The sequence below is a fragment of the Manis pentadactyla genome, chromosome 7 (genome assembly GCF_030020395.1).
Source record: "Manis pentadactyla isolate mManPen7 chromosome 7, mManPen7.hap1, whole genome shotgun sequence".
NCBI lineage: Eukaryota > Metazoa > Chordata > Mammalia > Pholidota > Manidae > Manis > Manis pentadactyla.
Genome location: NC_080025.1, coordinates 96569250 through 96691145, shown reverse-complemented (window position 1 = coordinate 96691145; position 121896 = coordinate 96569250). Strand labels below are relative to the sequence as shown.

The window sequence follows — 121896 nt, the reverse complement described above, 5'->3', positions numbered from 1 at the left end:
AATAAAATGTCTTAGAAGATATATATGGACATTCTTCATTTCCATTCACTGAAGGGTAGCAGATAGTCTTAGGTTTCCACCCCTATCAATATGGCTTTCTCAGAAATATGAACAATATTGACTCTGTAATTAAAAGATAGGAGAAAGACATTTTTTCCCTTAAAATATCTGTTAAACAGCAGCAGACTCACAGACTCCAAGAAGGGACTAGTGGTTACCAAAGTGGAGGGATGGGGAAGGACAAGTGGGGAGGGAGGGAGAAGGAGATTGAGGGGTATTGTGATTGGCACATATGGTGTGGTGGGGATCATGGGGAAGACAGTGTAGCACAGAGCAGGCAAATAATGACTCTGTGGCATCTTACTACACTGATGGACAGTGACTGCAAAGTGGTATGGGGGAGACTCAATAATATGGGTGAATGTAGTAACCAAATTGTTTTTCATGTGAAACCTTCGTAAGAGTGTATATCAATAATACCTTAAGAAAAAAGTAAATAGCACACACACACACACACACACACAAAATCTGTTATAAAGATATTGAAATTTTAATTTTAATATATGAATTCGTTTTTTAAGATGTGGAGAATGTTTTCTTCTTTCCAGGATGTTATTCCTAGAAAAACCTGTAACCAACCTTGAAAGATGAAGTTATCTTTGCAAAATTATTTTCCTTGGTCCATGATTCCGAAAATTGACTGACTGATTTACAGAGGGGTGAAAGACACAACAATTCACTTTGAACAGCTTTGGTAATGCAGGTGGGAATCTTACAGGTTTCTGTGAACAGCTGTAGTTGGACCTCACAGATATTGAATGCAAACACTGGAAGTGGTGTGATTCTGTGCAACTGTAGGAAATGGGTTATCTCATTGTCCCCTCAACAGCCAGACTTCATTGATCCTAATCTTTATTACAGTGACTCATTCTACTCTGTCTCTACTTCTCTCCTTTGTTACCAGTTACTTCATCCTCTACTTTATATGTCAATTCTCTGCCTAATGGTTTCAGTTTATCCATAACTTGTCCTACTTAGTGCTTCTTAGGGGAATTTTCTACTGCCTGACATTTTAGCTTCTGCTCCCACCACGTGATTGATGTTCTCTTCACATTTCCAGTTCAAATTCTTGAAAGAGAACAGGTCTAGGTAGGCACCGTCATCCCTATTTGGGTGGAGTGTTTACATATGCGGTATCTCTTATGCATGGCTGTCCTGGGGTCATATGATTCTATGAAGGGGGTTATATGGCACAGATCATGGCTCAGGCTGCTGCCTTGGCTGGGGACACTGGTTGGAGTAGCTCCATTCAAAGGGGAATGTGGCTCAGCAAGACAGAATGACCTCTTAGGCACATTCTTTTTCTTTTGATTTTTTGAAAAAGATACATTTTAACATACTTACCGGTAAAGTAACATATTTTTCATGTTGTTTTTTTTTTTTGAGAAAAATTTCTCCTGACTCTTTCATTTAAAATAATCACATTACATAGAAACAAAGAGTAGATTGGTGGTTGCCAACAGCTGGAGGCTAGGGGAAATGGGAGATGCTGGTCAAAGGGTACAAACTTCCAGTTAGAAGATGAACAAGTTCTGGGTATATGATGTACAGCATGGTATCTATAATTAACAATAGTGTATTGTATACTAGAAAGTTGCTAGGAGATTAGATCTTAGGGGTTCTTACCACACACACACACACACACACACACACACACACAGAAAAGGTAACTCTATGAGGTGATGGATGTGTTAACTAACCTTTTGTAGTAATCATTTCACAATATATATGTATATCAAATCTTCACATTGTACATTAAACTTCTCAATAAAGCTGAAGAAAATAGTCATGTTACCTGTTTTCTAGCTGACTTTAATAAACATATATTGAGCTAATTTTTCTTAAAGCTCCTGAAATTTAATATCATAGGGAAAATGTTCATGCTTTATGAGGTTCAACCAGCATTTTAGTAAACTTATTTGCAAGAAGGTAAATACATTTTAATAGTTAATGTAGAATTGTGCTTACAGATGTGAGGGACTAGCAAGGATGGGTAGGGAAGGTCTGAAATACACTGAGTTTCAAAAAGTAGGTAAAAACATTTCTCTTTTGAAACAAAATGTTCTCAGGCATTTTCCTGTTGCTTTGCTGCTGAAATATAAATGGTTATGTGTAACGGTTAACTGCAGACTGTTATTGTTGGAAATTATTTTTATCTGCACAAATTGTGATGGAAAAGAGAGTGGATTACAAACATAAATTTGTGTTTTGGTTTAACTCTGACTTAACTCAAATTGCCTTCTTTATCATCTTACCACTGCAAAATGGGAAGTGAAATCAGGCAATAAACTGCTTCCTGTCTTTTTGCAGAAAGGAAACAAATGCTTAAATATACATAGGCAGCCTTCAGTCTCTCCCCATTCAATCCAGCTATTCAGAGTTCTGATTTAGCTTTAATAAAATGTTATGATGTCATTCCCCAGTTCTCAACCCTGGGTGTATGTTAGAATCACTTGGGAAGCTTTTAAGATAAACCTTATATCCAGGCCCCCATCCCCAATTTTCTGATTTATTTGGTGTGGGTGTGTTTTGGGCACTGATAATTTTGAAAGGCAGCCTAAGTAATTCTAAGGAGGAGATAGGAAGCCACTAAGCAGAAGGATAGAATGTAAACATTTGAGTTTGCGTTCAAGGCACTCTATTATCTATCCCTAATCCAGTTTGCCAGGCTCCGGCCAGCCCAAATGTCCCCCATGCCCTCTGTACATCGCTTGTGCTTCCCCTCTTCTGTTCCTTTTCCAGGCATTCTAAGAGTTTCCTCCTCACACATTTTTTTCAGATTCAAATTACTATCCATTTTTGAAGACCTGGCTGAGTTTTTACCTCCTCCAGGAAGCCTTTCTGGGCACCCTTGACTGGAGTGTTTACTCCCTCTTCTGAACTCACACAGTTATTAATGTCTAAAAAATTATCTGAACAAGTCAGTCGTGTTCTGCTTTGTGTCATCTCTTCTATTGTTGTATTAAATAATTAATCTTTACTTAACTTTTCACTTGTTTGCTATTCAGCTACCTACACGGTAAGCTTCTTGTCTTTTGCATTTTTGGTAAGCTGACTGCCTTACATACTATAGGAAGTCAATGAATATTTGCTTCTCCCTTTCAGACCCACTTCCACAGGTGTGGTTAAGGCCTTCATCTCTTCTGGAGTCTTGCTGTGTTCCCAGTTGGCCTTTCTAACACCAGCCTCTCTGGCTCCTTAAATTGGGCTGGCATATCGTTATGTATACTCCTCTGCTCACTCTAGCTCTGTCCCTGTTTTATGATCTAGCTGATCCTTCGGCTTTCTTTCCCTTTCTGGACCCTCATTCTCCTACTCCCTTTTCTGCCAGGACTTGATTGCAGAATTCAATTTCTTGGGTTTTGACTGCTTGCGTTCTCCAAGATGACAGGGTATGACATTCTCTCTGGATCTTCCTGTTCCCATCCTTTGGGTAAACATGTCCCTAGCCAGGCTCTGGCCCAGCCAACCTAAAGTATTCTGCCAGTCTTTCAACAGTACACTGGTCTGATCTGTCAAGATTCTCCTCAAAGAAAACAGACACTTTCTTACACTGTCTGTAGGATTCTTACCCTTTAAAGGAATCCTGATTGTGTTGTCCACATGATTAGAAGCTTCTGTTGGTCCCTCATCAGAGCTGTCCAATGTGGGAGTTATTATAATTCAAATAAAAAACTCAGTTCCTCAGCTATGCCATATTTCAAGTACTTGATAGGCACATGTGGCTAGTGGCTATCTATTCGTACAACACATACAGACACATTTCTATCATTGCAAAAAGCTCTGTTGGACAGTGCTCATCTAAATACCCTAGTGTAGCTTGTGATGTCTTCTTAAATCTCATTTCAACCTTTTTAGCTCTAGCTTAATTTTAGCTGCTACTCACCTTTCAGCCCCACCCACTTTCTCTATGTTCCCCAAACACTCTGTGCCCTTTCAAAACTGTATGACTTTGATCATGCTGTTCTTCCTGAAATGCTTTGACTTTCTTCTCTGGCAAACTCTTATTTACCTTTTAAGATCCAACTCAAACATCACCTTCATTGTGAAGTTCCTTGACTTTGCTAAACAGTAATTTCTTCCTCTGTGTTCTCCTTGCTCATCGATCCTAGTTCTGTTGCCCTTATCACCATGTTTTGTTATTATTTGCTTATAATTCTGGCTATGCTCTTGGAAAGTGGATTCTGTCTAATTGTTTTATAGATCTGTCCTAAAAATTACTTGAAATTGCTTGCTTGGTGCCTTTTTTATATCAAGTAATATATTTTACTTATGTTCTTGTTAATTATGTTTGGCATGTTTGGAAAGATCATGTGATACTTTAAAAGCCCTCCACCTATTTAGTGTAAACCTGGAATGACTTCCTGTCTTCCAAGTGGAAAGTCCATTTTTCTTTTAATTAATTCTGATTGGATTTGAGAGGGATGTTGTAGCAGCAATTGAGGTAAAAAAACAGATGGACTAAATGTAGGAGCTAGTTTAGATGTGCTCAGGTTCCAGGAGTTATACAAAATAGTGTGTTTTGGGGAGAAGGGTAGGGAGGGAAGATGGGAAAAAATAAGAGGAGCCCATAGGAAGAAAATTAAGGAATTGCGTTTGACTTTTTCCAGACTAATGCCGAAAGCAATGGCATAATAAGATGGGAAGAGTTTTTATTACCATTTTGCAAAAACGTACATTTTTTTCCTCCCTGGATTTGATAAGATTTTAATAAATTTTTGTGACTCGAGATACTGAGAAATAATTCCTCTTGACCGAGGAATTAAAATATCAGTTAGTTCCTCTTCTGTGCTTATGGTTAAAATCACTCCAAAAGGCTTATTTTCTTATGAGGGCCCCAAATCCTAAAGGTTCAGTCTAAGAGACCACTGCTCACCACCCGCTGGAGGCTACCGCAGATCTTACAGTCAATCATTGTCCCTTGGAAGCCCCGACCACGCCCATTGCTCAGACCACGCCCGCCTAAAAATCGTCCTCCCTCCTACCTCATGGCTCCTCCCCAGGCCTAGCAGAACAAGATTAGCATTGGTGGAGAAGTTGTCTGGTCCCGCCCCAGAGGACCGCGATAGGCCGAAGAGGCGTGGGGCGGTAGTGGTTGACTGCCTGGAGACGGGTCCTTAGTCGTGTCTGTCAGAGTGGCTGGCGGCAGTGGCGGCTCTCGGGGCTGGGCTGTCAGTCTGCGAGCGGAGGGGAAGATGGCTCGCTGGACTCCGTTCTGCTAGGAAGAAGAAGGGCAGGTGGTGCCGCTACTCGGGAGAAAGCAGAGCAGCCGCCGTCGCTGTCGCTGCAAGCCAGACAAGTCGAGGTTCCGTAGGTGGAGCTCGGGAAGCCGCTCTGGTGAGTCCGGCAGAGTGACTCACGCCGGGCCCCCGGGGCAGCCGGCGACCGATAACTTTTTTGTCTGGGAGGAGCTGGGGTTAGGCGGCGGCTGGGAGGGGACCGTGACTTTGTCCCCGGGACGGCCCCTTCGTTGGGGTTACGGCTCCCTCGCGAGGCGCCGCGGGTGGGCGCGCGAGAGCGCCGGGCGCGGGGGGCGTCCGGGAGGCGCGAGCGGGCGGGCGGGGTGAGTGGGCTGCGGCCAGCGCTGCTCGCCGCGAAGTTGGGCGCAGCCCGCCTGCTGCCTGGGCGGCAGCAGCTTTGTGAGCGCGGTTCGGGTCTTTCTCATCCTGGCAAGGAGCGGTCCAGACTCCGGGCGTTACCCGGGTGCAGCCTCCTCCGCCCGAGCCGCAGCCCCTCTGCGGGGTAGGCCTGGAATGGGATTCCCCCGACCCCCACCCCATCGTGGCTGATGCTCCGGCCTGGCCTCGCCCACCCCTCCCGCCCCCGCAAGTCCTCCGCTATCCGTTCAGCCCAGTGGCCAAAATGGTCACCTCCGACCCTCGTAGCCTTTGAAGGCAGCGTTCTCCTCGGTCTTTGGCCCCCAGCAGGGCGGAGAGATTAAGAAAGCAGCCAGGATTCCTTCCTTGGTTATTAGAGTAGAGATTCCCCTCTGCAGCCCTTGCCCCCCTTCTTTTTATGAGTTACTCCTCTCCCGAGGCTGATTTTAACTACTTAAGAATCGTCGGGGTTTTGTGTGAAAATTATTACATTAAAAGACCCAAATTTGCACGCTTCAGCAAAACCGGGTATCCACCCTTCAAGCGTGCACAGGTTTGCCTCTTACCCTCTAAGTTGGGACATTCCTGAAGGATTTTAATTTTGCCCTAGTCTTTTGTACTGCACAGAATCCGCTGTCTGATAAATACACTATCACGCCCGGCAGCCGCTCGGCTCTTCAGGTAGGAGGGAGTTTGTTTCCCTGGCAGCTACTACTTATCTCAGACCATTCTACAGGCTTAGGACCAAGCTGTCCTTTTGCAAATTATTTGTCCTTTGAGTCGCACGGCAGGTTTTGGAGCAGATATGCCACCTGTTTGGTTCCTGAGACATTTTACAGTTTGAGATTTGCAGCTTTCAAAATATTATCTGCATAAAGTCGTAAGGCTTGATGTAACCTGGAGTCAGTGTGATAACCCTGGGAGGGTTGTTGTGGAACACATTCTACTAACATCTACAGCTCCCCCGCCCCAATTTCTAAGCATCTTTTCTTTTGGTTAATACATTTTAAGGTTTACAAGATGAATATTAGTACAAAGCACCATATTTTTGAAGGGCTGGGAAGGGCAAGAGAGAAAAATATCTTTAGGATCTGTTTGGCCAATAGTAGGTAGCTTCAAGTCAGTCAAATGATTCATTTAAATAATGGGGGAAAACTATCATTTGAAAACAAATTCTGGATTTGGCTTACTTTATACTTTTAAAAAATTTACAATTATTACCGTAGAGGGATTATAAATCCTCTTAGTTATCAGCACTAACAGCACCTGGATATGGACACCCAGATGAAGTGTTGGTTAGGTTAGTATTTTATCCCTGCTGTGTTGTACTTCTACTTTATGATATCTGCTGTTGGTTGCATTTTTTAGAGTGGTGTTGTTTTGACAGAGTTTAAATATATCTTACAGTCAACTATTTTATTCAGGATCCTGTTGCCTGATATTTATTTTATAAAGAATCTTAAGAAATCTCTAACAAATATTGGTATCAAGATCATTTTGGGTGTATCAAATTTACATTTTGTAAATAGTTGAAATTATGTCAAGCAAATTTATTTTGCACTGCCCTAAGCTGAAGAGGTACTAGGATACAGAAATGAATGTTGGAGCTCTTGTCATCAGGGAATTTACTCTCTAATGTACAAGAAAGATAAGTGAAATAACAATTACAATACCATGTAACAAGTGTGAGTAGAGGAATGCCTAGTGTAGTAAGGGAGCTGAGTAGAAGATGGCTAACATGGCTTGGATGAAGGTAGAGTCAGGAGCACACTGTAGAGTTTTGAAGTATAATATAATTTTGCCAAGTGCAGGAGGTAAATCGGTAGCTTTCCAGAGGAGAATATAATAAGTGAGAAGGCAAAGTTGCATGGAAAACCATGGAAGTTTAGAGAAGTTATTGCCAATGACAAGTCCAAAGTCAGTAGTAACATTGACATTAACCTGCCTTGAATGAAGGGGTTAGATAGGGAAATGGGTGGTGGAAGATAATAGTGAGGAAGGCAGAGGGTCAGAATGTATGGCGCTGTATCCTTGGCTAAGGTGATTGGATTGAAGGTGATATATAAGCCATTTAATGGATTTGTGTTTTAGAACCTTGCCCTGACAGACTGAGGTAGAATTTGATAGGTCCTGCCACCTTTGGGAGGAAAGAAGGAAGAATCAGGATCTTGAGGGTTTGACTTGGTTCTATTGATTGGAAATGAGGAACACATAAAGGGACGATGATGAATTCTGTCTTCGATTTTTTGAATTTCAGGAAGCTGTGGAGCATGCAGGTGAAGATGTAGACAGATGTTTGGATCTGTGGATATAAAACTTAAAAGTTATGATTAGAGGGAAGTTGGGGGTTGAATTGAAACTATTGATTTGGTTATGTTGAAATGACTCAGGGAAAACCTTTAGCATGAGAAATGCAGCAGCCAGATGACAGACTGATAAAAAGCAGAAATAGGCAGAACAATAGTGTGAAATAGAAGAATAGTAGTTAGAAAGGCAGGAGGAACATCAAGAAAGATGCTAAGGATGGATAGATTTTAAATAGAGGGGAATGGGTCAACAATTTGAAGGCTGTGAAGAAGTGGCAAGTAAAGAGAGGTCTCTAGGGACCAAGGAATAGGTGACTTTAACATGTACAGTTTTAGCTGAGTGGTGGTTTGGAAACCAGTCTGCAGAATATTAAGAAAGAATGGGTGATGATAAAGTAGGCACGCTTGAGTGAGGCATTTCAGGAACACTGAAGTAAAAAGGGAGAGAATGATAGCTATAGAGCAGTGGTTCGCAATCTTAGCTACACATTTATAATTATCTGGGAAGCTTTTAAGAATCCTGATTTCCAGGAGAACCCCCCCCATACCAATTTGGGAGGTGGAATCTAGGCATCATTATTTATTTCAACAGTTTTATTGCAGTATAATTGGCATGTAATAAACTACATATATTTAAAGTGTGCCATTAATATTTGACATAGGTTTACACTTGTAAAACCATCACCACAATGAAAATAATGACCATATGCATTATCTTCAAAAGTTACCTTATGTATTTTCTTCTTCTCATCCCCAGGAAATGCCTGATCTACGTCCTATTACTATAGATTAGTTGCATAGGTATTTTAAAGTTCCCTGGTCAATTCCAGTGTACAGTCCTGGTTGAAAATCACTGCAGAGGGATAGGTTGAAGGAGTGTTATGTTTGTTTCTTTACAAGCATAAGGAAAGAAGTAAGAGGTTCAGGAAAGGTGAGATATTTATTAGAACTAAGTCCCTGAGGAGATAGATGTGGATGGAATTCAGAGCTTTGACCAATAAGAAAGGAAGACAATTCTGAAAGCAACATCTTTAACAAAGAATATGTTGTTAAAGATAGTATATTTCTTTGTTAGCAGAAGCAAAGTTATCAACTTGTAGTATCAAAATTAGATCTCTGAAGTACTCAAAAGAATTAGAGAGCCCCTCTAGTTGTGAAATGGATGCCCCTCAGGAAAACCCCTCTCACTCACCATGTCGTACTTTGTTATGTCTCGGAGGAAGCAGATGGAATTAACAGTTTGACTATTGCCTCTTGTTGAGAGCCAAATACTAACAGGGTCTTTTTGGCACTCTCAGAGTTAGGCTGCATATCTGCACCGAGGAAAGAAAACATTTACCATTTGAAAAAAAGCTCCTGTTTGTTTAAGCATCTTTGTTCAGAAGAAATCCTGCTTGCTTACCCTTTGGATATATGCCTTTTAAATATATTGGAGTAGAAAATCATTCCTCTGTCTCCCAAATGAGACAGAGAGTGATAGAACTTGTCGAAGGCCCATACTTCCTATTCTGAGAAAGGTAATACTTATATTTCATCCATTCATTTTTTTTCCCCCATTTCTGACTCAGGATTTGGATGTAGGTGAAAGCTGAACCTGGCTGGTTCTGTGGTCCAGAGCTTTCTCCTCACTCTTGATTCTTATCTTTGACAGGGGCTGAAGGCAGATTGCCTAATATCTAAATATTATTTAAAATTGTCATTGATCATAAATAAAGATGGAATGAGAACTTGCCTAGAGTTTTGAATATTTTTTTTAGAGTTTTCTAGAGTTCTGAATATTTCTTTCATTGTGATTAAAGTATCAGAGTATGATCTAAAGAGGTAGGCATCCCTAATTTTGGTACAGCCTGAGTGAGAATATCAGTGTTAGCATGATTTTAGATACTATTATTACATAGTAATATTGTGAACATTCTGTATTTTCTTAATCTAAAATAATATGTAGTAACAATAGGAAATTTGGGAAATGTAAGAAAGCATAAATGATAACTTTTATAATGTTTCCACCCAGAGATAATCATTATTAACACTGGTGATTATCCTTATAGATCCTTGTTTTAAATGGGTATTTCCTTTTTTTTAGCAAAAAGAAACCATATTCAAGTCCAAAAAAGATTATTCTTTGACAACGTAGCATCATTTTAAATGTGTGGCTATTATTCCATATGTATTTGTATTTAACAAATGTATTTAGCATGTGTTTAACACCCTTTATTCCAATGAACATTCCAGTTGTTGAAAATTTAAGCTCTTCCCAGTAATTTTGAATGAGTAGTGTAGCAGTTAGCTTCATTTTTTTAATAGAAGCATCATTGATATACAATCTTAGCATTGGTTTCAACACAATGGTTTAACAACACAGTGGTTTAACAGTTACCCATATTATTAAATCCTTACTCCCTGCAGTGTAGTTACTATCAGTCAATACAGAAAGATGTTACAGAATCATTGACTGTATTCTCCATGGTGTACTACTATCCCCTTGACCAACTTACATTATGATTGAGAATTTTTGTGTCCCTTTATCCCCCTCACCCTCTCCAACCACCCACCCCAACCCCTACCCTATGGTAACCACTAGTCATTTCTCAGTGTCTATGAGTCTACTGATGTTTTGTTCCTTCTGTTTTGCTTTGTATTTATATTCCAAAAATAAGTGAAATCATATGGTTTTTGTCCTCCACCGGGCTTATTTCAGTGAGCCTAATACCCTCTAGATCCATCCATGTTGTTGCAAATGGCAGGATTTTTCTTTTCATGGCCGAATAATACTCCACTGTGTTTATGTACCACATCTTCTTTATCTATTCATCTATTGATGAACACTTAGGTTTTTCCCATATCTTGGCTATTGTAAATAATGCAGTGATAAACATAGGGGTGCATGTATATTTTTGAATTAGGGATTTTGTTTTCTAAGGGTTAATTCTTAAAAGTGGAATTACTGTATTGAATGGAGCAGTTAGCTTCTTGATGGATTAATCATTGCCCGTATCTTTATTTCCTTAGGATAAATTCTGAAGTCAAAAGTTACACATATTTTAATTATTTTTGATAGATTAATAGATTACCTTCCAGAAAGGTTTAATTACATTTCATTTTATTAATTATGCTTGAGAATGCCAGCAACCTCTCCGTACTCAGAACTAGCTAGCAATTTAAAAGATACCATTCTGACATGAAAAGTTGTATCTTCTATAAAGTTTTTATTTCATTGAGTATTGGGAATGTTAAATATTTGTGTTTCTTTTGTGAATTATCTGTTAGTGACCTTTGTTTATTATGATATTGGAGATTTTTAACCTGAGTTAGGAGAGTTCTTAGGATAAAAAATGACTAGGCCTTTGTCAAGTTACATTGCAAATAATTTCTCTAGCTTGTCATTTACATCCTAATTTTGTTTTTGTTGTGGGTTTTCCTTTTTAACCAGATTTTTAACATTTTTAGTGTAGTCAGATCTATCAAATTTTTCTTTTATGGTGTCTGCCTGCTTAGAGAGGTCTTTCTGAATGCCCCAATTATATAACTAATCACCTCTACTTGTATTACTTCTACAGGTTTTAAAAACATTTAGTCTTTAACCTATTTGGAATATATTTTAATGTACAGTGGCAAGTCAATTATTTTATACATTTTTTATTAAACAATTATCTTTCCCCAGAGGTTTTAAATGTCATCTTTATAATATACCAAATCATATTATATATATATATATATATATATATATATATATATATATAAAACATATATATGTGTGTGTGTGTGTAAAACTTTTTTATAGTTTTTATTTGCTTTGTTGGGCCATTTATTTTTTGTTCCAGTAATCAAACAGTCCTGATTATTTTAACTTTTTAATGTATCTTACTATATGGTTGTGTGAATTCCTTTTATCTTTTAAAAAATATTTTCAACATTTCCCATTATTTCTTTTTTCAGATTACATTTCATTCAATTTATTAAAATCCTAAAAGAACCCCACTGGACTTTCTAAAGTAATTTTTTGGAGACAGTTGTGATATTATTTCTTTGTCATCTTTTATGACTCAGCGTATTGTAGTTCCTTCATGTGGTTCTGCCCATTTTTAATTTTTGTTATTTTAAAACTTGTTGGCTATTGGGAATGGAATATTTTTTCATTGTTTTTTAAAGAGGGTTACATCTTGATGAAACATAGAAAAGTTGGTGATTTGTGTATACTATTCTCTAACTGGTCATCTTATGAAACTCTTAGTTCTAATAGTTTTTATTGGATTTTGTGTTAAGGCAATTACAGCATTTGTAAATGGTGATAATTTTATCTTCCTGCCAACACATAATCTTTTTTTCTTTTTTTAAAATTACATTGATCAGGACACCTAGAATAATGTTAAATTATAGTAGTAAATGGTGAGCATCTTTGGCTCATTTCTCATTTGATAAGAATGCCTTTAGGGTTTCATAGTTGTGTATTCTTTTTGACAATTTTTTTCAGTGTGTTAAGGAAATAATCTATTCCCTTTTTTTGGAATTGAGGTTACATTGAAAAAAGATATTAAATTTGATTATTGAGATGATCATATGGTTTTCTTCTTTTACTTATTGGTTTATGAATTACATTAGAAGATTTCCTAGTAGATTTCACCAAACAGTTGCTCTCTTTGGGATAATGGGACTTGATAATAGCATGCCTCTTTAAAGTAGTGCTAGATTTGATTGCTATGTAAGATTGATCTCAAGTATTCCTTTTGTGTTACTTTTTTTTCTGGGTTTGGTTTCTGAATATGCTAGCTGTGTAAAAAAAAATTGTAAAAAGAGAGAGAAGCTTTCCATCCTTTTAAATGCTCTGGCAATTAATTTCTTTGAATGTCTGAAATAATTTAGCTATAAAAATGTCTAAGTCTTTTTGGATTGAATACAATTTATTGAGATTTTAGTATGTGCTACTTTATAAGTACTTTGCATGATTAATTTCATTTAATTTGTGCACAACTTTATGAGATAAGTATGATTACCTTTATTCTATAGATAAAGAAACAGATTCCAAAAGGTTAAGATACCTGTTCAAGATCAATAGCTATTTAGTGGTAGAGAGAGTTTAAGCTCAATTCCTATCTGAGGTCATTACTCATGTTTTTAATCAGTACCCTAAATTTTTCCTAATCAGTACTCTACCCTTACCCTCTGTTACTGAGAAGTAAGTTTAATCATTTTATTTGAGGGTGTTAAGTGTTTTCCTCTTTGCCCAATTAGTTCGTTTTTGGTAACTTTATCATAATTACTACCGATCTGTTCTGTGTTGATATCTTCTGCTATTTTAACAAACACAGCCCAGTATAGTTATGATAGAAGATCCTGGAATGGGAATGGGGTAATATTTGTATAGTGCACTTTATAGGATTCACATTTTACTTTATTGAGTGTATAAAATCAATATGCATTCCTGAATCCTTTTTGTATGTTGTAAAGAATGTTAAATGCAGCACATATAAGAGATGAAGGAGTTTTGGAAACAGTACTTTTCCATTCTAGTTTAAATATTTGTCGTTGTTGAGGCTTGCATCAGGGTAGCCTTTTAGTAGTAAATGTTAAGTGATATTTGTTTGGTGTTTTCTTGAACAAAGAGTCTTTTGATTAGCTGATGAACATTAGTTGCTTTCTCATATAAATGCATAAGAATTCATTCAGTTATTTGCACTTGACTTAATGAAAACATCATATGAGTTCTTAAACTACTATGAAAACTTTTTGAGATTTCAGCTGTTGGAAAACACACATTTATTTTTCTGTAGAGTAACTTATAGTCTTGGATATATAAGAGATAATGTAAGCCTTAAAAGTGCTTAACTTGGGCAAGAAATTATGAATTCTGTTTTTATTTTTTTGCGCTCTTCTGGGTTTTTCGCTTCTGAAATGTAACATTTCATTAATTCAGTTAGGGTATTGGTTCTAATCAACATTACTGTATTCCTCACATCCAGCCCATAGGGACATAAAAAGTTGCCAGTTTGACCTCTCTAAACTTGCCAGGCATATGTATGCCCTTCTGATCTAAAGTTTAAGGTTCCTGCTGATTTCATAATCCATAGATACTACTATGGTGGATAGAGTGACAACAGCCCCTAACAGTGTCCACTTTAGTGGTTTAGGAGAGGGAGAGACTGTTTTGGGAGATTATGAAACCTTAAGTGGGTCTTGATAAAAGAATAGAGAGGAAGCTAGACAAATTTTAGAAGTGGGTAGGGGAGAAACATCAGCTAAATAGGGAATGTAGAAATGTGCAAATAGAATAGACTATTAGAGAAGTACAGAAAAATCAGAAGAATGGTTACATGGGTGATAGGACCAGAATATTAAAGTCAATGAAATCTTCTTAGTAGTTTCAGAAAGGAAGACAGTTGTAGCAAGGTAGAGAGAAAAAATGAATATTGAGAAAGAATCAATAGATTTGTCATTTATAAGACCATGGAGAGAATATAATGAGAACCAAATAATGTACTGTAAAGGGATTAAGGAATAAATTGGTGGTGAAATAATTGGAGGCAATGGCAGTAGATACGGCTACCAAATCAGAAAGCTGATCAGTGAAGAATAAAGATGGAAATAATGGAGGTCATTAGAATCTAATGATGCCTTGCCCCACACCCCAAGCCCCCCACCGAACCCCCACTTTTAGGAACTGTAAGATCCTGAAATGAGTTTTCAGTTGTCCAACTGTTAAATATGTCGTTAACGTCAATTAGAGCTATTGTTATTGAGCGTCTATGGTGTGCTGGGGCTTTGTATTATTTTTAATCTCTAAAACATTGCTGAGTGTAGATGTTATCACCTGCTTTTAACAGTTGAGGAAACTGAGACTTAGAAAGTTTTATAACTTGCTGGAAAGTGGACATTGGTTTTTTGGACTCTTCATGATGCCATGTTGCTGCTTCTATTTATTGAGCTGTGTTAAAACACTGGGGGTGGGGAGAGGCAGTTGTAAAAGGAAAAAAAAGGTGTGATTTCTCTCCTTATAGAAAGGAGTAGAAGAGAATTTTTAGTTATACTCACGATAATTTGTGTTAAGTATATTTTCTATTTAAAATGTTTTATAAAAGGAGTCCTTTCAATAAACTCCTCTACCATATGTATACTATTTAATTTTTAACAATTGCTTTTACTTGGCTATGAAATGTTCTTTATATCCATGGTAAAGATAGGTTGAAGGTAAAGGAAGGACAGGCCAAAAAAAAATCAAGAAAATAAGAGTAAAACTTGCTCTTTTCACAATGAGAACTTCAAGTATGTTATACAACTTTAGGTAGCACCTCAAAAAGTGAGTTACTTCATGGAAATCATATTGAGCTGGTCACAAGGTGGTAGTCAGGGCAGATGCCTTTCATGTCACCATATTATAAAGCTCTAGAGTTTATTGGAATATAATGTGGTTTGTTGAATTTGGATTCTATCAATCAGGAATTGGTTATTGGTGAAAGGGTCCAAACAAATGTTTAGTTTTTTATTATTAAACCCTTTCTTCAGAAACAATGCATAATTGAAAAAGAAATGCTTAAACTACTTTAGGGATTAAATATTCTTACAGGACTTTCAAGTACTTTGGGAGAAATAAAGATAGAAATTTTTATTATACTAATTTTAGTTTCATATTCAGCTGCAAAGCAGTGTCTAAGTTACATTTTTGTTATACTCATATAAGACTTAATGTTACTGAGAACTTTATTTTAAAAATAATTTTATAATTCATTCTCTGCTAAAACAAATCGACTCTTAGCCCAGTTAATATAAATCAACATGAATAGTCATACTGAACTATGTATTTCTATTTTGGTTACTATAACTTTTAAACCAGGAAAAACAACTTTATTACTAAGATCTACCGAGTTTCTGACAGAGAAAAATCAAATAAAATTTTGTAGTACAATCAAGATCTGTTGCTTTTATTAATATGGCTCTATTAGTACACATTACCACCATTAACTGTACTTGCTTACATTTTCTTATCGCACACTCCTCTGACCCCTCCACTTTCTAGTTGAACATCTGAGCCTCTATTGGCGGACTTCAGTAACTGTTGAGAGTCTCATTCCAATGGCAGTGACTCACCCTAAGACATCATCCCAACCTACAAGTCAATTGGAATTTGGTTCTAACATGTCACTCTTCATTTGCCCCCAGTATTAGAGTAGGGAACACTGTCACTTAGAATGCAAAAAGCTTCAGAGGAATTAAAGAGCTGTGCTTTGGAAAGTGTATTTTTGTATGCTACTATTTTTGGGAAAGAGAGAGGAAAGAAGGGTGAATGATAGCAAAATAATTGCAAGATAACATTTATTTGGGCTTTCTTTTATTTACATTTCTCCTCATTTTCATCATATATTTGTTTTTATTATTTTATTTGCTTATTCACATAGACTGTGAATCCCTCAAGTCAGGAACTATTTCATATTTGTTTTTGTAAACCTAGCACCTGGGACATAGTAGACATTGCATAGTTTGTGAATGAATGGATGATATTTAAGCATCTCTTGTACAAGGAAAGAGAGTCAGATTAATTGCAGCAATCTTAGTTTATTGTAGCTTTGATGGTGTTAGTGGGCTGAATTGCAAAACCCCACCACAAATCATGATGAAGTCCTAATCCCCAGTACCTTAGAATGTAACTGTCTTTAGAGATAGGGTTTTTTGGAGGTAATTAAGTTAAAATGTTATTAAGGTGGGCCCTAATCCAATATGACTATACAATCCAGAGTGTACAGATGGAAAATGATGTGAAGACCCAGGGAAAAGATGGCTACAAGCCAATGAGAAAGGCCTAGAATAGATCATTTCCTTACAATTATCAGCAGAAACCAATCCCACTGTCACCTTGATTTTGGGCTTCTAGCTTGCAGAACTGTGAGAAAATAAATTTCTTATGCCACCCAGTCTGTGGTACTTTGTTACACTAACCTTAGTGAACTGATGCAGGTGGCTTGTGTGCTTGGATGTAGCAAAGTCCCAAATATCTTTAATTTGCCTGTCCCCAAGGAACAACTTACAAAGCTCAGTGCCAAAACCTTGAAACTTTTTACAGGCAAGATACGGGAGAGGGAAATTTGGATGGCTTAATGGAGAAATAAATAACTATTCATCTCCTTCCAATACAGTCAGTGACAAACATTGCTGGCTGATTGTTTAGTTCAATTGGATTTGTTTGGTTTGGCAAGGAGAAAGTGTTTTTGGGGTTATTTATATTCTTAAGTGTTCAGGAGCCTCTGCCAATAGACCTGGTTGCTTTTTCAAAGTAGAAAGTGGAAGAGGAAGACTGAATAAAATAATTCTTAATATGATGTTAATTTGAACTAATTGCTTGTGTATAATCGTAGCAACATTATTTTGCCTGTTTTAATCAATAGGGCAGAACAGTGTGTCTTTTGGCTCATGCCTGTTGCTTTGGTAGTTGCCATGCCCTCTGATCATCAACCAGTCCATAGTGAGTTAGCTGTTTTCAGCATTTTTTCATCACATGCTTTACCCATAAGGTAAATGTATATACAATTTTTACCATTTATTTCTTCTTGTCAAGTTTTAATTGGGTCATATATTAAATAGTGCTATCTTTAGTCAACTCTTTTGTAGTGTTTTGAGAAAGAAAATTTTGAACATAAAAGTAGAACATTTGCTCTTTCATCATTTGGAAGCATTTTACCAGAGTTCTGAGAATAGGGTAAACTACATTAACTAGTGAGCTGAATTAAGGTGTCAATCCCAGGGTTAAAAAAAAAAGACTGTCTGCCATAAAGCAAAATAAAACAACAAAAACCTCCAGTTTGTAGGCACATAAAAATTTAATCTAATTTTCTCATTTAAACTTAATCCATACAGTCTGGAGCATTCTTGTCTACAGTCTGTAGTCACTGTGGTAAATAACAGTAGTATATTTTCATCCCTTTTCTTTTCCTTATTCCAGTTGTTGAGAAAAATACTGAAACCAAGAATTACCTCAAAGTCACATGCCAACAAGTGGCAGAGCTGGGTCTCACTATGAATTGAAGTCCTTTACTCCAGTACCCTACCATGCTCTTTCTGTAACCCTGTTGTTCTTAACTTCCTGCCAAGTGGAATCACCCATGTAATTAATTTTCTCCACCAATTTATATTGGAATGTGTTAAAAAAGGAACAGGCCCAATATGGAGTCACTTGTGTTGAGCCCCACATCTGCAAGTCAAGACTTAATATCTAATCTAATTGTAGTTTCTGATTCCCTCAGGAATATGACCTTTAACCAGTCAATCTAGGATTACCTGATCAACATTAGAGAGGGAACAGCCTGATTAGACCCCTGCCATTCCCCCCAAAGGAAGTTGATTTTAATGAACCAGTCTACTCTTCTAGAAACTTTTTCTCACCCCTTTCTGCATATAAAAGCCTTCCATTCTGTATACCTCCTTGGAGCTCCTTTCTATTTGCTAGGTGAGACATTGACCAATTCATGAATCTTTGAATAAAGCCAATTACATCTTCAAATTTACTCAGTTGAATTTTTTTAAACAGATTAAAACATTCTGAAAATATTAGGAAGAAGGAAAGAATAAAAGAGTGAATTATTCATAAGACAGGGTATTATAAACTTTGAACTGTTAATGTGCTGGGGGGTTGGAATTGTTGATAGAATGAGTAATGATTGAGAATGGGTTGGCTGCTTGGATTCTAACCCTGGCTCAACCACTTACTAGAGTCTGACTTGAAGAGTTATTCAAGTTTGTGGAATAGAGATTATTTTAATTCACCATTTAGGAAGCTGTGAGGATTAAATCAAAATTCCCATAAAGCAGCATAGTGCCAGACACGTAAATGCTTGAGGAATGGTAGCCATTACTGTATCCATGGATGTCTGCCATTGCTATTTTTTTTGTGACTTATTTAACTCACACTAAGTGTTTTCTAGACTGTGTTCTGAATGATGCCAGTTGTGTCTGGACAGTAAAGGATACCATGGTCAAATACACTTGGGAAAATATTTCATTCTAAATACTTTTCTGGGAGATTCATAACAGATTTAGCACATTGAAGCCCCTGAGAAGTCCTTTAATTAAAAAAGAATGAAAATTAACTTTCCTGAAATAGTTAAATTTTCACAGGGAAAATCTTTTCTTCTTCAGTACTACCATCTGTTAATAACTTTCAGAATAGTTTTCTTATAACATCAGTATAGGAAGCCCTGCCTAAACTATGTATACTTGCATTTACCTAGCTTAGTGAATTTGTGGTCTTTTATTTTCCTTGATTGTTTGTACTCTAAGTGACAGTATGTTGAGTAATTGGGAGAGAGCCAGGAGTTTGGGATTCTAGTAGTATTTCCACAATTAACTAGGAGAGTGATCTTCTTTTGACCTCTAAATGTGCCTTGATTTCCTAGTGGGAAGATGAAATGTTCATTATTCTGCCTATTTCTTTTAATTATATGGAAAGACATAAGTGTAGCAATTTAAAAAAATCTCCAGTAAAAGAATATTAGTGGTTGGGAGATTAACATTCTACCAAAGAGTTTATAGTTTTTTGTTTGTTTTATCTTCTTTCTTAATGGAAATTTTGTAGTTGCATAATAAACAGAGTCCTTGTTTTACATTGCTGATTTTGTGTTCTTCTGATGATTTTATCCTGATTTTAGCACTTGTAATTATTCCTCTAAAAAATGTAGGGTGCTACCTTGATTCATTTTGCCCTCATATTTCCTCTTCTGTTCCTTTGCCACCTGGTTTACAGTTACAGGCTCCTATGGACACAGACCATATTTTACTGTCCTTTTGCTAATAGTACAAAGTAATAAAAACCACTTTGCATTATACTCAGTAGGCACTCAAGTTCTTGTTGAATTATTAATGTTGCAATTTGAATATATAGTAATATTGACTTTTTGCATATATAAAAGTACTAAATGAGTTACCCACATGACCTCTTATCCTATGTCTGTTTTTGCCTAATCTTTTTTATCTTTCTTTGTTCCTACTGTGACCTTGCCTGGCCTATAGTCTAGATAAACTGTATGAGCTAGACAGCGTATAAGTAAGAAATTTGTGAACTTGGGTACCTGGCCTGGTGAATATGTGAAAAGCATTACTAATCACTAAACTACTTATTACTTGTACAGTAATCATTCAATGAATAGAATTGAGGTAGTTTTTGTACTTTGAAACTTTTCCACTTAGCCATTAAAATCTGTCAACATAAACTTTACAATCTGTGTCTTAGTTATCAGGGCTTTGTGGACTTTGATTTATTGAGGGTAGTACTTGAATTATTTAGTGTATACTATAATTATATTTTCTAAAAGATGCTACAAACATTGTGGGAAATCTTATTTCAGCCAATTATTGCTCTTGTAGATTTCTACCCAATATTAAATTTAAAATGATACAATTTGTGATACTTTTAAGGAAATGAATAACTTACATTAGTGGACTCTTTAGAATGCTTATAAACTTCTAGATGAGATTTTCTAAGCCAAGGGGGTGAATAATCAGTGAGCTGATTGCTGTTGTGGCTCACAGAAGCAGTACCATGGTTCTCTCCTGACAGTTTGCTTTACCTGCCTGTATACTTCCTCAGCATGGGCCCTGAGTTTTTCCTGGGTAGGCTGCAAAAAACTGAGGAGTAGAAGGAAAATAACTAGAGAGGAAAAGCACAGGCAAAGACATGGAAGTTAGATGGCATGATGTATTTTGGAGAATGGCAGTAAATAAAATTTAGGTAGGTAAATTATGGCTGTATTATTGGGTCAGCTTGAGGTGGGAGATCTGCTGGATGTGATGTGGGAAAGCGTCATAGCATGTTTCAGGACAGAAGCATTGTTTCAGGAAGCTTAGGCTGTCCATAATGTGCCTTGTGCCCTGGAGAAGAAACAGGAGCAGGAAGGCTATGTGAACTGAGCATGCAGAGTCAATAAAGGCCCGGACTAAGACATTGCTCTAGGAGATGGAGAGATAGGTAAATTTGACAGGCATTATGAAGGATGAAATTTATTCCTTTATTCAACAAATATTTATTACATTCTTACTGTATGTATTTATGCTTCTAATATCTGGGCTGAACTTTGCCTATAATTTTAAACTTTACAATTATATACACTGGTGGTGAAGTTCTTAATGTTCTCTTTTCTGGTGACCTGTAATTTAAAAAATAACTAATCTTATAGAGCTTTCTAAAATGAAGAGCAAATATTTTTTCCTTAATCTTTCAAAAATAATTTGTACTTTATTTGATTAACAAATTGAGAGGGAGCTATTATACATATGAGAAATCCTATGGCAAGCAAATGTAAGTTTCTTGACCAGAATGCTTTATTTTTAAAGAAAGCTGACATTTGTATTTGTAGACCATTAAGAATGTTGTAGTGAATAAAAAAAATCATCGTAGCCTTGTAATTCCAACTATTCCTTTTTGCCATACTTTCAGCATCTTGTAAGTTTGGTTTCTGTAAGTATGTCTTTCTCATTGAATTGTTGTGTCTTGATAATTTAGCTTGTTAAATTTCTCATGGGATATTATATTTATGATAGAGACTAGGTTTATTTACCATTTCTACCCATGCACAGCCCCTTCTAAATCAACCTGTGTTTGCATGAGTCTGTATCCTTGGTCTCAACTATTGGGCCAAGGGGAGGTCTGTCCCAAGGATGGTCGATCTTCAACCTGGCCGCAGCTACAATCAGGATCACAATAAGGAACTGGCACAATCAGAGATTCATTTAAAGAATTTATATTTGGGAAATTGAGAAATAAAGGTTTCGTGTAGAAAAGAGTATGTGTTTAAAGCAGAAAGGTCATGATAGTTAGGACTAAAATAGCCATAGCGGGCCATAGGCAGGGCATGTGAGTTAGGAAGCCATTTAGCAAATAAAGAATGGAACAGATACATTGAACAAACCAGAAAAGTTAGAGCAGACTGACTGCATTTAGAAGACAGGGATTTAAGTTCTGATTTCTATTTTTTAGGTTCAATTTCCTTAAGCCCCATTTGTGCTTCAGCTCCTGCCCTCAGATTGCTACAAGATTCTTTGCAAACATTCTCTTTTTTTGAGCGAGCATTCAAATAGCCTTGATTAAAATAATGTGCAATTTATTGACAAATGAAATTTCTTTTTGGTAAGAGCAACCAGGATGGTGACATCTCTGGGAACCCTATCACTGAAATGAGCACTTCTTGTTGATATTAACATAACATATGCCTCAGTGGTTGAACATTTTTAAGTATTCTGTTTCATACTGTGGTTTGTGATGGATTTTATGACCTGTGGCTTTCTGATGAAGTGAAAATGTGTTTCTTGGTGTTTTATTATACAGTTACCATTTATGTTTTCTTTCTTTCCTTCCATCTTTTGTAGAATGGAAGAGTTTGTAGGCTCCAATATTCAGGATTAGTTTAAAGATGTTTTACATAAATATGCTTTGAATTTTACCATTAAATTAATAAAAATAATCTCTTTGGAAAACATCAATACTGTGAAAGCAACCTGTATTTGATAGGTTGAGATATGGGCATTCGACATATGGGTTTTGTGGTCTCCTACATATATTCCTTTCTGTAACATTAAGAAGGTAAATTGTTTCAAAATGTCTAGCAATGCAATAGCATTTTACTAAAATTTTCTTTTGAGTAATTAATTTTTACATATTGATGAGCAGGGACTTTAAGAGTCTACTAGTTTTTCCAAAACTTTTATGAGAGTTTTCTTGAAAAATCCTAGACAGATTAAAAACTTATCACAGTCTGAAAGAATTTTGGTAACAGTATGTTTTCTTTCAGTTGTTTATTTTATATTGAAGTTCCCAGTAATAAGGGTTATTAATTATTCTGTAAAACTTCAAATTTGTAAGGTTCTTGTACTGTAAATCAGAAAATCACAATGAAACTTCAATTTTCTTAACTAAATATTTAAATGAAATCATTTGACGTATCTCAGGAAAATTCTGTGGTGCTGGCGTCAGGATATGTGCATAATAAGATTGTTGATATCTAATGGTTAAAGCAACTTTTATATAATATAGTAGCAACTATTGGTTAACTATAATATATTGGCTCCATTGATTAAACATTGCATTTGTGGTAGGATGGTTATTAGTCAGTTAGTTTTGTCTTGTTTTGTGGCTATGGCCTTCTCCAAACTTTGAATTCTAGCCAATGATTTCACAATGTCTGCCATTACTAGTAATAGAATAAGGCAAAAAAGTATACATCTGCAGAATGTAATCACATTTATTGGAGATCCATAGATTATGTCCTATTTACAGTAGGTTTTACTACAATTTTTCCCAGAGAAAAATCTAATTCCTTCAGGGCAGAACATACCTTGATCAATCTAGCATTCTCTGATAGGAGTTAGCAAAATGCCTTGCACTAAAAGAAACACTGGGCTGGCTGCCGTAGTACATTGATATCCCAACATGATTTTGTTTGTCCTTGAGGTAGGCAAAATATCTTTAGTCAAAAAAAATTTCCTATAGTAAAAATCTCTACTCTGTTTTTGATAACTTGTTTGTGATTTAGGGGGAAAATATGCCTAAATTCTGGGACTTATGAAAGACTGCCCACACCTGTCTTATTGGCCCTATAAATTACATGCTTTCTCCCTGTGCCTTGAGGGGAAACTTTATTCCCTTGAAGCTAAAGGTAGTCAGTGAGACAAAGAGCAACACTTCTTTTTGGGCAACAGCACACATACCCTACTCTTTCATAGGACTCTCCAGTTGGTTCGTCCGTTTCTAAGCAGTAAAATTCCTAAAATTAAGTTAGTTTTATTCTGTAATGTAATCTGAGCATTTCCTTCTGCTCCATTTTCCTGAAATTCAGCTAAGAATCTTGACAATCTTCAACTGTCCCTGTTTGCAGATGACATGATACTGTACATAAAAAACCCTAAAGAATCCACTCCAAAACTACTAGATCTAATATCTGAATTCAGCAAAGTTGCAGGATACAAAATTAATACACAGAAATCTGTTACATTCCTATACACTAACGATGAGCTAGCAGAAAGAGAAATCAGGAAAACAATTTCATTCACAATTGCATCAAAAAGAATAAAATACTTAGGAATAAACCTAACCAAGGAAGTGAAAGACCTATACCCTGAAAACTACGGGACACTCTTAAGAGAAATTAAAGAGGACACTAATAAATGGAAATTCATCCCATGCTCATGGCTAGGAAGAATTAACATTGTCAAAATGGCCATCCTGCCTAAAGCAATCTACAGATTCAATGCAAACCCTATCAAAATACCTACAGCATTCTTCAATGAACTGGAACAAATAGTTCTAACATTCACATGGAATGACAAAAGACCCCGAATAGCCAAAGCAATCCTGAGAAGGAAGAATAAAGCAGGCGGAATTATGCTCCCTGACTTCAAGCTCTACTACAAAGCCACAGTAATCAAGAGAATTTGGTACTGGCACAAGAACAGACCCACAGACCAGTGGAACAGAATAGAGAGTCCAGATATAAACTCAAGCATATATGGTCAATTCATATACAATAAAGGAGCCATGGATATACAATGGGGAAATGACAGCCTCTTCAACAGCTGGTATTGGCAAAACTGGAGAGCTACATGTAAGAGAATGAAACTGGATTACTGTCTAACCCCATACAGAAAAGTAAACTCAAAATGGATCAAAGACCTGAATGTAAGTCCTGAAACCATAAAACTCTTAGAAAAAAATATAGGCAAAAATCTCTTGGACATAAATATGAGCAACTTCTTTATGAACATATCTCCCTGGGCAAGGGAAACAAAAGCAAAAATGAACAAGTGGGACTATATCAAATTAAAAAGCTTCTGTACAACAAAGGACACCATCAGTAGAACAAAAAGACATCCTACAATATGGGAGAATGTATTCATAAATGACATATCTGACAAGGGGTTGACATCCAAATTATATAAAGAGCTCATGCACCTCAACAAACAAAAAGCAAATAAGCCAATTAAAAAATGGACAGAAGATCTGAACAGACACTTCTCCACAGAAGAAATTCAGATGGCCAACAGGCACACGAAAAGATGCTCCACATTGCTAATCATCAGAGAAATGCAAATTAAAACCACAGTGAGATATCACCTCACACCAGTTAGGATGGCCAACATCCAAAAGACAAACAACAACAAATGTTGGTGAGGATGTAGATAAAGGGGAACCCTCCTACTCTGTTGGTGGGAATGTAAACTAGTTCAACCATTGTGGAAAGCAGTATGGAGGTTCCTCAAAAAATAAAAATAGAAATACCATTTGACCCAGGAATTCCACTTCTAGGAATTTACCCTAAGAATGCAGCATTCCAGTTTGAAAAAAACAGGTGTACCCCTAAGTTTATTGCACCACTATTTACAATAGCCAAGAAGTGGAAGTAACCTAAGTGTCCATCAGTAGATGAATATATAAAAAAGATGTGGTACATATACACAATGGAATATTATTCAGCCATAAGAAGAAAACAAATCCTACCATTCGCAACAACATGGATGGAGCTAGAGGGTATTATGCTCAGTGAAATAAGCCAGGCAGAGAAAGACAAGTACCAAATGATTTCACTCATATGTGGAGTATAAGAACAAAGAAAAAACTGAAGGAACAAAACAGCAGCAGAATCACAGAACCCAAGAATGGACTAACAGTTACCAAAGGGAAAGGGACTGGGGAGGATGGGTGGGAAGGGAGGGATAAGGGGGGGGAGAAAGGGGGCATTATGATTAGCATGTATAATGTGGGGGGGCACGGGGAGGGCTGTGCAACACAGAGAAGACAAGTAGTGGCTGTACAGTATCTTACTACGCTGATGGACAGTGACTATAATGGAGTATGTGGGAGGGGACTTGATAATGGGGATAGTCTAGTGACCATAATGTTGTTCAAGTAATTGTACATTAAGGATATCAAAAGAAAAAAAGAAAAAGAATCTTGACAATCTTCTAGCAACATTTAATTTACTGCAGTGAACCTATTTCATAGGATAAGAAGTTCAAAACTTGTGATGTGCCCCAATCCATTTATAGAATTTGATTGTTCTATAGATTTACAGAAACTTGATTTCATAATGACATATAAAGCTAGTGTCCATAAAAGATTTGGTAGTAATTTATAGTTAATACTTAATGATGAAGGCAATGATGTGAAATATGAAATTTTAAGTTTTACATGAAAGTTATAAATGCATTTTTTTTCTTTTTAATTTTTTCCTTAATTGGATAATAACAAACCAATAAGTTGTATATCTCTGATGACAACACTTTTATGGTATGCTCTCTGGAAAGCTCCTTGAGGAATTTAGGAATTACTATTAGCATTAAGATAAGAATATAATGTGATGATTGAAGAAACAGGCACTAGATTTAGAAAGATTTTATCAGATACTGAAAATATCAAAAGTTTCACACAGGCTAACTTTCCTTGTGAAATACTGTATAGAATCCTAGTAAGCTTTCTAATATAATTTAGAATATTCTGTTTTCCAAGTTATATTTGAGAAAAACAGGAAATTAGTAGGAAACATCTATTTTAAAAATAGTTTTGTTTCTTTTGACTTAAGAAGGATAAAGATTTTTTTAATGTGAAAGTATATTTTGCATATTACTTGAAATATCTAATTAGGTTTATAAATCTGGAAAGTTACATAATTAAGACTTTGCCTTAAATGTTAATAGGTAACATATGAAATGTAGGGGTGGGTTAGCAGTTGTAGAGAGCCTCTTACTGAGTGCTGTGAGAGACAAGCAGTTTTTAAATCACTGTTTCTATTTTGTGGTCACTTTGCTTCTTGCCCCACCTAGTCTTCAGTGGTACCGTTAGTCATAACTATTACTCATCTTGTAGCCCGGGGCTAATGGAAAGGAGATTTTTTTTTTTTATAATATTACAGTGTGTGGTAAGGACAAAGAAAAGCTTCAATCAGTTGGTACTGTTAGCTTTTCATCTTCTATTTCTTTAAATACTTACTAACCTTTTATAGAATTATAAAGTAACATCTGATTTTGTAGAATTCCATTATCCTCTTTCCCACATAGTGCACTGAAATTTCAGGTCCTGTTTTTAGTATTTATACATTTTCTATTTTTCTAAAGATATTTTTTCTTTTATGAAATTAAAAAAAATTTATCTGATAGAATTTTGTAAGTTTTACCATATTTAAATTTGTTTTGAACTGGTTTGACTTGATAATTTAAAATGATTTACATGTCATTAAAATTTTTCACTTATAATTTATGGTACAATTTAATATTTCTATGGAATTATAAATTTAGTTAAAAACATTTCTACATTGTACTGAAGGTTCTTGACTCACTATAAAGACAACTAAAATGCTGAAGTATGTTGCTATTAAAGAAAAAGCAACTAAATGACAAGTCAACATGATTTGAATTTTCATTCACATTTGTAAATTGGTACTAATTACCTTCCTTTTTTAAGTTACAGCAACACCTAGAGAAGAAATAGTGTATCTCTTCTGTAAATTAGTTTGTCACCTCAGTTTAGGGAAGAGAATAAGGTTCAATAGAAAGTAATGTTCCCCTTAGGCCTCTGAGAAGCCCTCATGTAATAAAATATTATGAAAGTATTGAAACTGAAGTTTTATGTGTGTTATATATATTTTAAAAAGATGAATGATATAGAATATTATCAGAAGATATGAATATCTTTGAAGTGCTCTTAATCCCATTGTTGGAAGGTGCTTTCAGATTACGCTTATGGCAGATAATACATTACATTATCCTATATCTGATAAAATAAGTTTACCTTTAAAAATTAGAAATGTCTATACTAATTTTCATTTCAGATCTGCCCTACAGAGTGGCTGGCATCTTTATGTTGATCTGGCAATGAAGATCTTGAGTGTGATCTTGCAGTTAAAACATTATGCAGACATTAAGTATCAACTAGCCATTAGAAAAGTATAAATTAAGACCACATTGAGATATAACCATACACTCATGCTAAAATGAAATATAGTGGCTACCAAATGCTGATAAGGATGTAGAGAAACTGAATTGCTTATGCATTGTTGGTGGGAATATAAAATGGTACAGCCTGGAAGATAATATATCTGGGAAATAGGCATTTTCTTAAAAAAAACTAAACATGCAGTTATCACATGAACCAGTAGTCACACTCCTGGACATTTATGTCAGGGAAATGAAAACTTAGGCTTGCACAAAAACTTGTATAATAATATTCATGGAAGCAATAATAGCCAAAAACTGGAAACAGCCAAAATGTCCTTCAGTAGATGAATGGTTAAAAAACTAGTATATTCGTTTCATGTAATAGTACTCATCAATAAAAAGGATAAAACTGTTGGTACATTCAACAACTTAGATGGATCTGAAGGACATTATGCTGAATAAAAAGGAAAGCTAACTCAAAAGGTTATATATTATTTGATTCCACTTATATAACAGCCTCAGAAAGAAAAGTTTTAGAGATGGAGAACAGATTAGGGTTTGCTAGGAGTTATGGATGATGGAGGTGAAGAGGGTGGGTGTTACTATAAGAGGGTGGTATTAGGTAGATCTTTGTGGTGATGGAGTAATTTTGTATCTTGATTGTGCTGGAGGTTACATTAATCTACACATGTGATAAAGTGGCATAAAATTATACACTCACATTGTACCAATGTCAGTTACCTGGTTTTGATATTGTATCATATTTACCTAAGTTGTAACCATTGAGGGAAACTGGATAAAGGGCACATGGACATCTCTGTACTATTTTTTTAATGGGGTAAAGTTTACATAAAATAACATTTTACAGTGTACAATTCAGAGGAATTTAGTACATTTATAATATTGTGCAAACATTGCCTCTAATTGGTACAAGAAATGGGCGCTCGGTCTCATAGCAAAAAAAAATTCAAGAATGGGCACAAAAAGTGGTTGAGCATTAAGAATTTGGAGATGCAGTTCAGAAAAAGGCAAGAGTACATGCCTGAGACCCTTTATTAGTGAATATTCATCTCCCTATGCCTGGGGGTGGGAGATGAATATTCACTAAGTAGGACTAATTTTCAAAGGGAACAGGTGGAGTTTTTTGGAGTTTGGGCTTGTTCCACCCTTAAGTTGGGCAGAGGGATTTATGACTATATTTGGTCCCATTGGAACTGTCATGGTACAGGGAGGTGTGATTTTTACTATGCTAATGACAAAGGGGCATGATTTTTACTGTGTTAATGGATTTTGAGGTGAAGTTTGTGTCAATTTCTCCTCCATATTGCAACTAGCCAGTTTTGGCCAGTCAGTCAGTTATCTATATTCTTACTCCCCTCCTCCTGTAAGAACAGCTTATGCAGAACATGTAGAATGTAAGCAGGCATCTAGTTGAATGTAAGCACTGGCTTAAGTCCCTCTGCTCATGTCTGGCTATTTACCTACTCTAGCAATTCCAAAACATTTTCATCATCCTGAAAGAAAACCCTGTACCCATTAAGCTTCTCTGCCTCATCTCCTCCTCCCAGGCCCTGACAACCACTAAACTGCTTTCTATGTTTGTGGATTTACCTAGTCTGAATATTTCATATAAATGAAATCATATAGTATATGACTTTTGGGATTTGACTAATTTCATTTAGCATAATATTTTTAAGGTTAATTTATGTTGTTCATATATCCTTCATTTCTTTTTATGATTGAATAATATTCCATTGTATGGATATACTCTATTTTGTTTCATCTATTTATCAGTTAATGGATTTATGGGTTGTTTCCAGCTTTTGGGTATTGTGAATAGTGCTACAATGAACATTTACATGCAACTTTTTGATTGAACATCTGTCTCTAGTTCTTTTGGGTATAGTTCTAGGATTGGAATTATTGGGTCACATGGTAATTCTGAGAATTGCCATACTGTTTTCCAGAATGGCAAAGCCATTTTTCCCTTCAGCAGTCTATAAGGGTTACAATTTCTCCACATCCCCACCAACACTTGTTTTTTTCCTTTTTGAAAAAAATTATTATTGCATATTTGAGACTTCCTTAAAGTGTAGATCTTAAAAGTTCTCATTAAAAGAAAATGATTTTTGTAACCATGTATGGTGATGGATGTTAACTAGACTTACTGTGGTGATCATTTCACAATATATACCACTATCATATTTTTATATTGTACACCTAAAACTAATATAATGTTTAATGATTTTAAATTGCTTAAAATATGCTAGCAAAAGAGAAATTGAAAGGATGAGGTAGAGATTATTACCCTAATTTGAAAATCTCTAAATCTCATTCTCATTCTTTCTTGGTTCCCTACTTCATATACTCATCTCTCATTTTGGCAAGATCAATGTGAGTTTTCCTTGTGTTAGTTCAGGCATCCCCTAGATAAGTAAGTATCCTTTTGTAGAGACTGAAGAGGAGGTATGATATGGTGGGGTGAAATTTGAAGGTTATTTTATGAATATCTTCATATTGAAAGTAGAATAAGTAGATATAAATAACAAGTAAGGCAAGCACAATAGGATTAGGTTGAACCCAGTTCAATTACTTTTCTTTAGTGGTTATTGTCTTTTTAATTGTTCTTGATTTCCTTCTCCCCTGTGCACTTACCATTTCTTTGCAGAGAATGAAGACAACATCTATAGTTATTTGCTTTAGAACTAGTTGTCAAATTGTTGGTTCAGTTTGGAGTAAAAAAATATGAACAGTTTTGAAAACTTGTTTAACTTGCTTAACTACTATGTGTCAGCTTTATTGTATTGAAAGTATATATATTTGTATAATGTAAGAGATTTGTTTTTAAAAAGAGCTTACATTTGTATGTAAATAGAGGCCATTCATTAATTTAGAGGTCTTTCTTGAATATCTCCTATCTGACAGGTACTGGATTGGGTCTTGAGAATGCAATGTGAGCAAAACTAGACTTTGTTCCTGCTGTTAAGGCATATGTACTCTGGTTGGTATATTATTCACCTTTGTTGCAAAAAACAGACTGCCAATCACATCTCCACAGCAATAATTTATTTCTTGCTTATGTTGTCTGTAAGTGTTGATTAGTTGTGGCTCTGTCCACATGTCGCTCATTCTAGGAAAAAGAAGCAGGCCTTATATTGGACATTTGGCTCTCTCCTCACACTCTGCACTCTCACTATGAAGTTCTTTCTTTTCTTTGAACAAGTGTGGTGATTCATTCTCCAGGTCCCTTGTAAGGTTCATTCTGCCTGGAACACTACACACCACACTTTCTCACCCCATCTTTCTTTTTGTACTAGTTAACTAACACTTACTTAAATGTCAGCTCAAGTGTCAGTTAGTTAGGGAAGCTTTTCCTACGCCCAAGTCTGTGTCAGCATACACTAATTCAAGGTGATCAGACAGTAATTGAATTGATTACTAGAACAAAAGCCAACATTCTTTAGAGGATTGTAATAGAAATCAGTCTCTTCAAAATATCATCCACAATGTCCAGTCTATAATCAAAATTTATAGGTATACAAAGAAGGAAAATGATACTGATACTCAAGAAAAATGAACGACCAATAGATACCAAATCCAAGATGGTCCATAAATTGGATTTAGCAGAGAAAAGTTTTAACGCAGCTATTAGAAATATGCTAAAATATTGAAATGTTTAAAGAGTTAAAAGAAAATAAGACCTTAATGAACAGAGAGGGAATATAAGAGAAAAATGGAAAGTGTTAAAAGAGAACAAAATGGAAAATTCTAGGACTGAAGAATAAATAAATGAAAAATTTCCTGGATGAATTTAACAGCATATTGAAGATAGCAGAATCAAGAGGACACATCAATAGAAATTATCCAATCTATAAATTACAGAAAGCCTCAAGAATTGGTGGGAAAATATCAGTTTTACCTAAGTGTAATTGGAGTCCCATTAGAGAACAGTGACCATGGATAGTAAGACTATTTGAAGATAAAACGGATAGGATTTCACAAATTTGATCAAATACATTGATTTACTTACCTAAGAAACTCTAACCCCAAACAGGATAAACTGAAAGAAAAACACACCTAGGCTTATGATAGTCAAACTGTTGAAAACCAAAATAAAGAGAAATCTTGCTAGAAGCCTACTTCATATGTCCCATGGCACCCACATGATTGATGATTCACTAGACCTACTCACAGGACTCAGTGGCAGTTATACGCACCATGTTTTATTACAGTGAAAGTGTATAAAGCTGGATCAGGAAAGGAAAAACATGTATCAGGTAGAGTCAGGAGGAAATCAGCCACAAGCTTTCACAGTCTCCCTCATGGGGGGTCGCACGGGACACACTTTTTCCTTCCTCCTGCAGTGAACTGCAGCAATACATGCAAAGTGTTCCTGCCCAACTTACCAAAACTGACATGAAAAGAAATAGAAAAATTAAAATAGCTTTACGTCTGTCTTGCTAATGGGTTTCAGCCCAGGCAAGTTCTCTATGGATTCAGTGTGACCAAAGAAATTGACCGCAAAACGCTCTTTGGGGTGAAAGGGTCTTACAAAACTGCTGTCCGGCCCATCTCTCCTGCTCCAGCAGCAACCACGCCGGCTCTCCCCCTCACCTCTCAGGTACAGATAAGCCCTCTGTTGCCCAGGTAATCACCCATTGATATGGAGATGAAAGATGCAAATGCACTAAAGCCTACTTCTTTACACCTCTGAACGCCTGTTGATATGCAGATGTACCAAAGCCAGGTGAGATAAACTGGAAATATGACAATTTTACCCACAACATCTATTAAGGAAATTGAATTCTTTGGGTAGGCAGTAAGTTCTTAGGACACAGAAAATACTAACCATGAAAGAAAAAAATTATGAATTGGACTTCATTAAAACTAAAACCTTCTGCTATTTAAAAAACATGGTTAAGAAAATAAGGCAAGTCACAAACCAGGAGAGAATCATTTGGAAAACAAATATGAATCCAGAGTATATTAAGAACACTTAATTAAGTTTGGTAGCTTTGATGCCGGGGTTCTTGTTTGTGGAGCCGAAGAATGAGCTTCACAAACAGTCAAGGTGGGAGAGCAAGGTACAGGCTTTTATTTAGAGATAAAGTGAAAGGACAGAGCTCCCGGCTCACGCCAGGAGGGGACAAGAGAGTCCGTAGTGGCGCGTTGTCTGGGGGATTTTATAGGCAGTTGAGGATTTTTCGAGAACATGAAAAAACCTAGGGGTGGGGACTTGTTAAGTGGTCTCTGAATATTAAAAATTAATTTAACTGTAAGAAATTTCCTGCCTTGATTTCTCTCTGGGACACCGGCGCCTTGGTCTGGGAGCATATCAAAAGGCTGCCTGCCTAGCCCCCAAGGTGGGCTGAGGTATTGTCTACTTGCTAAAGAAGCTTGCCTCTTGAACTTCCTGGATGTTAAAATGCAATCTTATCTTCAAGATGGAATTATTCTTTCCTTTTACTATGCCGTCTACAGCTGGATCTGCATGCTAAGTTAGTTGCTCAGTTTGCAAATTACCTTGTCAGATCTGAAGGAGGAAAGACAGCACATAGGCCTGGGCCTTTTAGCATGTTAAGTGAATCTTACACATGGTTACAAATGATTAGCATAATAAAACATGTGCTACTCTTATTTATCTGGGGAACATTAACTGATTTCACTGAAGAATGATTCTAGAGCTCAATGTTTAAAGTAAGAGTTTTAGCAGGGGGATTTCCTTGCATGTAGTTACATTGCTCTGACTGCAAATATCCCGCCCTGCCCCCTCCGGAGGCCCTCACCCTACTCTGACTACATCCATGATCCCTGTCTCAGCTTGATAAGGATGATTGTTACATGAGTATATGCATATGTCAAAATCCATCAAGCTGTACACTAAAATTTGTGCATTTTATTGTGTGTACTTCAATAAAAAAGACTTAAAACATTATTTTAAAAATGTTAAAGAAACTTGAAACTCAATAATATTACATATAACCCAATTAAAAATGGGCGAACAACTTGTAGAAACACTTCAGAGAAGAAGAGATATGAATGGCCAGTACATGAAAAGATAATCAACATTGATCATCGTAGAAATGTAAACTGAAATTGTGAAATACCACTACGTACTCACTAGAATGACTAAATTTTAAAAGGTGACAAGGAGTAGAGGAACTGAAATTTTTATAAATTGTTGCTGGAACTGTAAAGTGATACAGGCCTTTTGGAAACAGTTTGGGCTGTTGTGTGTGAGTATGAAGTTAGACCATACAGATATTATATGTCCCAGCAGTCTACTCCTAGGTGTTTTACCAAGATAAATAAAAATGTGGCCATAGATTTGTATACAGATTGGTCCAGGAACTATTATTGCTGCATAACCATTCCAAATTAGCAGCATAAAATAAAGCCATTTTATTTGCTGATTTATTAAGATTTTTTTAGAAAAACACTGTCCTATGTATACTTAGATTCTATAGTCAGAATATCAGAAAAGGCATGTGAAGATGACTTTTCTTAGTCCTACAAGTTGTGGCCTCAGCTGAGAAGAGTCAAAGGCAAGGGGTGAGTTGATAGCTAGTGGCTGGACATATCTGAAGACTCACTCGCAAGTCTGCTGGTTGATACTGGCTGTTAGCTGTGGGACTCAGCGGATTTTCAGTGGAAAATATCTACATGTGGTCTCTCCTTGTTACTCTTTGAGCATCCTCACAATACCATGGATAAGTTCTGAGAATAACAGTCCAACGGAGAATTAGGTAGGTCACCTTGTATGACTTACCCAGAGTAACACTTGCCTAGATTCAAGGGGATGTTACATTGATTCTACTTCTTAATGAGAGGAGTGTCCAAACCGTCCTGTAAGAAGATCATGTTGGGGTCATCTTCAGAAAATATAGCCTAGCACATTGAATGTTTATAGCAGCTTTATTCATAATAGCTCCAAACTGGAGGTCATCTATAAGTCCATCAACAAGTGAATAAGTAAACATATTGTGGTAAATTCATACAAGTCAGAAATAGAAAGATTAAGTTATTGATACACCCAACAGTATAAGTAAATTTCAAAACATATGCCAAGAAAATGAAGCCAGACAAAAGTGTATATAATGTATGATTTTCCATTTATATGAAATTCTTGAACAGGCTGAAATAATCTATAGTGATAGAAATCATATCAGTAGTTGCCTAAGATAGGGTGTTAAAGGATTGAATGGAAAGAATGTATACATAGAACTGTACTCTTAGCATGTACGTTTTGTTTTATGTAAACTATACCTTGAAGTTGATTTTGAAAACTAAAAAAAGTTTGTGAGGGGAGTTAGGAATTAGAAACAAGCATACAGCTCTTCTGAGGAGTTTTAATGTAAAATAGGAGCAGGGAAATCGAGCATTTCTTTGGGGGAGTGAGTTAGGAGAGAGGGAGAAATTTCATTGGGAGAGGAGGAGACTCATTGAAACAATTTCTTTAGGTAGGCAAGAGAAGATGATTATAGTACATAATTCATAAGATTGGCCTCAGACAGGCTTGTGGACAATTTGCTTATAGTTAACAGAAGGGAAGATAGATTATAAAAATAAGATGCTTTTCAGTGGATAGACATTTGGGCATTTGTGGAAACTCCTTCTGATTGTTCCTTGGGGTAGCAATTAAGATCATCAGCTAAGAGTGAGAATAGAGAAAAGATTTTGGAGTTTTGATCATCTGGTAGAAAATATGAAACAATTAGGTATGAAAGTGGGAAACTGAATGGACTATGGGGGGACACTGCATGATTGCCAGGCAGCATTAAGGGCCTGTTTGAGGTTCTTGGTCCCACATTTTAAGCATTGTTTCAGTTGCCTTCTCCACCTTGTTCAGTTGCATGGGTGCTGAGAAGGACTAGGTGGAGAGCTGGATTTTACCAGGGTTGTATTTTTGCCAAAGGAGTAAAACAAGTAAGGGCAAAGGAGTTAAGAGAGTCAGAGTGGTGAAGGAGAGAAAGAAGAATATTGGGAAGTGACTTTAGGTCCTGGTATGGTTAAAAAGTTTTGGGGTTTGAGTGCATAAATGGGTGTGCTGAAAAGATAGAGATCAGAGTGGGTAATGACAAGGGCTAGAGGAGTGGTTCTCAAAGTATCATCTGGGGACCTCTCAGGGGTCCCCAAGACCCTCTAATGTGGTTTGCAAGATTAAAACTGTTTTCATAATTATACTAGGACTTTTATTTGTCTTCTTCACTCTATTCCTGAGTATGTGATATCACGTTCCAGAGGCTACAATATGGTAAGTGATGACCAATGGGATACCTGGTTTGTTTTTAAATACAGTAAATATTAATAGATACTAACCTGCACAAATAAAACCTCAATAATTAAAAATTTTTTCAAACAGTTTTAGATTTATAGAAAAAGTTGAAAAGTACAGTGAATGCCTATGTACCCCACACCCAATTTCAGTTTCTCCTAATGTCATTATATTACCATTGTATATTTGTTATTATTATTATGTTGCTATTAACTAAATTCCAGACTTTATTATCTCATGAGGTTTTTTTTTGCTAGTGTCCTTTTTCTATTTTAGAAGCCACTTCAGGGTACTATACTGCATGTAGTTGTGTCATCTTAATGGCTCTGGTCCATAAGAGCCTTTCACTCTTCTTTTTGTTTTTCATGTCCTTGTTAGTTTTGAGGTATACAGGTCTGGTATTTTTGTAGCACATCCTTCAAGTTGAATTTCCTCTAATGTTTCTCTTATTAGTACACTTGGTTTATGGGATTTTGGAAAGAATACCACAGGGTGAGGGTATTATGCTCAGTGAAGTAAGCCAGGTGGAGAAAGACAAGTGCCAAATGATTTCCCTCATTTGTGGAGTATAACAACAAAGCAAAACTGAAGGAACAAAACAGCAGCAGACTCACAGACTCCAAGAAGGGACTAGCGGTTACCAAAGGGGAGGGGTAGAAGAGGGCGGGTGGGGAGGGAGGGAGAAGGGGATTGAGGGGTATCATGATTGGTGCACATAGTGTGTGTGGGGAAGACAGTGTAGCTCAGAGAAGACCAACAGGGACTCTGTGGCATCTTACTACACTGTTGGACAGTGACTGCAGTGGGGCATGTGGGGACTTGATAAATGGGTGAATGTAGTAACCACATTGTTTTTCATGTGAAACCTTCATAAGTGTGTATATCAATAATACCTTAATAAAAAAAATATGCAAAAAAAAAAAAATAATACCACAGAGGTGAAGTGCCCTTCTCATCATATCATATCAAGGGGTACATAAAAGTCACATGACATCATTGGTAATGTTAATCTTAATCAAGGCTGTGTTTACCAGATTCTCCACTATAAAGTTGCCCTTTTCCCTTTCCTATACTCTTTCTCTCTCTCTCTTTCTCTTTTTTCCTATACTTTCTTCTTTGGAAGCAAATCACTATGTCTAGTCAACTCTCAATTGGGAGGCAGGGACTAAATTCTGAAAGGGGGAATTCTGTATTTATTATTTGGAATTCTTTTTAAAGGAAGATTTGTCTCTTATTCTTTAAAATTTATTTATTGTATCAATGTGGACTCATGTATATTTATTTCATGCTTTGGTATTTATAACTCAGCACTGCCTTTGTTGTTCAAATTGTTCCTGATTTGGCATTGGGTGTTTTTTCAGGTTGACTCAATATTTAAAGTGTGAAAGGGCCCTGACCAAAATGTTTGAGAATAGTTGGTCTAGGTTATGATTAGAGGATTGAATAGCTGAGGTAGGATGGAAAGACAATACTGTTGGAAGAGATTTTTTTACGACTTAAAAGTTCAGGGTATGAGAAAAAAAATCACTAAGAATTTAAATAAGAGTAGTTTGAAAGAGTGACAGAGCTGAGATAATTTAGAAATGAAGGTGTTAGGGATTTGGGGGACAATTGATTGATGACAGCGACATGAGTCTCAAGGCAACACTGGGTGGATGGTTCAAGGGAAGAGAGGGAGAATGGATCTGGTAATAAGGAAGAAGGAGGACACTTACTTAACCTCTAGATCCAATGGTTTCTTCCAGGGCTATGTGAGGCAAAGCAGTCACTTTGAGAAGGTAGCAGGGAGAGCATTTCTTTAGGTAAGAGCCAGAATTCTAGTTTGTACAAGAAGAAAGTGACATTTAGAGACTTCTTGCAGATATAGAGGATTTTGCTTGTAGTAACAGATTGCCAATTCCAGAAGGCACAAGTGAAAGAGAACCTCCTTCCAGAATTAGGGTGGGATGAGAGATGGGGGTAAAATAGAGTGTGTGCAAAGAGTTACAAAGATTAATGTGTGAGGGGTGAGCGTAACCTGGGTGCTGGTGGTTCCTGACATAGATGGGCATGAAAGGAATAATGACTTCAGTCTTGGTGGACCTAAGGCAGATGTGGTGGTGAAGCTGTAAAAGATTTAGGGTGGGGAGGAGTTTTGAGGACTTCCTTTTGAGCTTTGCAGAAGGATGCTAAGAATGGGAAGGGACAACTTTACTCTGAGCTTGCACATATGTTAAACAAGGGAGTATTCATATGAACTCAGCTATGCATTTGAGGGCTCCCATTTAATCTCTGTTAATTGCAGGATAAGAGACCTGGGGCTGTCTGATATTACTAAGTATAATATATATACAGAAAGATGCATAAATCATGTGTTCAGCTTGGTGAATTTTTACCTACGTGTAATCAGCACCTAGATCAAGAAGCAGAGTATTCCCAGAACCCAAGAAGTTACTCCTTCAAGAGCCACCACTATCCTATATTTTAACACAATTGATTAATTAGTTTTGCCTGTTCTTGAAGTTTACATAAATGTAATTACATAGTATGTACTCTTTTTGTCACTCTTCTTTTTCCAAACATTGTGACATTGATGTAGGTATAGTTTGTTTAATGTCATTGCTGTAGGGAACTCCATGTATGGTATACCGTAATTTACCTGTTCTACTGTTGATGGACATTTGGTTTATTTCTAGTTTTTGACTGTTTACAAAACCTGCTGCTGTAAATATTCCTGAACACATATTTCTGTAGGATATGTTTTTATGAGTCGAATTGTTGAGTTCATTGAGTATGCATGTGTTCAAGTTTAGAGGATATTGCCCAAGTTCTACAAGATTTATATCAATTTATATTTTTATTTTTACCAATTTATATCCACATTAGCTGTGTATGAAATAGTTTGGTTGCTTCATATCTTTTTCTACATTTGGTATTATCGGTCATTCATTCTAGCCGTACTTGTAAGTGTGTGTGTGTCTGATATATTTCATTGTGGGCTTTAATTGACATTTTCCTGATGACTAACGAAGGTGAACACCTTTCATATGTTGTTTCCATTTGGAAAAGTGATGTGCCTGTTTTTCCTTTTGGATTGTCTGCCCTTTCATAGTGATTTATAAATTCTTTAAATGTTCTGGATATGAGACTTTTGTCAGATATATGAATTGCAAGTATCTTCTCCCACTCTGTGGCTTTGTCTTTTCATTCTCTTAGTGGCATCTTTTTTAAAAAAATTTTTGTTAGGGTATTATTGATATACACTCTTATGAAGGTTTCACATGAAAAAACAATGTGGTTACTACATTTACCCATATTATCAAGTCCCCACCCATACCCCAATACAGGCACTGTCCATCAGTGTAAGATGAATGGTATCTTTTGAGAATAGAAGTTCTTCCCTTTTTTCTCCTTTATTTTTATAATTTTATTTTATACCTTTATTGAGTTATGATTGACAAAAATTCTATTTCAGGTTTACATGTTTTGATAAACCACTCTCAAACTAATTAACATATCTATCACCTCACATAATCATCATATTTGCGTATGTGGTGAGAAAAATTAAAATCTACTCTCCTAGCATATTTCAAATATATGTTGCCATTAGCTATAGTTACCACACTATACATTAGGTTGCCAGAACTATTCATCTTATAACTGAAAGTTTGTACCCTTTGACCAACATCTCCACATTGTCCCTACCTCCCAGCCCCTGAAAACCATTTCACTCTGTTAATATGAGTTTGACTTTTTAGATTCCATGTACAAGTGATAAATAGTGTTTGTGTTGTGTGTCTGGCTTATTTCACTTACCATAATGTCTTCCAGGTTCATCCATATCATAAATGACAGGATTTCCTTCTTTTTAAGGCTGAATAACATTCCACTGAGTTTTTAGGCTGAATATATATATACACACACACACACACACACACACACACACACACACACACACACACATATTATTCATTCATCTGTCAGCATTCTTACTTTTAATGAAATCCAATTTGTCCTTAGTTTTTATTCCCATATGATTAGTGCTTTTGTGCATCTTGTTTAAGAAACCTTTGCCTACCTCAAGGTTATGATAATATTCTGCTATGTTTTCTAAAAGCTTTATGTTTTACCTTTTACAATTAGATCTATGATCCAACTGGTATTGATTTTTGCATATAGTATGAGCTAGTAAGTCATGGTTCTCCCCCTACCTCCCACCCTATGTAGCTGTCTAGTTGACCTAGCTTCATTTACTATAAAGATTGTTTTTCCCCTACTGATTTGCTGTGTTACTTTTGTCATAGATCTGGTGACCATATATGTGTAGATCTGTTTCTTGCTGGTCTGTTCTGTTTCATTGTTTTTTTTCAACCCTTACGATAATACCACACTGGCTTAATTACTGTGGTTTTTGGTAGGTTTTATAGTAAGCCTTGGTATTTAGAAGTCCGAGTCCTTCAGCTCTGTTGTTCTTCAAGATTGCTTAGCCTATTTTTAAAAAATCTTTTGCATACCCCCCTTGATTCCTTTTAACCTTTTTACAAGCAGTCTTAATTTTAACTATTGAGTTATATTGAATTTTTGTAAAAATTTTGCCTCTCCATTTCTCTAACTTGATGTCACATAGTTTATTTTTGTCCTAATTTGCTAGATGAACAATGGATAAGTACAAAAGAAAACTCGTGTGCATTTATATTAACTTTGCTTCATTTTGTTTCACAAATATGTATAATATAACAAGACAAAAATAAGTAGATCCAGGCAGAAAGAAAATAAGGGTAAGAGTATAATAAAACAGTAGTTAAGATTAGTTTAGGCCTGCTTTTTTGTGGACAGAGGGTGAAACTTTGACTCTCATTTTATTAGAATCAAAGCAAAGAGAATCAGTTATGAGATTCACAGTATCCATAATATAAAAGCAGACCAGTTAATTACTCGAAAAGAGAATTATTCCTGATACTGAAACTGAAGATGTGAATTTTCTCCTCTATTGGAGGATAACATGTGATCGAAGTGTTTTCAGTAACATTTTGGACATAATTCCAAAGCCCCGTCTATCTTAATTCAGATAGAGCTAAGGTCGTCCCTCAAGGAACAGTTTCTAAGTCTGTTCTCATAAAGATGAGTGGGTAAAGAAAACTACATTGTACTTTGCACAAGTTTTCCCTGATGAACTTGTTTTGCATTTCCTTTAGCTATTCCTATACCTATTGTCAAAGATGGTCATTATCTTGAAGATTATCACTTTTGTTTTATGAGTAGTAAACTTTCAGGGAACCAAGTGGCTTGTGTAGGTAGATTGTTACTGTTGGAAATAACTGAAATATATACAAATTAAATTATCTTAATTCTTTCTATAAAGTCAACTTTGGATGCATGTCTTTTTATAATTTCACAGTTTTAAAATATTTTCTGAATTTTGGTAAGGTGCAAGATCTACTTGGAATTATTTAATTGAAATTAGAGAAAATTGTCCATTATGTTTTGCAGCTGGCATTCCTGAAAGATGAATGAAAATTGTAGAGCCAATTTCATCATGTTATGTTGTTTATATTTTTGTCAAAATGCTTGCATTTTGTTCCTTGTTTGTGTACACTGGTTTTGAAATGAACCCAGCAATTTGTGTTTGCAACTGCTTTATTTTCACAAATAAGAAGTAACTAAATTTTAAAGGATGACTTCTGTCCATAGTAATCAAGCTATAAAAAGTGTATTCAAAATTTTAACATTTTTCTATGTTATTTTTCAGGTTGAAAGTTTAGAACAGATGTGGAAAGATGTTCACTTCAGAGAAAGGGGTTGTGGAGGAATGGTTGTCAGAGTTTAAGGTAATATTTACTGTTTAAATATAGTAATTATATTCCAAAGAAGTTTTGTCTGGGGTTTAAATTCCAGTGGCTTTTTAAAAAATTATGACTGAAAATCTGAATATCTGTGGAAGATAGATCTTACACGTATCTTATTAGGGAATTACTTATATATAGTAATCTTTAACAGGAAATCGATTCCTTTTTTCTCCCAAGTGATTCAAAGAATTTTGTTTTCTCCTCTTTGTGGCAACACAATGAAGAATGGTTAACATTTGTGAATGTTGATGTCACTCCCTTCAACCACCATCACAGTTTCAGTGTTGAAATGTTCCTCCTAATGTGGGGGAACAGTGGGAGTGGGTATGATCAACAGTGAGAATAAGAGAAGATATTTGCTTGACATTCTACCAATGGGTCTTTCTCTAGCTGGCTAGCCTAGTGCCTATATAAAGGTGCATAACTTTTGATTAGTTAACAAAGAAAATAAAAATTCTGTTTTCTTGTCTCTTTCTCTGTTATAGCTAAAATTGTGTTCCTTTAACTGGTTAATTACCTTCTCCTTCTCTTCTGCGCCTCATTATTGTACATAATTATGTGAGCTTCATGATCATGAACCATAGGAATGAAGGGTTTGGGCTGCAACTGTCACTTTTTTGCCCAGCCCAATGAACCTGAGACCTTGAGAGACAAACACGTAGGCTGACCAAGTCAGACCTATTGGCTTGTTTCAGTGAGGGAGACTACACAGCAGGTACCAGGTGGACATCTCACCAAAGGAAAAGATAAAATTTTTATAGAGCTTGAAGAAAGGGTGAAGTTTAAATGAAATTTAAATGAAACAATTTGAATGGGCTTAAAACAAAGTAGACCTGTGTGTAATGGGGTCAAATCTGGTCTGGACTGTGAAGTGGACCCAGGGTCATGCTCTCTTGGAAACCACCAAGTTAGCATCTACATGGAATGTTGTGTTCAGAAACCCCTAACCTGAAGCTCTGCATGGAAGTTAGAAATCAAACCTCCTTCTTTGTGTCAAGATGGCTTAGATCTTCTAGGCAAGAGTAGGATATTTCATTCTTACTGATATATGTTCAACTAACAAAGTTTTTAATAGCTACTTTAGACAGCAGGCTTCTCAGTCAGTAAGAATACTGAAGTCACTCAGAAAAGGAGATTATGACACTTTTCAGTTGCACTGTATCCTTGAGAGAAGCAATGTTTCTGTTAATTTTGCAGCTGGCCTTATCTGTCATTATTATCTCATCCTGAAGAATAACTGGGCAGATTTCACCTTTTATAATCAAGAATTGGGTATCCTGCTATGGATCCCCTAAGTCATCATAAAGTGATGTAGACTATTTTACAAGTACACTGTATATAGTACCTTCTATGTATTTTAATAGTTTGATTAAATCTTGTATGTGCTTTTTCTCCCCCTGTGCATGTTGTCTTTGTGAATAAGGGTTTAAGGTGTTTCAAAGCTTTTTTCCTGCTTCAAGAGTGTTTCATATGGTTCATTATATCATGATTTATTTTTTGGCAGGTTGATGGAAATTGTCAAGTTCAACAGTTGAGTACAAACTTCTAGGGCATTCTCATGTTTAATGGTGAAGTCAAATTTGCAAAAGCAAACATAGCCTGTTAGCCATTCTTTAATATGGGAGTTATGGAAAGAGGGCATATTAAAGGATAGAACTTAGGGGAGGGATAAATAAGGCAGATTATTGAAAATATGACTGATTCCATTTCATTCCTATCTGTTTATTCCCTTCTCCTCCTGGCTTGAATATGTGGATATCCTAGGCAGTGTAGCAATGAGAGGTTAGGGGTGTAATGCAGCAGTTATGGGCATCAATATAACATATATTATGTGGGTACTGATATTTTATTAAAATTTTTATACATTTAATTAAGGATAAGGAAAGTTTTCCACTGGGGAAAAGGGAGTAAAATCCTGGGTCCCATGCAATAAAAAGTAGTTTATTTTCCCCTAATCCCTCAAGATTAAATTTATCCAATTTTATATAAATTTGTTATGACAAATATTTCAAATTACAGTCAAATCTGTATTATAGCTGTTTAAGGGGAGATATTTCCCATTTCTTGGTTACTTTGATAGGCATTCCAGAAAATTATTCTGGGTGTTACTCTGAATTGTGTTAATGTCTGTTGAATTTAGTTCTGTTTCTGTTTGATAAAGAGGTTAAAGTTATCAGGCAAAATTGGCAGCATACTAAAGGTAATAGAAGATAAGTGCTTGAGAACAAATATCTTAAGTGCTTTTAAAATTAGAGTATCTAATCTTTTGAAATAATTTGCAATGTTAATTATGTATTTTGGCTAAAATACTTTAAAAGGGTGTTTTAGAATATATATAGTTAATTTAATAACTGGTGCTAATAAAGTCAAGATCATCTGACTGATAAAAGTGATGCAAAGTAAATGCGGCTGTGAAGTCAGAAGCCCTTTGATCTAATCATAATTCTTCTGTTAGATGGTTTATGGTGATGGACAAGGCATATGACTTCTTTGGGTCTCAGTTCCTCATTGGGAACATTGAAATAGCATGTCTGGGAAGATAATTTTAGCTCTACACTGTTCTGTAGTTACAGTTTGAACTCCCAACCTCATAAGCTCAGTCAACATTCAAATGCACAAAGACAGCACAACTTGCTTTGTGCAAACCTTTTTTTTGCCTTTGGAAAAACTGCTCAGTGTCCACTCTAGCTATGTGCCCTCATTAGTATTTTCTTTATATATTAACAAAATGATTAGACGGAGACTTCATTATTTTAAGATTTTTAAGAGTAGTTCAGTTTTTGTCTTCTTAAAGATTTACTTGTAAAATATTATCTTTCATATTGTGTTGTGTTTTTCTTAATTCTGTAGATTTATCTAGCAGATTTCCAGACTCCTAATTTTTTTGATTTTCTGTTAGGCACCGAATCTCAATATATGACTCAAAATCCAGTCTTATGTGTAATGTTGTTGAACAGAGTTGTTTTATTTATTGGTTCTCCACCCATCTGTCCATCTTCATTAATTCTCTTCCACCTAACCGATATCACCTCCTTACGTTTTTAAAAAACCATCTGCCAAATGATACTTTAGTATGAAGCATCTGTCTTCTTCACATTTTGCCAAGACAATTTCCCAACATAACTTCCCATTATTACTTTTTTGCCTGCTTTCTGAAAAGTGAGAAGGCTTAGCTGGCATTTAAGAAGGCCAGTAAGTACCTTTGAACTAGTTCAGTGCAAAAAAATGGAAAGGTTTGCTGTAACAGTATTTAAATCCACTAGGCTCTGTTAGATCTTAAGTTTTTCAAAGCTCTGTTCATAAACACAGAAATCATATTTTCTCTCCTTCTATAGACAATAGTAGCTTTTCCTGTATTCACAAAATGAAATAATGACAGAACTGTGATAATGTCTAATAGTTTACTGTACTAATTTTTAGGAGGTCCCTTCCTCTTATTTAGCAATAGTAGCCTTGGTCCAGGATATTTTCTGGAGCTTGTCATTCAGAAAAGAGGGGTCCTTTTGCCTTTGGCTGTTTCACAGAAAATATTTTACCATATATGAGGGTTAATTGGTACATGAGCTGAAAATTGTAATGATCATATTTATGAATGTTCCAGTTTTAGCTTGGGTAGTATTTGTTATAATAATCTTTTTATCCACTGATAATTTTTAAAAGATTTTTATTTCAGTTCACTTAGTTTTAAATTTTATAATTTGGCACACACACACACAGACATATATGCATATGTACAGATAATAATGTGTTATATAATCTGGGTTCATTTACATTCAGAGGATTAGAAATCTGCTGTTTATTTGACTGTTATTCACTTTTATATAAATTCCCCCAGTGCTAGGTTACTCTTGATCAAATACCGGAAATGAAATGTTGCCTGGAGATCTTTTGTTACATGCTTTTGAAATATTGAAGAATGCCCTAATCTCCTCTTTATGTAAGCAGTTGCATGGTGAATGGTGGAAATACCCAGGTAGTTCACGTTTCCTTATCATTGTGGTAAACAAAATTACCTTATTAAATTTAAAAAAGAATCTATTCACTTACATAACCTAAGGTGAAATCTGACCTATTTAAAAAAAGGTCTATTGAAATTTAAACAGTGACAGTATTTATTTCTTATGCTGTTCATCTGTAATAAATTCCTGCAAAGGTTTGAGTATGAGGCCTTGTACATGAGTGCCATGGATAGAGAGATGATAAGGTAGTTCTGTCAAGGATATCACAGTAAAGTATAAATGAATCAAATATCCTTATTATAAAAACTTATGCTCTTTAATTTTCTGTGTCTATTTATGCATACATATATACTAACCATACCCATTTTAAATCATGAAATACTAGGATATTGGACATGTAAGAAATGGATATTTTGGCACAACTGTTAGCCATATCTTGAGACATTACAGCTGCTGCAGGATTAACATTTGTCGATTCACTGATGGATTGATTAGTTGAAGAAAGTTTATATGAGAAAAAATAATGACTTTAGAGACAGATGTTAAGGGCTATATTCTAGAAGGATAGGATTTTATTATTTGTTGTAATAAAGTGTTTTGCTTTTGTGTTTGTATTTTTTCAGATTTCTCTACTATTTTTACCTCAAATCATCTGACTTACTACTGGAGTTTTCTTTCTTCCCAGTCCCCTCTGGTTATGGTGTGCTGTCTGAATGGGTGGTACTGGCAAGCTGTGATTAGTTATCCATATTTTAAATGGCATTAGGAAAACTAGTTTGTTGGTAGTATCGCTGTCTTTTTCTTCATTTCTAAGGAGTCTTAAAATTTCTTCCCAATTCTTTGAAATAGACCAGTTTTACTTAACAGTCACAATATATAACTCAGGAATTACTTTGATAGATGATCTGTGACTTTAAGGTTTGAACATTATTTAAATCCTTATGTAACAGGTGAAGCAAGATCAATACTGCTAATGAGATTTGTAACATATATATAGTACTACAAAAATATGTCTCTGGTTTTATACCTGGTTTGCATTTTCATTTCTAACTCCAAACTGTGATCGAAGATGAAATGTTAATATTAGTTATGTCCCTGTTGATAACAGGATTAAATATACTTTTAATTTTTTTGTGGTTGGTATACAATTCATAGAACATAAAAGTCATTGTCTTAAGCTGAAAAATACAATGAGTTTTAGTATTGTTACAGTGTTATGCAACTAACAGGAGCATCTGATTCTAGGACACTTCCATCACCCCATGAAGAAACTCCATACCTGTTAGTCAACTCCCAGGTCTCCCTTCCCCCAGTCTCTGTCAACAAGTAATTACTTTCTGTCTGTGGATTTGCCTATTTGGGCATTTCATAAAAAATAAAATGTTTGTTTTTATTTGTTTAGACACTAACAGAAACATCTTTACCAAATTATGCTACAAATTTGAAAGACAAGAGTTCTTTAGTTTCATCTCTCTATAAAGTTATCCAGGAGCCACAAAGTGAGGTAAGTACTCTCACTGTTTATTGTGCTAGAAGTATTCAGTTGATTGGTTTCTAATTTTTTATAGTGAAATACAACATATATATAAAAGAGTAAGAAAAAGTATATATTTTAAGAATTGTCATTTATATTAGAGTGTTTAGCTGACTACCTTTGAGAAATGGGGTTGAAGGGATAAATATAGAATACTTCATGTTCAAAAAATGGCAGAATTAAAAAAAAAACAAGAACTGTAATAAAATGAACTCCTGTATACTATCCCCCAGGCCCTGAAATAAAACTACTATCATATTCCAGAAGCCATCTTGAACATCTTCTCGTCTGTCTGTCTATCTTGCTGGAGGTAGCCTAGAAAAGTTTGGGTCACTACATTCATTGATTCATTCAGCAAATAATTTGAACACCCTTTATGAGCCAGCTGCAATGCTAGACAATAGAATATCAAAGATGAGGAGTAAGGAAAGGGGAAGAAAATAGTAAACATGTTTTCAAGGCAATGCTTACCTGAGTCTAGATGGATGTACATGTTTTCTAGGTATGCAAGTAAAAGGACATTCTAAGCCTTAAGGATAGTATATGGAGGCCTGAGAAAATGCAAAACGTTTAAGGAATGACAAGGAGTTTGGTCCTGATGGTGCTTTTCCCAGTCCCTCCTTCCTTTCTCTTGTCACCATCTCCTTTTCTCTTCTTAGATAGTGGTGATGAAATGATATATACTCCTGATTCTGGTGCTTATAAATCTCACCATTCATAGTAGAAATAGAAAAGGATGAGAAGTGGTGTGGAAAAGAAAAAGGCATGGCATTTGAAAAAAAGCGAACAAGCTAATGAAATAGTTAACAAGAGGGTAAGACTGTGGTAGGAACTGAAACTGGAAAGAGAGGTTAAGGTGGTAACTATGGTGGGCCTTGCATTCCATCATGAGCAATTTAGACATTTTTTTACCTTGCAGGGATGACTTGATCAGTTTATTGTTTTAGGAAGGTGGCTATATGGAGGATAGATTGGAGAACAGAAAAATTGGAAGATCACTGGAATGTTACGACAAAGCCCAGGAGGGAACTGTTGAGAACCTGAACTAGAGCAGTGCCAGCAGGAATTGACAGAGGTGGAGTAGAGGAGAGGAATATGAAGTATGTCATTCTTTTTATACTTGAGTTTGGTAGATGACATACATGGTAGGCTCTAACGCCACTAATCTTATTAGTCAGTGGTAAAATCACATACCCTGGAGTCCAGTCCTATACAGACCTTTGTATCTTTGAGATGAAACTATTGAAACTAGAGACTTTGGTTATTTGAGTAGTTAACCTCTTTTGGAGTGGGTCTGGGATAACCCAGCTTCTACTGGCTGTGCTATAAAGCGCATTGTTAATTTTTCATGCTTAAAAATTTAGGGATTAAAATGACAAACCAAACACTTTAACTGAAATAACTGAAAAGAACAATCATAGTTTGCTTGGCTCTTCCTGCTTCCCAAAGTGTCTTAATTTGTTTAGTATGTATAGGTAGTTTGTTTTCTTGGAGGGTTTTAGTTTTTAAAGTATTTGAGTGGAAGCTATTTTAAAGTTTTCCATGTTTAATTGACAGTTATTTCACCAAATAGAGTAAGTATAGCTATTTGCTTTATTTTTTAAAAACAAATTAAATCTTGTTTATCATTCACTGTTTAGTATTTTGAAAGATTTGAAAGTTACTCCTCTAATGAACTGTGTTTCAGTCAGGCTATTTTGGATAGAGTTGTAATGTAAATTCCTATAAAAGCATTTCTTTTATTTGGGTAATAGTGGGTATAGCTCTAATGAGTCAGAGCAGTATTTCCCAAACTATTTTGGTGAAAGACCAGTTTTTAAAGAATTTCCAATCTGTCACTGACCAATATGTATACTTAATGTGCACAATGAACATGCAACTCACATCACACGTGAGGTGCCACACAAATCTGATGACTCTTAAGTGATCTATACCTTGTTCAAACAGTCTGCTGATCACCACTTGGATGTTGCAGCAATATCAAGTAGCTATAAAAGTTTCTAAAGGTTTTCCTCTCAATTTCTGTATTAGTATTGTTGGGGACTGGTATTGTGGTAGGACTTCAGTCCATGGACCACGCTTTCAGAAGCACTAGTTTAGCAGGTTTTGCATTTAAGTTTGTTGAATATTTTTAGCCTGATTAATATGATGAAGACAGTGTATATTCTGTATTCTTAAAAGACAACTCAATCTTAAAAATATATTTAGAAATGCTTCTAAAATATACCAGTATAATAATCTTCTTTGACATTTCTTTTGTACTTTAGAATATTTTGTGTCTTAGTATGGAAATATTCCTGAAGAGTTGATATCATTGTCCTTTGGCATTTTTGTAATTTGAGACATTGGTTCGGGTGTTATTTGAAGTCTGGCAAATTTGGTATTTGGATTTTACTCATAGTACTTTTTCATTATTCAGTTTAATCCATTTAAGAAACCCATTTTTCATTAAGAAACCCATATTTATTGAACCCATATAATGTACCAGAAATCACTTAAAAGTATAACAGTGAATAAAATAGACTAAATTATTGATCTTAAGGATTAGAATTTGTATTCTGGTAGGTGAGATAGACATTAAACAAATATGTAAATGTATAATACAATGTCAGTTGCTGATACAGCTATGAAGATAGATAAAGTGGAGTTGAGAGTATGTGTTGGGACTGAGGAGGTGATGGTTGAATCAGGGTCTGAATGAATTGGAGGGAGAAAATAAAACTGAGCAAGAGCATTCTAGGAGAGGGAGTAGTAAGTGCAAAGGCTCTGAGATAGATATGTGTGGTGTGTTCAAAAGAGACAGTTTATGGGTACAGTGCAGTTTCTTTGATTACATTTTAATTGATTGTAACTTTAGAGACTAACAGTGCTCAAGTCTGTTTTGAAACCAGCTGTTTTTTGAAAGAGATACCTATAGTTGCTTTCGTGTTCTAGGTATAGGGATCCCAGAGTGAGGAAAGGTCAGTTCAGTGGCTACTGGCACCTGAATAGTGGTGTCCTTCTGACTTTTCTGTATCTTTTTTCTACCTATGTCCTCAGTAATTGTTCAGTGCAAAAACATTTGCAAGATTTTGTGAATTTACCCATACTTAACTCTTTCCCATCTTCTATCCCTGCTTTAGTTACTTAAAAGCATTTTTATGTTACATTTTTATTACTGTTAGAGCTCTCTCTTAGGATACAGACTTCTTACTTATGACTAGATTGTTGTAAAAGTTCACTGGTATCTTAGTTGTTTTAGAATTCAGAATGTATTTTAGAATGGAAAGAAAGTACATGATGACTAGTTTCTCATTAGACCCATAAAAAGCCCATTTAACACATTATACTTGAAGTGTAATTCTCTCTTAATAGTACTCTAAAACCTACCCATCAAATATAACAATGTTCCCATGAGAAAATACATAAAAAATTTTCATGTATTTTAGACACTAGGAACACAGCATGTTCTAATTCTCCATTGCTTGTCTCAAAAAATACAAGTTAGATAAATCACCTGTATTTTCCACACTGTATGTTGTTTTATTCTTTTCTGTTATTTTTCAGGTACGTTTATAAAGCAGTCAAAAAGCCTTGGCTTCATTTCTGACCATTGTGAGCTGTGTGATTTTCGTGATAGTAGATAGCCTGTTTGTGTCAATTGCCTTATGTAAAAAGTATGGATAATAATATTCTATCCTACAATGTTGTGGGAATTGAATGGATTCATGTATGTGAAAGCACTTTGCAAACCTGTAAAACACTGTACAGATATTGGTATTTATCTCTGTCAGTTTGGTATATATAATTTGATCTAATCTCATGGCAGCATATAATTTCTACATCACTTTGAATCTGTCTTCATTCATTCTGCTTTGATAAAACAAAAACCTTCTTAGTTTTGGATTTTTAAATTGGTTATAAGGTGTTTTGAGGGTGCTGATCAAAATTGATTTTGTTCATGTAGACTATTGAATAAATTTTCAACATAAGGTTTCATAATTTTGCAGACTCTTGTTAGACTGTATCAATTGATTCAATGAAAGCTTTTCCAGGTATTTAGAGATGAGGATGTTACATCACAATAAAAGATTACTGATGCTGGTTCATAAAGAAATTTGAAAACTCCACTCTGAAACCTAAACATCTCCCTACCAATCTTTCTTCCAACCACCCCAACCCCATTCTCTCAAATTTATACCCTAAAACCTTTTCTTGCTCTCTGTAAATGTGGTTACTTTGTCTCTGACCCTCCAGTTTCTTGTTACCTTTGCCATGCCACAGTGGATGCCAGTTGCCCTCTAACAACTATTTTGAGAGTGGAAAAAATATTCCTTAACTGTCAGAAATTAGATGATTTTTCAATAGGAAAGACTAGTTTGACTTAATCAATGTTTATTGAAGTGTAACACTTTCTATAGCAAAAGTATAAATGTGTACTTTTGTATAATACCTTATATAGAACTGACTTTAATTATGCCCAGTTTATATATAACATTTAACTTATTTGAAATAAAAACATCCACCTTAAATGAGTATCATTCATTACAGTTATTATTAGTAGAAAATCTTTTGTCAGTTGACTTCAATCTATTGCCTAAGTTAATGAAATGAATGAATTACACAGTTCATTAAAAATATAATATCATGATGGATTGAAAAATCAGTAGCCTGTGAATCTCTTTACATATTTATTTGTAGCTTGTGCATGATCACTGTATATGCTTTAAGGAAATACTTACCTATAAGAGTCTCTTAACTTTTTAATCTTAAAAAGAAGTCTATTATAATGTCAGCTCTATTTAGTAGATAATGCTGGGGTGTGATAGGAGAGTAAAAGGTTATAGATAACTCCAAATGACATTTAAAACACAGTGAGAGCGGTGTTTAGATTAACTAGGGATCTGGATCTGTATAGATCCATAAGGGGTTCTATAATGATTCAACTACTTTACACATGAAGCATTGCTGTCAGGTGCTGCCTAGGTACAAGCTCAGGAGGGCAGTGTGACAGTAACTACTTAGGATTCCAGTTTCAATTTCTACAACCCTGTAGCCAGTCATTTATACATTTCCATGTTTTATCAGAAGAAAAGATATTAAAGAAGAAACATCTTACAACCTAGCTATTTTAAGAAGTTAAAAAGATATAGCTTTAATAACAGTACCACCTTAGAGTTACAAAATATTTTACACAAGTTTATAGAGTGCTTCCATATATGCTTCTTTTGCACTCCTTGGTCTTCCACTTTAAAGGTTTACTGAATAGTTTGGCAGTGAATAGTTTTGATTCCCCCCTCAACAGAAACATTTATGTGTTTCAGTAATTACCAGTCAGAGAAAACCTTTTATATTTCATATATCAGTGTCACTGAAACACAGTCCTATCCTTGAATTAATACTTCATCTGTTTCCAGTTGCTGGAACCTGTCTGTCACCAGCTCTTTGAATTCTATCGCAGTGGAGAGGAGCAGTTGCTTCGATTCACACTGCAGTTTCTTCCAGAACTGATTTGGTGCTACCTTGCAGTGTCAGCCAGCAGAAATGTGCATAGCAGTGGATGCATCGAAGCTCTTCTTTTAGGGGTCTACAATTTGGTTTGTATTTCGATGTAGTTAATAGGATGTTTTTTGGTAAAAGGAAATATATAACCTTTTCAGCAAAGGCAAATACATTAATTGCCAACTACTTTTCACTTCACTAAAGTTAATATTTCTTTTCATACATCAAATGACTCATAGTTCATTCCCCCAAAAAATAACTTTATGGAGGTTGAGGGCTATATGTGCATATATTCAGTTATGTGAATATACCTTCCTGGATTGATCGAAGACTGAAAATTAGACCGTTTCAGTTATTTTTATAGAGGTATCTAAAAATATCAGCATTGCATTTTAAACTTGAAATCCACTGTCAATAAATTGTCAGTTTGTGACCTTCATAAAAAAGTTTAGGAGAAAAGATCTAGTCTAGTATCTACCACTAATAACTCCATAAAATCTGGGCTGCCTCCAGAATTCACACCATTGATTTAACAAATAATTGGCATTATTAATAGTGTTTGTATATTAACTAGTATGGTATTCTAGATATTTAAGGTTTGTACTTTCTAAAATGGAAAAGGCACATAAGGACCTTTTCTTGACATATTTCATAACTATGTTAATTGATTTAGAAACTGTAACTTTTTACATGAGAAAAATCAATGATTATTAAGACACTACATCTGTATTTCAGCCATCCTTAAAACTATGTTGCTTATATTTTAAAAGTGGAAGGTTAACTCTTAGTGTTTATGAATAATTAGAAACGGGTATCATAGTTTAAGATTTTAGTTGACTTAAAGATTCATTTCCTCTCAGGTCTTTTTTTTTAAAACTAAAAATTTTAATTTAGCTTTTAAATTTATATGTAGTAAATATTTTAAGACATTTTATTTCACTTTTGTAGGAAATAGTTGACAAACATGGTCATAGCAAAGTATTGAGTTTTACGATTCCATCTTTATCCAAACCATCAGTGTATCATGAAGTAAGTGAAATTTTACCAGTAAATTTGCTGTAAATTAGGGTCTGGTTTTTGAAGCAAAAAAAAAAAAAAATTTGATCAAATTAGTAATACCTTAAAAGTATAAAACACCACACAAAGTGAAATGAGAAATCAAAAGCATTAAACTTTAAAATCTCATTGTAAGAGATCTATTGAATGTACTCATTTTGAAATATTTTTCTTTCCTGATGGATAAGACTAGCCTAATTTTTTTGTGTGGCGATAATGTATTTCTGTGGTAGAATTTAAAAAATTAAACTATATTATCTACTTGTCATTTGGTTTTTAATTATTTGTTAAATCCCTGAGCAGAAAATTTAGTAGGAACTCTCAATATTTTTAAGATATATGCTATTCATGGCAATTAGTAATGTATATGTTCTGAATATCACATTTTCCACAGAATGGCTTTTTTCTTTATTCAAATGTCTTCTCTTTAGCCTTCCAGCATTGGGTCAATGGCTTTGACTGAGAGTGCACTCTCCCAGCATGGTTTGTCAAAAGTTGTGTACAGTGGACCTCACCCCCAAAGGGAGATGCTGACAGCACAGAATAGGTATACTGGGGAAATATAACCTCCTGTCCTACCACACTGATTAAAACAAAATTATTTCAATAGATTTACAAATAATGTTAAATGAGTTGTGTGTGAAAATTAAAAAAAAAATTGAGTCATTTTATACAAGAGGAAAACACATCTTCCTGATTTGTCACTTCTACTTTGCTTCAGTTGTCATCTAGAACATTGAATTAAGATAATTTTCCCAAGACTTACCTTGGGAAGTCTTCTACTTCTTTTTTTTTTTTGTATTGTTAATTAGTATGACTATATTGTACAGGTCTGTTACATACCATAGTATCTCTCCCCCAGTGCCTGCTTTATTATGGTTGACTTCTTAAATTATAAGATTTGTAAATATCTTTTGGTTTATCTTTAGGTTTGAAGTTTTGACATTCCTTTTGTTGTGTTACAATGCTGCCTTGACCTATATGCCTAGTGTTTCTCTTCAATCACTGTGTCAAATCTGTTCAAGGTAAATTAAAATTTAGATGTTTTTAATATTGAAATATATTAATCTAGGATTGCCAGTTTGTTACATATCTAAGTTATCTTTGTTTTGTTTGATCATTTGTTTAAAACATTAATTAAGTTAATCTGAAATTCAGTCTAATTAACATAAAGAAAGCTACCTGTAAGTGATAGAACACAGTGAAGAGGGTAATAAAGCTGAATAACATCTCAATGGAATATTTAATAAAAAAAGGATCATACTGTATGGTTAAGAGGATGGAACTGTGATAACCTTTCAATTTTTGGCATGTGGTTAGTTTCTGTTATTATTATTTTTTTCTTGTGCTCTAATTTTGTTCCAAGAATAAGTAAGAGACACAGGCCTTTTAACTTTACTTGTTTACAAAAAAATTGAGCCAAGAGGTTAGATAAATAAATTATGATAGTCCTTAGTTATACTATACAAACATTAAAAATTCTGATTTAAAAGAGTATTAATGATAGTATATTTGGTATAATTGCAAAATTGACTAAATGTGACCAGAATATTAACAATAGTTATGTCTAGTTGGTGTAAATATGATTTATTTAAATTTTTTCCTGTGTGGGTTTTCTGTTCTCCAAATTTTCTATGATGAACATGCTACCTTTTTAAAAAAACAAAACGAGAGAATGCCTTTGGTAATTCAAATAAATAAGAAAAAATGTAGAACTGAGGAACTTTGAGAATGATTTAGACTTGAGGAACGTATTTAGAAAATACTGTTTTTGGAAAGTTAGTGAGAGGGAGGGTGCATAGAGCAATACATAGAGGGCAAAACAAACAGAAAAAGCAGAAATTGATACTAAATAGAATAGAAAACCATGTAGGACCAGAGGGAGGAAGGAGGTAACAAGGCAAAGGGCTTTTTTGAGAGGATAGCAAAATGAGGAATCTTTCAGATGATTCCTGAATCAGAGCATAATCCTAGAGCATAATCCCATTTCCCAGACTTTGGAAGATGGTACCAATGTGCAATCTCTCCCACTTACTGAGTCTTTCTAATATGTTTCTTGTTTTAAGTCCTTTAAAGGCAGAAATGCCTCGAGTTCTGAATTCACAGATCTATAAAATTTCAAAAAAGCTGGAGCAGGTGAGGTGTCCACATAGTGTTGCCACTTTTTATTTTGGCAAGTCATTATATTATAAATACCTACTATCAACGTTATTTACCAAAGGGAAGACAATTTTAACACCAAAAAGGGGGGAGAGTGGGAGAGAAGAATAGCAATTTATAATTAAAAATGGATTATTCAGCTTTCCTTCCCATTTCACTATGGTTCAGTGGAAACTTTGTTATTGACTGAAAGAAAGAAAGGACCAACACTTCAGAAGCACTTTCAGTCTAAGAATGAGACAGTGTTTCTCAACAGAGAATGAGATGCACCTGGATAGGAGTAGATTATTAGTGTGGGTCTCGGCTCAAATGTTACTTCCTTGGAGAGGCCTCCCATGACCGTCTTTTCTAAAGTAGCACCTTCCCAGCCCAGTTTATTTCCTTTTAGCACTTACAGCACTGTAATTCCCTGTTTGTTCCTTTGGGTAGTCTGGCACTGCTGGAACTTCGTGAGGTCAGGAACTTCATGTTACATGCACTGCCGATTCCTCAGAGTTTAGAGAAGTGCCTGGCATACAGTAGATACTTAATAATTAATATTTGTTAAATGAATAAATAATATGTGATCTCTTCAGATTTATGGTTCATTAAGTACAATTATGATTAAAGGAAATAATTTGGTTTTTGCTTTTTAAAGGAACTCTTTCATTGATAAATGCAAAATTCCTGTAGTCAATTGCTGCAGTTTGGGTAGTTTTAGTAGTTATGAAAAACTAACTGCTATGGTCTGAATGTCTGTTTCTCCCCAAAATTCATATATTAAAATCTTAATGCCTGATGTGGGTCTGTTAGGAGATGGGACCGTTGGCAGTGCTTAGGCCATGAGCCCTCGTGCGTGGGATTAGTGTTCTTAACCAGGAGACGGCTCAGAGCTCCCTCACCCCTTCTGCCATGTGAGGATACAACAAGATGTCCACAGCCCTGAGAAGGGCCCTCACCTGACCATGCTGGCACCCTTGTCTTGTACTTCCAGCCTCCACAGCTGTGAGAAATTAGTGTCTGTTGTTTATAAGCTACCAGTTTGTTGTACTTTGTTATAGCAGCATGAATGGACCAAGACTCTAACCATTTGCATTTCTGAATAAAACTTTTAGTTCATCCTTTAATAAATGACTGCTTATTTCCTATGGGCATCTTATAGAGAAAACGAGAGAGTCTTATTTCCCTTGTGAGTCTTTCAAGTGTATTCATGTTTGAGAGAATTATCTCTCTAGTTCTTATCTTAAGTAAATTTAAAAGTTGACTGACCATCCTAGATCTATGGCAAAGTTGTTTTTAAAAAATCGTGTAATAACAGCCATGACTTATTTTTCTGACTGTATCCTCTCTTCTGAACCCATACTTATTTCCTGATTTCTAAGCCTGTGTATCCAGTTCAGTAACCATCTCTATCAAGATGTCCCATAGATACCTTATAAACGTTAGAGCTCTTTCTGTTGCAACCAACTGATATCTACACAAAACTAGATTATGGCAAAGGGAAATTTTGCTCTGAGAATTGCAGGGATGGAACTGGCCTCAGAGCCAACTAGATCCAGGCAGCTTTTAGTGAATGCAGAAGAAAGAACATCTCTCCCAGCTTCACTATGAAAAGCAATCAGGCAAAAGGCTCTGGTCATGCCAGCCTGAGGCTTCTACAACACCTCCAACCCTGGGGCCATGTTGGGTGGTATTATTGAAAGAGTACTGTATCAATTTAAGTACTGGTTTGGCTGTTTTAACAAAAATAAAAAATGGTAACTTAAAATTAAGTAGATATTTATTTTTCTTTACCATGAAAGTCCAAGCTGGTAGATGATCTGGGGTATATTGGCTGTGTTTCTAAGGTGTTCCCTCTTCTTCTTTCTTGGGGTTCTGCCATTCCGTAGAGCATTACTCTTGTCTGTATGGTGATGGGTCACTACTATTATAACTGCCCTCTCTCCTATAAGCCGGGGGAAAGAGTAGAAGGCATACAGCTGCTTTTTAGGGGTACAACCTAGAAGTTGTACCATGTCAGTTAAAAGACCATCGTCCAGAACTAGTCACAAGGTCACACAGATGCAAAGAAGCCTAGAAAATAAGGTCTCTAGCAGGTAGTTATTGTTCTAGCTAAAATTGGTGGATAGAGTGGAGGAGAGCCTACCTTATGTATTAAAAGAAAAGGGAAACAAATGGTAGGGTAGTGATCTCTTGTTATAGGTAATTTTACTGGCAGCCACACCACAATCATGTGTTTCTACTTGATTCTACAGGGGAAGACTAGTTCCTTAAGGTAAGAGGGATAGAGGGGCTATTAATGGAAGGCAGGGTGGGAGGAGAGGATGTAGTGGACAGAAGTGACATCTGTACCATATACCTACAAATCAACATATCTGAAACTTACCATCTTCCAAAACAGCATGTCTTATTGTCCAAATTTATTTAGTGGCACTATCATCCAGCCATCTATCCAAACTGACTGTGGGAATAATTATATGTTCCTCTTATTCCTTCAGTCTTACCCCTAATTATCCTACTGGATGTGACTCCAATCCCACCCTTTTTCCTTCTCCCCACAATTACTTCTTTAGTTCAGGTTCCCTTCATCTCACTCTTGGGATATTTTGATACTCTCCACACTAGTTTCAGTGAACTCTTCTAATAAAGCTGAGTGGCATTATCCAAACTCTAATCTGATCATGTTACTCCATTTGCTTAAAACAACAAAACAAAAACCTTTAGTTGCTTCCCTTTGCCTGCGTGATATAATGATATAAGCCTTGCAGGTTATAAGATGTGACTTCATGATCTGACCTCTAACAAGCTTCTCTGTTATTTTCTGGTGTTCTAGCATTCTATCCTACTGGAATTTCACCAGTCTCCTTGGTGTCATGCTGTTCCATTCCTCTCTGCTTTTGCTTTTTCCTTTATTTTCACTGGAAAGTACCATGTTTCTTCAAGGCTCAGTTCAAAGGAGTATCTTTCTGGGAAGTCTCTGCTCCTCTCCTACTTCCACTAGAGTCTGCCACTCCCTCCTTTTGCTACCCCTGTAACTTGTTCATTGCAAATACTTGTTTATTACACAGTCTTCATGATTAGATTGAATTCTTGTGGGAGCTATTTCTTCATCTATATCCATAGTATCTGACACAGAATAAATATTTACTGAATAAATGAATTAATTGAAAAAACCTATCTTTCACATGTTGATTCTCTACTATTTACTACTATCCCTATCATAAAGGTATAAAATGTAAGAAAAAATTTTTTGTCTAAGTATGCTCCTTTAGGTAGTAGGAGTCAGAAGAGTATTCTGGTTTGGATATAGGTTTTTGTAATATCAGACAAAATTTATATCTATTCTTTAAAATTGCTTTGAATTAATGATATCTTCAGGGGGATATTTTTGATATGCATAGCCAAGTTTTCTCAGTTTTCTGTCTGAGTCATCTGAGGCTGCTGTAACAAAATACCGTAGACTGATTGGCTTAAACAATAGACATTCATTTCTCAGTCCTGGAAGCTGGGAAATCCAAGGTCAGGTGCTGGCAGATTTAGCTTTTGGTGAAGGCCCTCTTGCCTACTTGCAATTGCCTTCTCTTTGTGTCTTCTTGTGTCGGAGAGTGAGCTTTGTTTTCTTCCTCTTCTTATAAGGGTACTGATCCCATCAATGGGCCCCAACATCAGAAATTAATCCAAACCTAGTTACTCCCAAGGGCTCCACCTCCCAGTACCATCATACTGGGGGAATTAGGGCTTCAACATATGAATTATGTGGGGGACACAAACATTTGGTCCATAAATATCCCTAGTCCTTTTTACTCTTGGTTCTAGGGAATTCTAAGGTCCTCTCAATATCAAATGAATTTATATCTATTCTTTAAAGTTGCTTTGAATTAATGATATCTTCAGGGGGATATTTTTGATATGGTTTATGGTATACTTGGGTATGTTTAGTGAGGGTTTAGATTCATTGGGTAAAGGAAATATTAAGTCCCAGGTTGTAATTGCATAGGGGAGAGGTTAAATACAATCTATTGGTTAGTACTATATGAAGTGAAGGTTGTATTATAGCAACCACAATGTATTATGAGAAAATAGCTATATTCCAGTTTTATTAATAATAGAAACTTACTATTTATTTTCAAAATAATACATGTTGATCTTTTAGAAATGCAGAAAATTTAGAAAATGCATCTAAATATAAAGAAGAAAATAAATCTATAATCCCACAGCTCAGAGATAATTCTCTGACTTTGTATATGATCTTTGTGCAGTGAAACATGCTATTCACCCATTTGGTTAATACAAAACAGGATTGGGCTGCATGTGTTGTTTCATAAATTTTTATTCCGTCATTTAAAAGATTTTCAAAGCACATTTAATTGTTTTATGGTTTTCTCTGAATGGTTTATATAATTGATCCCCTGTGTTGGGCTTTTAGATGGCATCCTACTCACTATAATAAATACTCTTTAACTTTAGTACTCCTTAAATACTCTTCACTATAATAAATACTTCTTTACATTCAAATTTTGTTTATGGTAGCTTCTTTAAAAATTTAAATAAATTCTGTTGGTCTTTGTTTAGGATTCTACTTTTGGTGTCATATTTAGGCATGCAAAGAATAACTATTTGCTTATGTTTTATTTCTCTTATGGTTTCTTTTCAATCTATCTGAAATTTATTAAGGTGTATTTTTTGAGGTTTGAGTGTAATTTTAGAGTATTTTTTTTGGAGCTTGCAATTTGGGTCAAGAACCTTGTTAGGAACAGAGGATCGTACCACAGATCTGTTTATGATAAATAGTGCCAAGTTCCTTGTAATTGGTTTTACAGAAATAAAAATTAATCATTGAATTGACCAAAGTTAGTGAACCAACTCTGTCCCTTAATATGTATGAACATTTAGGTTTATACATTTTTTTCCCCAGTCTAAGTTACTCAGGAAAATGTTACAATTTTTCTATCTTTAGATAGAAAGTATCTATCTTTAAGGAAAGATACTTTGTTTTATAGATATTAGGTTTATTATGATAGCATACCTAATACATTGTTGGCTTATAAATGTTAAGAAATAAATTATCGAAATCCTTACCAATTTTACCAATATATTTGTTTTGGTCTTTCTAGAATCTGTGTTTGTGGATATCCCAGGCAACATGTAAGAAAATACAAAGGTATAAGTAGCAGGATACCAGTTTCTTCAGGATTCATGGTGCAGATGTTAACAGGGATTTATTTTGCCTTGTAAGTGTGATTCATATACAAAGTAAACCTTTGATCACTTTGGAAAATTATAGTTTGTTATTTTATTGTTACTATTATAATTTCAATAGATGAGCAATCAGCATACTTTGGTGAAAAAATATGAATCAAGATCTTGATAATAATTTTATTATTTAAAACATGTATTTTAATATTCTGAAGGATTTGTAACCACCTGAAACACTTCATCATCTTTCTATAATTCAAGGACAGAATGAAAATTAGCAACACCTACATATATACTCAGATACAGTTCCTTTCTTCATTACTCTTATTTTTGCTGTTATTTCCAAATAGCTTTTCATCTGCAATGAATGTCTATTTCTATTTCCAGAAATTTAACTCTTGAAAAACATCTTAGAGCCTCTTTGATTGTGAATAGTTTATTAATAATTTACTATTAATTTCTAATATTGATACTCAGTCTTAATGCCTTAAAACTGATATTTTTCTCTGAACCCTTTTACGTTGTAATTCTTTTGCTACACATACCTTACTATGCTTTGCATTGTAGTCACTTGATACCTTAGTTTTCCATAGTAGATTATAAGCTTCTTGACTGAAGGCAGAATTTATGATCATTGGGCCAAATCTGTCCCACTGCTAGTTTTTTTAAAGCTGTATTAGCACATTGTCACATCTACTTGTTTCTATATTTATAGCTGCTTTTGTACTGCAGTGACAGAGCTGAGTAGCTGTGGTAGAGACTTTAAACCCCACAAGCCTAAAATACTGGCCCTTTAAGAAAATATTTGTCGACCCCTGTGTTAGCTGATTCTATCTCCCACAGTTCTTAGATGTGCTCATCTATTTAGTTTTCTCTTTTTGCTTTGTTTCAGATTGAGTAATTTCTGTTGAACTGTCTTCACCCTCACTGATTTTTTTCTTAACTGGGTTGAGTCCACCACTGACCCTGCTGAAGGAGTTCATCTCTGTTTCTGTGTTTTATTTCTAGCCTTTTCATTTGACTCTTTCTTACAGTTCCCATCTCTCTTCTGAAATCCCCATTTGTTCACATGGTTGTCCATCTTTTCCACTGGAGCTTTTAATATATTAATTGTGTTATTTTAATTTCCCTGATAACTGTAGAATCTGAGTCATCTCTGAATTTGGTTCTATTGTTCTTTGTCTCCTGACAGTGGGTTGTTTTCTTCTTGCTTTTTGTGTGACTGGTAATATTTGATTGATCACCATTTTGTTTGTGAACAGAACAGTAGAGACTGAGGTAAATATTACTATGCCTGGAGTGGGAATGCCTCTTCTTTTTGGCTGCGAGTGGAGCTATAGGAGTGAGCTGGGGTGGATTTTGTTGTTGCTATGGTTACGTTCATGCACCACCGACTAAAGATTCCTCTCCTGTTATTGGTGATTAAAGTGGGGTCTGGCATGCTGGAGGGTTTTTCTCCATATCTGCTCCATCCTTCATGTCTGTACCACAGATGTCTCTCTCCATGTTCTTGCCCCTCGTCCAGCAATAGCTTTGCTGCTGCTTGTTTCTAGGTGCCCCAGCCTGTTTGGGAGTGTGGGGTGGGGAAGTGGTGTTCTCTGTTGTCCTGATGCAGCCTCAGTTATAAGCAGGCCCCATGTTCCTCAGTGGTTCTGCCCCTCCTCCAGTGGTGAGAGACTTCAAGTGGTCTCAGCATGGGATGAGTTCCTGATCCTGCCCCACAGATAGAGGTTTTTTTTCTTTTTCTTTCTGTCCCAGCAACAGTAGTTTTCACCTCTGTCCTTGGGTGAAAGGGCTTGCTGCTCTCTCCCAAAGGCTTTAAAACTTTTGTTCCACATAAGAAAAGCATCTGGCTGGATCTTAGTGCCTTTCCTTCTTGGTGGTCATTCTCCTTCAGGCCTGTGCGACTAAGGGCAGCTTTGTCTGGTCCCCCACCTTCCTCCCAGTTTTTCTTGTTAGCACCTAAAGAAGGTTTGGGGAGAAAGATTGTGAATGGGTCTGAGTCCCCTTGTATCTGCTCCCAGAGATTCTATACTCCTATGCTGGCCTGTACTTGGCTTTTAGTAATTTGTTAAAAACTTTAGCTGAATTCTTCTTACCCATTTCTATTGTAGCCTCTCTGTCTCTCTGCCCTTAGGTTTCAGACTACTTGGTTGTCCAGTGAACTTAGCCCTTTGCCGGATTCATGAAAAGTTATGATTTTGCAGATTACCTGGCTTTCTCTGGTTTGCAGGGTGGAAGCAATGGTCTCCATTTTTCAGATCTCACTTGCACTTTTGATGTAACTCAAATTTCTTTATTTTGTTGGCAGATGACCAGCCATTATTTTTCTGTCCATTTTCATCATCTAGCTGAATTTTAGACCATATCCTTGAACATCAATATATACACACACATTTTATTCTCCCAATATCTCTTTGATATTTGTACCATACATCACATACACTTCTAAATGACTATCAGGAAGCAAAGAAGTAACTACTTAGGATACTGCGAGCCACAGTAGTTGTAGATTCTCATTAAAAACTGTGGGAGTTACAGAGTAATTTGACCATAAATTGTTCTGAACATTATTCTAAACTATATAATTTATTATGCTCTGACTTGCGTTGAAAGTAAAATGCTTTGAGATGGTCTAGCTTTTTTGGTATCTGTTTTATAAATAGACATATTCTTTAGAGAAGAAGTTTATATCTATAAAGTTTTCTTTGCTATTAATAGGCTCTCAGATACAATTGAAAGAAATTCAAAGATTTAAAAATATGTTTTTCAGGAGAATGGAATGCTAAGCAATGTGCTTATGTGATCTATTATTTTCCTCAGTAAAGATAAGCAGTTTCTCATTATATTTTGTTCAGTTATACAGAATTAATGAAAAATAATTATACTTTCCTTCCTTAATTTTATAGTTATAATGGTGAATGGGACCTAGCACAAAAAGCATTGGATGATATTACATACCGAGCCCAGCTAGAATTATATCCAGAGCCATTGCTGGTGGGTGCCTCACTTATTTATGTTAATTTCATAATTTAGAATTTCTCAGTTTGGAACTATAGGTTGAGAAGTAACCACTCATAGTGCATTAATATGTCCTTAATACTCAGTAATTCATGCTCCTGTTGTAGTAGGAAAATTTTGTACTTGATAGGGTACATATAATAAAATTTGAAGATTTCATTAGGCTGACTTCTTTTATGGCTGATAAATGGTCTTTTTAAACATATAAGAATGTTTTCCTTAGCATGGTAGTTCTGCATTTATAAATTAGCACTAGGCATTTGGAAATATAATTCAATATTTTGGAATTTTAAATTGCATCACTTACATATTCTTTTTAACCTTAAGTTTCCTTCTGAACTCTTAACTCCTTATTCTGGAAGATTTATGTCATTTTATGAAATACCTTGGACAAAGTATTCTTTTTTAAACCCTATTAATATATAGCACTTGTTTTATCTAGGGTATAATAATACATCCATTAATACCAATCATAAACTATGTGTTTTCTTCTTAGGTTGCTAATGCAATAAAGGCTTCATTGCCTCATGGCACCATGAAATCTAGTAAAGAGGGTACAAGGTGTATTCAAGTTGAAATAACACCAACTTCCTCTAGAATATCAAGAAATGCAGTAACCAGCATGTCAATAAGAGGTCATAGGTGGAAAAGACATGGTAAGAAATAAAAAACTTCAAATTAGAGGACTGTTGACTCTATCACATTTTTTTCTCGACACTATGGTTTTATAACTTTTAACTTTGGTAAATAGTATCATAGCGGCATGGAAGAAAGAGCTGTTAGATCACCTTTTGCTCCCAATTTATTATCCACTAGTGGCAGGCAACAAGGAAAATAAGAGCCCCCTTATGTTGCATTTATAAATGAAAATTTATTTAAACGTATTGTCTTTCAAATTTATTTCAATAGAGTAGGAGAGTAGGAAAATGCATTTTAAAACTGTTTATACATTTTGGGTTTCTATTCACAACTGTTTGAAAATATTCCTTAATGTTTTTGATTTCTCAAGTAACTCTTCAGCAGATAAACTTGCATATTAAAGTAGAACAACTATAGGGACTTTTAACATTTTCTTCTGCACTTTCTGGCAAAGAATATCACAGTATTGATATAACTCTAGACATTTCTATTTTCTAGAAGTTAATTTTCTTCTAGATTGATTGTTTTAATATTCCTTCTTGATTGCCTCATTTTATTATTTAAAAATTCTACTGGAATTAATTTTATTCACCATGGCCTTCATGCTCTTCTATTTTCCTCTTTTCTCTTCTAATTTATTATTTTTAATTAAATTTCTTACTCTTTTTATAACGACTCATAGCTAGAAGTTACTGTAGTGGCAAGAATCAGTGTAAAAAGATTACTGTCACCTTCCTCAGAAGGTGACTGTAGACTGGGAAGCAAAGCCACTTCTTTGTTCCAAGCAAACATTTATATTAGGGTTAAAACAAAATTCATTCTGTTTTCTTCCTCCTATAAAATCCAGTGAAAATGGTAGTTCCTTTTGGGGCATTCATTTACAATGGTCTATGGGGTCTCTACAGAGAAAATGTAAAAGAATGAGATGATTCATGGTGAAATAGAAAGTTGTGATGAGAACAGTTACCATTGTTCCTACTTGGGAAATTTAAAAGATAATATGTCAAAAAAGAATGATGATGAAATTTTCCAGCTTCACCAATGTTTTAATTTTCTTCTTTTTTAAAGTACTGTGACAATTCTTGAAAGTCTTTTAGGAAGGCATAAAAAGAGGTGGTAACATTTGCCATTAGCATGGCAAATTATGCTACTATTTAAAAGAAAGTCCAAACTTGCTTCAGTTTCTTCAGTAAAAATTATGCTGCTGAATGGTACTAGATTACAGATGGAAACTCATTTAATTAGATACAGTGGTACCTTTGAGATCAGTTTTCAGTTTTGGCATTAATAGGTGAAAATAGCATAGAAGTAATTAACCACATCATACATCATTCAGGCCAAAATCACTCCCAAACTACCAGTATAGGAAATGCAAGAATGAATTTCCATTTTCCATTTCTCCTTCTTGCTGTTTAGGTGGATGTATGGGGAACTAGAGAGAACAATAGGTCCTACAGTTAAAAATGTGAAATAGTGAAGTTCAGTTGTATTTGTGCATGTGTGCGTAGGAAAGAGAAGGTGTGTGTATGTGTCCATGTGTGCATTTAACAGAATAAGATGTGCGCCCTGCAATAAAATAGAAGCTATTTTTCAGAAATATTTTATAGGAATAAACAAGAGAAAAAGACCACTTAAATATATTGTATCTATTAGATTCTTCCAGATCTTCCAAATACCACTTTAAGGGGTTGGCCACTGTGTGTTGGGGCTACAGACTTATTAAAGTAACCTTCCTTATCACCTACTCTGTCTTCACAACTTTGCATTTGGGCAACTCCTATTTATGGTAACAAAAGTCACAGATGAGGATTTGGAAGCATGTCACGTGCATAGAGCAGATACTGAATATAGCTTACTCGCTTACCACTCCTCTGTAGTACAAGTTCCCTTTATCCATTGGACTCTTAAGTCTAAGATCCTTGTTTATCTATACAGGCAGGTAGCATGCTCCCTTTTTAGGGCAATCTTTACTTTCCTTCCTAGAACAGTTTTTCATTGCTACTCTGTACTGCTGAATTAAAAACTTTTTGTTTTCCATCTTCATGGTCCTGGTCCTTACTTGAACACCTCATAATTTTTCTAGTCTCTCTAGCCAACACCGACTAATTGGTGGGAAGACAGGTATCTTTGCTATAGCTCTTAAATATATAAACAATTCTCACATAATAAATGGATTTAAAAATTAAGTTTACTTATATATAAATTATATATATACAAATTATAACATTTAATTTATTTATACATTAATTTTTGCAGAAACTATGTTAAAGGGCTTGTAGATTCCGGAACCCACAGAAGCCTTTTCATACTGTAATGTTTTTGAAGCATAGCACTGTAGAATGTAGGTTTAGTTTATGACCGTGGAAAAACACATTCACCGTTTCTTTATTTGATTGAACTCTAAATGTCTTTCCTGTTCCACCTACATCCCAAAACACCCTTAGCACACCAACCCTCCTAGGAAGAGGGATTTCTTTCCAGACCCCAAACTGTAAATACAGTGGGAACATGGAATAGTAACTTTAAGCTAGTGATGATGAGAACTGGGGAGAAAGGGACAAGAAACATGAATTTTAAGGAGTATTTTTTTTTTCTCCTTGTCTCTTTGTTACTGCCAATGCTGGGAAAGAAGAGAGCAATTGGCCCCTTTTTCTTTCCCTGGGTCTCTTCCCTCTTTTCTCTCTCTCTTTTTTTTTTTTTAACTTATGACTTTATAAAAAATTGAGGTATAACTGACATATTAGTTTCAGGTATACAGCATAATGATTCCACATATATATATTTTTCAAAATGATTACCACAGTAAGTCTAGTTAATGTCCATTGCTGTACATAGTTACACATTTTCTTTTTTTATTGAAGTGTAGTTGGTATACAATATTACATTTTTTTAAAGTGTACAACACAGTGGTTCAACAGTTAACACACATTATTAAATTCTCACCCCATCTAGTGCAGTTACTGTCAACACAGAAATATGTTACAGAAGCTTTGGCTATATTCTCCATGCTATACTACCATCCCCAAGACCAACTTATATCATGATTGAGATTTTTGTACCCCTATCCCCTTCACCCACCCCAACCCCTCCTGATGGTAACCACCAGTCACTTCTCAGTGTCTATGAGTCTATTGCTATTTTGTTCACTTTGTTTTTAGATTCCATAGATAAGTGAAATCTTATGATATTTATCTTTCTCCACCTGGCTTATTTCACTTGGTATAATACCCTCTAGGCCCATCCATGTTGTCACAAATGGCAGGATTTTGTTCTTTTTTATAGCTGAATAATATTCCATTGTGTATATGCACTACATCTTCTTTATCCATTTATCTATTGACAGACACTTTGGTTGCTTCCATATCTTGGCTATTGTAAATAATGTGGCAATAAACATAGGGGTGCATTATGTCCTTTTGAATCAGGGAACTTGTTTTCTTCTGGTAAATTCCTAGAAATGGATTATGGGTTGAATGCTATTTCTATTTTTATTTTTTTGAGGAACCTGCATACTGCTTTCCTTAGTGGCTGCAATTTACATTTCCACCAACAATGCATGAGGGTTCCCTTTCCTCCACATTCTCATCAAAACTTTTTATTTCTTTTCTTTTGAAGTGGCCATTCTAACTGGTGTGAGGTGATACCTAATTGTGGTTTTGATTTGCATTTCCTTGACAATTAGTGATGTGTGGCATCTTTGCATGTGCCTGTTAGCCATCTGTACTTCTTCAGAGAAATGTTGTCTGTTCAGGTCCTCTGCCCATTTTTTAATCAGGTTATTTGTGTTTTTTTGGTGTTGAGGTGTATGAGTTCTTTATATATTTTTGGTGTTAACCCCTTATTGGATAAATCATTTATGAATATATTCTCCCACACTGTAGGTTGCCTCTTTGTTCTGCTAGTGGTGTCCTTTGCAGTACAGAAGCTTTTTAGTCTGATGTAGTTCCACTTGCTCACTTTTTATTTTATTTCCCTTGCCCAGGGAGATGTGTCCAAAAAAAAATTACTCATGATTATGTTCAAGAGGTTTTTGCCTGTTTTCTTCTAAGAGTTTTATGGGTTCATGCCTTATATTTAGGTCTTGAATCCATTTTGAGTTTACTTTTGTGTATGGAGTTAGGCAGTGATCCAGTGTCATTCTCTTGCATGTAGATGTCCAGTTTTCCGAACACCATTTATTGAAGTGACTGCCTTTTGCCCATTGTATATCCATGGTTCCTTTATCATATGTCAATTGATCATATATACATGGGTTTATATCTCAGCTGTCTATTCTGTTCCATTGATCTATGGGTCTGTTATTATGCCAGTACCTTACTGTTTTGATTATTGTGGTTTTGTAGTATAGCTTGAAGTCAGGGATTTCTTTATCAAGATTGCTTTGGCTGTTTGGGGTCTTTTGTAGTTTCATATGAATTTGAGGATTATTTGCTCTAGTTCATTGAAAAATATCATTGATATTTCGATAGGTATTGCATTGAATATGTAAATTTCCCTGTGCAGGATGGCCATTTTGATATTAATTCATCCTATCCATGAGCATGGGATAGGTTTCCACTTATTTGTGTCTTCTTTAATTTCTTTCAACAGTATCTTACAGGTCTTTCACCTCCTTGGTTAGGTTTATTCCTAGATATTTTCATTTTGATGTGGTTGTAAATGGAATTTTTTTCCTAATTTCTCTTTCTGCTAGTTCATTGTTAGTATATAGAACATATTTCTGTGTATTAATTTTGTATCCTGCAACTTTGCTGAACCCAGTTATTAGTTGTAATAGTTTTTTTGATAGAGTGTTTAGAGTTTTCTATGTATAATATCATGTCATCTGCAAATAGTGACAGTTTATTTCTTTCATACCAATTTGCATGCCTTGTATCTCTTCATCTTGTCTAATTGCTTTGGCTAGGACTTCCAGTACTATGTTGAATAAAAGTGGTGAGAGTACACATCCTTGTCTTGTTCCTGATCTTAGAGGAAAAGCTTTTGGCTACTCAAACCATTGAAAAGGTTGTTAGCTGTGGATGTGTTGTATATGGCCTTTATTATGTTAAGGTACATTCCCTCTATGCTCATTTTGTGGATAGTTTTTAATCATGAATGGATGTTGAATTTTTTCACATGCAAATTTTTTTTCGTGTGATGAGAACTTTTAAGATACTTCTTTTAGCATCTTTCAAATATACAATATAGCATTATTAACTACAGTCACCATACTCTACATTAGACCCCCAGGACTTACTTATTTTATGTTATTCTATTTTATTTATTTTAATTTAAATTTTTTAAATTTTTTATTAAGGTATTATTGATATACACTCTCATGAAGATTTCACATGGAAAATTATGTGGTTACTACATTTACCCATATTATCAAGTCCCCACCCATACCCCAATGCAGTCACTGTCCATCAGTGTAATAAGATGCCACAGATTAACTGTTTGCCTTCTCTGTGCTACACTGTTTTCCCTGTAACCCCCCACACCAGGTGTACTAAACATAATACTCCTCAATCCCCTTCTTCCTCCTTCCCAACTCGCCCTCCCACATCCCTCCCCTTTGGTAACCACTAGTCCCTTCTTGGAGTCTGTGAGTCTGCTGCTATTTTGTTCTTTCAGTTTTGCTTCGTTGTTATACTGCACAAATGAGGGAAATCATTTGGCACTTGTCTTTCTCCGTCTGGCTTATTTCACTGAGCATAATGTCCTCCAGCTCCATCCATGTTGTTGCAAATGGTAGGATTTGTTTCTTTCTTGTGGCTGAATAGTATTCCATTGTGTATATGTACCACCTCTTCTTTATCCATTCATCTACTGATGGACACTTAGGTTGCTTCCATATCTTGGCTATTGTAAAAAGTGCTGCAATAAACATAGGGGTGCATATGTCTTTTTTGAATCTGAGAAGTTGTATTCTTTGGGTAAACTCCAAGGAGTGGGATTCCTGAATCAAATGGTATTTCTATTTTTACTTTTTTGCTTTTGTTTCCCTTTCTTGAGGAGATGAGTTCAGAAAGAAGTTGCTCATTCAGGAGATTTTTGCCTATGTTGTCTTCTAAGAGTTTTATGGTTTCATGACTTACATTCTCGTCTATGATCCATTTCGAGTTTACTTTTGTGTATGGGATTAAACAATTATCCAGTTTCATTCTCTTGCATGTAGCTGTTCAATTTTGCCAACACCAGCTGTTGAAGAGGCTGTCATTTCCCCCATTGTATGTCCATGGCTCATTTATTGTATATTAATTGACCATATATGGTTGGGTTTGTATCAGGGCTCTCTAGTTTGTTGCATTGGTCTATGGGTTTATTCTTTTGCCAGTACCAAATTGTCTTGATTTCTGTGGCTTTGTAGTAGAGCTTGAAGTTGGGGAGCATAATTCCCCCAGCTTTATTCTTCCTTCTTAGGATTGCTTTGGCTATTCGGGGTCTTTTGTGGTTCCATATAAATTTTAGAACAATTTGCTCTAGTTCATTGAAGAATGCTGTTGGTATTTTGATGGGGATTGCATTGAATCTGTAGGTTGCTTTAGGCAGGATGGCCATTTTGACAATATTAATTCTTCCTATTCATGAGCACAGGATGTGTTTTCATTTATTGGTATCTTTTTTTTTTTTGGTATCTTCTTTAATTTCTCTCATGAATGTCTTGTAGTTTTCAGGGTATAGGTCTTTTACTTCCTTGGTTAGGTTTATTCCTAGGTATTTTATTCTTTTTGATACACCTGTGAATGGAATTGTTTTCCTGATTTCTCTTTCTGCTAGTTCATCATTAGTGTATAGGAATGCAACAGATTTCTGTGCATTAATTTTGTAACCTGCAACTTTGCTGAATTCAGATATTAGACCTAGTAGTTTTGCAGTGAATTCTTTAGGGTTTGTTATGTACAATATCATGTCATCTGCAAACAGGGACAGTTTAACTTCTTCCTTGCCAGTCTGGATGCCTTTTATTTCTTTGTGTTGTCTGATTGCCAGGGCTAGGACCTCCAGTACTATGTTGAATAGAAGTGGGGAGAGTGGGCAACCTTTTCTTGTTCCTGAACTTAAAGGAAAAGCTTTCAGCTTCTCACTGTTAAGTATAATGTTGGCTATGGGTTTGTCATATATGGCCTTTATTATGTTGAGGTACTTGCCCTCTATACCCATTTTGTTGAGAGTTTTTATCATGAATGGATGTTGAATTTTGTCAAATGCTTTTTCAGCATCTATGGAGATGATCATCTGGTTTTTGTCCTTCTTTTTGTTGATGTGGTAGATGATATTGATGGATTTTCGAATGTTGTACCATCCTTACATCCCTGAAATAAATCCTACTTGATCATGATGGGTGATGTTTTTGATGTATTTCTGAATTAGGTTTGCTAATATTTTGTTGAGTATTTTTGCATCTATGTTCAAGGATATTGGTCTGTAATTTTCTTTTTTTGTGGTGTCTTTGCTGGTTTTGGTACTAGAGTGATGCTGGTCTCATAGAATGAGTTTGGAATTATTCCCACTTCTACTCTTTGGAAAACTTTAAGGAGGATGGGTATTAGGTCTTCACTAAATGACTTACTTATTTTATAAGTGGAAATTTGTACCTGTTGACTGTCTTTACCCATTTCAACTACCTTTTACTCTCCCACCTCTGAAAACCACCAATTTGTTCTCTGTAGCTATGTGTTTGACTATATTGTTTGTTTAGGTGCCACAAAGAAGTGAGATCATATAGTACTTATCTTTCTCAGTCTGACTTACTTTATTCAGTGTAATGCCCATACAAGGCATCCATGTCATCCCCAATGGTAGGATCTCCTGCTTCTTTGTAGTTGAATAATATTCCATTGTACATGTACATCTTCTTTATTTATTCATGGATGGACATTTATGTTCCTTCCATTTTTATGTTTTTATTTGTTGCCTCTCTACCTTCCTCCCCCTTTTCCGGCTTTTCTGGGGAGAAGAGGGAGAGGAGTAAATGAGGTTCTTCCATGGAAGCAGCCAAACAGAGCTATTTTTTTTTTTTTTCATTTTCTTCCTTTCCATCTCCCTTTATTGTTAAGGAATGTAAATAATCAAGCCATGTGAACATACTAGTGTGTTTGCATATCTGAGTCATCAAAAATTATACATGCAAATAAATATATTAAACTGTAATAATTGATCACATTTATTCTTTTCTCTTGTTTGTAACAAAAAATCTTATTTTTACAGCCAAAACTGATTCATATTTTAGTCTTATAAAAGTTAATTCAGAAAAGTTTTAATTATTTACATTAAAGTAATTAGAATGTATTAAGGATTCTCTGAAGTTCTACAAATCTGCCATTCTTTTCTTAAAGTTAGGAACTGTCCACAGCTTACATTTTATTTTTTTGATTTTGTTTTGTTTTTTTTATTTACTTTTTTTTTGTTTTGTTTTGTTTTTTGTTTTTTTTTTAGATAATTATTTTTTATTGAAGGGTAGTTGACGCACAGTATTACATTAGTTTCAAGTGTACAACACAGTGATAAAACATTTATATACATAATTCTAGGTTCCAGCTATCACCCTACCAAGCTGTTAAAATATCTTGACTATATTCCTTATGCTATACATTACATCCCGGTTACTTATTTATTTTACCATTGGAAGTCTGTCCTTTTTTTTTTTTTTTTTTTTGTGAGGGCATCTCTCATATTTATTGATCAAATGGTTGTTAACAACAATAAAATTCTGTATAGGGGAGTCAATGCTCAATGCACAATCATTAATCCACCCCAAGCCTAATTTTCGTCAGTCTCCAATCTTCTGAGGCATAACAAACAAGTTCTTACATGGAGAACAAATTCTTACATAGTGAATAAGTTCTTACATGGTGAACAGTACAAGGGCAGCCATCACAGAAACCTTCGGTTTTGCTCATGCATTATGAACTATAAACAGTCAGTTCAAATATGAATACCCATTTGATTTTTATACTTGATTTATATATGGATACCACATTTCTCTCTTTATTATTATTATTTTTAATAAAATGCTGAAGTGGTAGGTAGATACAAGATAAAGGTAGCAAACATAGTTTAGTGTTGTAAGAGAGCAAATGTAGATGATCAGGTGTGTGCCTGTAGACTATGTGTTAATCCAAGCTAGACAAGGGCAATAAAACATCCACGTATGCAGAGGATTTCTCTCAGAACAGGGGGGGTGAGGTTCTAAGCCTCACCTCTGTTGATCCCCAATTTCTCACCTGATGACCCCCCTGCGACTGTGCCTGTCTTAGGTTGTTCCTCCCTTGAGGAATCTTACCCGTCTCTGGCTAACCAGTCACCTTCCGGGGCCATACAGGGAAATGTAAAGTTGGTAAGTGAGAGAGAAGCCTTATTGTTTGAAATGGTTAGCTTTTTATTTCTTTGCATATTTTTGCCCTGTAGCTTCTATGCCCAGCATTTGTCTTGAGGTATCTTTACCACTTGGAAGAATTATGATACTCGGTAAATTTGATATGAGGCACGAATTCTATTTAAGGGTTGTAATTAGGAAGGAAGAAGAAAAGCTATAGAAGTAGCAGGCGGCAGAAAACCTGGGAAGATTGATTATTTCTTTGACATATCTTCTTGTAGAGTAACTTCAGCATGTATAGGTTTTAAGCTACTACTTAAATTGCGCACACACATTAACATAATAGGAGTATAGTTACATAACCAAAGCATATCTGTAATTACCAGTCATCTCCAGTGAAACCAAGAAAACCAGTTAGGCACCTTAGGCATTTGTGAAAACTTATCTATGATATGGTGGATATTGTCCAACTGAACTTGAACAGTCTGAGAGAAATCAGACAAATTAAAACAACCCATTCCTGGGGAATGTTCACATCCCTTATGTTCTTTTAACAGTAAACAGTCTGTAGTTGTAAGATTTTGGAGCGCTACAATTTGCACTTCTCCTAATTCTTGGTTGAGTTCCAACAGTATAGATCCAGTCAAATTTGTTTTTTCACTGTATGCACAGGACAGCTTAGATATCTCCTTCATTCCCATGGCAAGTCCAGGAGCTGGTGGGATGAGTGCATCTACAGCTGTAGCAGTGCGTTGATCTTTGTTGGGATTTCTTGATGACCATCTTCTGGCATGAGTCTTCCAGAGAGTGCTGATGTTGGAAGTTCTCTTTCATATCGTATCTTAGTTCATTTTCAGGGTAGCCCAATTAGGCTTTGATTTCTGTATAAACGCAAACAGACCCTTTGCCTACACTTGTATATGTCCTTTATACCATTGTGTAGAACTCATTGGAGGTTACCACACAGGAACAGTCCTTTTTTTTTTTGTTTGTTTGTTTTGTTTTGTTTTTTTTTTGGTATCACTAATCTACACTTACATGACGAATATTATGTTTACTAGGCTCTCCCCTATATCAGGTCTCCCCTATAAACCCCTTTACAGTCACTGTCCATCAGCATAGCAAAATGTTGTAGAATCACTACTTGCCTTCTCTGTGTTGTACAGCCCTCCCTTTTCTCCTACCCCCCCATGCATGCTAATCTTAATACCCCCCTACTTCTCCCCCCCTTCTCTCTCCCTACCCACCCATCCTCCCCAGTCCCTTTCCCTTTGGTACCTGTTACTCCATTCTTGAGTTCTGTGATTCTGCTGCTGTTTTGTTCCTTCAGTTTTTCCTTTGTTCTTATACTCCACAGATGAGTGAAATCATTTGGTATTTCTCTTTCTCCGCTTGGCTTGTTTCACTGAGCATAATACCCTCCAGCTCCATCCATGTTGCTGCAAATGGTTGGATTTGCCCTTTTCTTATGGCTGAGTAGTATTCCACTGTGTATATGTACCACCTCTTCTTTATCCATTCATCTATCGATGGACATTTAGGTTGCTTCCAATTCTTGGCTATTGTAAATAGTGCTGCGATAAACATAGGGGTGCACTGATCTTTCTCATACTTGATTGCTGCATTCTTAGGGTAAATTCCTAGGAGTGCAATTCCTGGGTCAAATGGTAAGTCTGTTTTGAGCATTTTGATGTACCTCCATACTGCTTTCCACAATGGTTGAACTAACTTACATTCCCACCAGCAGTGTAGGAGGGTTCCCCTTTCTCCACAGCCTCACCAACATTTGTTGTTCTCTGTCTTTTGGACGGCAGCCATCCTTACTGGTGTGAGGTGCTACCTCATTGTAGTTTTAATTTGCATTTCTCTGATAATTAGCGATGTGGAGCATCTTTTCATGTGTCTGTTGGCCATCTGTATTTCTTTTTTGGAGAACTGTCTGTTCAGTTCCCCTGCCCATTTTTTAATTGGGTTATTTATTTTTTGTTTGTTGAGGTGTGTGAGCTCTTTATATATTCTGGACGTCAAGCCTTTATCGGATGTGTCATTTTCAAATATATTCTCCCATACTGTAGGGATCCTTTTTGTTCTATTGATGGTGTCTTTTGCTGTACAGAAGCTTTTCAGGTTAATATAGTCCCACTTGTTCATTTTTGCTGTTGTTTTCCTTGCCCGGGGAGATATGTTCAAGAAGAGGTCACTCATGTTTATGTCTAAGAGGTTTTTGCCTATGTTTTCTTCCAAGAGTTTAATGGTTTCATGGCTTACATTCAGGTCTTTGATCCATTTTGAGTTTACTTTTGTATATGGGGTTAGACAATGGTCCAGTTTCATTCTCCTACATGTAGCTGTCCAGTTTTGCCAGCACCACCTGTTGAAGAGACTTTCATTTTGCCATTGTATGTCCATGGCTCCTTTATCAAATATTAATTGACCATATATGTCTGGGTTAATGTCTGGATTCTCTAGTCTGTTCCATTGGTCTGTGGCTCTGTTCTTGTGCCAGTACCAAATTGTCTTGATTACTATGGCTTTATAGTAGAGCTTGAAGTTGGGGAGTGAGATGCCCCCTACTTTATTCTTCTTTCTCAGGATTGCTTTGGCTATTCGGGGTCTTTGGTGTTTCCATATGAATTTTTGAATTCTTTGTTCCAGTTCATTGAAGAATGTTGCTGGTAGTTTCATAGGGATTGCATCAAATCTGTATATTGCTTTGGGCAGGATGGCCATTTTGACGATATTAATTCTTCCTAGCCACGAGCAAGGGATGAGTTTCCACCTGTTAGTGTCCCCTTTAATTTCTCTTAAGAGTGACTTGTAGTTTTCAGAGTATAAGTCTTTCACTTCTTTGGTTAGGTTTATTCCTAGGTATTTTATTTTTTTTGATGCAATTGTGAATGGAGTTGTCTTCCTGATTTCTCTTTCTGTTGGTTTATTGTTAGTATATAGGAAAGCCACAGATTTCTGGGTGTTGATTTTGTATCCTGCAACTTTGCTGTATTCCGATATCAGTTCTAGTAGTTTTGGGGTGGAGTCTTTAGGGTTTTTTATGTACAGTATCATGTCATCTGCATATAGTGACAGTTTAACTTCTTCTTTACCAATCTGGATTCCTTGTATTTCTTTGTTTTGTCTGATTGCCATGGCTAGGACCTCCATTACTAAGTTGAATAACAGTGGAGAGAGTGGGCATCCCTGTCTATTTCCCGATCTCAGAGGAAATGCTTTCAGCTTCTCACTGTTCAATATAATGTTGGCTGTGGGTTTATCATAGATGGCCTTTATTATGTTGAGGTACTTGCCCTCTATTCCCATTTTGCTGAGAGTTTTTTTCATGAATGGATGTTGAACTTTGTCAAATGCTTTTTCAGCATCTATGGAGATGATCATGTGGTTTTTGTCTTTCTTTTTGTTGATGTGGTGGATGATGTTGATGGACTTTCGAATGTTGTACCATCCTTGCATCCCTGGGACGAATCCCACTTGGTCATGGTGTATGATCCTTTTGATGTATTTTTGAATTCGGTTTGCTAATATTTTGTTGAGTATTTTTGCATCTACGTTCATCAGGGATATTGGTCTGTAGTTTTCTTTTTTGGTGGGGTCTTTGCCTGGTTTTGGTATTAGGGTGATGTTAGCTTCGTAGAATGAGTTTGGGAGTATCCCCTCCTCCTCTATTTTTTGGAAAACTTTAAGGAGAATGGGTATTATGTCTTCCCTGTATGTCTGATAAAATTCCGAGGTAAATCCATCTGGCCCGGGGGTTTTGTTCTTTGATAGTTTTTTGATTACCGCTTCAATTTCATTGCTGGTAATTGGTCTGTTTAGATTTTCTGTTTCTTCCTGGGTCAATCTTGGAAGGTTGTATTTTTCTAGGAAGTTGTCCATTTCTCCTAGGTTTCCCAGCTTGTTAGCATATAGGTTTTCATAGTATTCTCTAATAATTCTTTGTATTTCTGTGGGGTCCGTCGTAATTTTTCCTTCCTCATTTCTGATACTGTTGATTTGTGTTGACTCTTTTTTCTTCTTAATAAGTCTGGCTAGAGGCTTATCTATTTTGTTTATTTTCTCGAAGAACCAGCTCTTGGTTTCATTGATTTTTGCTATTGTTTTATTCTTCTCAATTTTATTTATTTCTTCTCTGATCTTTATTATGTCCCTCCTTCTGTTGAACTTAGGCCTCATCTGTTCTTCTTTTTCCAATTTCGATAATTGTGACATTAGACCATTCATTTGGGATTGCTCTTCCTTTTTTAAATATGCTTGGATTGCTATATACTTTCCTTTTAAGACTGCTTTTGCTGTGTCCCACAGAAGTTGGGGCTTAGTGTTGTTGTTGTCATTTGTTTCCATATATTGCTGGATCTCCATTTTGATTTGGTCATTGATCCATTGATTATTTAGGAGCGTGTTGTTAAGCCTCCATGTGTTTGTGAGCCTCTTTGCTTTCTTTGTACAGTTTATTTCTAGTTTTATGCCTTTGTGGTCTGAAAAGTTGGTTGGTAGGATTTCAATCTTTTGGAATTTTCTGAAGCTCTTTTTGTGGCCTAGTATGTGGTCTATTCTGGAGAATGTACCATGTGCACTTGAGAAGAATGTATATCCTGTTGCTTTTGGATGTAGAGTTCTGTAGATGTCTATTAGGTCCATCTGCTCTACTGTGTTGTTCAGTGCTTCCGTGTCTGCCCAGTGGATCTATCCTTTGGGGTGAGTGGTGTGTTGAAGTCTCCTAGAATGAGTGCATTGCAGTCTATATCCCCCTTTAGTTCTGTTAGTATTTGTTTCACATATGCTGGTGCTCCTGTGTTGGGTGCATATATATTTAGAATGGTTATATCCTCTTGTTTGACTGAGCCCTTTATCATTATGTAGTGTCCTTCTCTATCTCTTGTTACTTTCTTTGTTTTGAAGTCTATTTTGTCTGATATTAACACTGCAACCCCTGCTTTCTTCTCACTGTTGTTTGCTTGAAATATGTTTTTCCATCCCTTGACTTTTAGTCTGTACATGTCTTTGGGTTTGAGGTGAGTTTCTTGTAAGCAGCATATAGATGGGTCTTGCTTTTTTATCCATTCTGTTACTCTGTGTCTTTTGATTGGTGCATTCAAGCCATTAACATTTAGGGTGACTATTGAAAGATATGTACTTATTGCCATTGCAGGCTTTAAATTCGTGGTTACCAAAGGTTCAAGGTTAGCCTCTTTAGTGTCTTACTGCCTAACTTAGCTCGCTTATTGAGCTGTTATATACACTGTCTGGAGATTCTTTTCTTCTCTCCCTTCTTGTTCCTCCTCCTCGATTCTTCATATGTTGGGTGTTTTGTGCTGTGCTCCTTCTAGGAGTGCTCCCATCTAGAGCAGTCCCTGTAAGATGTTCTGTAGAGGTGGTTTGTGGAAAGCAAATTCCCTCAGCTTTTGTTTGTCTGGGAATTGTTTAATCCCACCGTCATATTTGAATGATAGTCGTGCTGGATACAGTATCCTTGGTTCAAGTCCCTTCTGTTTCATTGTATTAAATATATCATGCCATTCTCTTCTGGCCTGTAGGGTTTCTGTTGAGAAATCTGACGTTAGCCTGATGGGTTTCCCTTTATAGGTGACCTTTTTCTCTCTAGCTGCCTTTAACACTCTTTCCTTGTCCTTGATCTTTGCCATTTTAATTATTATGTGTCTTGGTGTTGCCCTTCTTGGATCCTTTCTGTTGGGGGTTCTGTGTATTTCCGTGGTCTGTTTGATTACTTCCTCCCCCAGTGTGGGGAAGTTTTCAGCAATTATTTCTTCTAAGATATTTTCCATCTCTTTTCCTCTCTCTTCTTCTTCTGGGACCCCTATAATACAGATATTGGTCCTTTTGGATTGGTCACACAGTTCTCTTAATATTGTTTCATTCCTGGAGATCCTTTTGTTCTCTCTCTATGTCAGCTTCTATGCGTTCCTGTTCTCTGATTTCAATTCCATCAATGGCCTCTTGCATTCTATCCATTCTGCTTATAAACCCTTCCAGAGTTTGTTTCATTTCTGCGATCTCCTTTCTGGCATCTGTGATCTCCCTCCGGACTTCATCCCATTTCTCTTGCGTATTTCTCTGCATCTCTGTCAGCATGTTTATGATTCTTATTTTGAATTCTTTGTCAGGAAGACTGGTTAGGTCTGTCTCCTTCTCTGGTGTTGTCTCTGTGATCTTTGCCTGTAGCTTTGCCTTTTCATGGTGATAGGAATAGTTTGCAGAGCCGGGATGAGTGACAGCTGGAAGGACTTCCTTTCTAGTTGTTTTGTGGCCCTCCTCTCTTGGGAGAACAGCGACCTCTAGTGGCTTGTGCTGCGCAGCTGCGCACAGACAGGGTTTGTGTTTCCTGCCCGGCTGCTATGGAGTTAATCTCCGCTGTTGCTGTGGGCGTGGCCTGGCTCGGGCAGCTACTCCAAAATGGTGGAGTAGCGTTGGAGCAGGAGCGGCTGGGAGGCTATTTGTCTCCGTAAGGGGCCTCCCTGCTCCCTGCAGCCCAGGGGTTAGGGTGCCCAGTGATCCCCGGATTCCCTACCTGTAGATTAAGTGTCCCGCCCTGCCCCTTTAAGACTTCCAAAAAGCACCCGCCAAAACAAAACAACGACCACCAAAAAAAAAAAGAAAAAAGAAAAAAGAAAAAAAATTTTTTAATTAAAAAAAAAAAATTTTTTTTTAATTAAAAAAAAAAAAAGGTGGTCGCTCGTTTGTCTTTATTCTCCGGTGCCAGCCTCGGGCCTCTGCTCACCGGTCTTGCTGCCCTGTTTCCCTAGTATTGGGGTCCCTATCCCTTTAAGACTTCCAAAAAGCGCTCGCCAAAACAAAACAGCAAAAAAGCAAAAAAAAAAGAAAATGGTCGCGCGCTTTTCTTATGTCCTCCGACACCCGTCCTCCAGTGCCCGCTCACTGTTCTTGCTGCCCTGTTTTTCTAGTATCGAGGGCCCTGCACTCTGGCCCGGATGGCTGGGGCTGGGTGTTCGGCAGCCCTGTGCTCCGTCTCCCTACTGCTCTGCCTATTCTTCTCCCGCCAGGAGCTCGGGGGATGGGCGCTTGGCTCCCACCGGGCCGGGGCTTGTATCTTACCCGCTTCGCTAGTTGCTTGGTTCTCTCAGGTGCGGATGTGGTCTGGATATTGTCCTGTGTCCTCTGGTCTTTATTCTAGGAAGGCTTGTCTTTGTTATATTTTCATAGATATATGTTGTTTTGGGAGGAGATTTCCGCTGCTCTACTCACGCCGCCATCTTCCGCCCCTCCTCCCACAGCTTACATTTTAATGGACAGTATTCTTTTGGAAGGTAAAAAATTACTTTACATTTAACATTTCCCCACATTTCAGAACATATACCCCTTGACATGGTCTTGTTATTCTTACATAAGAACTCAAAGATCTAGGATTTTATTTTGACCAGTTTTATTATTTGCTTGTCCCTACATTTTTTTAAATTAATAAACTCTACTTTTTAGAGCAGTTTTAGGTTCACAGCAAAATTGAGTGGAAAATACAGAGAGTTCCAATATATTCTTTCACCACCACCCACCCCACACATACATCCTCCCTCACTATCAACATCCTGCACCAGAGAGGTACATTTGTAAGGTCTTCTTATTTTAATTTTGATCATACTGTGTACCCTCCTATCAACCAAACAGTGTTTTTTAAAGAGTTGGTTTCAACTGAGCTATATTTTGGAGAAACATGTTCGATAACTCAAGTTTGCCTAATTTTCCCCACTTTTTACTTGATTATTTTGATACTGTATTGACATGGTTTAACTTAATGTTGAATTTCAAACTTTTTCAACTTTGTGTATAAATTTTGAGACAATTTTAATACTTGAAAATACCATGTCAATACATATGTTTAGAATCTAAAATAACAATGTAGAATTGCTGCTTTTGACTTTTAAGAGTCATAATTTGAGAATTAATAGGTTTATTTATATATTGTTAATTCTTTTATGCATATTGTGTTTCACTTAGTGTACTAATTTTTAAACCTAGATTTTCAAAGCACCTCCAGATTGAGGGTTATTTGGAACTCATAATTTGAAAGTAAAATGCAATGAGAAAAGAATAATAATAGGTTAAACATTAAAAAGTATTAAAATAAGAGAAGAATGAATAGATTATGACCGTAACAAGAATCAAAATGAAAAAAGTATGTCTTTATAATTATGCTTCAATTCTACAGTTATTCTTAAATTTTGTCTCTAAAATCTATTTTCATCATCTACAACTTTTGCTCTAAGATAAGCCCTTTTTCTTAAATCCCCAAGTGATTCTCTATCACTTCAAGATTCTATTATACAATCTATATTTATTTATTTCCTAGTACTTTTACATTCCCTCTCCTCCAGAGCAAATTAAATTGCTATTCTTTTATCTATTCCAACCCAACCACTACACCATTATGATTCAGTCTTCCACTTTTTAAAAAATTACCTATACTTGGAACAGTGAAACCAACTTTACTCCTTTCTTTTAAAATAGTTGTTGAAATACCACTCTTTGTTCTATAAAAGTCCCCTTACTAAGTTATTGTTGCAAGTAAGGAGTGCTGATAACTTTGGCTAACTAGTTATCTAATAAAAACCTTATCTAGTGAAATTCCAATTCCTTGTTATTCCCCAGCATTCTTTCCACTCCTGCATTTGTGAGACAACAAAGTGAAAAGCATTTGGTAGTCTTTCGAGCATTGCATAAAGGCTAATTATTAATTAATTAAGAACTATTTGTTTTATAGCTACATAATAATAGTGTTCTGATAAGTTTTTACTAGCTGATTTACTATTCAAATGGTCATGTGACTGATTAGCCCTTTCATGAAACTATATATTTTCTCAATTAGAAATCAACATGTTTAGTATAATATTAAACACAAAAGTATACACTAATTTAATGTTTTTTTTGGGTAATTTCTGTAGCCCTGAATTATAGTACTTTAATTGTTATCTGACATTTATGTCACCATTACAGTCAGGATTTTTTAGAATGTTGTTTTAATACATGTCTCAATCCCAAATTAACATGAAAATAGATTGAAGTCATATTTCTTAATTATGTATATTTACATTTGCAACAGATAGGTATCAATAATAAAATCAATATCTATAAACTAGGTACTTTGAATTTTTCCCTACTTTTGGTCCTGGAATATTTTAAATGGTTTATTTTTTATAACATTGCATTTCATTATTTTGGCTTAGGGGATCCAAGAGTACAAAGTTTCAAGTAGTAAAAAGGAATTGAAAATAACTATTTATATATTTAAGTCTTTAACTCAGTAGTAATACAAAATAAGTAAACTGAGAATTTTAGAGTAATTAATTTTATGGAATGTTTAAGTGAAAAATCAAACATTTTACCTAGATTGAATCTAAAGGAAGTGGAGTTTCATGTTGTAACAGTGTTTATTTTCAGTCTTAAGTTTCTATTTAAAGGATTTAATAAATTTTAATAAATGGGTATAACGTTCAAAGAGCTATTAACTTTCTATTTAATGGATTCCGTGGTATTTAAACTTATATGATTACAACAAAATTCGAAGAGATGTGTGATTATGTTTTTTAAAAAACATGGAAAATGTGATTTGTTTCAATTTCCTTAAACCACTAAACAACTTAAAAACGTAAGGAGGCTGAACATACTAAAAAGATTTAGTAATTGAAATCTTACTAATTTCTTAGATGAGAAAAGAAAAGGAACAATACAAAGGTATAATTCATGTTGGAAAATTATTGATTTAGAACTTATTAATTTGGTTATTAACTTATATATTGATGAAACAAGATGTTACTAACTTTCTAACTGTTGAACAAATCTGAATAATTATAAGAGGCATATGTAGGTAAAGTATTTTAAAAATATTTATTAATCAACACATTTAAGGTAGTTTTTCTAGATACTGCAAAAGATAAGTGTCATAAGTCTTGAGATGGAACATTTATTTTGTGAATCTGATTTTATGACTTTGAGAAAAGTGTTTAGTTGAGAAAAAACAAAGTTGTTAATAGTTACAAAAGTGTTTAAAAAAACACAAATGGTCATTTTAAACTCAAAAGTAGCAAGCATTAAATAATTGGTATTGGAATTTTATGTCTGCAATTAGAAATTTATAATGCTGTTTTTATTTTAAAAGTCTCTACTATTAAATTAAGGAAAAAAACTGGCAGTTTTATAAAAAGGCTTACATGTTTTTAGTATTATTTTAAGAAACTCTATTATATATAATTTTCAGATGCTAAAATGCTATTTGAGGAACAAATTTTCCCTTCCCAATATAGATGATAAAACATTTGGACCAAAAATAAGCTGACCAAAGTTAGCATTGCATGAATTTTAACTGACATTCTTGATATAGTGCTCTATACTCATGGAGGACAAAATAAAACATCAGATGACTCAAAGAAAAAGGACGTATTAACCAAAGAGCTGAATATCATGTTACAATTGACACATGTGAACTTTAGGTTTAAATAGGAGAGTCTCAGAATAGCCAACTTTTGATAAAAACAAAAACTCTGTTTCTAGGTAAAATAAACATTTTCTACACAGTGAAGCAAGACATATCAGAGTTATTGGTCTTATGAGGCAAAAGCACTTTTTAAAAAATTGAGGCGCATGCAATAAAATGCACGAATCTTAGTGTACACCTTGATGAATTTGGACATGTGTATATGGTCATGTAACCACAGCACCCTGATCAAGACACTGAACATGCTCACTACGTTTTTCCCTTCTGTTTCACTCATCATTCCTCCCCCAACCCTGACCCACCATGGTAACCACCAGTCTTTTCTCTTTGCTTATGAGTCTATTTCAGTTTTGTTTGTTTGTTCATTTGTTTCTTATTTTTTCATTTGTTTTGTTTTTGATTTCACATATAAGTGAAATCATACAGTATTCACCTTTCTCTGACTAATTTCACTTAGCATAATACCCTCTAGGATATTGTTTGTATATTATTTATTGTGTTTTACATTTTTTGCTAAGGAAACCTCATACACTTCTTGCTATAGTTAGGGAAGTTATTATTTATTATTACTTATTATTGAACATTAACCTTCCCTTTTTAGGAGCTTTTGTTGCACAATACACACAGAAGAGGAAATAAACTTTTATAGATAATTTTGTAATAGATGTTGCTTACCTATTTTTGGTCTGTATGGTCATGAAAATCTTAATCATCATGAAGGATTCACCTGTTCCAGCAGTTATCTATATGTTGCAGTTCTCAAAGTGATTTTTTTTTTAACTTGAGACTTAATAAAGATGACTAAAAAAGTTACTGAGAGTGACTGAATCAACCCCAATAAGGAGAATTGTATCATTTTCTATGTTCACACAAAAGCTAAAAGCTTGACTGTTATTTACTTGAGGAAACTGGTAATTGTTCCTAACCAGTGTGGTTATAAATAATCGTTCTGGTCCAGCCTGTGCTTTTCTGTGTGCCCCTGGCTGCTCTTTTCTTATCTGGGAAATCTACTGGCTTCAGGACCCGGATTTCTAAATCTTAGTATTTGTTTATGTCCTTGCACAGGTGCAGCCCTCTCACTGCCAGATCCTTATTCTGTGTTTCCATGGCAGCTTTGCTTTCTTCTAATCTACCTTACAAATTTCCTGGCCCAGGCTGTGGAGTGTTATAGTGCTGTTCTTTCTAACTCAGGACACACTTCATGCTCAGTATTTTGTTATACAAATGTGACTTCTGTTCATGAAAAATGCTAATAAAGTATGCAAGTAGTTTATCTGTGCACCTGTCAATGGCTGCCCTTTGCATCAGAACATACTGTGGCCTAGGTGACCCTAGTGCACGGGTGCAGAAGATCATATGCTTCTTCAAGGTTTGGGGGTCAAAGGTGTTCCATTTTTTAAGGCTGCATCCCAGAGGGGTAATGACTAAAATGATCTTAGATTCAGATTTGTGAATCTGAAAGATACCAGGGAAGAGAAGGGCATCCCCTTTTCTGTTTCTGGCATCTGAAGGCCAAGGCGTCCTTTGTTGGCTAGTGTATCTCCAGCATCTAAAAACAATGTCTGGCATATAATAGGTACTCAAGAAATAGTAGTTGAATACATAAATGAATAAATAGATGCTGAGGACATTTATAATATAGCTGAGCAATTTGTTCCTCTTATTTTATTGAAAAAAAACAGTATAACATCATGATAGTAAACTGGGTTAGAGGGGTATTGTTTTACAATCCCAGTTCTTAAAGAGTTATCATTTTGTAGATATTTCCATATGTGTATGTATTTTTCATAGTTTTGCTGTATTGAAATTTTTATGATATTTTGCTTTTGTTCAGTTAACATTGTCAAACATTTTCTCAAGTTCTCCTAGTAAGTAATTATTTTAATGGCTACATAATACCACATTGAGTTGATTTTCCATAATTTATTTAACCATTTCTTTAACATGTTAATTTGTCAATTTGTTTCTTAATTTTTGCTGTTATAGATAACACTACAATGAATAGCTTAATGAATATAAATAACATTTTTTCCCATTGAATAGAATAAATTATAAACATCTGATTGGATTAAAGGGTATGAAGTTCAGGTATTTTATGAAATGTAAAATATTTATATCTTACAAATTGTAAAGGAATGTGTATAACTTTCTTCTGAGATTTACACTAAAATACTTTTCATAATGAATGTCAAAATTGTATGGTGCAGGCATTAAAGGGATAGGTTAATTATTTTAAAGCTTCAGTTTATTTTACTATTTTTGCAAATACATTTGTAAGTGCATTGGGTTACAACCAGATTCCTTTAGACTTATAAAGTAGTCTTAATATGGAGCTGTAAAAAAGTGATCCTATATTTAAATTGTTGCTTTTCATAAATAGGGAAGCAACAAAAAATAAAAGCTAAAATGGGGATAGAGTTTCATGAACGACAGAGTTTCATGACTGATAGATATTTGGGATTATAAAATTACATATGAGAGAAATCACAACTTTTCATGATCAATTTTAATGATATTTGCAATTTGTTTCATCTTTTCTTTCTCCTCAAAGCCAGAAGAAATTTTGTAGGGAGAAGTGATTTGAGTGCCTTTGACAACCAATTTGGAAATGTCTATTAACAGTATTCCTTAACTCTCCTCATTTCTGTATATGGAGAGAAGGTTACCTATTTGTAGAGGTTTTACAAATAAATATTCTCTGAGAAGTTTCTCTTTGGATCTTTTTTGAACTTTTCGAATTAATTGAAGTTAAATGTAAGCATTGGTTTTTTATAGGTATAGAACAGTCAGGAAAGCTTTCACATAGATTTTTGAGTTCTGAGCTTTTAAACAGATTCTATTTTCCTATGCATTTGTATTCCTTTAAAACATCTCCCCTATAATTTTCTTAGAGAAAGAACTAGCTTTCTCTCCTTAGCTATACAGAACTATACATTGAAAAGAACTGTAAATTTAAAAATTATTCATGACATTACTAAGAATTTTACCAAAACCTACATTTAGAGGAGGCTACTTTTCCAAAACAAAGAGCCTTTGGCTTTTCTCTGCCATCTAAAAATTCTTTTTTAGCTTAGGTGATGTATTATTTTTTCCTTTTTATCAAGTCAAAAAACACATTCCCATCATGCTTTTCCCATGTCTTCCACATGCTTTTTCACCTTTATTTATTCTAATGATAATTTCATCTCATAACAGGAGATTCAATTCACCAAACAAATGTTTTTTGGGTACCTACTCTATGCAAGCTACTTTCCCAGGTAGTAGATATATAGCAATGACCAGACAAAAATCCCTGCCCTCGTGGAGCTGACATCTAGTAGATTAAAAAAAAATACAGATATGTAGGTTGGTGAGTAATTGAGAAGAAGAAAAGTAGGAAAGAGGGTACATGAAATAAGGGAAATATTAAAAGTAAGATGATCAGAGAATGCTTTTCACAGAGAACAAAATTTTTGAGAGAAGACCTAGAAGGAAGTAAGGACGTGAGCCGTGTAGCTATGTCAGAAGAGCATTCCAGGCCTAGGAAACAGCACAACAGTAAGCAGGTGTGCATAGGGGCATTGGGTCACAGAGTTATACAGAGGAAGAAGCTGGAGAAAGAGAGCAGGAGCCTGTAAGAAATCTTTGTTTTGAGTTACAGAAGACTTTCTTTGTTCTCAGATTTTCCTGAGAGCTATATTTCTGTTCTTTCTAGCTCTGAACAGAGTTACATGCTTTTCTTTTCATGCATTTACTTCAATAGACAGTTAAAAAATTTACCATTTTTGAGTGATAAGACATAAATTAGTCAAATATTTGTGCTGTGGAAGAACACAGTCTCATTTTTCTATTTGCCTTTGAATTTCATGATTAAAAAAAATTTAATGTCATTGTTTATTGGGCTGGCAATCTTTACCACAATCCCCATAAATGTGATTAGCAATCCTATTACCCAGTGCTGCTCTACATAATATTCTTCTCATTATTCTCTAGTCTTTCTTGCAAAATTATAAATTTTCACCATTGTACCACTTAAATTAATAATTTTCTTTGGCATCTTTTAAAAAATAAACACAATTAAAAAAAAAAACTAAACTTGAGAGATATAACTTACTTAGGTTTTCTTAAAAACTGTTATTTGCTCTTGTTCTCTGTTCAGCCAAAGTAAATTATTTGCTTTCTGTGAAGTGACCAGGAATCTAAGCAAATAAGTTAAACCTAACTGAAGCATTTCAGAGGATATTTAATTCAAACTGACTTCAATGAATTGAAGAGTTAGAATTCATAGTATGTTAGAATGGACATTTGAAGTCAAAAGATTTGCTGTTTAGATCCCCCACTGAGTAATTGTGTTGCTTTTTCTGAACTTCACTTTCCTTGTCTGTAAATGGGATTCAAACTACCTACTTCAAAGGCTCACCAACACATTGTTTTGAGAATATAATTGAATGATACATGTGAATACGGTCACAAAAATTATTTTAGTGCCGTCCAATGTAAGTAGTTTTGTTTTCTGTTAGGCCACCTATGCTTATCATTTAAAATTTTATTAAATTTTAATAGTGATTAGTTTTGATATGTCTGGATAATTTCCACAGTTTATAATTTCTTTTGGACCTATGGTCCCTTCAATGAATGTTTTGTGAAACTGCATGTGCAGTGTAAATGGGTCAGCCTTGGTTGTTACCCAACAGTGCCATGGTGATTCTTCTCTGAGTTGCAGTGGCTTCTGGCATTTATCCTGGTTAAATTTTACTTCCCCTCACTTTGAAGACAGCTGTTAGCAATGGGGAATAGAAATGTTTGAAGCTGTTTAATCTTATTAAACCTCTATTAGGGAGCACTCAAAGCAGCAGCGTGATACTATCTCACCAACATGCTTTGGCCTGTTTAAGAAACAAAAATTCTATTTAGAGAACCTTCAGTCAAAAGTTTATGAAGCACCAAGTAAATGGGAAATTATTATACCAGCACACTGGCTCATCAGCCCAAGGCTCATGTAGCATTGAGGACCTCCAGAAGTACACATTGCTGCTGGTTATGGAGTACCCAGTGCATTCTTAATAACTTTTTGTTTTCAGTTTTCAAAATGTGAAAGGATAAAAAAAGAGCAGTGGTTCCTTAACTGCTCACCTTAGTCACCTGGGAGCTTTTAAAAATTCCAATGCCAAGGTCATACCTCATACTAATAAAAGCAGAATGTCTAGGTGAGAACCAGGCATCAGTAGTGCTTAACAATGAGGGGATCCCAACTTGCTGCAAAGTTTGGGATTCACAGGAGTGTGGCTCTGGCTTCCATTCTTTTCCCCGTTATTGTTTCACATGCTTTAACAGTATGAGTGAGAGCTTGATAAACCTATCATAAAAGACATTTGAAAGAGGTAGGTAATGGCCCTCAAGCAGATTTGTGGTCTACCTTTTTAAAGAGTATTTACTGTCTCGCATAGTCTTACATTGTTTTGAACTTTAACTTTTCATTACTGGGCCATAGTAGATAGATTTATGTTATTTTTTCCCCGTTTATTACAGATATTTCCTTGACAACTTTCAATAAGACCATGCTTTTGTGATGTAAGACACAGAATAAAATGTCTACAAGTATTAACTAGTTAGGAGTTTCATTCCTTTGTTTTGATTACAATGGTCATTTTCATAATAAAGGACCAATAAGCCAATTAGTTTTTCCGAATCCATTTTTGTTTTTCTTCAGTTTAATAATTAGCTGTTACAAGCTAGCCTAAATTTAGGGACTTGGTATGAGTCTGAAGGAATAAACTGTTTAGTTATGTCATAGCCACATTAACATTTACAAATATACACAATGATTGGAATATGAGACAAAAACTATGTGTAACATTACTAACCATGATATCGTTAACCATGATATCTTAAGTGAATAAGCATTTTTCTAATATCATAGTTTACTAAGCCTCAGTGTAATCTAATAAAAAAGTAGAATCTTAAGTTTGCAAGGGGAATTTCTAAAGTGGCTTGGTTCCTTATGTTAACAGAGGTAGAGTTTTGACTGTACATACTTAAACATTTGCCTAGTACCTGACATAAAGTGGTCACAATATTAAAAAACAGTAGAAATTGTGTTTTGATTCATGAAAAATTGTTTCATAGTCCATGTCAAATGTGTGTGTGAAAAAATGCAGAACATAAATTGATGCTCTGTGAGTTTTTTCATTGACATCTAAAATTAAAGAACATGACCCTGTTGTCGTCCCCAGTGCTGTCATAGTATTGTAAACTATGTTAGTTTCTACAGTGCAGATATTTGGCTTAACTCATAACCTTCAGTTGTCCAGTTTTTGTTTTGGAGCTTTTGCTTTTCTTGTTTTGCATTTTTATTTTGTTTTGTTTTCAGCCATCATTTTGTCTTATCATCTTCAATTCTAGAGCAACCTGACAACAATAATGATACTACTGAATTGGGCATCCTTGTCATTCCTGAGATTAGTGTCACAAATGTGGCCGGAGAGAGAACCGGGAATGGGGAAAAAGGCAGAACACTAGGAGAGATTGATGCTCAGCATATACAGGGTGTGCAGGAAACAGCCACAGATCCTAGAACTGAGAGCAAAGGCTTGCCAGAGATCAGGAGGCAAAAATCTGTAAGAAAAATGATGGAGGATGGAATAAACTCACCTGGCAGAGTGCAGTTTTAGCAGAGCACTTTATAGCTGCACTCCAAGGTATCTCATGGCACAGGGCCACTGCTGCATGTTTTAAGCAACAGTTGCACAGTCACAAAAATTTTGCATGTCATCTAATAATCAAAATGCATGAATTATGCACCACAATTTCTCAATGATTTTTAATGCTCTTTGGAATGGTCATACTGATATTGTCTCTAGTAAATTGCTATGAAAACTGAGGCAAAAAATTGCTTCCAGTTTTCTGCATATGTTTTGAGATCTGAAATTATTTTTTCATCTTTGTATTTTTGGATAGAATTTTAACAAGTTTGAGCTTGTCATACTCGTAGTCTATATCTTTTTATCTTAGTAAACTAATCTAGAATGTAGAATGCAACCTTTAAAAAAAATCTTTAAAATATTTTAATACCATTTTTAAAAAAGTTCCCTGGTAAGAGCTTTGATTTTATACTACTTGCTACTGGTAGAGACTTTATCCCTAGTTTTACTGTGTGGTATTTCCTAATTGTTTATGATCTTTTGCATGAATAGTAAGAGAAGTCTTTCTGAAAACACAGTGGGGTGTAGTTTATTTATGGCATGCTTTTTGTTTAATACACTCTAAATTGCTCTTATTTAATTATAATAACTATTTTTGACATTTTATAGAATGTGTTGATTTTTCCTTTGATTTTGGTCTATAATCTGTTGCTTTATGTAATTATGCTAAAGTTTAATTTATTTAAAGTATAATTGATTTGGTATTGATAATGAAAAAATAATTACTGAAGATCCTTAATTAATCTTTGTTATTTCTTTGTTTAGGAAATACAGAATTAACAGGTCAAGAAGAACTGATGGAGATATCTGAAGTTGATGAGGGATTTTATTCCAGGGCTGCGTCTAGTACCAGCCAGTCGGGTTTATCAAACAGTAGTCATAATTCTAGTAACAAGACAGGTGTAGGAAAGACTCAGAGACGGTCAGGAGGAGGCAAAACTGGAGGAAAAGAAAAAGAAACTTCAGCAGAGTCTTGTAAAGATCACTTTGCTCGAAAACAGACTCAGAGAGCCCAAAGTGAGAACCTTGAGCTTCTCTCTCTGAAGAGACTTACGTTAACAACCAGCCAATCCCTGCCGAAACCCAGTAGCCATGGTTTGGCTAAGACCGCCACAACTGTATTTAGTAAATCCTTTGAACAAGTCAGTGGTGTCACAGTCCCACATAACCCATCATCTGCTGGTGGCTGTGGGACTGGGATAGATGCCAATAGGTTTTCTGCTTGCAGTCTCCAAGAAGAAAAGCTTATTTATGGTTCTGAGAGGACTGAGCTCCCAGTGAAGCACCAGTCAGGTCAGCAGAGACCTCCTAGTATTAGCATTACTCTGTCTACAGATTAATTCATAGTAGTTTTCTCATGTAACCAGTGAATGTGGAAACACAGCACTTCTTCTTTATGAAAGGGCTTAGGGTTTTTCCTCCCTGTTCCTGTCAGGAGCCCTGGTGTCTTAAATTCTGAAGGCTACCCTGACTTTATGAAGGGAATAATGCCTAGGCTGTACTTAAGGTGAAATATGGTTTTGATATTTCTTGGTTGCATTTTTCCCCTTTGATATGAGTCTTTCTCATTTGTTTTTTATTGCCCTAAGATCATCAGTGTGACAATATATTTTGGCAGATTGTCTGATCAAATTGGTTACATCTCATGTGACATTATGAGGTTTTTGTTCTTTGTTTTTAATAACTCCTATTTTGGTAGCTGTATGTTTGGCCTTCAGAATAAAAGGGAACCTCTATGTGTGGAAACTGTTTTTTAAAGGACAAGGCTGAGGTGCAACCCCAGGAATTCTACAGCGACTGCTCAGCAAGCCCATCTGAAAAACAGGCATGTGAAAGAACAAAAATGATGTGTATGAAGAGTGCCTGAAAAAATGTTTGTAACCAGATCATCTTTAAGATTAGTGGAGTAGTTCTGTAAAGCACTGGAAAATACCTGGTAACTCAGTACCTAGAGTATTATGTAATTCCAGGGGATGGGGAGAGGGCTTTCTGTTGTTTTATCAAAAATCAGAGTGCTAGCAGATGTGTTGTTTTGAAGTATTTGATCTGGATTTAGCAGGTGAAAAGCCCTTTCAGTTCCTAAGATGTAATAGATCACACAGCTGACTTACCCTGCTGCTCGACTTTGGAAATCCTACTTAGTTTGGATTCCTATAATTCAAAGCACACACCATCAAAGACTTTCTGGAAATCATTGTAATTTTGCAACACAGCTGTCCAGATACCCAGTGTCAACCATACAATATTGAATTGTTTGTCTGCAAATGAAGGAAATTAGGTAAAATTTTTTCACCTATAAAATATGGAAGAAAATAAAAATAGTGAAATATGGATAAAGGACATTTATATATTAACTAATTTAGAGTTATTTATGTTTGTGTTGTTAAATTGAGAATTATAAAATACAAGAAAATCATATAGGTTATCTTGTGAACAAACGCATTTTAAAAGTCCATGTTGTTACAGAAGGAATAATCAATGTGGTTTCCCCAGCCAAAAAGTAAAAAAAAAAAGGCAGTATGGCAGAAGCTAAACAAACTTGCAGGTAGCTGTAGAGAACAGTGTGACCTCTAAATGGACGTCAGAGTTGGGTGTTTGATAGTGGTGGTCATTTCTGCTCTGGTTAAGGTTCTCTGTGATTCAAGTATGCTTAAATAATAATTCAGAATAAAAGAGAGAAATCTGGCCTGAGGACGAGAGTAAGTTGACAGGGAAGGAAGGCCTAGCAAGTCTTGGTCTCTGTACATAGTGGTTTCCTTATTCATGATCCCCAGTTGTGGTCACACAGAGCAAATGCTAGTTTTCCTCTTATATCTGCCTATAGAGAACTAAAATATGTGAAAAATGTGTATGTCCTGAAGAGTGCTAAGGCATTTATACTATGAATGCACTTTTGACCATAACTACTTTGGCTACCATTTTAAATCTAATTCTTCAAAAAGCATAAACTAGTTTTCATTCATTAACCCTGAATGGAATATGGCTTTTAAGTGAACTTGATTTTTTTTAGTTCCGGTAATAGAAATTGGAATATGGTCTATTGGCATAAATTGTAGTAAAAAAAAAGTAAGACAACCAGACAAATTTGATATAGTATTAATTTAATAGGAATCCTGTATACAATTTAAAATATTTGTAAAATGTCACTGTTAACTTCTTATTGTCTTTTTAAATTCTTTAACAAAGAATTTCCCCCTAGGTATAGCTACTAACAGTATTAATAATCTTAGGAGCTAATTTTAAAAATTGGCATTTTAAGCAAGTTAAGGGGCTTAGGAAACATTATAGAATAAATTTGAGGAAGCATTAGCTGAGGTCATATTTTGATGTTCAAATGCTGTAATGAAATCTCATTTTGGTATTATTCTAGTCATTGCTACTCCTTTGGTCTGAGCACCAGTAAATAAATTGACATCACTTAGCATCTTGTTACAAATGAAGAATTTCAGATCCACTGTATTATAATCTGCCCTTTAGCAGGATTTTCAAGTGATTTTTTATGTACATTAAAGTTTCAGAGGAGAGTAAATCAAAATGCAAACAAATAACTTATGTAATGTTTAGAATTTCCGGTGGTTTCATAATTCTAGATCAAATATGTTAGCTACTAGATTATTATAACCTAAATTGTTTTCAACAACTAATTTATTTTCTAATAATGTCAATGACATTGACTTCTTAAGCCCTTCAATTCTATATTTTTGATTTTCACTTATTTTTACCATAAAAACGTAACATTTTATATTTTCCTTGTTCATCATAAATGGAATCAGAGCTGTGGATGCCTACAATTTTAAGCATGGAAGAAGCACCACCCTTTTGTACAACACACAACAAATTTGCATGTGTATTTTTAAAACTTTTAAAAACTCTGTAGGCTCACTCAGTGGAGTGGTTCTGAATTTTTGCTTCAAGTAATTTGCATTAATTGATATTCTGGTGTATGGAGTTATGTTAACAAAATTCTTTTATAGTACATTTGATACTATTTCAAATAAGAATTATACATTTGAAATATTTTGTAGCAATTACAAATATTGGATAATGCTAACTGTGGTAATGGTTGTAATTATCCCTACTACTTTCTTCCCACTCACCTTTCCAAATTTGCAAGTTGGGGTGGCTTTTTAGGTCATTTTCTCATGAGGATTCTGATGTGACCATTTGGCCACAGACCCCCTATATATTCAGAATAATGTATTTTATCACAAGAAGGATTCCGCACAAAACTGGGGCCTTGTACCTCATAGCTCAGAGGATCTAAACAGAAATTGTAGCTCCATTCTACATTTTAAACCTCTAGAGATTCTTGAAATTACCCCACCTCTCACTCTTGAAATACCCAACTGCCTAGGGTATATTCTCATGAAGTTGAGTCCCAGCATTTGCCTTTTGGAATTTAAGTGGAGAGAGAAACAAAGTAGACTTTTCAAGAGAGAACCCCGGGCAAGTGAGGACCTGAAATCTCTGGTATACCACTATGGAACTTTTGAAGGCAGCTTTGTAGACTTGAAGAGTTGAAATTCTCAGTCCTTTTCAATTATGAAGCAATTATTTAGCAAACACTACACATTTAAAAACAAAAACTTGGATTAAGGGGAAATATGTTTTTTAAACCAAAATAGATTTTTTAAATGATCCCAGTTTTAAGGGATTTTGCCTATTTTGGAAAAATGAAAGTTAAAACTTTTAAATTATAAAGAAATAAAGAATTTTTGACAAATAATTAAGGCTACTATTTGAGTCTACAGGCACAATGAAATGTACACTTTATTAAAGGGAAGCACATTAAGGAAATACATGTTAAATGTTGTAACTGAAAGTATTTTATTAACTTTAAGAAGAACAATAATTTGATTGGTACTTAAATTAAGCATTGTAGATAGAAAACTTAATGTATAATAGTGTCTTTCCAATCTTTGGATAAAAAATAGAAAATCTCTAGTCCTTTAAGTAGCATGAATTTATACTTTAGATTTGTTGCTTAGTAAAATTATACTCAATATTTTGAGTTATTTACACTTATGTTTAATACTGCTGAATTCCACATCAGAGAACATATGTATGTTGTCTTCTGTATTTTGTAACTTGTGCATATCTAAAGAGACTAGCAGTGAACATTTTGGAAGCTGTTTCTGTGTTTTATATAGTAGAGTTCTAGAGTACCTGTGTGTTGATACAAGGTTTCTGCTAGTAAACTCAAGATACCATTTTGCATATTGTTGCTTTCTCTATGTGGAATTTATTGTGTACTTCTAATTTTTACTTCTAATCATGTAGTGATACTTTTTCATAGTAAGTATACTTGTTTCTAATTATATTCTTATAGTTTACATTCCTAAAGAATAAACTATGATTTTGGATATTTTTATGTGTTCTCTACCTTTTTAAGGCTGTGGAAATAAACTGGAGTTTAATTTTTTGAGGTTTTGTATATGTGTGTAATTTTCCCCATATGCAGTACTTTATATAGCAGTGTTGCCTCTTGTTCTATTGAATAAAAATTGAAAAAAATAAATTTTTCCAGGTCATTTTATGCATTCAAAAAGTCATCATAAAATCTTGCAATACTCATGATGTGGAGGAAGAGAGTAAAGGAGGAGGACTTCGGTGAGTTGAGCAGTTGAGAGCTTTTGGGAGTAAGCCCTAAGACAATGACATCTCATTCCTGGCTTTGTTTGCTATGGCCTAGGAATGCGAACTGTGACAGATCCCATTAATGTCCATCCGAAAGTAGATGAGCTCCATGGTCATAAGCCATTGGTCAATTATTTGTTGTATCAGAAGCACAGGCAAATTCAAATAATAATGCTTTGCCCTTTTACCTTTAATGTAAGTCTTTATCTCTTGAATGTAAGGATTTTATGTCCCTAGTGCCTAGCATAGTAATTTTATGCGTGGTAGGAATTGAGACATTTAATCAATGAATGAGTTAGTTTGATATTAGAGGAAAGAATCAAGGATAAGATCTCCAATGTATTATACTACAGTAAAATTTTAGAATTTCATTTATTGGCTCTAGGAAATCTCCATGGTATTACTTGAATTGAATTACTATGTGTGCTTAGAAACACGACCCTCTTAGAAAATTGAAAGGAAATATTTTGGTGTATAGTTGATTATATACTTAAATAATTTCATTTAATCTAAGGAACTAAGTAATTTAGGAAATATTTTCTGAAGTTACTCTTAAAGGAATATTCATAGAGAGCCAGTGCTGTGGTTTTTTAAGCAGTATGTTAGCCCTATGAAATATATGTTCTTCTAACAACTTTAGTAATCCCAATAAACAGTTGGCTCACCTAATAGAATCTGATTTTGGTAATACAACATAATTACTTTACAATTATTAAGAAAGACTTATAAATAATTCTAGTCATTTGGTAATTTCCCTTGCATTGTTATTGCGGTAATAGTATTAACTAATACTTATATTTAAAAATCGTAATTCCATTTAATCTTCAAAATAATATAAATTAAGTAGAACCCCCATGTTACAAAAGAGGAAGGTGAAGCTCTCAAGAGGGCAAGTGACTTGCCCAAGATTACCTAGCTGCTGGGTGGCAAAACTAGGGCTTGAATACTAGTTCTTATGACTGACAACTTTTCTTTTGTATCACTAGGCAAAAGAAGATACTAAGTAAGTGCCACATTATGGACATAACTTGAAATTAACTCATCCCATCTGTCTTATAGATGATAGAGTTAAGTTTTAAGGTAAAAATAAAACTTTTCCAAAAATAAATTATGATATGTTCTGTAGAACTTCAGATAATTATGTTTCAGTCATAAACTGAATGCTGGTTATTTTAAAAACATGGAAAATGCAAATTACGATTTTATTTTATTTTCTACTTGTCAGTACATAAAGATTTAAAAGAGTGATACTAGTATTGGTATAGGCATAGGGAAATCATTAGTCTTCAAGACCATTGGCAGGACTGTAGATTAGTAGAACTAGCTGGTGAGCAATGAGCACTATCAAACTTTAAAGTGTACAGAGTTCTGACCTAGGAATCCTGCTTATCTGTTTATTCCACTCTCTGTATTCTCTATTATAAATTTTAGAAAAAAGGTAATTCATTGCAGCATTGTTTGTAATAGCAAAATAACAAAAACCTTAATGACCATTAATAGAGGGAGAACTGGATAAATTATGGTACACGCATGTAGTGGAATACCATGTAGCCATTAGAAACAACACAGCTCTGTATTTGATAATTCAGAAAGATTATATAATTTAATGCTCCCTGAGAAAAGCATGTTATAGAGCTATAAATATATGTGTGTGTTTACATACATATATGTATGTAGTATGATCCATTTTCATAAGTGTGGAACATTTGAGTATATATAATATGTTCATATATACAGTGCATGTTTATAAACATATACATGTTTGCTGGTATGTGGGGAGGAAAGCAGTGTTTCTCTAAATATGATCTAAAGATAGCCTGCATTGGGAAAAAACTGATGCTTTTTAAAATAAAAGGAATGCCTTGTGTTAATTCCCCTGAATCAAAATCACTGTGAGGGAAGCACACAGTGGAAATATGGAAACCTGTATCTCTAATTAAAGTTCCTCAGTTAATCCTTATACAAGCAATATTTGGCCTAGTGACTGACAGCAATAAACTGGTTGTCATTGTGTGTCTGGTAGTGGTTTGTAGTTAGAAAGGACAAACTTTTAAAAAATTTTTTATTGAGGTATGATTGATAAGCAACATTATATTAGTTTCAGGTATACAAATTAATGACTTGATACTTGTATATATTGTGAAATGATCACCATGGTAAGTCTAGTTAGCATCTATCACCATACATAGCTGTTTTTTTTCTCTTGTGATGAGAACTTTTTAAGATTTACTCTCTTAGCAACTTTCAAATATGCATTGTAGTTTTTTTTTTCCATTTCTCCTATTATTATTATTTTTTTTAGATAATTATTTTTTATTGAAGGGTAGTTGACACACAGTATTACATTACATTAGTTTCAGGTGTACAACATAGTGATTCAACATTTATATACATGACAATTCTAGGTACCAGCTATCACCATACCAAGCTGTTACAATATCTTGACCATATTCCTTATGCTATACATTACATCCTGGTTACTTATTTATTTTACCATTGGAAGTGTGTACTTTTTTTTTGTGAGGGCATCTCTCATATTTATTGATCAAATGGTTGTTAACAACAATAAAATTCTGTATAGGGGAGTCAATGCTCAATGCACAATCATTAATCCACCCCAAGCCTAATTTTCGTCAGTCTCCAATCTTCTGAGGCATAACAAACAAGTTCTTACATGGAGAACAAATTCTTACATAGTGAAAAAGTTATATAGTGAACAGTACAAGGGCAGTCATCACAGAAACTTTCAGTTTTGCTCATGCATTATGAACTATAAACAGTTCAAATATGAATACTCCTTTGATTTTTATACTTGATTTATATGTGGATACCACATTTCTCTATTATTATTTTTAATAAAATGCTGAAGTGGTAGGTAGATACAAGATAAAGGTAGAAAACATAGTTTAGTGTTGTAAGAGAGCAAATGTAGATGATCAGGTGTGTGCCTGTAGACTATGTGTTAATCCAAGCTAGACAAGGACAATAAAACATCCACGTATGCAGAGGGTTTCTCTCAGAACAGGGGGGGTGAGGTTCTAAGCCTCACCTCTGTTGATCCCCAATTTCTCACCTGATGACCCCCCTGCGACTGTGCCTGTCTTAGGTTGTTCCTCCCTTGAGGAATCTTACCCGTCTCTGGCTAACCAGTCATCTTCCGGGGCCATACAGGGAAATGTAACGTTGGTAAGTGAGAGAGAAGACTTATTGTTTGAAATGGTTAGCTTTTTATTTCTTTGCATATTTATGCCCTGTAGCTTCTATGCCCAGCATTTGTCTTGAGGTATCTTTACCACTTGGAAGAATTATGATACTCAGTAAATTTGATATGAGGCACAAATTCTATTTAAGGTTGTTAGGAAGGAAGAAGAAAAGCTATAGAAGTAGCAGGCGGCAGAAAACCTGGGAAGATTGATTATTTCTTTGACATATCTTCTTGTAGAGTAACTTCAGCATGTATAGGTTTTAAGCCACTACTTAAATTGCGCACACACATTAACATAATAGGAGTATAGTTACATAACCAAAGCATACCTGTAATTACCAGCCATCTCCAGTGAAACCAAGAAAGCCAGTTAGGCACCTTAGGCATTTGTGAAAACTTATCTATGATATGGTGGATATTGTCCAGCTGAACTTGAACAGTCTGAGAGAAATCAGACAAATTAAAACAACCCATTCCTGGGGACTGTTCACATCCCATATGTTCTTTTAACAGTAAATAGCCTGTAGTTGTAAGATTTTGGAGTGTTACAATTTGCACTTCTCCTAATTCTTGATTGAGTTCCAACAGTAACGATCCAGTCAAATTTGTTGTTTTATTGTATGCACAGGCCAGTTTAGATATCTCCTTCTTCATTCCCAGGGCAAGTCCAGGAACTGGTGGTATGAGTGCATCTACAGCTGTAGCAGTGCGTGGATCTTTGTTGGGGTTTTTTGATGATCATCTTCTGGCATGAGTCTTCCAGAGAGTGCTGATGTTGGAAGTTCTTTTTCATATCGTATCTTAGTTGATTTTCGGGGTAGCCAAATTAGGCTTTGATCCTCTGTATAAACACAAACAGACGCTTTGCCTACACTTTTATATGCCCTTTATACCCTTGTGTAGAACTCATTGGAGGTTACCACACAGGAACTGCCCTATTTTTTTTTTTTTGGTATCACTAATCTACACTTACATGATGAATATTATGTTTACTAGGCTCTCCACTATACCAGGTCCCCCCTATAAACCCCTTTATAGTCACTGTCCATCAGCATAGCAAAATGTTGTAGAATCACTACTTGCCTTCTCTGTGTTGTACAGCCCTCCCTTTTCTCCTACCCCTCCATGCATGCTAATCTTAATAGCCCCCTACTCCTCTCCCCCCTTATCCCTCCCTACCCACCCATCCTCCCCAGTCCCTTTCCCTTTGGTACCTGTTAGTCCATTCTTGAGTTCTGTGATTCTGCTGCTGTTTTGTTCCTTCAGTTTTTCCTTTGTTCTTATATTCCACAGATAAGTGAAATCATTTGGTATTTCTCTTTCTCCGCTTGGCTTGTTTCACTGAGCATAATACCCTCCAGCTCCATCCATGTTGCTGCAAATGGTTGGATTTGCCCTTTTCTTATGGCTGAGTAGTATTCCATTGTGTATATGTACCACATCTTCTTTATCCATTCATCTATCGATGGACATTTAGGTTGTTTCCAATTCTTGGCTATTGTAAATAGTGCTGCGATAAACATAGGGGTGCACTGATCTTTCTCATACTTGATTGCTGCATTCTTAGGGTAAATTCCTAGGAGTGCAATTCCTGGGTCAAATGGTAAGTCTGTTTTGAGCATTTTGATGTACCTCCATACTGCTTTCCACAATGGTTGAACTAACTTACATTCCCACCAGCAGTGTAGGAGGGTTCCCCTTTCTCCACAGCCTCGCCAACATTTGTTGTTGTCTGTCTTTTGGATGGCAGCCATCCTTACTGGTGTGAGGTGATACCTCATTGTAGTTTTAATTTGCATTTCTCTGATAATTAGCGATGTGGAGCATCTTTCCATGTGTCTGTTGGCCATCTATATTTCTTTTTTGGAGAACTGTCTGTTCAGTTCCTCTGCCCTTTTTTTAATTGGATTATTTGTTTTTTGTTTGTTGAGGTGTGTGAGCTCTTTATATATTCTGGACGTCAAGCCTTTATCGGATGTGTCATTTTCAAATATATTCTCCCATACTGTAGGGATCCTTTTTGTTCTATTGATGGTGTCTTTTGCTGTACAGAAGCTTTTCAGGTTAATATAGTCCCACTTGTTCATTTTTGCTGTTGTTTTCCTTGCCCGGGGAGATATGTTCAAGAAGAGGTCACTCATGTTTATGTCTAGGAGGTTATTGCCTATGTTTTCTTCTATGAGTTTAATGATTTCATGACTTACATTCAGGTCTTTGATCCATTTTGAGTTTACTTTTTTTTTTTAAATAATTATTTTTTATTGAAGGGTAGTTGACGCACAGTATTACATTACATTAGTTTCAAGTGTACAACACAGTGGTAGAACATTTATATACATAATTCTAGGTTCCAGCTATCACCCTACCAAGCTGTTACAATATCTTGACTATATTCCTTATGCTATACATTACATCCCGGTTACTTATTTATTTTACCATTGGAAGTCTGTCCTTTTTTTTTTTTTTTTTTTTTTTTTTGTGAGGGCATCTCTCATATTTATTGATCAAATGGTTGTTAACGACAATAAAATTCTGTATAGGGGAGTCAATGCTCAATGCACAATCATTAATCCAACCCAAGCCTAATTTTCGTCAGTCTCCAATCTTCTGAGGCATAACAAACAAGTTCTTACATGTAGAACAAATTCTTACATAATGAATAAGTTACATAGTGAACAGTACAAGGGCAGTCATCACAGAAACTTTCGGTTTTGCTCATGCATTATGAACTCTAAACAGTCAGTTCAAATATGAATACTCATTTGGTTTTTATACTTGATTTATATGTGGATACCACATTTCTCTCTTTATTATTATTATTTTTAATAAAATGCTGAAGTGGTAGGTAGATACAAGATAAAGGTAGAAAACATAGTTTAGTGTTGTAAGAGAGCAAATGTAGATGATCAGGTGTGTGCCTGTAGATTATGTGTTAATCCAAGCTAGACAAGGGCAATAAAACATCCACGTATGCAGAAGATTTCTCTCAGAACAGGGGGGGTGAGTTTCTAAGCCTCACCTCTGTTGATCCCCAATTTCTCACCTGATGGCCCCCCTGCGACTGTGCCTGTCTTAGGTTGTTCCTCCCTTGAGGAATCTTACCCGTCTCTGGCTAACCAGTCATCTTCCGGGGCCATACAGGGAAATGTAGAGTTGGTAAGTGAGAGAGAAGCCTTATTGTTTGAAAAGGTTAGCTTTTTACTTCTTTGCATATTTATGCCCTGTGGCTTCTATGCCCAGCATTTGTCTTGAGGTATCTTTACCACTTGGAGGAGTTATGATACTCGGTAAATTTGATATGAGGCACGAATTCTATTTAAGGGTTGTAATTAGGAAGGAAGAAGAAAAGCTATAGAAGTAGCAGGCGGAAGAAAACATGGGAAGATTGATTATTTCTTTGACATATCTTCTTGTAGAGTAACTTCAGCATATATAGGTTTTAAGCTACTACTTAAATTGTGCACACACATTAACATAATAGGAGTATAGTTACATAACCAAAGCATATCTGTAATTACCAGCCATCTCCAGTGAAACCAAGAAAACCATTAAGGCACCTTAGGCATTTGTGAAAACTTATCTATGATATGGTGGATATTGTCCAACTGAACTTGAACAGTCTGAGAGAAATCAGACAAATTAAAACAACCCATTCCTGGGGACTGTTCACATGCCATATGTTCTTTTAACAGTAAATAGTCTGTAGTTGTAAGAGTTTGGAGCGCTACAATTTGCACTTCTCCAAATTCTTGGTTGAGTTCCAACAGTATAGATTCAGTCAAATTTGTTGTTTTACTGTATGCACAGGCCAGCTTAGATATCTCCTTCCTCATTCCCATGGCAAGTCCAGGAACTGGTGGGATGAGTGCATCTACTGCTGTAGCAGTGCGTGGATCTATGTTGGGGTTTTTTGATGATCATCTTCTGGCATGAGTCTTCCAGAGAGTGCAGATGTTGGAAGTTCTTTTTCATATCGTATCTTAGTTCATTTTCGGGGTAGCCCAATTAGGCTTTGATCCTCTGTATAAACACAAACAGACCCTTTGCCTACACTTTTATATGCCCTTTATACCCTTGTGTAGAACTCGTTGGAGGTTACCAAACAGGAACTGCCCTTTTTTTTTTTTGCTTTGTTTTTGGTATCACTAATCTACACTTACATGACGAATATTATGTTTACTAGGCTCTCCCCTATACCAGGTCTCCCCTATAAACCCCTTTACAGTCACTGTCCATCAGCATAGCAAAATGTTGTAGAATCACTACTTGCCTTCTCTGTGTTGTACAGCCCTCCCTTTTCTCCTACCCCCCATGTATGTTAATCTTAATACCCCCCTACTTCTCCCCCCCTTATCCCTCCCTACCCACCCATCCTCCCCAGTCCCTTTCCCTTTGGTACCTGTTAGTCCATTCTTGAGTTCTGTGATTCTGCTGCTGTTTTGTTCCTTCAGTTTTTCCTTTGTTCTTATATTCCACAGATAAGTGAAATCATTTGGTATTTCTCTTTCTCCGCTTGGCTTGTTTCACTGAGCATAATACCCTCCAGCTCCATCCATGTTGCTGCAAATGGTTGGATTTGCCCTTTTCTTATGGCTGAGTAGTATTCCATTGTGTATATGTACCACATCTTCTTTATCCATTCATCTATCGATGGACATTTAGGTTGTTTCCAATTCTTGGCTATTGTAAATAGTGCTGCGATAAACATAGGGGTGCACTGATCTTTCTCATACTTGATTGCTGCATTCTTAGGGTAAATTCCTAGGAGTGCAATTCCTGGGTCAAATGGTAAGTCTGTTTTGAGCATTTTGATGTACCTCCATACTGCTTTCCACAATGGTTGAACTAACTTACATTCCCACCAGCAGTGTAGGAGGGTTCCCCTTTCTCCACAGCCTCGCCAACATTTGTTGTTGTCTGTCTTTTGGATGGCAGCCATCCTTACTGGTGTGAGGTGATACCTCATTGTAGTTTTAATTTGCATTTCTCTGATAATTAGCGATGTGGAGCATCTTTCCATGTGTCTGTTGGCCATCTATATTTCTTTTTTGGAGAACTGTCTGTTCAGTTCCTCTGCCCTTTTTTTAATTGGATTATTTGTTTTTTGTTTGTTGAGGTGTGTGAGCTCTTTATATATTCTGGACGTCAAGCCTTTATCGGATGTGTCATTTTCAAATATATTCTCCCATACTGTAGGGATCCTTTTTGTTCTATTGATGGTGTCTTTTGCTGTACAGAAGCTTTTCAGGTTAATATAGTCCCACTTGTTCATTTTTGCTGTTGTTTTCCTTGCCCGGGGAGATATGTTCAAGAAGAGGTCACTCATGTTTATGTCTAGGAGGTTATTGCCTATGTTTTCTTCTATGAGTATAATGATTTCATGACCTACATTCAGGTCTTTGATCCATTTTGAGTTTACTTTTGTATATGGGGTTCGACAATGGTCCAGTTTCATTCTCCTACATGTAGCTGTCCAGTTTTGCCAGCACCATCTGTTGAAGAGACTTTCATTTTGCCATTGTATGTCCATGGCTCCTTTATCAAATATTAATTGACCATATATGTCTGGTTAATGTCTGGATTCTCTAGTCTGTTCCATTGGTCTGTGGCTCTGTTCTTGTGCCAGTACCAAATTGTCTTGATTACTATGGCTTTATAGTAGAGCTTGAAGTTGGGGAGTGAGATCCCCCCTACTTTATTCTTCTTTCTCAGGATTGCTTAGGCTATTCGGGGTCTTTCGTGTTTCTATATGAATTTTTGAATTCTTTGTTCCAGTTCATTGAAGAATGTTGCTGGTAGTTTCATAGGGATTGCATCAAATCTGTATATTGCTTTGGGCAGGATGGCCATTTTGACGATATTAATTCTTCCTAGTCACGAGCATGGGATGAGTTTCCATCTGTTAGTGTCCCCTTTAATTTCTCTTAAGAGTGACTTGTAGTTTTCAGAGTATAAGTCTTTCACTTCTTTGGTTAGTTTTATTCCTAGGTATTTTTTTTTTTTGATGCAATTGTGAATGGAGTTGTTTTCCTGATTTCTCTTTCTGTTGGTTAATTGTTAGTGTATAGGAAAGCCACAGATTTCTGTGTGTTGATTTTGTATCCTGCAACTTTGCTGTATTCCGATATCAGTTCTAGTAGTTTTGGGGTGGAGTCTTTGGGGTTTTTTATGTACAATATCATGTCATCTGCAAATAGTGACAGTTTAACTTCTTCTTTACCAATCTGGATTCCTTGTATTTCTTTGTTTTGTCTGATTGCCGTGGCTAGGACCTCCAGTGGTATGTTAAATAACAGTGGAGAGAGTGGGCATCCCTGTCTAGTTCCTGATCTCAGAGGAAATGCTTTCAGCTTCTCGCTGTTCAATATAATGTTGGCTGTGGGTTTATCATAGATGGCCTTTATTATGTTGACGTACTTGCCCTCTATTCCCATTTTGCTGAGAGTTTTTATCATGAATGGATGTTGAACTTTGTCAAATGCTTTTTCAGCATCTATGGAGATGATCATGTGGTGGATGATGTTGATGGACTTTCGAATGTTGTACCATCCTTGCATCCCTGGGATGAATCCCACTTGGTCATGGTGTATGATCCTTTCGATGTATTTTTGAATTCGGTTTGCTAATATTTTGTTGAGTATTTTTGCATCTACGTTCATCAGGGATAGTGGTCTGTAGTTTTCTTTTTTGGTGGGGTCTTTGCCTGGTTTTGGTATTAGGGTGATGTTAGCTTCACAGAATGAGTTTGGGAGTATCCCCTCCTCCTCTATTTTTTCGAAAACTTTAAGGAGAATGGGTATTATGTCTTCTCTGTATGTCTCATAAAATTCTGAGGTAAATCCATCTGGCCCGGGGGTTTTGTTCTTTGGTAGTTTTTGATTACCGCTTCAATTTCGTTGCTGGTAATTGGTCTGTTTAGATTTTCTGTTTCTTTCTGGGTCAGTCTTGGAAGGTTGCATTTTTTAGGAAGTTGTCCATTTCTGCTAGGTTTCCCAGCTTGTTAGCATATAGGTTTTCATAGTATTCTCTAATAATTCTTTGTATTTCTGTGGGGTTCCTCGTGATTTTTCCTTCCTCATTTCTGATACTGTTGATTTGTGTTGACTCTGTTTTCTTCCTAATAAGTCTGGCTAGAGGCTTATCTATTCTGTTTATTTTCTCGAAGAACCAGCTCTTGGTTTCATTGAATTTTGCTATTGTTTTATTCTTTGCAATTTTATCTATTTCTTCTCTGATCTTTATTATGTCCCTCCTTCTGCTGACCTTAGGCCTCATCTGTTCTTCTTTTTCCAATTTTGATAATTGTGACATTAGACTATTCATTTGGGATTGTTCTTCCTTTTTTAAATATGCTTGGATTGCTGTATACTTTCCTCTTAAGACTGCTTTTGCTGTGTCCCACAGAAGTTGTGGCTTAGTGTTGTTGTTGTCATTTGTTTCCATATATTGCTGGATCTCCATTTTGATTTGGTCATTGATCCATTGATTATTTAGGAGCGTGTTGTTAAGCCTCCATGTGTTTGTGAGCCTCTTTGCTTTCTTTGTACAGTTTATTTCTAGTTTTATGCCTTTGTGGTCTGAAAAGTTGGTTGGTAGGATTTCAATCTTTAGGAATTTTCTGAGGCTCTTTTTGTGGCCTAGTATGTGGTCTGTTCTGGAGAATGTTCCATGTGCACTTGAGAAGAATGTATATCCCGCTGCTTTTGGATGTAGAGTTCTATAGATGTCTATTAGGTCCATCTGCTCTACTGTGTTGTTCAGTGCTTCCGTGTCCTTACTTATTTTCTGCCCAGTGGATCTATCCTTTGGGGTGAGTGGTGTGTTGAAGTCTCCTAGAATGAATGAATTGCAGTCTATTTCCCCCTTTAGTTCTGTTAGTATTTGTCTCACATATGCTGGTGCTCCTGTGTTGGGTGCATATATATTTAGAATGGTTATATCCTCTTGTTGGACTGAGCCCTTTATCATTATGTAGTGTCCTTCTTTATCTCTTGTTACTTTCTTTGTTTTGAAGTCTATTTTGTCTGATATTAGTACTGCAACCCCTGCTTTCTTCTCGCTGTTGTTTGATTGAAATATGTTTTTCCATCCCTTGACTTTTAGTCTGTGCATGTCTTTGGGTTTGAGGTGAGTTTCTTGTAAGCAGCATATAGATGGGTCTTGCTTTTTTATCCATTCTATTACTCTGCGTCTTTTGATTGGTGCATTCAGTCCATTAACATTGAGGGTGACTATTGAAAGATATGTACTTATTGCCACTGCAGGCTTTAAATTCGTGGTTACCAAAGGTTCAAGCTTAGCCTCTTTAGTATCTTACTGCCTAACTTCGCTCGCTTATTGAGCTGTTATATACACTGTCTGGAGATTCTTTTCTTCTCTCCGTTCTTATTCCTCCTCCTCGATTCTTCATATGTTGGGTGTTTTGTGCTGTTCTCTTTCTAGGAGTGCTCCCATCTAGAGCAGTCCCTGTAAGATGTTCTGTAGAGGTGGTTTCTGGGAAGCAAATTCCCACAGCTTTTGTTTGTCTGCGAATTGTTTAATCCCACTGCCATATTTGAATGATAGTCGTGCTGGATACAGTATCCTTGGTTCAAGGCCCTTCTGTTTCATTGTATTAAATATATCATGCCATTCTCTTCTGGCCTGTAGGGTTTCTGTCAAGAAGTCTGATGTTAGCCTGATGGGTTTTCCTTTATAGGTGACCTTTTTCTCTCTAGCTGCCTTTAAAACTCTTTCCTTGTCCTTGATCTTTGCCATTTTAATTATTATGTGTCTTGGTGTTGTCCTCCTTGGATCCTTTCTGTTGGTTTTCTGTGTATTTCCGTGGTCTGTTCGATTATTTCCTCCCCCAGTTTGACGAAGTTTTCAGCAATTATTTCTTCTAAGATACTTTCCCTCTCTTTTCCTCTCTCTTCTTCTTCTGGAATCCCTATAATACGGATATTGTTCCTTTTGGATTGGTCACACAGTTCTCTTAATATTGCTTCATTCCTGGAGATCCTTTTGTCTCTCTCTATGTCAGCTTCTATACGTTCCTGTTCTCTGGTTTCAATTCCATCAATGGCCTCTTGCATCCTATCCATTCTGCTTATAAATTCTTCCAGAGTTTGTTTCATTTCTGTGATCTCCTTTCTGGCATCTGTGAGCTCCCTCCAGACTTCATCCCATTTCTCTTGCGTATTTCTCTGCATCTCTGTCAGCATGTTTATGATTCTTATTTTGAATTCTTTTTCAGGAAGACTGGTTAGGTGTGTCTCCTTCTCTGGTGTTGTCTCTGTTATCTTTGTCTGCCTGTAGCTTTGCCTTTTCATGGTGATAGGAATAGTTTGCAGAGCTGAGAAGAGTGACGGCTGGAAGAACTTCCCTTCTTGTTGGTTTGTGGCCCTCCTCTCCTGGGAGAACAGCGACCTCTAGTGGCTTGTGCTGGGCAGCTGCGCGCAGACAGGGTTTCTGCTTCCTGCCTGGCTGCTATGGAGTTTATCTCCACTGTTGCTGTGGGCGTGGCCTGTCTCGGGCCTCTGCTCCAAAGTGGTGGAGTCGCATTGGAGGGGGAACATCTGGGAGGCTTTTTTTCTCCTTAAGGGGCTCCCTGCTCCCTGCAGCCCAGGGGTTAGGGTACCCAGAGGTCCCCGGATTCCCTACCTCTGGATTAAGTGTCCCACCCTGCCCCTTTAAGACTTCCAAAAAGCACCCACCAAAACAAAACAACGACCACCAAAAAAACAAAACAAAGAAACAAACAAACAAAAAAAGGTGGCCGCTTGTTTTTCTTTATTCTCCGGTGCCAGCCTCAGGCATCTGCTCACCGGTCTTGCTGCCCTGTTTCCCTAGTATTGGGGTCCCTATCCCTTTTAGACTTCCAAAAAGTGCTCGCCAAAACAAAACAGGAAAAAAAAAAAATTGGTCACTCGCTTTTCTTATGTCCTCTGGCGCCAGGCCTCCAGTGCTTGCTCACTGTTCTTGCTGCCCTGTTTTCCTAGTGTCCAGGTACCCCTGCGCACATACTGTGTCTGCACTCTGGCCCGGATGGCTGGGGCTGGGTGTTCGGCAGTCCTGGGCTCCGTCTCCCTCCCACTCTGCCTGTTCTTCTCCTGCCGGGAGTTGGGGGGATGGGCGTTCGGCTCCCGCCAGGCCGGGGCTTGTATCTTACCCCCTTCTCGAGGCGCTGGGTTCTCTCAGATGCGGATGTGGTCTGGATATTGTCCTGTGTCCTCTGGTCTTTATTCTAGGAAGGGTTGTCTTTGTTATATTTTCATAGATATATGTGGTTTTTGGGAGGAGATTTCCGCTGCTCTACTCACGCCACCATCTTCCGCCCCCTCCGCATTGTAGTTTTAACTCTAGTTATCATGCTGCACACTACATCTCTATGACTAATTTATTTTATAATTGGGAATTTGTACCTTTGACCCCCTTCATTCACCCTCCCATCCCTACCTCTGATTTATTTCACTTAGCATAATACCCTCAAGGTCCATCTATGTTGTCACAAATGCAAGATTTCCTTCTTGTTTATAGCCGAATAAAATTCCATTTTATATATACTTCATTTTCTTTATCCATTCATCCATTGATGGACACTTAGTGTTTTAGAAAGGACAAACTTCTTGAAAAGATCTTGTATTCTAAGTGGGGCTGCTATAAGGTAAAGCCAGTTAAGACTCAATGTCATCAACACAGACTTTTTAGAGAAAGGTGAATTGTCCTGACCGTATAGTACATGCTAATTAAATGAGCCATCCTTTTTTAAAAAACTTACTGTTGAACTCTCCCAGATACCATCAGATGACCTATTATCAATAAAGCAAAACTAAGCACTAGAACTTACTGCAGTAAAAGAGTGTACCACATTGATATGCTTAGCTGAGTCTAAGAACCTGAAAATTAGATATTTATAGAGCTTTGGGAATCTCTGCTCAGCTGGCTTAAGGCACATTTGTCAAGAAAGGGAACTGACTGGATTTGACAAGGTTAATGAAATGGTTGAGGATTGGTGGATACAGCAATCAAGGGCCTTGAAGATTCTTGAAAAGTAAACTTGTTCCAGAAGCCAGCTGTTTACCCAGGTAAGCAGATTACTGTCTCCATACTATAGGAATTTCCTTATGCAAAAAAAAATTAAGAGATTTTGTTTTGTTTTGTTTTGTTTTGTTTATGGTCTTATCTTTCCCGAGCAAAGGTTTCCTGGAATAAACAGCTAAGTCTTATTGACATAAGTGGGCTGTAGTCATTAAGCCATATTGACACTGATGATCAGGTTTGTTTATTTCTTCCTATTCAAAGATTGTAAATCAGTATTATAAACACAGCATATTCATGTATCTTTAGTGACTTCTTATGGTTCTACTGATGATCTCAAATATTTCTTCTGAAGCTTCTTGAATTCTGTCACACTTGGTTCACACTTGTTAAGTGCTCTAATATCTTCACCTCATTGTATTGTGATTATCTTTTCACATAATCTGTCTCCCTCACTAGACCATTTCCCTGTATGAGTTTAGTATAATACCAAAAAAAGATTTGTTTTACTAGACAGAAAATAAATGGTGGGAACATAGGAGATACTATGAAACTGTAGCCAAGTCTCTCTCTCTCTCTCTCTCTCTCACACACGCACACACACACACACACACACTAATCGGCACATCCAAGCTCAACAAACTCCAAATAGGATAAATACAGAGAAACTCTAACATGATAGTAGAGATGTTGAAGACAAAAGACAAAAAGAAAATCTTGAAAGCAAGAGTAAAACATTCCATCATATCGGAGGAACCCAAATAAGATTAAAAGCTGATTTTATCAGCAGGAACAACAAAGTTCTTAACCAAGAATCATGCCCAGCAAAAATATCTTCTAAAATTATAGTGAAGTAAAGACATTGCCAGATAAGCAAAACCTGAAAGAATTCATTGCTTGTAGACTCACAAGAAATACTACATGAAAACAAAAACAAAAACATGTATAAGGGCAATAATGTAATGATAAATAAATATTGCAGTATAAATGCATGTTCTCTGATTTGCAAAGCAATTGTATAAAACAGTATGTATATAATGAATTGTGTTGTTGGGCCTATCACATATAGAAATGTAATATGTTTGGCAATAACAATACAAAGGAGGTGGTTTGGAGCAAAGTGTTGGAATAAGGAAATTATACCAAATAGTAAATCAAGCCAAGGGGACCAAAAATGGTAAATAACTATAACAAATGCTATCCATATGTACTTTCTCTTCTTTTTTATTCTTAGCTTCTTTAATAGACATAAGTGACATAAAGTAATAATTATAGCAATGTATTCTTGGGTTTGTAGCAATGAGGATTTAGTATGTATAACAATAATAGCATGTAAGGGGGAAGAGGTAACGGAGTAACATTTCTGTGTCTCATTGGGTTAATGTTAATGTAAATCTGAAACTGATTCTGATACATTAATATGTATACTGTGAGCTCTAAAACAAAAGAAAAAAATCTATTGTGAAAAAAATACCTAAATGAGTTAAAATGTCACTAGAAAATATTCATGTAATGCAAAAGAAAGCAGTAAAAGAGGAATAAGGAAAATTTTAAAAAAGATATAAGAAGTGGAAAACAAAATAATAGGTAAATCCAACTTTGTCAGTAATGACATTAAATGTGAATGATTAAACTATCTAATCAAAAGGAAGAGATTTTCAGGCCAGATAAAACATAACATCCAATTACATGTTGTCTATAGGATATACACTTTAGATTCAAATACCCAAATAGATTGAAAATAGAAGTCTGGAAAATATATATCATGCAAACAGCAACCATAGAAAGCTGAAGTGACTGTATTATCTGACAAAATAGACTTTAAAACAAAATACTAGAGGTATATAGGACATTTTATAATTAAAAGATCAGCCCATTCAGAAGCTAAAACAATTGTGAAAATATGCACATAATAACAGAGCCCCCAAAATAAGTGAAGCAAAAACTGACAGAATTGAAAGAAGAAATACATTTCAACAGTAATATTTGGAGACTTCAATACCCCACCTTAAATAATGGATAGAACAATAAAGCAGAAGACCAACAAGAAAATAGAAGACGTAAACAATACTACATATAAATTTGACCTAACACATCTGAAGAGCACTCTCTACCCAACAGCAGCAGAAAACACATTCTTCTCAAGTACACATGGGACAATCCCAAGGATAGACCCTATGTTAGGCCATAAAACAAGCAGAACATATTTGTTATTAACACAACAAATTCTACAAAAGAAATAGACTGAGTTGTTTTATCCCAGGAATGCAAGGTTAGTTTGACATTCAAAAGTAAATTACTGTAATGCACCATATTAATAGAATAAAGGACCGAAACTATGTGATCATCTTGATAGATGTACTGAAAGCATTTGATGGGGGGAAGGGAATGGAGGAGGTTTTGGTCAATGGGCACACAGTTTTTTCACTTAAGGTGATTTAAGTCCTAGTGATCTATTGTACAATATCATGGTATACTCTAAAAATTGTTAATAGGGTAAACCTTGTGTTCTCATTAAAAAAAGAGGGAGAAAGGAAACTTAGAGGTGATTGATGGTTAGGTTTTTGGCATTGGTATCAGTTTCATGAGTATATATCTTCAAAATCAAGATGTATACATTAACTATAGCTTTTTTATGTGTCAATCATACCTCATTAAATAAAAAGAAACATTCACATACACACCCCAAAAGGAACATAAAAGCATTTTATAAAATCTAACACCGCTTCATGATTAAACCACTCAATAAGTTGTAAATATCAGAGAACTTCCTAAATTCGATTAAAAAAACATGTTAAAACCCCACAGCACCATAATAGTAAAAGACTGAGCCTCAGAATGTGATCTTATTTGGAAATAGGATCTTTGCAGATGCAGTTAAGATGAGGTCGTATTGGATTAGAGTGAGCCCTAAATTCTATGTCCTTATAAGAAAGTCATGTGAAGATACACAGCGATGAAGGCCATATGAAGACAGAGTCAGAGATTGGAATGATGCAGCTACAAGACAAGGAATGCCAAGGACTACCTGGGGCATCAGAAGTTAGGGAGAAGCAAGGAATGATTATTCTCTAGAGTCTTTAAAGAGAGCATGGCTCTCCCAAAACCTTACTTTCAGACTTGTATCCTTTAGAACTGTGACAGGATAAATTTCTATTGTAAGCCAAACAATCTGGGAGTTTGTTAGAGGAGCCCTGGGAAACTAATACAGATTTTTGGTACCAGTGGGGTGCTGCCATAACAAATATCTGTAATTGTGAAAGTGGCTTTGGCACTGGATAATGGGTGGAGGCTGGGACAATTCTGAGGTGCATGATAAAAATGCCTAGATTTCCTTGAAGGGGTTGTTTTTAGAAATATGCATGTTAAAATGATTCTAGCGAGAGCTCATAAGGAAGAGAAAATGGTAGCAAAGCTTCTATCTTAAGAATATGTATATCATCGTCAAAAGATTGTTAGCAAAATATAAATGTTAAAAATTCTTCTGATGAGATCAAAGGAAATTGGAAACTGAAGAAGTGATCAGTATTATAAACTTGGAGATTCAGTGGAGATTTGCAATTAAAGTGTGTAAGGTACAACCTTGTTTTTCCTTGCTGCCTATGGTAAAATGAGAGGTGAAAGATAAACTGGGAAAAGAACTGTTAAGCAAAAAGGAACCAGCACTTGATAATTTGGAAAATTCTCAATCAGCTTCAGATAGCAAAAGATGAGAAAGCATGGTCTAGAGAGAACACCAAGGGTGTGGCTGGATAAAATTTTGTTGAAGATATTGGTTGTATGATTATGAATACATGAACCATCTCTGCAGAAGCCAGGAATAGAGGTGGGGTTATCCAGGAAAGATCTGTGAAGGATCTTTATGAAAGTCCTGTTTTGTCTGATGGCTTGGACCCCCACATGCATGTTGCATGGGAAATGAACAATGTTTTTGAGAAACACTGCAAGTCTGAAGTGAACAGGACAGATGAGATGAAATGAAAGAATGACTCCAAGGATCAAACCACCAGTGTAGGAGGTTGGATCTCCACTGCCACCAGCCCAGAGAAGGAGCATCAAGCCACAGAGGATTATTATTAGACTAGGAGACCTACTGGGTTTGGGACTTGCTGGGTATTGGTGACCCCTTTATTTCTCCCAAATTCTTTTGTAGTGGGAATGTCTACCCTATGTCTATCCCACCATTGTATTTTGGAAGCAGACAACTTGTTTTCTAGTTTCACAGGTCCACAGGTAGACAGAGATTTTGTCCCATGATGGAACATACCCAGATTCTCATTCTTTTCTGATTTAGATGATGAGGTTCAGGACTTAGGACTTCTTGAGTTGATGGTATTTAGATGAAAATTTGAATTTGTAGCTGATGCTGGACCATTTTAAGATCTTAGGGGATATTGGGATGGGTAAATATTTTGCACATGAGATGGGTATGAATTTTGGGAGCCTACAGGGAGGATAATTTGGTGTTGAATGACCCCTAAAATTCATATCTACCTGGAATCTCAGAATGTGATCTTAACTTGAACATAGAGTCTTTAGAAATGTAATTAGTCAAGTTGAAGTCATACTGGATTAGGATGGACCTTAAGTCCAGTGATTGGTGTTCTTATAAAAAGGCCATATAAAGAGACACACTCTTCTAGAGCCTTCAGGGCATGGTCCTGCTGACACCTAGATTTTGGACTTTGAACCTCCAAAACTGTGAGAGAATGAATTTTGTGGTAATTTGTTACAGCATATCTAGGAAATTAATATACCAATCTTGAATTACTAGGATAAATTCTTGTTGATCTTATGCTTCATTATTATATCCATTATTGATATTGAATAATTGCTGCTTATTCAACAGCTATGACACTGAAGCCTCCAGCTATTATTGAATTGTCTATTTCTCCCTTCAATTCTCTCAATTTTTGCTTCATGTATTTGGGGCTCTGTTGTTATGGAATATATGTTTATAATTATCATATCTTCATGATGGAATGACCCTTTTATCATTATAAAATGCCTTTCTTTATCTCCAGTGACCTTTTTTGTTTGTTTTAAAGGCTAATGGTCTGGTATTAGTATAACCATTCTGGCTGTCTTGTGGTTGCTGTTTGCATGATACATTTTTTGGGATCCTTTTATTTTCAACCTGTGTGTCTTTGAATTGAAAGCATATCTTCAGTAGTCACCATATAGTTTGATCTTTTTAAAATTCAGTTTAACAATATCTTTTGTTGAAATCATCCTCTAATCTGCTTAATCATATATTGATTTTTTAATGTTACGCTTTGCATTTTTCAATTCTACAACTTCACATTGATTTAAAAAGCCTTCTGGTTCTCATGAAATTCTTCATCTTGACCCACTAATCAAAGCTGTTTTTAAGTCCATTCCTGATGAGACTAATAACTGGGTCATCTGTGGATGTAGTTTCATTGACTTTTTTTCATGTTTCTGCTTTTTGGCATTCTTTGTAATTTTTGACTTAATGCTATATGATATACAATGTCTAATACACACACCACTGTACAGTCTCTGGACATTACCATCACAGAGAGGGATCACACTTTTCCCTGATAGGAAGACAGAACAGTGGCAGTTAGATCACACTAACCCAATCTATAAATCTGTGAATGTGAAACTTGGCTTTTATAAGGTTTAATTTACTCTTATTCTCTCCTGCTCCTAGGGTATAGCCCTCAGAGTTCTTAAATGAGACTCTGGGTCCTGAAATGTACTTTTTGCCTCTTTGATACCATTATAGACCTTGAAACCATGATGCAATATATATTTACACATTATCTTTGCTTTGGCTTTCAGGAGGTTTCTGCCTTTGTTTTATTTTGCTTTGTTTCTAAATCTATCTGCTCTGAGCATTCAATAAACTCAGCAAATACTCAAGGAGAAAATCAGCAGAATGTCAGACTCACTTCTCTGAAACTTCCTTCCTTACTGGGATCTTAGGTCTCCTAAGGGCTCATCAGCTTGGTGACCCTAAACTTTTTGTTTTTCCAGTCCCATGTGGTCAGCATAACTTGTTTCCTTCTCTGATTCTTAGCAGTAACTCTCTTCCTGGGTCTTATTCCCAGATTTGTGTAAAAAACTGGCAAATTCCATAAAGGATATGGTAGCTATAGAATATTTACTCACTTCTCTGGTTACCTTCTGTGTTGAATCTCCAAGACAACCCTCAAGTTCAGTGATTCAGTAGAAAGACTCATAGGTCTCAGCATATGGCCATACTCACGACTATTATTTCTTACAGCAAAACAATACAAAGCAAAATCAGCAAAGGGAAAAAGGCACAAGGCGAAATTTAGAGGAAACCAGGAACAGGCTTCCAACAATTCTTTCCTTGTAGAATCATACAGGATGTGCTTAATTCTTCCAATATTGAATTGTGATAACATATGTGAAATGTCTGCCAAGGATACTCATTAGAGACTTAACTGCCCAGGGTTTGTACTGGCAGCTGGTCATATAGGTACCGTCTGCCTACCATATATCATAATTACAGACTTCCAGAAGGTGTTCAGTATAACCCAAGTTGTTTGTTCTAACAGTTTATACATAGTAAACTGCCTTATCATTTAGGAAACGGTAGGACCATTCCTTTAATCCACGTTCCCAGATGCCAGTCAAAGGCCAACTTTGCAAGCAGAGCAAGGATGGTATCTCAGGCCTTCTGTGTTAACTATTCTCTGTACACTTTCTGAGATTTTGGCTCTTAGAGTCCTGTTTGCTTGAAAGTTCTTTGGTGGCTTTAAATAGAGGTTTTCAACAATTTTATCCAATATTTATCTCAATGAGTGTTCTGCTGTAGAAGTGTCTAGTAATTTCTTCTGTTGGACAATTAATTTGAAAAATTATAGAACTTAAGGCTTAAGATAATGACTTTTTTTCCCTCCAAGGAGTATTTGTTTATTTGTCGATTACCAGACACCAGAGGATTATTTTAATCCTATTTCAGTAATTGGGATAATTTGAGGCTGTGCTGAATTCTCTGTTTATGTGTAAAGTTAGGAGAGTTTAACTTCAATTCACTTTTACTTCTCTGATGGATTTTGTTTTCGGTCCCAAATGAAAGCATGGGAGCTTTCGAAGTCCTTTCACATTACTTAGTGGACAATAGTATTCAATTTTTGTCGTCCTAGCCTCTCAGGGGTAGTTAAAGCATGCTTATTCACTTAAGTGCTTCTAGAATCAGCCAAAACCTCCAGTAAGAAGTGACCCCAAAGCTGAGCTTGCCTCTGTAGATTTTCATATATTAAAAAGATTTTGTTCATATTATCTCATTGTCTATGGAAATTTTGAAGTTAATTACCCAGCCTGCCATTATTGGAAGTGGACTTCCCCCTCTACCTTATTTTTTTACACTATAAGTTCCTTAGATGCAATATTTTGGGGAAAATCATGATGGTGAATAGGATGCTTAGCCTTGCACACAGAAGCATGGCATACAGGGAAAGCAAATCTAGACTCAGATTCAGACGATTCACTGTGTCTATTCTATGAGAAAAAGTAGCTGCCTCTCCATAAGCAAAATGACTTGATATAATCAATCTGCCACTAAGCAACTATTTGGACATCCTGAGGCCTGATATCTTAGGGTTGGTCACTCCTGCTGGCAGACTATGCTATTAGCATGGCAGTAATCAGGATAGCCTTGATATATGGAGGGCCATATTGTTGAAGTCCATGTGTAATCCTGATTTGTCCAGTATAGCCACTTTGTTCATAAGCTGATAGAGCAAGGAAAGAGAGATTAAAGAAAGAAATCTATTGGCATCCTTAGAATCATCTTGACAATCTTATTATTTGGTATCTCTTCACACGAGATCTTTGTTTAGTATTTATGTAGAAAATAATTATTGTTATGATCTACGCCCATTATGAGAAATCCAACCATAACTTCAGTTCCCAAATTTTATCACTTATCCTCCAAACTTATTACTTCCATGTCCTCCCCATCCTGGCCAAACATAAGTCATAAAATGGTACAGACCTGTACCTTGAGATATATCACCTTCTGCATAGAGCAGACAAGAAATACTGCTCAGATTTATTCTCATTAAAAAGAGTTCCTTTCCTACTGTCCTCCACAGACGTCCTTGAGTAGGGCTGTAGTACCATAGTCTGCTTTCACCTAGTAACATTATACTGTGCAGTACTGCATGTATAACTAAGCTCAGTTTTTTCCTATTCATTGAAGTGGGAAATATAAGTATAGTTCGCAGGTTTGCTTGCTTGCTTGTTTTATTCCTTCTTTCAGACATATCTTGCCTCATTAAATTCAACTTGGTGAATCTAAATGAATGTTGAAACCAGATTCTATACTACAGTGGAACTGGGATAGAAGAGGAACATGGTGACATGTTCCAGAGGGTTTTATTCCAAGAAATTTGGAGGAGAAAATGTTAGTAAGAATTTTACAGCACAGGGGGCAAGACAGAAGTAGAAGCATTTTGGCTAAATGAAGAGAGTAAAAGTCTTCAGACATATGTACTATGGGCCTTCATTAGATAGTAGTGGGCCTGGGACACAAAAGTGGAATATACTTGTTGCTTCTGTAAGTAAGCAAGATTTGAGAATTTTGCAGTATTGAAGTTAAGTCTTTCCTATTTTATTTTCTGATAAGTCTAATCATCACTCAGGAGCACTACAAGATTAACTGACTAGAATATGAGAAAATAAGAAAAAAATGTCAAACCACTAGTCCAGAAAAATCTTCATGCTATTCATTACTTTTAGGAAAAAGAAACATGATGTATCTTAAACATGAGTACTTCTTTATAATTTTTATATAGGTACACATTAAATGGACCAAAGCAGTTAAGTTTTACCACCTTTATCTTCATCCCCATGCACTGCACGTTAGAGAATCAAAGGAGTTTCACACAGTAGGTCCTCAGAGCTCCTAATGCTGTCATCCCAGAAGTGGAAACTTCACTTAAGTCCAGATGATAAAATGCCATCAACTCGCAAATGTTCTGTAATCTTCTGCTAATGGAATCAATCACTATACTTTTATGATACAATTACTAGCCAATCCTCAAATACATTTGTCTCTTCTTATCTCACTGCTCCTTTTGAAAAAGAATGGGTATCTTGCTTTGCTAAGTTGGGGCTATAATAGCCAGGGGCATTTAGTTAGAATACACTTCAAGGACAAAATACTAGGCTTAAAATATCATTATATTTTCAAGGATAAAATACTAGGGAAATAAAATATCATTTCAAGAAATTGGACTTGTATGTAGATAGGGGAAAAATAAGTGATTTCTTTCTAGGGATTATTTCAGGGTAAATTATCCCACTGCCAAAGACATTGCTAAAGTTTTCTTTTAAAACACCAAGACTAATGATCAAAGATTGTTATAAAAACCAAACCAAACAGAACTCTGGTACCAAGGCAATTGGTTGTGATTAAAAATTAACAAATGAGTCAAGAAAAATAAAAGATAAACTAAAAAGCAAACCAACCTATGTATTGCTGCTCTCATTTACAAGGATCCTGTTTACCTGATACCTTGTAGGGTTAAGGGCCTCTAAGCAGCCACCAAATTGATGGCAAAACTAAAATCCATTTCTAGTAATTGTCCCTGACTGTTATCATATGAAGCCAAAAGGTCATAAAATTCTTCCTCTCTGTTCCTGAAGCCAAAACCCATGTAAATGGGTACTTTTCATGTTTATTGCTTTAGATTTTCTGATGTGTTATCAACTGTAGGCTTTGATTAAACTAAGTCCCAACTACTCAAAACATAGAAGTCTAAACAAATAAATCCTAATTGAGTAGCTCTTAACATGCCAAAACAAATATTAACATGAAAGAATGAAAGCAATATAATTTATGTAGAATTTTGCAGGGTTTTTTTTTTTTGAGAGAATATAACTTTAGAATAAATACTTTCTTGAAATACTTAACAGTAACTCACTAAAAGTTAACTAAAATTAGTTGGTCAGGAAAATATAATGATATTTTATTTCCCAAAGTAATTAGATTGCTAAAATAAATCTGCTTATGAATTTAAAATATGAACATTTACCCATTTTAGTAACATTTTACATGTCATATTTTAAAGCTCCTAATCCTATAATTATACATGTGCTTCTTTGGTAAATAATCTTTATTGTGGCAGTCCACCCTTATTTTGCATTTAAAAGAATATTGCCCTTTGGGATTAATACAGGTAATCAATATTAAATGTTAAATACACATGACATTTCTTCCTTATGCTTATTAATGGCCTTGCATATTTTTTGCTGAATTATACTTTATTTATGCATATTTTCTAGTCTGATTTTTCTGCCCTTTATTTCAAATACTTGTGTCCATATATACTTCATTCAATCCGTGCACATGTACTAAAGGCCTGCTATGTACCAGGCTGGGTACTGGGAATGCATAAGAGAGAAGGACACAGTTATTTGTGCTAGGTGTCCCATTAGAGCTGTGAGATAGACCACAATGGGTATGGGATGGGGGATGACTAATTTTGTCTGAGAGAGCGAGGCGGTGAGGACTCAACAGAAGAGGTGTTGTTTAATTATCCTAAATAATAATAAGAGGATTTTGCAAGATGAGTAAGGAACATGAAGGTCATG

At 35.6% G+C, this 121896-nt stretch overlaps 1 protein-coding gene across 3 annotated transcripts; it reads left to right on the top strand.

Annotated features, from left to right (window-relative positions):
• Positions 1-5178: 5178 nt before the first annotated feature.
• Positions 5179-96957, top strand: HYCC1 (hyccin PI4KA lipid kinase complex subunit 1). Of its 3 annotated transcripts, XM_036877537.2 has the most exons (12): positions 5179-5397; positions 41863-41941; positions 47321-47422; positions 52849-53028; positions 53882-53962; positions 54421-54536; positions 54919-55014; positions 61243-61359; positions 64234-64321; positions 64842-65001; positions 91141-91436; positions 92205-92342. In XM_036877537.2, the coding sequence occupies exons 2-11, from the start codon at positions 41891-41893 to the stop codon at positions 91407-91409; spliced, it is 1260 nt and encodes a 419-aa protein (XP_036733432.1). In that variant the 5' UTR covers positions 5179-5397; positions 41863-41890; the 3' UTR covers positions 91410-91436; positions 92205-92342. The 3 variants fall into 3 exon arrangements, with proteins under 3 accessions (XP_036733432.1, XP_036733403.2, XP_036733422.2); XM_036877508.2 differs by lacking the exon at positions 91141-91436 and having other exon boundaries at positions 5181-5397; positions 92205-96957; XM_036877527.2 differs by lacking the exons at positions 53882-53962; positions 91141-91436 and having other exon boundaries at positions 5181-5397; positions 92205-96957.
• The last annotated feature ends 24939 nt before the right edge of the window (positions 96958-121896 follow it).

Coding starts and splice junctions, on each gene's coding strand:
- HYCC1 (XM_036877508.2), top strand. CDS start 41,891: ATGTTCACTTCAGAGAAAGGGGTTGTGGAGGAATGGTTGTCAGAGTTT. Junction 47,423..52,848: donor TCCAGGAGCCACAAAGTGAG/GTAAGTACTCTC, acceptor ATCTGTTTCCAG/TTGCTGGAACCTGTCTGTCA. Junction 65,002..92,204: donor TCATAGGTGGAAAAGACATG/GTAAGAAATAAA, acceptor TTCTTTGTTTAG/GAAATACAGAATTAACAGGT.